Source organism: Crassostrea angulata, chromosome 1, assembly GCF_025612915.1.
Source record: "Crassostrea angulata isolate pt1a10 chromosome 1, ASM2561291v2, whole genome shotgun sequence".
Classification (NCBI taxonomy): domain Eukaryota; kingdom Metazoa; phylum Mollusca; class Bivalvia; order Ostreida; family Ostreidae; genus Magallana; species Magallana angulata.
In genome coordinates this window covers 33,514,301-33,644,300 of record NC_069111.1, presented here as the reverse complement: position 1 = coordinate 33,644,300, position 130,000 = coordinate 33,514,301, and the positions used below count along the sequence as shown (strand labels likewise).

General features: G+C 32.7%; 2 protein-coding genes, 2 long non-coding RNA genes and 1 pseudogene across 11 annotated transcripts in view; 4 read left to right on the top strand and 1 right to left on the bottom strand.

Annotated features, from left to right (window-relative positions):
• Positions 1 to 1,459, top strand: part of LOC128190720 (uncharacterized) — a 2,178-nt gene extending 719 nt beyond the window's left edge. The window contains exons 2-3 of the long non-coding RNA XR_008244383.1: positions 856 to 936; positions 1,373 to 1,459. This is a non-coding gene — a long non-coding RNA (uncharacterized LOC128190720). The remainder of the gene's footprint in view (positions 1 to 855; positions 937 to 1,372) is intronic.
• Positions 1,460 to 1,641: 182 nt separating this feature from the next.
• On the top strand, positions 1,642 to 4,487 carry LOC128192184 (beta-1,3-glucan-binding protein-like). Its single transcript, XM_052864679.1, has 7 exons — positions 1,642 to 1,657; positions 2,114 to 2,284; positions 2,805 to 2,880; positions 3,349 to 3,465; positions 3,671 to 3,742; positions 3,840 to 3,963; positions 4,206 to 4,487. Exons 1-7 carry the CDS (start codon positions 1,642 to 1,644, stop codon positions 4,401 to 4,403), a joined length of 774 nt encoding a protein of 257 aa, XP_052720639.1. The 3' UTR covers positions 4,404 to 4,487.
• A 6,517-nt stretch (positions 4,488 to 11,004) lies between these two features.
• Positions 11,005 to 19,921, bottom strand: LOC128155283 (uncharacterized; annotated as a pseudogene).
• Positions 19,922 to 27,513: 7,592 nt separating this feature from the next.
• LOC128172140 (transient receptor potential cation channel subfamily M member-like 2) lies at positions 27,514 to 85,613 on the top strand. Of its 8 annotated transcripts, none has more exons than XM_052837907.1 (39): positions 27,514 to 27,645; positions 31,777 to 31,971; positions 33,430 to 33,521; positions 34,803 to 34,847; positions 38,868 to 39,048; positions 39,476 to 39,656; positions 42,572 to 42,735; positions 43,293 to 43,482; positions 44,933 to 45,042; positions 45,709 to 45,806; positions 46,187 to 46,395; positions 46,966 to 47,066; positions 47,945 to 47,983; positions 50,635 to 50,769; positions 51,642 to 51,680; positions 53,074 to 53,133; positions 53,466 to 53,664; positions 54,228 to 54,364; positions 54,752 to 54,852; positions 55,006 to 55,231; positions 56,077 to 56,172; positions 56,617 to 56,693; positions 56,981 to 57,083; positions 58,615 to 58,743; positions 61,493 to 61,639; positions 62,246 to 62,500; positions 62,680 to 62,854; positions 63,781 to 63,940; positions 66,151 to 66,341; positions 67,524 to 67,656; positions 68,691 to 68,844; positions 69,956 to 70,058; positions 74,561 to 74,706; positions 78,322 to 78,413; positions 78,810 to 79,007; positions 79,467 to 79,572; positions 82,353 to 82,496; positions 82,728 to 82,841; positions 83,234 to 85,613. In XM_052837907.1, exons 2-39 carry the CDS (start codon positions 31,825 to 31,827, stop codon positions 83,348 to 83,350), a joined length of 5,094 nt encoding a protein of 1,697 aa, XP_052693867.1. In that variant the 5' UTR covers positions 27,514 to 27,645; positions 31,777 to 31,824; the 3' UTR covers positions 83,351 to 85,613. The 8 variants fall into 8 exon arrangements, with proteins under 8 accessions (XP_052693867.1, XP_052693876.1, XP_052693901.1 ...); XM_052837916.1 differs by lacking the exon at positions 66,151 to 66,341 and adding an exon at positions 65,205 to 65,395; XM_052837941.1 differs by lacking the exon at positions 34,803 to 34,847.
• A 10,020-nt stretch (positions 85,614 to 95,633) lies between these two features.
• On the top strand, positions 95,634 to 96,946 carry LOC128171253 (uncharacterized). The gene is made up of 3 exons (XR_008242048.1): positions 95,634 to 95,775; positions 96,119 to 96,292; positions 96,458 to 96,946. It is a non-coding gene; the product is annotated as an uncharacterized LOC128171253 (long non-coding RNA).
• Positions 96,947 to 130,000: the final 33,054 nt, after the last annotated feature.

The following is a 130,000-nucleotide window of genomic DNA, read 5'->3' as shown; positions in this document are numbered from 1 at the left end:
TGAATATTTTTTGAAAATATAAGAAAAGTCCCTAAAAATTTTATACCATGATTGAAATTTTCTTAACTGTGAAAATAATACAAATTGCTTAACTCTTTTAAAAATGAAATACAGTTTATGAATGGCAGTGACACTGAACAGACACAAAGCATTAAGTTTTCATCCACAATTTTTTTGAATATTCCAGTCCGAATTTCCTCTATCAATTTTCAGATTCCTACCCTTTTTTGATTCAATTTTACAAAAAATTGACTGATGATAATACTAAAACATTTATAGCTTTGAACTAGGCATATTGACCTTACTCTGCTGGTATAAAAGTTATATGAGGTCAATGATCAAAATTTTGAGAAATGGTGTCTTTTATCGTTTTTAAGCATTTTTCCATATTTTTGTAGTGTGTGCCATTCAAATATCTAAATGAAAAAGTTAGATAAAACCAACAGAAAATATGCAAAAATTATGTGCATTAACAAATAAAATCTTAACTTTGAATATTACAGTACTACCAAAAATATTTAAGTGAAATACAAAATCTAAAAATTTTAGTCCGAATTTCTTCTGTTTCGCTAAAAGTCCAACTTTGTTTGAGCCTAATTCCATGATATAGTAAAAATATCGAATGGTTTGTCAATAATAGTTCATTTCATAAATACTTTTAGTGTTTAGAACAAATTTTACTCATGACATGAACTTTTTAACAATCCGGATTTTGAGAACTCAAACCCTGAGTAAACGACGTCCTTAACACGTATACAAAGTAACGACTTCAATTATTTCCTAATCCGTGTAATTTCCACGATACTGTTATTAAAATAATGTAAAAAAAAAACACCAAAACAACTCCATTGATAGATGAGGATGGAATAGCACACGTTATTTTCACAATTCGGTCAAAGGACGGAGAGAGAAAATATGTCGTCGAAGCTAAAAATGGTAAGTTTTATCATAGTGTTATAGGTGTACTGGTAAAGGTATGCTAAATCAGGAAAGTCATATATTATATTGTTTGTATAAATTCTATTGAAATATTTAATAATTTGCTACAAAAAGCAAAGCATTCTTATTTCTTCTGTGAACATTTGTCTTTGTACATTTGTTTTTTGAGATCCCTCTAAAAATAACAAGACAATAATTTTTCATACAAGTAAGCATGCACTAGTACACTAACTCGCTAGTGAATGAACTTTTTCTGTTATAATTTATTCACAAAAATACCCACAAAAATAAACCACAAATTGGCTTCCTAAACAACAAATGCAGTTAATTGTGAATACAATCATATCAACACACATTTCAAAAATCCAAACGTTAACGCCTTTTTTCTACCTTAAACAACGAGGCTACACTTACAAGTAAATGCATTTTTCAGATGATGATATATGGGAGTACGTTGATCTCGATTCCAACTCACTAACAGGAGAACTAGTAGAGTATAAGACCTCTGTACTTTTCCATGACTTTTCCATTAAATTTACTCGAACGATGTAATCAAATATTTGATTTGAAAATATATTCCTGCTATATATATATATATATATATATATATATATATATATATATATATATATATATATATATATATAAATTATATATAATTGTTTTTTAAACATCACAGTTATTTTGATTCCCCGTGGTCTAATGGTGCCAAGGAAAAGTAAGAGATCATACACAGTATTCCGAGATGATTTTAACTCATTCATTCTCATTTTCTTGCAGACCCTGACGACTGATCATGCCTCATTCGATAATAACAGACTTTATAATGGTCGTATAGACTTGAACGGTATTTTTGTCATAGCTTAAAAGTTGAAAAATACAGGTACTGTAAATATGATAATTAGGCATGGTATATTGTGCTAAAAAAATGCAAGTACTGTATATAAGGTTATCTTGCCGCCCCATGTTATTTTCGCCCTTCTTCACTTGCAAACAGTTTTGCCCCCTCTTGAATTTGCCCAGACAGTTGTGTTTAAAAAGATATAGTTTGAACCAGTTCAATTCGCCCAGTCTTAATTGTCCATAGACAAGGAGAGCGAAAGGAGCGGAAAAAAACGGTGGCGAATATTTCCCTGTTTTAAGTAATACCGTGTTGTAATGTTTGTTTTTGTAGAGTTATATCATACCTGTACAAATGGTGCCAACTATGGTTGCTCAAAGACATCTAATGGACATGAAATCTTTCCACCTATCATGTCTGGAAAAGTAACTTCACACGCATGCGTGAAATACGGACGGGTCAACGTACGTGCGCGTATTCCAAAAGGAGATTGGTTATGGCCAGGTGAATAACGGTATTGGCATTTTTATACGAGGCTGAACAATATGATATTTACCAAACTGAATGTATCAAATATCATTTTTGTCCAGCTATTTTTTTTTCGTACATGTAGTTTATATATATATATATATATATATATATATATATATATATATATATATATATATATATATATATATATATATATATATATCATACAAAATAAATTGGAAAAAAAAACACACAAAAAAAACATGTGTCTCACAATCTTATAACAATTGTGTTACATTTTCAATCACATCAATTCTAAAGTCATATTTACTAAATTTCAATACCTTTATCCAAAAAATAGTACACTTTTTAACATGATTTCTTAGATTATATTCTGTTTCATCGAGACTTTGTAGTATGCAAAACATCTTGTATTTGTAGATTTTTAAAGCAAGGTTGTTAAATAATCGTGTCTTTTTGTTACATTCAAAATTGAGGCCAAAAATAGCATCTTTCCATTGAATTCTCACAGTGATTACAAAATTTTGTCCAGCTATTTGGTTACTGTCTTGCAACAAACATTACGGATTATGGCCCAGATCGGGTGAGATCGACATTATGGAATCAAGATGTATGATTATTATAGCCAACTAAAATATACTATAACATCAAGTTCAACTTTCAAATCTTGTTTTTGTACAATTCTTGAATATGATAAATAAGAGCTAGTACGAACAGAAGATTTCGTAAGACAAGTTTGCATAAATTGACCATCATTGAGACTTGCACCTCTTTGAGTTTAGTTAACAAAACATTACATTTTAAATGAACAAATTGTCGTAGTTGTGTAATAAAGGGCACTGCTTTTTGCGTGAAAACAAGAGAACTAGTAATTTGAAAAATTGGTGACAACATTGTTTTATAATTTTATTGAAAGAAGTCGATTCTGTGCGATTAACTTTTGACACATGTGTATTTTAAAACTAAACTTAAGTCATTATAAGAGTTCGTAATTCTTTGCAAATTCGATATTTATTGCACCTTTTGCCCTCTCAAAATGTGATTTTTGTTGACCGACAAATTCGTAATACGTTGACAGGAAACCTGAGGGCTGTAGAACATGGCTCGGATCACGGAGTTAGTTATGTTGCTTCCACTCTTCACTGGGGTCCTGATGCATCTCATTATGCATACTACCTCACTCATAAAGGAAAGTACGGCATTCAAAAATTCCGTCTTAAAATCATGCAATCTTCCATAGTTAGCATTTTGTTTCGTGAAATTTATGAATTCAAACAAAGTGGTAAATTATGTCTTTTATGTTTTTTCTAATTCAAGATCAAGTTTTAGTTAAACTTTTCGTTCAGGTTTAAGTTTCAGTGATAGTTCTTGTTCAACTTTCGGTGATATTTCTTGTAGACATGCGCCGAGTGGTAGAGACTGGCATGATTGGCATACATACTCCCTCGAGTGGACAGATCATCATATCATGTAAGTCCATAGTGATGTTCGCCAAGTCTTCAGCAACCAAATTCACATCTATATTCCCTTTGCATTCAATTTTTTAAAATTCCATTTCTATATTCAGAACTTACGTTGATGATCAAGAAATCATGCACATTACAACTCCTGCACAAGGATTCTGGAATTGGGCACATTTTCAAGGTCACAATATATGGGGAAATTCCCATAACGCACCTTTTGATCACTCGGTGTGTACACTTATCTACAAATACAGATTATCATTTTCAAAGTCGTATCATTTTCCAATTGCTTTGCAATACTATGATAAATTTTATCTAACATGGTTACATAATGTAACGTTTTGTGGAGACACAAACCAAGCAAATATCTTGAAGTTCACATACATTACCATATTTATAAAAAAAATTGTGGGTATTTTTAGATAAAACAGAAACGTCAACTTATTATTTCCTTTGCCTGTGTATTATAGTTCCATCTGATTCTAAATGTTGCTGTGGGAGGAGGCTTTTTCAGTGACAGCGCCCAATACAATACCGCTAAACCCTGGCATAAAGGTTCTTCTCACCCAATGAAGGACTTCTGGGAACACAGGGGCGACTGGCTACCCACGTGGCACGGAGATGACGTCGCCATGTTGATCGATTATGTTGAAATGATTCAATACTAAATTGATTGCCTAATCTTTGTGTTACAATACATGTATATCTATTTTTTAAATTTTTATTTAGACTTAATAAAGGTATAAAGTTAGCATCCGTGTTATGTTTCGCGTAGCGCTCTTTGTATATACCTGAATTGTCGATTACACGATATGGTGGAAATTTAAACTTAAGCTGTTACTTATAGCAACTTGCCTTATAGGGAGTAAGTAAAATACATTGAACTCTGTTTTAAAATTGACTTGTTTTCATGGCATACTTATGTACATAAAGTGCACAATTCCCCATTTCGACACTTTACCCATGACCGTTATTTCCATTGGACTTTTTCGTCTACAGTAAAGTCATCTATCTGTACGTTGATGACAAATACAAGTACTTGTATACGAAGTTGGTAAAGCAGGATTGGATATCCTTTTTCCATTATTTTGATTTTCTAAAATGGCGATATTTTTTGTTTTAAAAGGATCTTTCAGAAGGTTTTCAATATTGATCACTATACTATGGAAACATGAAAATCTATGGACACCAAATTTCGCGGATTGTCAATACTTCCCAAATTCGCGGGGACGCGTCATTTCGTTGATTGAATTAATGATTGATGTACCAGTCATATAGCACTATTTATCCTCATTTTGGGTGGGGTGTAAATTCGTAGGAAATGCGGACATATGAAATCCCTACATTTTGAGCCTTATGCAAACTATATCAACCCCAGGATAATTATATACTTATGTGCTTTTACCAAAGCTCTGCAAACATTTATTTTGCATACAAAAGATCTAGAACTGTACGTAATATCTCAAAGATATGTACCATATTTGTTCAAATTATGCCAATTAGTGTTGTTTTGGGTTTCCATTTTTTTTGTCACGCTATTTGAAGCCTTTGATTTGATGCGTCGCATGCTGGTTGTTAAGCATGCATCAAATGTTATTTTTAATATCAAGCTATTTGGTTACAGTAACTGTCTTCCACCAAACACTTTATGCCGTGGTCAAGATCGGATGGAATTAAGTTTTAGGGTTGTTTCAGCAGTAATCTGTAGTCGTATAAGTTGGGACACCTTTCAAAGATGTTTCATACATACCGGTATCATAAAAAACGTACAATAGAACTTCAATAAGGTAAAATCACTGCCAATTATTACGAAAAGACAAGCACGTAGTTTGTGACGTCATGCAATGTAAACTTTGAGGCTGCTAATTGTCCTGACTTAGTTTGCATAACTCTGACGTATACCATGGACCAAGGGACTGTTGTCTTTTAATCTACAGAGCATTTACAATACCACATTTGCTATTTATCTACTAGTATCTAGTATTTGAAAAACACAAATTTTTAAAAACAAACGGTTACAGGTGTTTCTAAACAAAGCTTTTTATTAAAAACTAATCACAAAGTGTGTGAACGTCTGGTGGTATTTAGAAATTAATATTGGAAATTACAAAAGCAGACGTGCAGGTGTCATTTGCGAGGTGTACATTCTGTTTTAATTGAGGTAGTATTGGGACATCTGTCGATATTGCTGTGGAATGAAACACGTCATAATTAAAATACTTTTACTGGTTGAGAATTTTACATTATTTCACACAAAAAATACGTTTTCAACATTTTTGGAAACGTAAAATTTATTAAAATCCCCGTGTGATTCAGAATCATGATTTACAGATTCACTTCGCTACGTTGTTTGACGACAATTATTGGAAAGAAACTATTTATAAAATTATACTTGATTTTATTGTTTATTTCGATAAATAATAAGTCAAAACATGGAGGTGTCACATGCCACCTTAAATGATTCATGTCGTCTTTTTGTGCAGATTTTTTTTAACTCACCTGAGCTGAAAGCTCAAGTGAGCTATTCTGATCACATTTTGTCTGTCTGTCCGTCTGGCCGTAAACTTTTCACATTTTCAACATCTTCTCAAGAACTACTCGGCCAATTTCAACCAAACTTGGCACAAATCATCCTTAGGCAAAGGGGATTCAAAGTTGTGAAAATTAAGGGCCACATTCTTTTTCAAGGGGAGATAATAAGATATTCATGAAAATTTTTGAGAATTTTCAAAATCTTCTTCTCAAGAACCATAAAGCCAGGAAAGCTATACTTGTGTGGAAGCATTTTCAGGTAATGTAGATTCAAAGTTGTGAAAATCATGACCCCCGGGGGTAGGGTGGGACCACAATGGGAAGTCGAGGTTTTACATAGAAATATATAGAGTAAATCTTTAAAAATCTTCTTCCCAGAAATTAATCAGCCAGGAAAGCTGAAACTTGTGTGGAAGTATCCTCGGGTAGTGTAGATTCAAAGTTGTGAAAATCATGACCCCTGGTGGTAGGCTGGGGCACAATTGGGGGGGGGTCAAAGTTTTACATAGGAATATATAGAGTAAATCTTTAAAAATCTTCTTCTCATAAACTAATCAGCCAAGAAAGCTGAAACTTGTGTGGAAGTATCCTCAGGTAGTGTAGATTCAAAGTTGTGAAAATCGTGATCCCTGGGGGTAGTGTGGGGCCACATTGGGGGGATGTTAAAGTTTTACATATGAATATATAGAGTAAATCTTAAAAAATCTTCTTCTCAGAAACTAATCAGCCAGATGATTCTTTATAATTCTTAAGACTTTGGCTACAGGACAATTCTTCGGCCTCACAAGAAGGTTCAGAGTTTGATGTAGCTTTATATCACATATATAAACAATTGTTAAGGATCTTTTTGAGAACTGCAATACTCAGCATGTGATATGACTATTAAATCATCCTGTTGGAAAAGGGACTTAGTCTAATGATTATAAACATAAGAATATCCAGGGGGAAATGGATTGTACTATTGTACATTGTCCAGATAGTTTGTATTATGACTCCATTAAGCTGATTTTATCATACCTATTGTTCCTCAGGTGAGCGATGTGGCCCATGGGCCTCTTGTTTAGACATGCTCCAAGTAATAAGTACATGCACATATTTCTATACAACAAAATTATTGCTGAAATAATAACAGTGTAAGGACTGCATTAATTTAACTCTTTTATATGATTTCCAAAGCAAATTAAAATACATGTTTTTATGGAACGCCTCAACTGCCTTATGTGAACAAACTTCATTATATGATTATACTTTACCATTACATGATGGTACTTTAACATTACATGATGGTACTTCAACATTACATGATGGTACTTTACCATTACATGATGGTACTTTAACATTATATGATGGTACTTCAACATTACATGATGGTACTTCAACATTACATGCTGATACTTCAACATTACATGCTGGTACTTCAACATTACATGCTGATACTTCAACATTACATGATGGTACTTCAACATTACATACTGATACTTCAACATTACATGATGGTACTTCAACTATACATGCTGATACTTCAACATTACATGCTGGTACTTCAACATTACATGCTGGTACTTCAACATTACATGCTGATACTTCAACATTACATGCTGATACTTCAACATTACATGATGGTACTTTAACATTACATGCTGATACTTTAACATCACATGCTGATACTTCAACATTACATGCTGATACTTCAACATTACATGATGATATTTCATAATATATTGATACTTTCTCTTAATATGATGGTGATTAACTGTGTTTTTGTCAGTTGATTTTCATTAAACATTTACACTGAAAGATCTTCAAACCTACTCCAGAGGCCTATAATGTTGCAAGTATTGGAAAAACTTGGATTGCAACATGCTTATGAACATTTTGAAAAAGAAAAAATAACGCCAGATATTGTTTGTAAGCTGTCTGTCCAAGAATTCGAAGCCGTTGGCATTTCAAATAGAGCGGAGATGATGAAAATCAGAATTGAGTGTGTAAAGTTTGGACGATTTCCACCGAATAGGATTCAGGGTAATGTAGGACCACCTATGTTTGACATTCCAAAATCAACAATAGAGAATTTGCTTGAAAATAACTTTGAAATTTCTGATATTGCAACACTGTTATTGGTATCCGAGAGGACTATTTATCGCAGAATGGCGCTCTTTGGATTGAGTAAAAGCGATTTTTCAGAAATTAATGAAAACGACCTCGAAGAACAAGTTGGTAAAATATTAAACAAATTTCCTCTTTGTGGTGAAAATATGCTGAGACAAATGTTGCTTTCAAAAAATATTCGAATTCAGAGATGGAGACTCAGAGACTGTATTCATCGAATTGATAAAGAAGGAGTTCAATCAAGAAAAATAGGCCGACTTCATAGGCGCATTTATAATGTTCAAGGTCCAAACCACCTATGGCACATAGATTCAAACCATAAACTGGTACGTTGGAGGTTTGTTGTAATCGGTGGTATTGACGGTTTCAGTAGACTGGTTACGTATTTGAAGTGTGCTGACAACAACACATCTAGAACGGTATTAGATTGTTTTTTGCTCGGTGTGGACACTTATGGACTCCCTATGAGGGTCCGGTCAGACAAAGGACTGGAAAATGTATCAGTCGCAGACTACATGCTATTAGAACGGGGTGACGGAAGCATGATAACTGGGAAAAGTACGCATAATCAAAGAATAGAGAGACTTTGGAGGGACGTTTTCGAAGGCGTGTTATGTTTCTTTTATAATTTATTCTATTTTATGGAAGACCAAGGAATTCTAGATGCCTTGAATGTAAAAAATTTAGCTGCACTGCACTACATTTACATGGATGAAATAAACAGAAGACTTTAATTTTGGGCTCGGGCGTGGTCACGTCATAGAATCCGCACAGTGAAAGCTTCCTCAATTCAATTATGGATGAGTGGACAAATTCAAAATCCTGTTGGCATTCCCCTCGACAGGAATGATTTACAAGATTATGGTGTTGAAGGTTACGTTGATCACACTGATGTTGAATACGGTGACAGACCAGTATTTGAACCAGTTTCACAAATGCTTACTGAAGACTGTAGAGTTGCCTTAAATGTAGATTTAAGAAGAAATAACAGAAATTTCGGAATTGACGACTATTTAAAGTGTTTAGAAATTATAAATAGATTCTAGAAATTTCCCATTTTAATCATAATAAACCAAAAGGTGACAATCTACTCCATTTCTTTTTTATTCGAAAATACAGAGCAGGTTATCTTTAAACAATATAAAATGCTTTCTTTTGTGATTCATGCGGGATATGAGGGTGGCGACATTGCAGAAAAAATCATGTATCGCATTAGCAGATTATGTATTATTATATTTTTTTGCAATAATGGATGAAGTAGTTTGTGACCACAGAAATATAAAAGACCAACTCTTTTTTTCATTATACTACATTTCTTTAAAAAACAATAGTACTTGGATGTTGAAAGCACAACACTTTAGATATGAACCAACAGGTACATACCAAGATGCTCCTCTTTATCATAGAAGGAGGTATAAAGAAGTAAAACTGTCAAGACTTGCAACATTTATTATCAAATAAATTTTTTTCTACTAAAACTTGCTATTTTGATGCATGAATTATACAAAAAGAAAACAGTTTTTGATACCAGTAACTACTTAGCAATTTTCAAAAATATTAAAAATATTACCTTTATTGATTCATACTAATTTTGACTTCTATAATCCTAATTTAAATATTTAATCAATTCTATTTTATACAATCCATCTGATTCAGAAAAAAATTAAAATATATATTTTAACAAAATTGTCTGAAATGTAAAACACACTGCCTCTGATTCTTTTAATCATGTTTCATATTGGCAAATTTTATCAGGAAATTCAACAAATCAAATTAAACAACATCTGTCCCAGTGAAAATTGTACCCTTGCAAGGCTGTTATATACATGTACTACACTATAAACATGTTTTGTAAACAATGAATTTGCAATACAAATCACGGGACATTCCTTCTATGTATAGTATGAACAATAGAGTTATAGACCTCTAATTGTAAATTTAAAAAAAAGATTTTCCATTACTTTACCTTTCAAAAATGACTCATCATGTAAAAAAACTACAATAAATCGTGAAAGTTGGAGCATCATACATCATAGGTGTGGATAAAAGTTAAAAAAGAGTAATTTACAAGTAATATTATCAAAATAGTTTTCACAAAAATTGCAAGCCAAGAGGAGGAAAAACTACTGTACAACATCGTAAACCTTGGCCATAAAGCAGTCTTTTTGACTCTTTTGAATAAAAGATAGTTGAATAGAGTGTGCTGATGATTTTTTTTTTCTCAGATCCAAAAAGAAAAGCATAAAAAACCATTTTGCTTTCTTAAAACTGAAAGTTTAAAAAACAAGGTACATGGTATGTCTTCCCCAAAATCTAATATCAACAGACCAACAGGTCCTAACAGTCACCTGAGTACCTCAGCTAATACACAACACCTGGCAAGAATTCTCATATCTCTCTCTCTCTCTCTCTCTCTCTCTCTCTCTCTGTGCAACAAATTAGCTTTATTCTGGAGTAAATATTATCTAAAACATGGTAATACCCCCTCTCCCTACCTGAAATCTTGCAAAAATGCCAATGAAGTTTACAATTTACCATTCTCTTACCTCCCTTGAAAAAAATTGGCCACATAGTTTTCAAGAAGAAGTTAAAAATGTTCATTTCTTAATCCATGACAATGGACGAAAACCAATTGAGTCACTCAGGTGACTTAAAAGACTAAGACCAAAGTGAATCATCATATACAGGTACATGTATCTCTGTTAACTTGTGAGAAACACCAACTAAAAATCTTGCTTAAGAGTGTCCCATAGTGTATCTACCATACATAAAATAATTAAAAAGCAAAACTCAGAATACTGACAAATCCAAGATAATCCTTCTTCTTGACACAACAGGACCATACCTTAAATTTAGTATGGGGGTATACAACAATGTAACCCTTAATAAGTAACCCTTCATATCAACATCAAACTAACCTTTGAAGAAACAGAAACACACATTTACAAGGGAACTCAAATAAGCCCATAAAATGTATTTAAAAATGCATAATCATACAGAGAAAATAGCTCTTCATCTGCCGGCAATTTGATTTCTAAGGTCCCTCGTGGTAACTTCAGAGAATTGATGCATGTATTTGCTGTTGGTATAAAGCGTGTGTCATCACGAGGTTTTACAAACTCTATGGAGGGAGGGTGGCAAAATCCAAGGATGGGCTCTTCAGATGCTCCTGTAACAAACTGGAGTATGTGCTGAAGTGAAACATCTCCTCTTCTTCCACCTATAAGTTTTAATATTTAAAAAAGATTGAATCAAACCTATAGAGTACAAAAGCTGATTTTAAAACTAGATATATCAATTTAGTACATACATGTACAATTCTAACAGAGCTGTCTTGTCAAATATGAGTTCATGAATTTACTTACTTGCTGCTGATCGCATGTATCTTAAGAATGCTGAATATACACTATTTTCATACTTTCTGTCATTTGAACCCTCTTCTGAAAAATGGGGTTTTAGTAGCTGTGTAACAGCTTTCAATGTAAGACAAGTTGTGCTGGGATTAAGAAGGTGTACAAACATTGGTAAAATGCTTCCAACCTATGTGGATGACAAAAAAGAAACTGTTCAGAGTCAGAGTGTGTCTGAAATCAGTACAATGTACTAATAGTCATCAATTACAAATCAGTTTAATATCAAGGGAGGGGAGGGACTAAGGCCTGCTCCCCCTCCCCCGTACTTTTTCTCACAGAAAACATTTTTTTCTTACATCCACAAATAAAGAAGTAAATTGACAAGGAGTTGCCCCCCCCCCCACCCGGAAAGGAAGGAAATAAACAGTGAAATTGATGAAATTGATGTAACCTACCCCCCCCCCCCCCCCCCATTTCAAAATTTTTTGGAAGAGTCGTACCCCTCACCTTTTCAAAAACAATGCTAAGTACCCAATTTTCACAATGTATTAACCTGCATAAATAGCAAACAAGAGGCCCATGTGCCACAATGCTCGCCTGAGCAACACTAGACATAAGCTTTATAGTCATATCCAAAATATCGTAACAATGCATGAGTACAAAAGATCCTGTATTAAAAGATTTTCAAAATTTTATATTGATGTTCTTATATAAGCCCCTTTTATAAACAGATGATTTAATAGTTATATCATATATTGAGCTTTGCCATTTGAGCCTTACCCTCAGGTAAGCTAAAAAAAAAAACCAAATTTTTTTCTATTGCAATATGCATCTGTCTATGTAATAGTGAATGTTAATAGTAAAATGGTTCCTTCAATGATGTCAGAGCTGCTTTTATTTTTACCTTGACTACTCCCCATACTTGCCAACTGACCCGATTTCGTCGGGTCACACCCGATTTTTCAACCCTTCACCCGATTATTTTTTATGACCCGGCGGGTCATGCTTTTCACCCGATTTTTGTCGAACAACCCGAAAATCTCCCGATTTCCGGATTTGGTTCGTAAATTACGTTGCGCGTTTGACTTCAAGTTATGAACCCAAGCTGAGCTTGGATTTACGTAACACGTAAACAATGCCGATGGCTATAACAGACACATTATGTGTAATTATTATCGTGAGTTGTTTTGACTAAGCGAAGGTTTAAATCATTAAGTGTGATGGCTTCCAATAAGAAAAGGTCTTCATCGGGGCCAGCGGAATCAAAACCAACAAAAAGAAAACGATATTTTTGTACCTATCAACATATCTGGGAAAATGAATTCCCATAAGTAAAACAAAGTAATCGAGTACAAAACGAGGCTTTTATGTTCTATATAACGCACATTTGAATATTGGATTTTGTGCCCAAAATAATTTGACTAAACATTCAAAAACGCTAAGTCATGTATAGGATGCTTTTTAATACACATAACTCTTCCAAGTCACTTACAACTTTCATGCCATCATTTACAGAGTTCAAAAGCAAGGTTATTGTAGCAGAAACTCTTTTTGCATTTTTTTTAGCTGAACACAACCTACCATTTTCTGTGTCAGATCACTTTGCAAAATTCAAAATCAGCAACTGTTAGTTAAAATGCTTCTTTGCAATAAAGCATTACACATAAGTTTTTAACACATATTTCTATTGTATATACCTATGAAATGCATGGTAAATATGTCGTGAATGTCGTTACGCCCTATGACCAGATTTTTTACTTTCCAAATCTGGTCATGACCAGATTTTCACATGTTGGAGGTTGGCAAGTATGCTACTCCCAAACCTTAGATTTTTTATGCACAATGAACTTGAATCTTTCCCAGAAAACAGGTCATTTCGAATATCCTCATTTAAAAAGCTTGGCATTGGTCCATTTTGCAGGATACTTAAAGCTAGAGAAAGAAACGAATTCTCACTTTGTACATGTACTATTTTTGACAGACTGAGCAATCTTAAGGTAACCTCGTACCTATAATATCATGGGTTCAAAGTTAAAAACTTAACATTTTTTTAACTTATTGGACTTGAATTTCATCAAAAAATAAATAAAATATATATGTATCCGTACTATTTAAGATGTAAGGTAATAAAAACCAAAGGCTGAAATTATCATCTGAAAATCACACTTTTTTTGTTTAAAAATTAAATATAAGTGGATGGATACTTGTTTGTCTATTTAAATTTTATTGCTTACTATGCCAGAAAACTAAAATTAATTTAAAAAAAAGAAAATATTGTTTACATTAGAAAAATCATAGCATTTAGATACATCACTTAGAGAAAAGTAGAAAAGAGTTATTTCCCTTTGTCATTGTTGAATTATGTCGAATATAAGGATGAAAAACACTTATTAAATATCTCCAAGTAAACAATGATTTGAGTTTTTGATGTGCACCTATGATAACATAGAAATTACAAATCTACTTCCAAGAATTTTAATGAATTCATGGTTTATGTAAAATGTATGACGTCACAGGAGGGTGGATTTACTTTAAAGACACTTGCTTCATCTCACAAAAAGCCACTTTTGGATACTTTTTCTACTGATTCTGTTTTAAGGTAAAAATGGGATGTAATATGCTATTTGTTTCATAAGGAGAACATTTTTACAGAACAAAATTACAACAGAAAGCACAATCCACATCCCTGAATCTGGTAATCAGCAAACAACATTTAACCCAGCAAACTGTACTACAAGTAGTTAAAAATAAATCAACTCAGTTGCAGTGTAAATTCTACAGTCATAGCAATAGTTAAACTTACCCATAATTTTTCCAACCGTCACATAATCTTTTGCCAGGTGTTCTCTCAAACCTTTGTCAAAATACTTTTCCTTGACAGCACTGAGCACTAGACGAAAAAATTCTTTACGTGGCCCCCCTTGATCTGAAGCACACTGAAATAATTTTAAATCAAAGTACTGAAGAACTGACGGGAGTTGATTTTGTCGATGTTTATTTATTTTAAAATCAATGATATGTTATTTTGCATGAGAAGTACATGTATACGTAGTTTCTAATTTGAATTACGCATATTTTTATAATATGAATTTTAGAACTTTTTCGACTAGAATGTCGAGAAACCTCCACATGAATCATGTTAAATAATATTTAAAGATAAAATTAATTCAATCAAACTATGTATCACTGGTAAAAATATTTCTCGAAAATTGTATGGATCCAAGCAATATTGAACTCTAGTCTCGTTCAACCAAACGCTCGGCTGACACCGTAAATCTCTGACAAGGGTTTACGGAGACAGCCGAGCGTCGAGTTGAACGAGACTATATTGAACTCTGGCGTAGGAATACATACGACTAGAAAAAATATCTAAATTGTTCGTACCATTTAAAATCTGACTATTTTTAAGGTATTTGTAAATAAGTTTCCTTGAAAAACAATGCTTTAGCATACATTACATCGAATTCATCAATTATTTTCAAGAACTAAGTCTTGTCAGGAGCAATGATTTGTGCTGAGGTCCAAACACTGTTTCACTTTTGGTTTGTCCGAGTGACTGCATAGGAGAGTTGATTAAAAATCAACTCCCAAAAACCACAAATAAAACACTCAAATTACATATCATGTTGCATGATAACATAATTTCTATAAATTTATATCATATATATACAAGGAATTTATGGTAATCAGTTGAAATTCTGTAACCAGCTAGTGGTAAACTCTATTGACATGCATGTTAGATTATAAACAAGCCTTCTGAGAGTATTGCATAAGAAATACACCATACAGGTCTCCTATCGGATTGTTTTATTTTATGAAAACTTTCAACCATACAACTATTTAAGAACTAAACGAGATGTTATTATACTGTAATTAGAGATAAAAGAACAAAAGAAATTCAAACTATATATTCTACTCTAGATTGAAAACAAACTAAATTTTACTCTAACTGCATGTAACATATTCTTTTGGATTTTCCATAGCTTAGTTTAATGATAATATTTGACATGTAAGAGATAAAAGAACAGAGGAAATTCAACTAAACACTCAAGATATCAAAATTATTCAAATTAAATATCAAAATTAGTGGGTAAAATAATTAATATTCTTTTTTTTTATCTCATGTAATTTTGCCAAGTCCGTTATGTATTCACAGAGGAAAGCTATAGTCCCCACCAGTGAAACCAGTATGGGACTAATAACTGGTAAATAGGTAACATGCATGTACATGAAAGAGCAGACATTATCTTAAATGATTAATCCTTTAAATAAGAAGATAGGCTTTGGAAAATACCTCATTGTAGAAGTTAACTTCCAATGTTTTTCTAAGATCTTTGTCTGTTATGCTTTTAATTTCATCAAATGCTGTCTCCAAAATATTTCCTCGATCCACCATGATGAAAGAGGTGTCTCCTGAATCACAATTTAATAAATCGTCGAGTTCCAAACTTCTTCCAGTCACTATAACTTTTTGCATATGTCTTAGGATTTCCACTGGATCAGTAATGTTTTCAGTAAGGCAGTGATCAATTGCACTAGATATGACACTGTCTATCAAACATACAGTTTCTGCCTTTTGATACATAGTAGGAGAGACTGTAACATTCTGTGTGGAACTTGTAGTGCTGTCAGAGCTGGAATTTATTTCTTCCCCAGTATGGACATAAACATTACTAGAAGAACTAGATGCATGTTCATTATAATTGCTATTCCCTTCAGTTTGGGATACTTCATCAATCACATCTGTAACTGAAGTTGAAGCATTTATTGGTACTGCATCACCAAGTGGATCTACTGCATCCACTGCTGCAGGCAAAAACTCTATATTTGCATCACTTAAAAAACTCCAAAGGCCATCATGATCATTTAAAGCAGGATCTGGTAGATCATCACTATCACTCTCACATACCTCTATTGTTTTTGGCTTGTCCTTGCAGGTTTTAACATGCTGTCTCAGATTTCTAATAGAAAAGCCCTTGTTGCAAAACTTGCAAGTTTCTTCTGTCTTGATTTGAAAATTATTATCAATTGGTGTTGTACTGAGACTTGTTTGGACTGGTCGTATATAAATCTTGGTTTGACTCCCTAAATATGTTTTAAGTTGAGAAACCGACCACTCACAATCAATTAGAGAGAGTTCTCTGCTGTTTTGGGTGCATTTGAGCAGTTCAAACCCACCACAGTTATTAAGCTGAGGAAATCCAATAGTCTGACCATTTTCTGTTGATCTGTCTGAAGTTATAGTCTTTAAAACATCAGCCTCTGTGTCAGATGTTAAAAACTGTATTTTGCGGGTACCTAGGCCTGCTTTAAACAGAATTTCTTTCTCTGCAGATGATGGCACCCTTGAAGACTCTTTATCTGCCAAACAAACAACAGTCATTGTCCAAGTTCTTGTCACTTTACGGCGTTTTGGGATATCTGAAAAGTTAAGATTATCTATAGTATGAAACAATACAATTTATTTTAGTTTTAGCACACACACACAAATTACTAAGACCAACATATGCAGAACACATTATTTTTATAACACACCAGTATAAAAGATGAGCGTTTTTTTTTTTTAAAAGTCACATGAAAAGATAAGTGCTATTAAAGAGGTATAGCATCTTTTCCAATTATTTCTTCAACCCCTACACCCTTCAATGTTTGAACAAAAAGTGCTTGTTAGGGACCAGGCCAAATTTATCACAGTGATGGGACCGGTACAAAAAAAATATTCATTAAAAAGATTTACATGTCCCATGGCTTTCACTAAAAAAAATATATATGTGTCCCATGCCTTTAGGCTTAACAAAAAGTTACTGTCCCACACTCCCATGGATATACATCTTCATATTGATGAGATTGTTGCAACAAAAATTACAAAAAGTACAATGTAAACAATTATATATATATATATATATATATATATATATATATATATATATATATATATATATATATATATATGCATCAAAAGCAAAAATGTAGAAACACATGTAGAATTTGAATATTTTTTATGAAATTCTTATTCGTTTCCAGGTTTCCTGGTGTGTTTGAAGTTTAAAAAATGCTACAAATCATCCAATTTACCAAAAAAAGAACAATTCTTAACATCGGTGATGATTATTTCAAATATGTGTGTCAGAGAAATGACTCAAGGAAATTAAAAAAAGTTTCATATGATAATACATGTATTAGGTAAAATATTTCAAACTAATGCTTTGTATGAAAATCAAAAGACAGGAGAAGAGTATACATGTAAGCGTATTTCTAAGTAATGTGATGCTTTTATCATGATATTATCATGTAGATGTATGTATAAGTATTGAATAATGTTCCTTATTAAAGGAGGCTATACAACAAATGACCTCTTAAAGATTAAGTAAAGATGTTTTACTGAAGGAGAGTCCTATGGATCTGTGTTAAATAGAGAAAAATGGAAATGGTGGGTTCACTTAAATGGCAATACTTTTCTTAAACCTCAATGGAATTGGCAATATGAGGCATACTCTTTCTCAGAATTGCATAAGCTTTCTAATTTTAAGACAAGATATCTTTTCAGAGATGTTAGTAGTTAGAAGTAAGCTAAAGGTAGTAAGGGACAGTTTTGGATAACAAGGGGAATAACTCCCTTTTAAATGAATTTTTTAAAAGATTTTTTGTCTTTAAAAAATAAATATGTTTTAAAAAATAAATGTTTCTCTTGAATTGAAAACTGTAACTCATTTTAAAAAAGTGTTTGTCCCATGGGCACTTATACTAAAAAAAGTTTTTGTCCCATCCTTTTTTTATTTTATGAAAAAGTCATTGTTCCATGCTTGTTTGTACCGGTCCCATAATTGTGATAAATTTTGCCTGGTCCCTTACTAAATATAGGTACTGATATTATATATAATGGTGTCTCTAACAACTGATTTGTAATAAATCTTGGAAACCTGCATCAAGATATATGAATATAAAGAACTGTGTGTATATTAAAAGTTAATATTCTGAGCAACGATAACTTCAAACAAAATAGCATGAATATAATTGAAAATAGAGTTCATTGCATAGTGTAATTGAAAATATCTGTTTATATTAGGTGTGCTCATACTCAGAATTAAAAAAGAGATTTTATTCAAAATTCCAGCAGAACACATGTAATTTAAAATCGCTGTTGTTCTCAATCAGCCAAAAGTGAAAAAAACACTACATACAGTGTACATGTGATGTACTTGATGGAATCGATCCAGCAACAAAAAAATCGAAAAGACCTAATTAAGTGTATAACATTTTAAGCGAATGTCTCTTCAACATGTTCAATATATGTCACTATAAACATGATAAATATGGATGTATTAGAAAAGTCCCTAATTGAATAATTTGTCTAATTTTCAGTATAAACACCATGTCAAACCAAAACTAGACACCATTGTCATGGTGACCATTCACTATATCATGTCATTTTGAAAATTCTGAAAGGAGACTTTAGTTTAAAATCTACATGATCTAATAACTATATTCATGTTCTAAATTTATTTATGCTTTGTTGCTTTGTGATTCACAAAAACTTTTGCAACATATTTCTTTAGCCATGCATCTAAAAATACATGTCATTTTCCATTACCAACATAAAGTTAAACATTGATAGATAAAGAGAGAGAGAGAGAGAGAGAGAGAGAGAGATTAAATTGGGTAGCAAAACCCAGACTGGTTCGTGGTTTTCAAAACTAAAAACCGAGTGTTTGCTGACTTTGTATAAAATGCTAAATTGTTCTACACAAATTTTAATTACATAATATTTTGTATTTGCTGAGATTTTATTGTAGGCCTAAAACAAAACGTTTTTCATCAGTCCGGATTGTGCTACTCATTTGAGAAAACTCAAATTAGATACCTAATTTTTCGGGGTCATGATTTACGGGGAAACTGTGGCGTCTTTTGGACTTCTTGTTTCCAAAAAGCATTTTTCTTTGGTGAGACAAAATAGAGGCGATTGGATTTGAATCTGTTGCCACCAAATCGTCCGCGCTTTCCAGAACGGAACTTCTTGCGTTTCTTTTTACCCTCTCTGTAAGTCGGATTCTATCCCCGATCGTAATTATTCCTAAGTTGATTAATTGTAAATATGTTACACTTAAAAAGTTATCTACATCGATTCTTTCCTCTTCAAATCGTTTAATTGCATATCCCATTTTTAATTCTTCTAATATCTGTTTCATCGACATCGTGGATGTTGGATCTGGGTTTCAGTACATTACGATCCCGATGTAGATCTATTTTTAGAACCACCACATAATGAAGAATCATCATATAATGAAGAAGTATCATCGTGTAATGTTGAAGTATCAGCATGTAATGTTGAAGTACCATCATGTAATGTTGAAGTACCATCATGTAATGTTGAAGTATCAGCATGTAATGTTGAAGTACCATCATGTAATGTTGAAGTATCAGCATGTAATGTTGAAGTATCAGCATGTAATGTTGAAGCATCAACATGTAATGTTGAAGTACCATCATGTAATGTTAAAGTACCATCATGTTATGTTGAAGTACCATCATGTAATGTTAAAGTACCATCATGTAATGTTGAAGTACCATCATGTAATGTTAAAGTACCATCATGTAATGGTAAAGTATAATCATATAATGAAGTTTATTCACATAAGGCAGTTGAGGCGTTCCATATGTATTGCTTGATTTTCACATGCATGGAAGTGTATTTTCTCTGTTGCTCAATATGGAAAGTCAATATTCTTGTTTTTCTCTCACATTAAATCCTTATCAAACTTATTACGATATAAAAGTTTGAAAACTTTTTATAATTGTGGAAGAAGAATACTACATGATTTGCTATAATCCTTTTCTACAACAGTGAGTAATGAATTAATGTATAAGATAAATCAGTCTAATTTTAATTGATTTGAAAATGTCATTTGATAAATAGAAATATTATTTTATAGTATTATTTGACCAAATTATGAATATAATAGTATGAGAAACTTTCTTTTGTGAATATTCTGAAATTTGGCCCAAATTCAAGGTCACAATATACATGGGAAAATTCTACCGACAATGTTCCTTTCTTATCATACTGTGTTTGCTCGTAAACTATGCAACTGTACATAATAAGTTAATACAATTCTTAATGATCGCTTATGTTAAAATGATTCAATATACCGAAGCATGTTTAATTGATAAACATACATTTCTAGTTTGGTAGATGAGTATACATATCATATAAAATCGGTAAATCAAATTAACATTGATATGTTATCATTTCATCAATTTGAATAATCGGACACATACCGAAAGTATGAAATGCTACGATCATTTACAATTATACTGTAAATGTACATGTACTTGTATTAAATATTGCGTCTTTATATTAAATATCTTGTACATTTCTTAAATTCTTAGATGAATTCCATCTGACCTTTTTCCTTTATATAAATTTATGATAAATGAAACTGAGGGTCCTTGCACTACCCATTAGGTCCAGATATAGTTTTAATCATGGTTTTTGTAGCCATTATTTATTAATTTTGAATAAGAAAAAGAGAACCATAGGTTTTTACTTTGAGATCTTTCCTTTATTTTTATTCAAAGAACCGGAAGTTTATTTTAACCATCTAACTCTTGTTATTTTTTTCTTCTTCTTTTTTTTCTGCTTTGTATGTTTAAAGTTTTCGAAGTGAAGAAATTTATTTGAGACCATATGCCATTTTCAAGATGGTTGGCTTTTAGTAACCTTTCAATGGTTGTAGGCCAAACTACAAACATTTTGATATTTACCAAAGCCCCTCTTCATATGCATTCTAGAATTAGCAACAGATATGAATAAACATTTGAAAGTACATTTAATGGGAGTGTAAATTTTCATTCAACTTTTTATCAATAATCCTTTTTTAGAAGAAAACGTTGACCTTTTAGTGTACTAAATGGGAAAGGTACATTTGACGGCCATTGTTGATTGAGAGATGTTAAAAATAATAGATATTTTAAGTTCATTTTTTTTTTTGCTTTTTAGGTGCTTTCGATTTATTTTTGCTGTTGTCTAATTCTTTACTACCGAGACAAAACTTATATAACAATTTTGAGGCAACTTCTGCTTGATCACCATTTATCATCGAATAAAAAATTCCGGTATTCAGCATCCAACAAAGAACTGAGTGGGGAAAATGGTATGGATTGTTCGGGTAGAAAGCATACATATAAATCATTCTACAATTACTGGAGTAAATATCTTTTTAAAAATGTAAATATTACTTGGAGTATGGCCGTGAGTCGGGATCAATGATTCCAATACACAAAGCTAATGGCTCCTATCTCCCGTAGTACTAACGAGACGATCAATTCCCTTGGATCAAGGCATCTGAAAAGAGGATGTTGCAATGGGAACAGGTAGGGCGATTTCTTTTATAAAGTCTACCCATGCTTCTATCTATTGGCAAGGTTTGTTCTTTGTCTCTTGTTTTGGAAACACAAAAAAATAAAAGAATCAAGGTTTTTTCGTTTTTTTCCTCAAATGTTTTCATCTCATTATTTTTTTCCGTTTAATGAGTGATGTTTCGCTGATCATTTTGCGTTGTTCCAATTAACTAGTAAACGTTAATTTTGGCGCGTTTATTAATTATTACTGTATTTTTTTGTTTAAAAGAAATGTACTTTTTATTTTTGTGCTTTAAAATGTTTCCATTCAGTGCTCAAAAGGAATTTAAGATGAGCTCTGTCAACCAATAAGTCCATCGATTTTTATTTGGTTTTAAAAGTAATATTTCATCACCATCGATTATTATTTTGTTTTAAAATTATTATTTTTGGGCGATAGTCGTGCACCAAGGCGTTTTCATTGATTGTGCCACGCTTGGTAGATTTGTCCTTAATTAGGTAGAGCAAATACACACAATATGATTTTACTCTGGACTGAGTTGATATCAAATAGAAATGTCTCCTTTTCCAATTAACTGTATTAGGTTCGACAGAAATTAATCCATTACCTAGTTTGAGTATATTTTCACTTCCAATTCTTCTTTGTAGTCAGTTCTAACAGTGACGACCTTCTTCCTGACGATGTTTAAATAAACATGTCCGTACTTCCAACTTAACTTTAAGATTTTTGGACTGTGTATGCTGTATGAATAGTAAGAAATTTAGGTGTTCAAAAGGGAGATTGTTAAAACACACATTTTCATTTAGCGGTAAAGACTACCCGTAAAATAAAACTTGTATCTTCTATGTTTAAGGAATAAAAGTACGATTTCTATCCATGTTTATGAACATTTTGATTCTTGCAAATGTAATTTAAGCAATATATTGTACTTGGTTTTCGACGTGTATGAATGGAGCGCCCCACTTTTTCTAGAAACAAACCTTTTTATTGAATCTGAAAATTTAAGGGAACCCGCCTCACCACCCCCCCCCCCCCCTTGCTTGTCAATTTTTTGGGTTAATCTAGCAGCCCACTTATAAAAATAATGTTACGTATCTCATTTGTGTATTTTATTTCCTTCGACCAAAGATGAATTCGAATATAAATAAATCAAAATTAAATCAGTTTAAATTTCCGTGGCATGTTTTCCATAAGGGAGGTAGTAAGATTTCATCCTAGCCCCCTCTAGTGAGTATGTAAAATACGCCATGAGATGTTATACATATAACTATATGGTAAATATAAGTACCAAATTTAATTTCTGATTTCAGATCATATTTTTATATCATCTCTCCTCAGGACTCGGGGTACATGGCTACTGGCCTTATAGTTGATCAGTCGTTGTTTTTTCAATCGTTGGAAAATACTAGTAGTGCTAGCTGATCTGGGGCGTGCATAAATATAGATGTTGACATGAATTGATAATAATTTCTGGGTACCACACACCCATGGATTGAAAACGTAAATAGAAAACATTATATGTACATACACCGAATCAATTTCAATGGCACTGATACTTCCGTTGTCATTTGTATTTACAAGCTGTATTATTCAACCGCAGCAGTGCATGAGGGAGTGCCATTTGCTATATGCAGCTTTCTATCTGCAAATGAAAATTTTAATTATTAAATTGGCTATAATCAAGCTTTTAAATGTATCATTTGAAAACTTTTTCAATGAAACAATTCTGACTCGCTCGTAAACTATTGTAAAAATGCATAATGTCTATTGTTAGTGTAAATCCAAAACGTGACGTAAGTACATTTGTATGATGATGTTGACGCTCTTCATTTAAAACAAAAACAAAACACACACAACAATAAAATCGATGCCTAGCACCGGAGGTAGTTCATGATATCAATTGTTTGGTGCTCATTGCTTGCTTGCATGTTTTTGTATTTACTGCAAGATATCAATTGTGAAAGTAAAAGGAAAGACATTCACACGTCCCCCCCCCCCCCGAAAAAAACAACAACCAGTGTTATACTAAATGTACGATAGACTCTTGAACGACCGTGTGTTCGAATGATGGACTGTCTTTTAGAAAACAACATACACAGTGTTTAATTTAAGAACCATATGATAAACGCGTGATATTGAAAACATGACCAGACAACCTCCCCCCTCTCTCTCTCTCTCTCTCTCTCTCTCTCTCTCTCAATCAAATCAAAAAAGATATTGTGATATATTTTATTGATGCACTGGTCTTAGAATATAAACCAAATAATCCTAGTATTGAAGTACTTTAAGCCGCATTTTACGACTTACGACATCTCATTCTTAATGCTGCTCACTTCCTCTTCATGTCCGGTGAATGTTGGGTTTTAAACGCTTTACGAAAGATCGATTTATTGAGAAATTCCATTCAAGCATAATTTTAAGTTATTACACGAACACAAGTAATCAATAAATCATTTGATTTGGGGAATCCGCGGATTAAACCATAGCGTGGCTTCACCAACATCAAAGTATTGAGAGTATTGCAAACAGGATATAAATTTTGCATTCTAAACACTCTTGAAATAGGTCAACACATTAAGGCGATTTTGGAACAGAAAAAAACATCCTAAAGGTAGGTCATATCCAGTGGTAATAAATGGGACTTTGGGGTTTTAGTATCCTATGCAGGTCTACTTAAGGTTTACTTTTGAATATGTAGAGTTTTTACTGGGCGAGTGAGTGCTTATATGATAAGGTAAATTTAACTTTCATCTATTTGAGTTATAATGTTTATGCTGTTGTTATTCATTTGTTTGTTGTTGTTTTGGAGTTTTAAAACGTTACAATTAAGAACCTTAAAGCGGAAATCAAAAACAGTGACGGGTGTAAAGTTTGATTGGTTCACAATCCAGAAGTAAGAAACGTAAAATAGTGTCAATGATGGTGGCTTTAAAATGCTTTGTACAATAGACTCTTCTAGAACTGGGACCATCAAAAATTGTTTGTGAGAGAAAATGGGAGAAATTTATTGGAAACACTTATGACTATTTTGATCTTGATATTGAACTTTAGAATTGATAATTGGGGGTTGTTTGGGATTGACTGTTTCAATAGGATTAAGGATTAAAGCAATGCGATTAATACTGTTTAAGCATTGCGGTTATAAAGTTTTATAGTTCCACTGAAAATAGTCGACGCACATCTGCAAATATTTATGACCTTGTAGAAAGTATAACATGTATAGGTTTGATGGACCAGGTCTTTGCATCTACTGATATCATGCAAAAAACAATTTCAGTCGAGATACGCTGGCTAATACCAACCCTCCCGTGACACATTATTTGTAAGATGTAAATACTTTAATGGATTCAAACGAGAAGTCTTCGATCGGAATACCTTGTCTTGCTTTCCCGACCAAAAAAAAAACTATCTTGGTTTGCCAGAAGCCTGATAAGGAAAACAAGGAAATCGTAAATCAGGACCATGCACGATCCCATTGATTTGTCTATTCTATCGTCATTTTAATTAGCATACAACATCTGTTGTCCTTAAACTCTCTACCCGGTTCGGCTAAAGTATTTGTCTTTGCGCTCCCTAATCAAGAATTAATCATCGTCGACTATTCCTTTAATTATACTATAGAACCCTTTGCGCCGTTTTTCTAGTTAAGGCAATGGTTTTATAATATAAATGTTTCCTCGGAGATGTTTTTGCACGTCTCCATTAGGATAATTTGACAGGTATTTGGACTAAATAAACCGATTAATCATACAAGATCGAGAAGTAAATTCCGTACACCAACTTCTTTGTCAACTTATTTCATAGATTTTTCTCCACACAATAAATTCAATCACAAAACCCCAAACAAAAAAGTACCTCTTACATATTCGGTATAAAATTCAATCCGATTTTGTAAAAAATATATAACTCAATTGCAAAACACCCCCTTAAAAACAACCCCCCCCCCCAACAAATAGATTAAAACCTCTAATATGTTCTTGCAACCAAGCAGACAATCGAAAACATTTTTGTCTATCATAAAAATAATGACCAAAAAGTCAAGGAAATTACTATATTATTTGTATGCATGTATACCATACATTACAACATAACCGACGTTTGACCGTGTCCATAAAGTATGCCACACAATCAGATGAGCATGTGTACATGTATGAGTGATCTTACACTCAGTGCAGTCGAAGTAATGACCCGGTACCATGTTATCAGTATCTTGAGTTCCGGGTGGATTCCTGAACTACCGGAGACAAAATTATTTAACATGCATGTATGTACCTTTGAGTTCATTACATGTACATGTTATTGTAAGAATACGGAGGACACACAAATCTATATAGACTATACATCTCATAGTTTACATAGAAATTTATACATGTAAAGTTCTACATACATTATTTAACAATACCCACTACATGTATATAGGGTGTGTTCCCATTTCGCCCTAACTGTGAAATACGCAGGCACGTAGGATCGGAGGAAGGGGGGGGGGGGGGCGAGGGGGGCTTCCCCCCCCCCCCCCCCCCACTTTTTCTCGCAACAACAAATTTTTTTAAAATTGACATATAAGAATTTGAATTTTCCAGGAGTTGCCCCCCCCCTTTTTTGGGGAGTATGTAAAAAATTGATATGAAAATAAGGAAATTAGGATTGAAATTGAAGTTATATACTACGCCAGCCCCCCCCCCCCCCCCCCCCCCCCCACCACCACTACCACCACGGTTTAGGATTTTTAAGATTTGGGGAAATTCCTAATTTCCTTTTTTTTTTTTTTTTTGGCTTGTCAAGATATTTTGGATGAGTCTGCCCCCCCCCCCCCCACTTTCAAAAATGATGCTACGTGCCTGATACGGGTATAAAAGTAGTAAGGCGAAATGAGAATTTCTTTGTAAAAATTCTGTAAAAACAGATCTTGTAAATTGAAAAGATTTTTATAATTATTACTTAATTACATGGTTATAAAGCATGAATATTTGGGATTTAAAATGAAAAATAAAGATTAATAATAAAAAAAATCATTTTAATTGTAAACTTTACTCTGTAGTCACAGTAAAGTGAAGATCTAGGTGATGAAAATTTTACAGACATTTTAGTAAAGAACATTTAGCTGATATAAAATCCACATGTAAATTTTCATTAATTCCTGAATATGCCAGATCACTTTATTTTTTCTTAGAATATAAGAAGGAATAAATGATGATGATGATGATGAAGATGATTGATGATGATGACGATAATTACATGGTGATGATGATATTAATGTTCTATAAGATAAATGTAACAATGTGTATATTTAATAAATGATGAGACCGAAGACGAATATATACTGTTGTCTTGAGACTAATAAATGCTACCAAATACCCCAAATTATATTGCTTGGCAACCAGAACGCAGTGCCCATCCGTGTCATTGTTGCGTTTTAATCGATTACGGTAATACACTTCCTGTGCAGGAAAGCGCGCGCCACACTCTGATACCCGACTAATGCATGAAACGTTCTGTGTGGATATAGCCTAGACCGGATTATAGGATAATCATGTATAAACATATTTAATATGAACGGTAAGTTCATCTGGAGTCCTGATGTTACCGAAACGGAAAGTGATGATTTTATTCTTTAATTCTACATGTTCTAACTTTGCTTTTAAACATGTTTTGAAACATCTAGATCTACCCATATGAAATATTAAAACCAACGTTAGGCCCGTTACGTTTAGTGACTCTGTGTAATGAATAGCAGTAGACAAGTAGAATCTCACTGGGATTTAACAATTTAAATACCTCATGAAAAGCCTGTAAGAATTCAGAAAATTGATTTGTCTTACGTGTAACTATACAATTATAAAAATAGGTATGCATGTACCTCTTGAAAACATTTTGACAATGAACCACCGATAATTGATCACTATTTCAATCATTTGGAAAGACATTTTTTATTAGACAGAGGACTTTTTGAATTGGCAGTTAAGGTGGTATGGGACATTTCCATGTTGTGATGTAGGGCCTAACTATTAATTGTTTATCGAAACAAACAATAAAATGAAGTGTAATTGCATGTATATATGTAGTTTCTTTCCCAATATTGTCACCTATAACAGCGTAGCGCAGTGGGTTAGAGGGTTTACTATGAATCTGTCAGTCATGAGTTCGAATCCTGCTTGGGGTTTTACCGTACTATTTTTTGGTTACCGGTAAATATTGCAAAATTTGAAAATTCTAAACCGTTGAAAGTTTCAATTATAATGTATATGTACGTACTTTAATCCACATTAACATCGACAGATGTCCCATACCACCTTTACTACTTAAAGTATTTTGCACATATATTGTTGTTAATACATGTCTACGATGTGGGTTTGAGGCAAGAACTGTTGCCCCGATATTATCCTGGTTTTATTTAACTACATGTACATGAACTAAGTCAATAACAACTGCATACAAACCAACAACCTTTAGAATTTAATATATCAAACAATTTGATAGACTTAATGATAAGATATATCAGGGACGTACATACCGGTACTTCCCTGCATGGATATAAGTTGATTGGCAAATGTACCGTACACTTTTTTCTCTATGGCCAGAATATATGCCAGATAAGAAAAAAATATTTAATCTTTTACCGCCAACTTGGTGGCGCCAAGTCATTGTTTGGTTGCCACCATATAAACCACTATATAGACAATTGGTGGCTCCCACAAATAAGTGGCTGCCAAATAAGTGAGCAGATATAATTTGGGTTGTTATTATGTTATAACATATTCTTTTAATACACAAATCCTAAAGAATTCAATGTTATTTTCCTTGTCAGTCATATATCTTTTAAGTCGATCTGCACAGCAATCTGAATTTGTTCATTTTAGCTTAAGCTCACTGTACAGTATGTAAATTGTTAATTTGAATGATATATCATAATGGATAAAAGAAATGTTTTATTTTTAAGAATTATGAATCTGAACATTAAGGAAGAAATATGCTGTTAGTAATGAAACTAAATAAAAAAAACCAAGTGGTTTATCTATTTTGCTTGGAAAAACATTAAAAAACAACTTATTAATTTATAGAGGTTGTAAATTTCTTGACAACTCATCTACATGTACCATAGACAACTTGAATCAATTTTCATCTCCTGAGAATAATTGGCATTTTCTTGATCAATATCATTGTAAAATAAAATGTTTCTGTATTGATATTCAGGGAAGAAAAAACGACAATTTTTAAAACAGAAGTTCTGTTTCATTGTCCTAGCTATCTTACCTGCATAAGGCCATTTAAGTAAAGATCAAAATACCCCGGTAATCAATTCATCTGTTTACAAATGGATTGTTATAATTATGTATTGCAAAATTAAAATTTTCATCACATTTGAATAAAATTCTTACATTTTAATGGCTTACTGAAAATTCTTTCACATTAAAATTTTTAATTTGTCAAAAATCAAAATGTACAAAAAATACTGGTTATATTTTTACTGAAAAGTGAACATCAGATACGGTATGTAGTTACAAAATGCACTGATATTGCTTTGTCATTGAGGTGAAAATAGAGCACTGTATCAGATGAAAAATTTTAGATGATGGCCGGAGCATGTGCATCTTCCTTGCACCAACAGGGCTCACAAGACAAAGTTTTTAGTCAATATTGATACTAATTAACTTTTATATGGCAACAACAACCTACCTTTACATATCAATAAAAGCATTTTTGCTTCTGTACAAAAGTTTATATAGACGAATCCTTGAGATTAAAATAATATTTCTTTGTGTATATCAATATTATATTTTCTTTTGTTCTAAATTCATATGCATGACAACTATTGTTATATTTATTTAAGGAGAGGAGACTTGTAAGTTGTTAGAACTTGTTTCTAATCCTTTTGTTTAATCAATAGAATATGTTCAAAACAAAAAAAAACACAGGACAAAGTTGACACAGGCTTTAAGACAAAGTTGCGAAATGGCAACTCACTATAGATTTAAAATGCCATTAAATTTTTCAGATTGAGGTCACCAATAGCAAAAAAGTATTGTTGCATTCAGATATTTGTATATTTGTTTGATGAAAAAAAATTTTAGGAATAGAGTTTGGGATCCTCGAAATGTTTTCTTTATGTAACTTTAGGTAATGTTTTACATTTGAAACAAAGAACATTTTACCAGCCACCCAACCATATCAGCCATTATAATTATATCACACACATTATCATAAGCTTTCTTGACACTGAAAGTTAATTATTTCATTCTGATGTTTTTGCAGACATAACAAAATCTCCAATATTTTTGCATTGTTGTGAGTTTTATCACAAAATGAGGGGACTTTGACCAGATACTAAATTTTCCACATTGGTTAAACAAAATCATTTAAGATAATTCCTTTGGTTTGCATGCAATATCTCAAAGACAGAGCAAAACTTGTTCCTTCAAGTGGTTAGCCAATAAAACATCTTCAACGATTATGTTTATGGAACTGAAACTGATAATCATGCAGACAAATTACCGTAATGGTTTTAAGACAAATCCGCCATCTTGACTATTTTGTCTATTGTTTAAACCAAATAAGATAAAACCTGACCAAGTAGCCTAGGATATTTTTGATCCGGAATGGCCACCATGCAGTTTTAATTTAACTTGCAAAACCTCTAGCTAAACATTTTTTTTAGGTTCCAGATGCAAGCTAATAAGATCATGAGTTAAATTCAATGCTATTCAAAAATATAGGTGATCTAATCATTAGATCCAAATTCAAACCAAATGAAGTTCAAAGAGATTCATTTAATTGACTTATGCATAAAGGTGAACTCCTGATGAGGCGGGCTTTATTACAATTCTGAAATGACATGTGCTATTAATACTGCCGAAACACTCTTAACTAGCTATGACATTGACCAAATGCTTCATTAAGAGTGTCGGGTTCTAATAAGTTTAAGACATGTCTGGATGTTAGGATGCCATCGTTTTTTTGAACATAATTGTTCCTTTAAAACCATTCAACCTAATAAATTTGCCAAAAAAACTTTCATCAAAAACACTTTGTTGTTTTTAACATATTACCTTGCATTTGTGTAGATAAAGAGAAGGGTCAGGGCATATATAGAATGATTAGGCAAATGTGGTGCAATAATTGCTACATAACTGGTTTTTTTCCTCTGCTGTAGCAAATATTTATGTTTTGATTCTAGAATAGGAACAACATTTTTTGCCAATTTCTGAATTGATGACTCAGATAACATTAATTGCAATTGCATGAACACATTTTTTGCAATCGATTGATTTTTTCACTTTTTTTTGTGCTTGAGATGATATAGCAAAATTTAGCAAAAATAGATCCTTGCATAAAAAATCCTGATGTATGATACAGTGTAAATGTTTTATGCAGATGTAAAAACAAAATGGTGGTGCAATTAAGCCATGTAGTAAGAGATCTTTAAAGAATCATGGGTTTTACAACTCAACTCAAAATATTAGCAATAAACTGGAGTGTGCTACCAGTTCAGTGCAGCACATACACTGTATTGCCTTATTGGATTTATTTAATAACACCAATCAACATGTTTAATGCATGCATTTGATCACCACGGCTACACTAATCAATAAGCAATAAGTGACAATCGACCAATATGATTCAAGTAAATAAGTCAGTTCTGAGGATTAAATTAAGAGAGACTAATGCTATTTTTGTACTTTAAAATTCCAGTCGTTGGAAATAATGATGATGCGAGGCCGAAGAAGATGACCTAACTAAATGGATAAGAAGGTTACAAAGGTCAGCCCCGCTGATCCGATGGACACCATTGAAAACATGGAGTCGCCTAGCCACGGGAAGAGTCTGATCAGTCTCCATTACAATGAGGAGGCAGTGGATGCAGAAAATGTGGGGGCAGCGCCTGTGGTAAGACGCAATTAAAATTTGAGCATATACCTAAAACCAATGGCAAGGTAGAACTAAAAAATATCTGAATGGCAAGATACAGTTAGAATGTTAGCATACCAGCAGCCAATGGCAAATAAAGTAAAAGATATCAATATGGCATATGATATGGTTAGAAGTTTATGGCAAAATATGTCAATGGCTAGATACTGTTTGCCATTGGCTGTAGAACTTTGGCATATGCACAGCCAATGGCAATGTAGAACAATTAAAATATCTATCAAGGACTAGATACAGTTAGAACTTTAGTGTACATGCAGCCATTGACAGTTTGAACTAGATCATAAAAATGCTATGATGCAATTAGAATTTGAAAAACTACTTAAAGATTAGAGTAAGACCCTAAAATGAATTGTTAGGAATTTGAGCATGGCCAAAGCTATGATGATGTGGCAAAATGATAGAACTAGATCAGCTAGAACAATTGAATTAAAAATTACACATTTTTTTTAACTTTTGCAATCTCTCAGCCATATATAACTGTGACCATACCAATGGTAGAATGAGAACTTTTGTTTACTTTATAGAGTGTACATTTCATATTATGAATTAAACTAAATCATAGCAGCTAGTGATAAGATACACAATGCCATCATAAATAACTTTTGCAAACCTCAGCCAGCGGCAAAATATAATATAATCATGGTAATTGTATTATTATTAAAAAAATTGCAAAGAAACTGCAGCTGTAAATCAATTAACACATATAGGGTCATTACCCGGTCATATGCATCAACATACATGTACCGGTACATTCACTGATTCTTTATGTTATCAACCCCAACTTAGTTTGATAGCAAGGTATATCAACTATAAAGAATATCCCCTGCTTTTCTATTATTGCTCAGTGTTAAAAGTTTGAAAAGCATTGATGTTTTTGGTAAATACCATGTATTGTAAAACATGTTTTCAATAGAAAATATCCACTAATATACAAATATTAATGAAATACTGTATACAGGGTTATTTTCACCCTGTGTTATTTTCGCCTTTTTCACTTGCAAACGGTTTCGCCCCATCTTGAATTCGCCCAGATAAAGTTGTTCTTAGAGAAATTACTGTAAATGTATCATATTTGGTGTGTACAATATTTGGCAGAAATTAATTTTTGAACAAGTTGGCTTGGGTTTGAATTAGCGTATTCCTGAATGTGATTATTCTAATACATATATACATGGCATTTTGCAATGTACTTGATTTAGCGGAAGCCACATTCTGCCAAAAGCGCTAAGTAGAATACACAGCCAAATGTACTACGTACGTTTACAGTAATTGAGACATTGGAATGTCTTAAATTCGCCCACTGACGACGAGGGCAAAAGGGGTGAAAATAAAACAGGGGTGAATATTTCCCTATATTTAGTAACCATTTATGACTAAATTTTGGTCTGATGATGAGCAATACTTTTTGTCATACAGGAGACAATGACGTACCAACAAAGATGGATCAGGGACAACATCAAAATGAGAGTCTGTACGAAGTTTGTGGAGAAGCCAACCAACGTCAATAGGTAAACAAGCTTTTTCTAAAGACATTCTCTTTGAGATTGAAGAAACTGGGAAGTTATATTTTAGGGGATTTTATTTTGATTACAACAAAGCGTCCATATAAGCTATAAAAGCAGACTAAATGATTCTATTACAGCTATTGGGTCACAGATATCGATAGGATGCCACTTTATAGATATTTGTCTTTAAGATCCATTCATTTCGTGCAAATAATCTATTTTTGATACTTAACAAAGCCTAAAATAGATTCAATTCTCAAAATGTATTAAAGTCTCGATGATGCGCGTTACTCCAAAACAAGGGAAGGCTATGACGTAGTTTGCGTAAATGCGTAACATATTTTGTTAATTCTAGAAAGTGTACTTTTAAATAACCTTATCATTTAATACATCTGCGGTTGAACTTCATTACACCATTCAGTGCACCCCTCCCCCGCAAGTTAGTTGACAGCCAGTTGTATACTGCTGGTACATTTAATGATTTTATTCTGTTAATCTTATCTGTTTGATCAGTCTCGTTTTTCTGTTACTGAAATTTGTAATCAATAGAAATTTAAATAAATTGCTTTAGTTCATTATCTCACAAACGTGGAAACTTTTGTACAGATTTTGACCATACAGTTAATGAAATATTGCATGAGGATCAACTATACTCACTTCACAGAAGCTAATGTGTATTGGAAAATATAGATTTTCATTTCTATATGTATTGACGTAGAGTAATGTTTGATGACAGTGTGTGATATATATAGTATTGTGTGTGAATGTATAATTTGAATATAGACTATTGTCAGGGTAAAGTTTTATGAGATATGAGAATGATAGTATTAACATAGATATATAAATACAGTTGTAAGGCTACAATAGAAAAGATTATATCTTAATCAAATAATGATTTATCAAACATCTTTATTTGACACACATGCTCTCACGTTTGACTCTTTTGACAGCTGTCACTCTTTATCTCAATATATTCACAGTGATACATGTAGTAATGTCACAATCAAAATATTTTTTGCACAAATTCATTTATTTAATGTGTAATTTTTTTTATTATTAGAAAATTGGTTGGTGGATGATAAAAATTTGTTACCATTAAGTATGCTAGTCTCTCTCTCTCTCTCTCTCTCTTAAAATAGATACTATTAGATACTATTGGTGATCATTTCCGTAACAGTACTCCAATAATTTGTTGATTTTTATTAGTGTTTTATTATTTCTCCTTGATTGTGAATGTTTATGACTCTGGTAGCTGGCATGATATTCCTGTGTTTTGATTATTAGTGACTTGTTGCCTCCTGTACGAGTCCCAGGCAAAGGTTTACCAGGGTAAGACCTACACCGACTGACTTCATTTCTTATAATCAACTCTACACCTTGTTATCCATTTACAATTGTGATCTAGAGTCTATAGTTACAACTTCCATTGCTGGCAGATTTAAGCTTATGCATGAAATGCAATTAAAATGGATGCTAATTAAGATAATACAATGAAGCTATAGATTAGATCAATATTGGCTTTTGAGAAGTAGACATACAGCCTCATTTAAGAAATGAGTAAAAGTTGGAGCTGGTTGCAATGATGTTTATTGACTCAATTAAATCTGAACTTATAATGCACTGACATGTTATCTCAATGGTATTGGCATAAATGAATGCATCTGACATTAAGAAATGAACACACATGGCAGGCTAATTATATCCTTATTCCAAATTATCAGACTCTGGTTTAAATTTGTGATTAATAATTTAAAAGTTAATATTTGAGTAAAGTACGTTTGAAATAGCAGGTATTAATCTTTATGAATAAAATACATTATATAAGCTTCAATTCATTTTTTTCTCATTTTCAAATGATTATTTACAGAATTTATTAGTTTGAAAATGTTACGAAGAGAATAAGTTAACTCATTTGCAATTGGTTCTTTGAATTTCAAACTTTCAATTCTTAGCTCACCTGGGGCAAAGACTCAAGTGGACTTTACTGATAAAGATTTGTCCATTAATGTCGATAACCATAATTATTGTTTTTGTTATTGACATTGCCTGCTTAAACTTTTCATATTTTATCTTCTTAAGAACACCATGGCCAAATTCAACCAAACTTTTCTTAAAGCACCCTTGGAATGAGGTCTTTCAGAATTTTTAAAAAATATATGGCCACTGGGTCTGCTCTAAAGGGTAGATAATAAGGAAAGATAGAAAATAGGTTGGGGTGTCATAAAAATCTTCCTCTCAAGAACCATAAATTGAAAATAGTTTCTCTGAAGAAAATTGAGGTTGTAACTGCAATTGTGAAAATAATATAACAGCTAAGTAATACATGTATGAATACATTTCAGATTTATTTATAAAATAACCCCAGGATCCTATATTTGGTCAGGGAGGAGCCAAAATATGAGGGGTTGGTGGTCCAATTTTACTTAAACTTTTTATAAGATGAGAATGTATGCGTCAGGCAATGGTTTTAAAATTGCACATTTATTGAAGTAAGCTAGAGTAGAAATGTTTTACATTTTTCAAACATGGCATTTATCAAAGATATATTAATAGTTGATAAAGAACAATTTCTGAACACAGGGGCAAAATTTTTATATACAGTCAAACTTTGTTATCTCCAAATAGATGGGACTGTTTAAAAACTTGGAGATATCCGAGTATTTAAGATAATGAGGGTAAAATAGTTGAAAAATAAGTGGTTAGGACTTACAAATCACTTCAACATATCCATTGTATTCGAGGTATCAGTGCTCAAGTTCAACTGCATATGGGAGAAAAATAATAAACTGCATTGACTGCCTGTATTCAGAAAGTGGCAAATATTGGGTTTAAATTTTTATTCAAAAGTGTTGAGTTAGTTTTCTTCTCAGTAAATAGTTTATGAAATCTTTATGCAAGGAAGATTATAATTTTCATATGTTAATTAACTTAAGTCAAGATACACATGTACTGCAGTCAATGAAGATTTAGAAATGTTATCACTATATGTCCTCTTAACTTGATGTAATGTTTAATCTGGCAAAATTTAACATTAATTTAACACTATTTAGTAGAATTCGACAGGTTTTAATGTATAATTGAGTTTCATTGTACAAGTACTGTAAAGCAACATTTATTCGTGGCGACTTTATTTCGCGATTTACTTCCAATAAACTGGTTCTCAACGACTAATTTTTGCGATCAAGCTTTATCCAGACCAGTATTGTAATAACAAACCTTATGATAAAGACTGGTTCGTGGTGAGAAATATTCACGACGACGAGGCTCTCGCGAATCTCGAAAAAATTTCTAGCGCGTGAATAAAAGTTGGTTTACAGTATTCGTATTGTACTTTCATTCTGATAATCAGTACTCAGGTGACTGTATGGCCCCTTGGCCTCTTGTTTGATATACAAACAAATATTATACACATTTATATCTATGTGTTTGTCTATACATTTTCCATGCCATGGTACCATTTTCCTCTAATTCTTGGGCATTTAAATTATGGATTACCTATATGGTTCACTGTAACAGTCTCAAAGGATTTTACTTATTGTTTATTTTGATTTTATAGCTTCATTTTACTAATGTGTTCCAAAGGCCATAGAGAGAATTGCAAATAAGGCTTCTTTCTACAAGGCACATTTTTTTTTCATCCTCTATATTGATCTTATGATGAATCAGTTGCTCAGTTTGATGCAAAAAATGAGATATGTCCTGAATTAATTGGCTTCCAATTAAGCTTGGTATATAAAAACTTGTTTGATAATAAAACCTTGGCCTTATATTGATAAGAATCATAAAATAAAGTGAGCATTAATTAACAGTATTAGGCATAAAAATTGATCAATCATTGAAAAAAAATGTCTCTAGTTTCTCAGCCTATCCTCTTATTCAGCAATCTAGCCTAAACATTTTCAAGCTCTTGAATGGCAATCTAATATATTGTTGAGAAATAAGTACATGTACTAAACTTTAGTCATGTGTTTTGCCCTGGGGGTAGGCAACATTTATCTCCCATTCCAAGCCCTGTTAACATGAAAACAAACATGAAAATTTGATCTACTTTGATTATGCTGGTTGTGGTGGGGGGCATCAAAAATGTTGACCGTATGATACGTACAAATGATAAATATTTTTTTTTAAATATTAAAATATAAAAGAACTAATATTTTGATTCCAAGAAATATACATTGTATTTGTATTAAGTATATTTTTATGTTCATATGAATGGTTCACCATGGATTTGTGTATATTAAACAATTAACATTCAGAAATTACGACTTTATCCTACATTGGCATTAACTAAAACATCAACTGAATTCGCTCAAATACTGTTGATTATCAATGAAATATAACCATCCAAGTTATAGTTCTAATTATATTAAAATTGAAGCTAAAACTACTGCACACTGTTTTTCTAGACCATGCAATAACTGTGCCATTTGTTATACATGTATTTTGATTTATCATAGAACTGAAAAAAAATCCCACTGCCTTTATCAGTTGTTCAATTTGATTCTTATTATCTGGGAATGGAAAAAACCCACATTTACTCTTATGGATTGCTAGTTTCGTGTCCAATGAGTAAAATATATAAATAGATGATAATCAACATTATATTTGCATTGATAAATATGCATTTTTATTATTTTCATTATTGTGGTTAAAAAAATTAGCAAGTGAAATACTTGTACAAGAAGAATGGGTAATTATTAAGAATTTTTAGAAGTTTGAACAAAATCAACAAGAACCATTTATTTAGAGAATGATAGAAAAAAAATTAATTTATTCCCCTTGTATTTTTCTATCAAAGTTTGCAATTTAATGGAATGGATAATTAATCAGAGTTTTTAAAAAACACTTGCATTCATTATTAAGTGCCTATTGCTGTAAACATGCATACTTAATTTAGCAGTAATCATACTTTGGTGCCTGTTGCACTTGCTGCACTTCTTGGCTAATTAAAGCACATTCCCCTAACATACGATTTAAACCCTTATGCTTGTTGCTGAGTGGGCTAATATATGATCATGACGTTAATTAGATGAAGAGGAAAATTGTGCTCAAATTTGAGTGCACTTATTTATGCACATTTACAGTATTATTGCTCTGTAGAATTTGCTTGTTGAGTTGTGATGACTTGTTTTCCATTCTGAACCAAGTTGCATACTGTATGTACATTAAATTTACAAAATCACTGCACCAAAGGATTTCCTTGTTAAGATTTGAATTTTGATTTTTCAATCTAGTAAAATAAATTAACAACTACAGTGTATTAACAATAACAGGATTTCCCTGGTAAGTTTAATTTGACGATTTGTCTGCCGATCTGGTCACCAATAACAAATCTTTTCTGTTTTGCAGTATCCAGTCGGAGGCAGAACCCATCTGTAGGTGTGGCTACCCCAGGTCCACCCATGGCCAGTCCTTGTCCTCCGGCACCTCTGGGATGGAGGACTGGAAAGTGGACACCCATACAAAGGCCACCAGAACTAATGCATTTGGTACTGTGGAGTTCTTGGGGTTTGGAGAGAATGAAAGAAATGTAAGTTCCCTTTAAATATGAAAAATGACAAAATTTCATTTAATTACCTGTAACTTGAAAGAATTTTTGTTGTTTTAAGACATTTGTAAATTATAGGGATAATTTATATATCTGAAATGTTGGAAGTAATTGAAAGTTTCTGAAAATGTTATTTCTCAATTCAACATTGTTCAAAATTTGTTGACACTTGATTGTCCTCTTGTCTGTTATGTGGGGTAATTCAATGCATAAATCATGCCTGGAAACCTTTGATCAAGTTTTGTCATAATTAATTAAACATAATCTTTAAAACCCTCAGACTGCAAAATAGTGAAAGTTTAATTATTATATCATTAATTGGATTTTGCATGCAAAAAAAAGTGATAATTCAGTTAAAGAAAAATGAATTATCTGGCTTTCAATGATGATGCGTTATTTTTGTTGAAAGTATGTTCGTGTGGATGTGGATACAAAGATGAAGGATATGATGGAACTGATGATGGATGTATGGGGGCTAGAGAAACCCAACCTACTCATCTCTGTGACGGGGGGTGCCAAAAACTTCACCATGAAACAGAAACTCAAGGAGGAGTTCAGGCGTGGCCTTATGAAAGTAGCCCGCAGTACAGGTCAGTTGAAGATGATAGCGTAAGCACAATAAGATTAAATGAGCCAATTATGAGTCAGTGTTGTGTTTAAACTGTATGCCTCACTGCATGATTTGCAATATGAAAATACCAAATAAAACTGTATTTACAGCTTAGTTATATATAATTAATGTTCTGTTTGCTTTTATGTGTGTCCTGTGTGGATCGAGTTAGCAATGTTCAAATGTTGCAAAATTGATTTTTGCATTCGGCTAAGTTTACATGATGAAAGCTAGATATATTAATTTTCTTCTTCTTTGCATTCTGCTATTGTGTTTGTTAAATCTTAAATAAGAATTTGAAGAAATAGAAGAATCATGGGGGAAAAAATCTATATGGAGAAAGAAAATTCCTATAGATTTCATAAGGAAGATTAGACATGTACTTGACAAACATATCTCAATGTAATATCTCTGACCAAATCCATGTCATAACATTAAATAAGGTGCTTACATTATATTCAGGCATGTATGTGCAGTAATCTGACAAGTTATACTTAATTAAGGTTTGATGAGCTGAATATTGAATGACTGCACATATATTCTTACCACTGATTAAGAAATGACATGTGCTCTTTCATTGCATGTTGAATTTAAATCCCCAGACATTTTTAGCTCACCTGAACCGAAGGTTCAAGTGAGCTTTTCTGATCACCCCTTGTCCGTCGTCCGTCCGTCCAAAAACCACTGGGCCAAATTTAACAAAATTTGGTACAAAGCATCCTTATGGAAAGGGGATTATAAATTGTCAAAATAAAGGGCACAGCCCTTTTCAAAAGGGAGATAATTGCGAAACAGTGAGTATAGGGTGCATGTCTTTAAAAATCTTCTTCTCAAGAACCACTGCACCAGAAATGCCAATTTTTACACAAAAGCTTGTATATATAGTGAAGATTCTAAATTGTAATAATCGTGACCTTGGACCAAAACTGGGGCCCCAGGCGGGGTTCAAAGTTAAACATAGAAATGCATAGGAAAATGTTAAAAAATCTTCTTCTCAAGAACCACTGCACCAGAAATGCCAATATTTACACAAAAGCTTGTATATATAGTGAAAATTCTAAATTGTAAAAATCGTGACCCCCGAACAAAAGTGGGGCCCCAGGAGGGGTTTAGATTTTAACATAATTATATAGGAAAATGTTTTAATGTTCTTCTTCTTAAGAACTATAATGCAACTGTTTGGGATATTACTATGCATACATGTACATCCTTAAATAATGTAGATTAGAATTTGTAAAAATCGTAACCCCCGGACAATTGATGGGCACCAAGAGGGGTTCAAAATTTAAACATTTTAAAAAACATAAAGGAAAAGGTTAAAAATTTTCTTCTCAAGAACTACAATGTTATAGTTTGTGGAATTTCTATGCATGCATCCTTCGCTTATGTAGATTCCTAATTGGTAAAATCGTGACCCCCAGACCAATACTGGGGCCCCAAGAGGGGGTCAGTGTTTATTATAGAAATATAAAGGTAACATGTTAAAAAATCTTCCTCTCGAGAACTACAATGCCTCAATTTGTGATATTACTATCATGCATACAACCTTAATAATGAAGGTTCGACAGTTTTAAAATAGTGACCCCTGGACGAATACTGGGGACCCAAGATGGGTTTAAAGTTAAATGTAGAAGTACCGGTATATATGGAAAATGTTTAAAAATCTTCTTTTCGAGAACTAATGCATCAATTTGTCAGATAACTACGTAAGCATCTCAAATAGTGTAGATTTGAAATTATAAAAGCCGTGACCTCAATCTAATACTGGGGCCCCAAGAGGTGTTCAAAGTTTAGCATAGAAGTATTGAGGGAAAATGTAGAAAAATCTTTTTCTAGGGAACTATAATGCTCCAGCTTGTGAGATTACTATGCAAGCATCCTTAAATAATGTAGATTCCAAATAATTAAAACTTTAGCACTGGACTAATACTGTGGCCCCAAGAGGGGTTCAAAGTTTAACATAGAAAAAGATATATTGAAAATGTTTTTAAAAAGTTTTTCTCGAGAACTATAATGCTACAGTTTGTGAGATTACTATGCAAGGATCCTTAAATTGTGTAAACTCTAATGTAGTGGAACCAAGAGTTATCTTTGTTGATGTTCTTTACAGTCTGAGAGTTATTCCTCTTGAAGTGGAACTCTTCTACGTTCAGTTTTTCAGGCTGTGTACGTGCGGTCCCACCACAGTGCTACACATTTTCATTCCTATGTTACTATTTATGTTGTTTAAGCCAACCATAAACCTTGGACCAATACTGGGTCCCCAGAAAGGGGTTCTATGTTTAAAATAGAAAAAGCATATGCTACGAAATGTAATGTTACAAGGAACTGCTGTTCAGGTGAGCGATGTGGCCCATGGGCCTCTTGTTATATATATAATGCTTCAAAGAATATATAATGCTTCAAAGAACAAAATGTATGTTGAATTTTCTGAAATAAATGTTTAAAGAAATGGCTGCTTGTAATTCTTGGATTTTCTATATTAATTTGAATTCACATTTATTAATTTAATAATGAAAATCAAATTCAAATCAGTGTGAAGTCATAATGCTGTGTGTCTGAATATCTTATTTAAAAAGTGGTTGGAACTTGATATATCCCTGTGTCTAAAAACTTGCACAAAAATCTAAAGAAAAATGGACCTTCAGAAACATACCCTACAGTAAATCATGCTCTAAAACTTGTTGGTTTCAGAATTTCTCATATTTTTCATACTTGAATGTTTCTTTGTTGAATTTTTTATTTGCATGCCCTTTAAAAATAGTGTTGTTTGTAAGGGTTGATTTTGGTTTTTTTTTATCTTGTTTGTTCTCTAAAAAAAAAGAGTATTTAGTATTAGTATTAGTATTAGAACAATACTGGGTGTAAATGATTGTCTTGACGTTGTACCTTTAGGAGCCTGGATTATTACCGGCGGGACCAATGCTGGAGTGATGAAGCATGTGGGTGAGGCGGTCAGGGACTACGGACTGGTGTCTGCCTCCACTAATCCAATCATCGTCATCGGGGTCGCCACATGGGGCTGTATACAAAACAAAGAGGATCTTACAGATTCTGAGGTATAGTACCAGCAAAGTTATTTTTTACAGTCCTATCCCATCATATCAGGTATCAATCCTATTGTAACATGCATGTTTATTGTTCTATCGTGTGTTAACCTTATCATATAGTGCGTTAGTGCAATTAGGTTTATCGTTCAGTTTTAACAGTTTTTCCATTCATCCAATCCTGTTAATTGTTTTGTGCTTTTTTATAGGCCAGTAAATTTATTTCAAAGTTACAAGTCATCTGTGCACCATTTAAGATATTTTTTCAAACAAGAAATGTAAAATTCTATCCAGCATTCTATCATGATATTAATTTCTAAATTCTTAAGATCAAAACTAAACAATATTACATGTAAGTCATATCTGTAAGCAGTGGAAATAAGTTCATGGGAACGAAGTAACATATTTACCTGTATACTGAAGATATTAAATCGCATGCGGATTCTCACTTTCTCAAGGCCACATAATCCCAATTTATCAGAAAACTTAATTAAGTGTTATTTATATCACTTTAAAATGTCTCATTCATGAATGATTGGTATATAAATTGATAACTTTTATTTCGTCAGTGTCGGGGAAAGTGGCCAGCTTCTTACAGACTTGGAAAGAAACAAAGACCAAAGGAAAGCTTTTTGGACCCAAACCACACTCACTTTGTACTGGTGGACAATGGGACACAGCACCAGTTTGGAGTGGAGATCCCATTCCGAGCTTGGATGGAAAATTCTATTGCTAACATGAAAACCAACACTGGGAAAAGTGAGTGAACTATGAAAGATAAATAAAATGTTATAAAATATATCTTTTTATGAAACATTGGTTGAATTGTTTGTTTGTGTAACATTAATTAATAAAAATCAATTTTTTTTTTATTTCACAAAACATTTCAGAATTCATATAGTAAGAACGTAAACAATTGATTTATCCCAAGTGATTTCCGTATTTTTCGGGGCATATGTCGATGTGGGGCATAGGCCGAATTGCTAATTTTTAGACAAAATTCAAGAAAAATCCTTAGACTAGCCTAATTGGGGGAAAACCGATTTTCAATCGATGATTACTATAGTGAAAGTATGACCGCTGATTAAGAAAGTCACCGTATTAAGTATATACTTTCAGAATATCAATGTAGAAAGTCAAAAGAGTAATTAAAGTTATTAAATTTGCTTAACATATATATTTCAAGCAATTTTTAAAAATTAATCTGTGTTTTGTGGCTGTTTGGTCTCTTCCGTATTCGTAGGTGTATCGTTGTGTATCGTAATTTTACATAGCTTATTGCTAAATCTCATTTAATCAAGTTATACTTTGAAAGCTACTTGTAAATACAGGGTATGGCGTCCATTAGCTCAACATGTGGTTTCATATTCAAATAGAGTTATCCCCCGTAATCGCTATGAATGAGAAAACGAAATACCGAACATTTGTGTTCTTTCCATTAATTAATTAAATAGTGACTTGTCGTTATGCAGAGAAGTAATGTTAAAAACACAGTTAATGCAATGAAGTAAAACGGTGTTCACTAGACTACGTGCCCCCAGGCTGTGTTTTAGTCACGGGTTTCACACCTTTGTCTATACACACGACACCAGAATACCGTTATTTCATCCAACAGAAAATTAATTGTAAAAACACGTAGCATTTGATTTATTCTACACCCAAGACCAGTGATTCCTGCGAACGCAGACATGAAGAATTCACCAAAATTCCGTCATATTACATTCTACTCGGTTTCGTTTTCTTTTTTACTACGCAATAATAGTTTCCAGCTGGGTTCATACACGAACGTGGGAAAAAATTCTTTTGATTGGGATTGTAAAGAAATACCTTGTACAGTACTGTACATTTTATTACTCACGATGACATTACAAAAATTATCAACTGGACAACTATCGAACAATAGTTCAAACAGATGAAAAAACCCAACCCTCATCATAAACTGCTACAACAGTGCAACGGATAAAAACAGTGGATTTTATATTTTACTGTTAAATTTTCTTAACTTTGAGTCTAAGAATAGCCCATCCCGGGGGATAGGCCGGGGCTCGCTCATCGGAGGAAAAAATACCTGCCTATGCCCCGAAAAATACGGTAATCAAAATGTGTTTGGATGTCCAGTAAAAAGAAATTTCTTATTGTAATTTTTGAAAATGTCATATAAATGACAAAGAATGCTTCTTTATGTAATGGATTTGTCTTTTATCTGTAGACGCCTCGGTGTATGTCCCTGTGGTGCTCTTAGTTTTGGAGGGGGGACCAGGAACGCTGGAGACAGCCCACCAAGCTGTGGCCAATAACACTCCCATAGTCATAGTGCAGGTAAATTGTCTAATAACAACCATAGTGCAGGTAAAATATCAAATAAAACTCCCATAGTCATAGTGCAGGTAAAATATCAAATAAAACTTACATAGTACTAGTTAAGTAAAATATCAAATAAAACTCCCATTATGATAGTCATAGTGCAGTAAAATATCAAATAAAACTCCCATAGTCATAGTGCAGGTAAAATATTAAATAAAACTCCAATAGTCATAGTGCAGGTAAGATATCAAACAAAACTCCCATAGTCATAGTGCAGGTAAAATATCAAATAAAACTCCCATAGTCATAGTGCAGTAAAATATCAAACAAAACTCCCATAGTCATAGTGGGGGTAAAATATCAAATAAAACTCCCATAGTCATAGTGCAGGTAAAGTGGCCATTATCACACATATACAGTTGTAGTACAGTTGCAAAGTGTCCTATAACACACCTATAGTCATAGTGCAGTTAAAGTTCTCAATAACAATCCCAATGTCACTGTGCACAATATTGCTCCCTTAAGTTATAAATTAAAATGTGCAAATAATGTTCCTGCAAAGGATTGACAGTTAATTCTAAAGTTTCAAATCTACAGTTGGCAAGATGATGTTTATTGAATGCATGTAGTTCATTGGTGCTAGACTTAATGACTGTGCATTTCTATAACCTTTCCTTTTAGGGATCTGGAAGAGCAGCAGACATATTGGCATATGCATATCAAAATTCCATAGGAGAAGAAATAGGTGCAACAGATCAAGAGGGAAAAACTAAAAAGATGTTAGTAAATTGGAATTCTAAGATATGCATGCAGTTATCATTACTTTCTTATGAACATGTGAAATTAAGTCCCATGCTATTTCTGTTAAACAACTATTTTTACTACCATTTTCCTGTATGACCATGTTTGTATACTTCTGACAATTAGCATTTATTTTTATTCTGTATACTTCGTAAATTAATGTTCTTCTTGAACCATAAAGTTAATAAACTAAACTTGAACTTGTTGAGCTAAGCAATTAGTCTAATTAATACTAGAAATAACTGACAGGTTTGAAAATCACAATTTTCAACAGTAAGAAAGATGGGCAGGTTGGAATTGAAAAAAATCAGAATGTTGGCCAAGTGTAAATCAACCTCTTCAATGTTCTTTTTGACAGAACACAGACAATATTTGATGCCTCAGTGGAAGCAGAAATTCGAAATCAGGTGGAAGAGAATTTTGGAAAGAAGAATCTTGTGAGACATTGTGAGATGGTGAAAGAGACCTTGAAAAACCGTGACCTTGTGACAGTGTTTGAATTCAGTATTGGAGGTAGGGGGTCATCCAAGGATATAGACAGGGCCATCCTGCAGGCATTACTAAGAGGTGAGTCATCATGAGAATCATAAGTTGTCAAAAATACATTTGTGAACTACAAATGTAGCTCCAATGCCATAAAATTTGAGACAAGCTCACTCTTGGTGAGTGACTCTTTTGATTTTGGTCCCACTTTTCACATTGATCATGTTGATTCCTCTGCTTAAAGTTAAACTGAGATCAAAAGTAAGTCTTTCTAAGATTTATGGCCTTGTGGTCAATGTGAGATCAGAGGTAGAAGCCTCCAAAGGTCAAGGGAAGACAATGAAAGTATTGTATGCATTCTATAGTCTTTATTTGTGTCTGTTGAACATATTTCAAGAAAATTTTAAGCTCTATTTATTTGAGTTTGGAAGTGAATTTTGAAAAAAAAGAAAAGAAGATAATGAAATATTGTGTTAAAACATATAAATTATCACATTGCACAGATGTGCTGTATTCTATCATTGACATATTTTTATGTGTTATTGAGAGTGCTGCATGGTTAAACTTTGTCTTTGGTTTTGCAGTCTCTTTAATTGTTTCAGCATTTTTTGATATGCATGTATTTAAAACAAGCACTCTCCTTTTATCTCGCAGCTAACAAGGATCAAATTTTTGACCAGTTAAAGTTGGCTTTAGCATGGAACAGAATAGACATTGCCAAAAGTGAGATCTTTACAGACGATCGCTTCATTCAGGTAAAGAGTTGATCAAGTTTTTATCAATAATGTCTGACTTACAAAATGTTTGAGCTTGTTGAGCTCATTTGAAGCATGAAATAACATAACCTGTAACAATTAACAGTTGAATTTATTATTAGATGTTCTCATTATGCTACTTAAACACAAAATTCATCCCTGCTGAGATCACATGAGAATGCCCTTGAGTAGATGTGAACATTTTAACCCTCTTACATTAATCTCATAAAATATCAAACTTATAGCTACTGTAAAAGTGGTTATTTAGGGGTGTGGAAATTTACATTAGTTATACAGTAAGCTTAAACCGTGTAAAATACCCCCACGGGTATGGTAAAAAATTCAAAACTTTAGAGTAATGAATCACGTGTCCGCGTATTAAACACCCATGCATATTGTTTGACCATAGAAAATTCATAATTGTGTAAATAACTACTTTTACAGCATACATCAGTCATACATATGATATTATGTTTTATAATCTCTCATATCTTCCAATTTTCCATGGAATGTTTGTGTGGTCTTTCCTATGTTTTTGTTTAAATAAATAAATAAGATACTAAGCTACTAACCAGAATTATCTGAATATTCATAAATCTTTAACTATGCAAATTTTCCTTAGTTTCATGGACTTTGATTCTTTTACATAGACAGCATAAGTATGATGACAAAAACAATTTTAAATCTGTCCCTACTGCTAACTAAGAATGAATGAACATTTAGTTTTTGCCAATATTGAAAAGTTGCTCCTACATGACCCTTACTGGAACAGTTGTAAATCAATGTTTGAGAAGTGGAAGACTCAAAGTTGAACCTTTGATGTTTCTCTTATCTATATATAGGTTTGTTAAGCTATTACAGTAGAACTATGTTTTCAGTATAAGGAGGGTGTTAATCGGCACAGAAACAAAGATGTGGTATGATTTAGATTTAAGAAGTGTGAAAACTAATGCTTAGATTTCCTAGAACAATGCTAGAACTGTGTAGATTCATTCAGAATTATGTTAAAGTACTTGCTATTACATTTAATAGTACATGTAATTATAAACGATAAGTTCTACTCAGCAATTATCAATAATGCATCAGATATACATGTTTTGAGTGATTGATGCAATTGATTGATACAATTCAATTCATTTCAATTCTTTATTCACTCAAGGCCAGTTCACTGGTATTTGAGGTTCAAAATCAGTATATACAAATGTACACGAACACAGTCAAGGATCACATGTACAGTAGGAGTAATAATGACAAAAAAGGTTAAAGTCACAATACAATAGGTTGTTAATGTTGGTTACATTATTGTTCCGTGGACTATAATCTAAGTACATGTAGTAAAACTTAAATTCCAAATGTATAAATGTAATTCATGATTAGTAAAAGAATGCAACATTGTTATATTACAAGCATATTGTTGCTAGATGAAAAAATTAAGTGATTTTGCTGATGAATCAACTTGTAATACTTATTCAAAGTGTTGAACTGCTTTGCTCTTTCTTGTCACTCATTTTTTCCTTCCTACTACCTTTGATTTTTTTTTTTAAATTATCAATTATGGTCTGTACTTTCCTATATTATTAGACATTAGTTTGAAAAATAATTTTATTCAGACATTAAAGTCCAAATATCCTGGACTTTTGAAAATAAAATAACAGAGCTGGAGCCTTTAGTTATAAATTTCTTTCAATTCTAAGTCTTACAGATATCTACCAGAGCATATTATAAGGCTGTTCATCTGTTAAACAAATTTGGCAATTTAATTGGCTGAAATTTAAAAAAATGGTATATTTCTTTGACTTCCTAATGATAATGCTTTTTCGATCCCCTGCCCCTGGTGTGCCAGTGTAGTAGAACACATGTTCCCATTTATAATCTTGCATATGCTGTCTGATGGCAAACAGAAACTGCAGATATTTTGGTTGGATGTTGGAACTCAGTTCGATCATGCTGCAAAAATGCTTTAAATTTAATTTGCTTTTGCATCTTATCCACATGAACCTATCTTCGAAATCAAATTCAACTTTCAAATTGTTTTGTTGTTGATGTTATTTTCATTCTATATAGCTGAGAGTACAGCCATCAAAGAATTATAATGCAACCTTTGCTCTTAATCAAACTTCACATGCATTACTATACATACATAAAAGCAAATCTTTACATAAATTCATCACAATTTATTATTTTATGGTACGTGTCAAACAATTTACAGCTACTAAAATCTTTCTAGTTTTTTTTTGCATATCAAAGCATATACATTGTATATGTTTGTATTTATATTCATTTCTTAAACCTTTGAAAAGTAACAGTGCAGCATTTTAATATATCTATAATATTTTTAATTCATGAAATGTTTAAAAGTCAATCTAATTTGGTATACATATTTATTTGAACGGTAAAAAAAAGTTGGATGATCGACTGCCATATCGCATTGTTTGTTTTTTACAGTTTTTCATTGAATTCAGTGATTCTTATAGTTAAAACAATTCTTATGCTTCAAATTGTAATATCTGATATGACAATGTTGTTTAAATTTTTATATTACTTTATGTTAAGTTAAATTATGAATATTAAGAAATTATATAGCCAAAGCCATGTTTGACATTACGTTTTGATTTTACTGTACCATAAACAGATTATATCGAAAGAGGTTAGTTTGCTGAAACACCTTCTACATACCAATACACTATATATACATACAAATATGAGTGTTTTACATTATAAAATATTCCATATCTTACTGGATATTTTTTTTGCTGATTTTAATCTTCTAATACACTCTTAGGATTTTTTTTTTTCAATGGTTTGGAAAATATGAAATATCATTTAATGGAGCCTTAATTAGCATGCATGGATTTTATAGTTATAATTTACATTTCATCTACATGAGGCCATATTATTAATAAACTAACATATGAAGTGTTAATAAAAACAAATTTGCATCTTTTACAATGTATTTGGAGATTATTGCACATGTTATATATGATATGGAAATTAATTTTTTTTTCATATTCATTGTACTCTTTGAAAGACTAAAAAAAACTTTGTAAATTTTAATTTATTTTAACAATGTAACATTTTCCATAGCATCAATATGGGCCTCATATCCCCCTCCAAATAGAGAAATGTTATGTACATTGTCATGTAATAACTTGATCTTGCAAGAAGATAAGACTTCCTAGTAGAAGATGTATTATTGTTATTGGCATGTTAAAATTAAAGTTTGAATGTGCTGTCCCACAAAAACCAGATGGTCAAATTTAAGGACGAAAAAGTTCATGAAGGTAGGGGGAATACAACAAAGTAAAAAGCAACTGAATGATGATATATTAAATCTTTAAAATGATACTAATTAAAACACAGCTAGAGTACAAGTAGTTTGGAGCATGGTGAGTGCAAAAAGGTTAATGTTATTAAATGCAAACGGAGCAAAATTAAATGTTACAAATGTAGAACAAGAGAAATAAAATTGCATAATTTATTACAGTATAATAATTCAATCAAGTCAACCATGCATTCATCTTTTTAAATTTTGTGAAATTTTAACATCGTTTGATTGGATATCTTTCAGCCAAGTATGCTGTTTGAGATAATGCAGTCTGCCCTGATTTTGAATCGAGTCACGTTTGTGGAACTGTTGATGGATAATGGGGTTAACCTCAAAGATTTCCTCACCAAGAAAAGGCTACTGAAGCTCTACAACCATGTGAGTCGACCATTTAAAGATGATGGAACAAATGCGTTTCACTGTTTATTTGTATATGTTCCATCACATTAGTTACAGTTGAACTTCGTTATCTCAAACACCGATATCTCGAAAACAATGGATAAGTCAAATTGATTTTTTAGTCCCAACTACCTATACTTTTAAGTGATTTACCCTTGATATCTTGAATAATTGGATATCTCAAAGTTTTTAACCAGTCCCATAGTTTCGAGATAACGAGGTTTGACTGTATTTGAAGAATTGGTTGAGACAAGATTGTGCTCTATTTCTTCACCTACCCATGATTGTAACATGTTGTTCACATGAGTTTTATTTGTCATATTGGTAGAATTTTGTAATTGGCTCATCTGGTCAGACAATTTTGGAACTGTTCAAAATAAAACTATTTCATGGTCCTTTTTTTTTTAAAGAAGAAAAAACCCAATAAAGTGACATATTTGTAAAACAATATCATGATTAAAATTGCACTTAAGCATATGGTGGTCATGTTGAAATAAAAAGAAAAAAAGAAAAGAAAAGATTCTTTATTAAAGAAACTGTAGATAACTCATAATAAATCTTTTAGACATTGACATGCTTTGTACTTAATCAGTAAAATTCCTAAATGATGTAGAAATAGTTTGAATAATATCTGACCAGGTAAGCCAATTAAAAAAATTCTACCAATGAGAGACAACACAACAATATATTACACGCATGAATCCTGTCGAATATTGTGAAATTTTAATATCTGTTGATTGCATTGGTATCTCTCAGCCGAGTTAGCTTTGTTTGAGATAATGCAGTCTGCTTAAGCAGATTTTGAATCGGGGTCACGGTTATATACATATTATAAATTTCTTTAATTTCAGAGAGACTTATATGACTCATCAAGTAATATGATGCAAGAGGTTAGATTTATGTGAACTATATGCTGTCACAACATTTACTATTGTTTGCTTGGGTACTAATACATCCTTTTTTTGCATCACCTAGTCAAATTAGAAAAAAACAAAACATGTTTTCATTCACAAAAAACCCCCTAAATACTGTACCTCGATCTGCAGTTTTTTTTAATGTGATCTGGTTAAAACTGGTTTTTATAAACCAGTTGTGTGATGCCAGTTAAATGGGACATGTAAAAACGGAAATCTCAGATTTTGACCCAAGATTCAAGACTTAGCTGCTAGTAGCCTGTACTAGCCTCTTTCATCTTGAATGCATATCTCACAGATACAACGTAATGACGAAACAGTTTTTCAAATGGCTCCTCCATCTTTGCAAAAAACTTTTTTGGGAATTAATTAAAGTTTGTTTGCAGTAACAAATTTTACATTCTTCTACATTAAACTTTTCATAAACAAAGAAATGAGAAAGATTTAAGCATTTTTTGGTTTGTAGCTGTATATCCTCACATGTAACTGATTGTTGAGTGATATATATATATCTAAAATTGTGTGTGGAAGTTTAAAATTAACACACAACAGATATATAAACAAGGAAATTTAATGCATTTGTATTTTGAAAGAGTTAAAAAAGCTGGTGAAAGACATGCCATTGGGGTATTTTTTAAGTTAAGTTTGTGTGAGAGTATGAAGCAAAACCTTTAAAAAATTCCCTGGTCCTGAGCAGATGTTGCTCGATCCACATGCTTATATTGCTGTGGTAAAAAAAGGAAGAATTATACATCAACAGTGTTAGACTATAATGTTTTACTTGAAAAATCTGTACAGTTTTATGAATTATTTTGGCATTGATGCTACAGGGATTTGATGGTTGAGTACAAAATCACTAATAATCATTTTGTGATTTGGTGTTGATGCAGACTATAGTAAATGCAATCACAACCTTTATTACGATAATTGTTGGGTATGGAAAGATGTAATTTTTGTTTTTAGGTATAAGGGATCATTCTTTGAGTATTAATGATGTGATAATTTTGGTTAGGGTGTGATTCAAATCCAATAAAGCCCAAAGGGCACGCTTTAAAATGGATTTGAACTACTCATCTAGCTTCTTTATTAAGGTGTGTTAATGTGCTTTTTGTTATGATGGCATTTCTTTTAACTGAATTTCTTATGTTCAAATTTTAGATGATTCATATAAAAAATTTTTTACTGATACCTATAGTAGTATTTTAAATTAGATAATCTTTTGAAATTCTTTAACATATAGGAATGAAATCTTTCAGTTTGATCATGGCTGTTATCAGTATGATTATGTTGACTTAAATCTGTAACCAATTGACCAATTCATGATATGGAATGCTATTTATCACAACCTTACTACTTTTCTTTATTTCAGATAAACAAGAATACCCAGCTCTATCAGCTCCTGGACAAAATTCGCCGAAAAAATGGAAATGTAAGTGAAACTCGTGAATTCATATGAATAACAATTATATTATATTTTATTTTATAATAAGACTTACACATATTTAAATGTGCAGATAAGGTTTGTTTTTTAAATAAAGCTACTCTTACCAATATTTCTCAAATGAACGCAGAAGATTGATCAAAACTTCTTGATATATTGAAATATTACACATATAGCACACAAATATGAAGTGAAGTTTTTTTTTCCAATTTTGGAATGACTCCATAAGATAGGATTAATCTTACTCATGAGGCTATATGATAGAGAGGTTTTTAATCATAATAGCACAATACCCAAAATCTGCTGATTTCTTTATTCAGGAAAAGTATATTTCCTTGGTGGATGTTGGTTGCCTGATCCAGGATCTGATTGGGGATTTCTACACACCCTGGTACCTGCTTGACCCCAAGGTCAGGGATCTAGATGTGGAATACCTACTGGACGGGGTGTCGGCCAAGTGTATGGGGATGCCAGGAATCAAGAAGGGAATACTGTCCATGGCAACAGGACAAAAACAAGGTACTCAATGTGTGGAGAGAGAGAGAGAGAGAGAGAGAGAGATTTTTTGAAAGACAACTGAAAATAAATGATGGTAATTAATCATGATTATCTAATGAATTCAAGTACAAAATTTATTCATGTATCATATTCAAATTAATTTTTAATATACTAGATGAGTATTTTCTACATTTTTAGCCATTATTTTTTTCTTTAGAAATACTGTGGAATCATTTAAATTTTGGGGGCCAATTTTTGTTATTGCATTTTTTTTGCTTATTAGTGGGAATAGAATTTTTGGATGCATTGGTTTTCAGTATTAAGTAAGAAAACTAAATCTTGCAAAAATTTTGTGACTTTATATTAAATATATTATTCATTACTTAAACTTTAATATTTGGTTTAAGTTTTTTATTATCTAAGCACATTCAGTTTGAGTTGAAGTTAGTTTTACAGGCGAACTGCCTTAAATAGTACTTAGAAATGCAAACTAGAAGCTTTAATTGAGTTGCATGAAAATTGCTTGACAAACAAATTAAAAAAAGCTTCAAAAGTTAATTTTTCTGTTTTTTAATTTTTTTTAGAGACAGTGGAAAATGAACTTTTGACATCAGATGAATATCAAGTCCCAGATTTTGACAACCCTTTCCAGGAACTATTTCTTTGGGCAGTTTTACTCAACCGACAGGAAATGGCCAAAATTTTATGGAAAGGAGGAAAGGTACCATCCATTTGCATCAATTTGAAATTTCTATCATTAATGGCAAATTTTTATTAAAATTTGAATTTAGAATAAAGAATGATAATTTTCCTTATCTCATTGTAAATATTGTAAATCGATCACGACTGTCACATTTCTGATCTACCCTTCCAAATGGTACATGTAGCTATAAGTGTATAGTTTTTCCTTTATTGTGCAAGTTAGCAGTTGACAGAAAACTGCCTCCTGGTTGTAAATGTTATAGATTTTTTGTGTGCCTCATATCTTGTTGGATACCTGATTGGGAGAATATTAGTTTCATTCAGTATTCAAGTTGCATTTGTAATGTTGTTTTACAAATATTGAAATCCTGTTTCTGATTCATCAATTATTACATTTTCATCATAGGATGCTACAGCAGCAGCTCTCGTGGCCAGTGGGATGTTGAACTCACTCTCTAGACAGACAGACGACACTGAGTTAGCCAAAAAACTCAAAGAAAATTCACAGTACATTCAATGCTTATTTTATTATTGCTTTAAATTCATCAAATTCACATTTAATTGAATTGCATGTTTTGCCGTGATATTTTGCCAATCGCATGCTAGCATTTATTTAAAAAAAAATATTTATTAATTTGTCAAATGTGCGTATGCTTCTAGAGAATTCTCCAATCTTGCCATAGCTGTGTTGAATGAGTGTTATGATGTGGAGGAGAAGAAGGCTCAGAACCTTCTAATCCGTGAGTTGGAGCATTGGGGGGCTGCCACTTGTGTACTTCTAGCCGTTGAATCTAACAACAAGAAATTCATCTCCCAAACAGCCTGTCAGACACTGCTGAATAATGTTTGGATGGGTCACCTGTCCCTGGACAATCAGCTGCTGCAGGTAGGTACCAGTAAAATTGCTACATTTTCAATAAATGCTTAAATGTCAAGGTTTTCAACCAGTTGGTTTACCTCAGGTAAGTTTAGGTGGGGGTAAAGCCTAATTTATCAAAATGTGAAGCACCTAAGGAAAAATGCTCACTTTTGTATACCAGCCTAAATACATGCAGTGTTAAAATGCTCTCACCATAATTTCCTCATGATCTAGAAAATTATGTTTTCATAAGTGCACTTTAGGAAAAACAAATCGGCAATCTTTAAAAAAAAAATGCGGACAGGATTGACTAAGTATTTATTGTGATGTATAATACGAAACATGAGCATCGTATTGTACTCAAACACTTATGCAACATGTGCGTTTGTAAAACTTCTCTGATCAGCTGCAAATGTGCACAATAATTCTACCAGCTGGGCATGAATCAGAGTTGTCTGTTCTTTTTTTTTTATTCATTAATAGTTAGCGTGCATGCATGAAAGCAAACACTTAATTATTGAAAGTTGACCAATCTGACAGATTGTCATTGCCTTTCTGATATTCCTGAAAAATGTAATATTTATAATGAATTTTTAAAACAATTATTATTACTGCATGTACACTAACATTTTACAAGAGAAAATGGATAAATTGTTCCATGTACTTTTTATGCAATAGCTTTAAGCAAGTAAGACTTTTGTTTCAAAAAGGAATTAAAAGTTTGCATATAGCATCTTTTCATAGAAATACAAGAAAGTAACAACTTTTCAAAGACTTAGAACGGATCAAGCCCCATGCATGTTGCTATGTGCCTGGGAGGTTCCTGTCCAGCAGCACCTTCAGAAATAAGTCTGTTGTTGTTTTTGTTCCAGCTGTTGCTGTGTGTCTTTATACCCCCTCTGATATTTCCTGTGATCAAGTTTAAGGGTGACAGTGACCAAGATGGCATTGAGAATCTTCAGGAGAAGGTAGGAACAATAACACTGCATGATCTCTGACAACGTCCTAGTATTGGTAGTGATACAAAGATATATGATAATAACATTGATTACTGATTTGTTTTTTGTGTTTTTTATTAATGTTAATATTTTAACATTAATATTAAGCTTTTAATGATTTCAAAAGCCAACTAGCCCTCCTACAACCATTGACTCTGATCAACTTACCTGCGCAAGTTGATTTAAGATTAGATAAAATAATCACATCATTTGACAAAACTTTAAGTGTAGACAATATCGTATTAACTGTTCGATGTACACCACAGATTTTTTTTAGATTTGATGTTTAATTAATTATACAGATAAGATTACAAATTGAACAAACTTATTTTTCATCAAGATGATTAATGCAAGACACACAATTATTTACATTAAAGTACATCTAAATCACGTTTATTTATTTGTATTTTGAAGGGTGTTCTCAGAGACAAAAAAAGAAAACTAGAAAAGCAGAAAACATTGAGCTCTATACCTGTAAAAGAAGAAAAAGAGTAAGTTTTCCTAGCATTGGAGCATTCATAACTGAAATATTAAACTGTTTGGAAATTCAACCAAATGTGTAAAGTTTAAGTTGCTACAACATAAATAGAAGATATCTCGTGTACAGCCTTTTGCAAAAGCTTAAAGGTCGACTCAAAAAATGTTAACATAAAGTTATTATATACATGGTTATCATAAAATCAACATTTATTGTACAAAATGCACCATTAAAACACGTTGTGGGTGGGTCTATCTATATTATTTTTTAATTGTTCAAATAATAACTTTGTCATTTTAGAGACCCGCAGGTGGATTATGAATCAAAACCATCAAATCTCAGCTTTTGGAAAAAGCTCTATTATTTTTATACAGCACCTGTCATTATTTTTGCGCATAATGTGGTAAGCATTTTCATTTGCAATTCTATGCTTTCAAATGTCATACTGGTACTGGACCAGTTATTGGCTAGGACCTTGCAGTTATTAAATCCCTGGCACACCGGAGCTGCGTCCTCATGGCGATCCAGCTGCGTCCTTAAATAATGTAAAAAGCCAAGGTAAATGCAGTAGAATCTCCTACAGCGCTGTAACTTCGTCCCTCGTGGTGGGATCGCCTTGAACATTTTAAAACACTATGCGACGGCGCGCACTTTGAACATGCACAAAGTACGCGCCGTGGCTCTGCGTTCTGATAAACACGCCGTAGAAGCGTAGTGAGGTCGCAGTGACAGTGCCATAAGATCTCTAACATCGCCATGAGAGCTCCAACGGAGCGCTCAAGGAACGCAGCGAATCGCAGTGTAGATGCAGTGATAAGTCAATTGCGCTTTCATGGAGACCTCACAGAGTTCTTTGGGATCTCACTGCATCTCTATCGCGCTCTCACTACGCTTCCATAGCGTTTGAACAAGTTTTTTTTCATTTGGTTGCGTTCACACAGCGACCCCAAAGAGCTGTTGCTGCGTTTATCGTGCTCTCATGACGTTTCTTCTGCGTTTATATCGCGCTCCTACTGTGTTTCTAGTGCTTTGTCATCAAGACCACAAAAACTAGAACAATGGCTGTTGTACAGTAGCAAGCGATGTAATAATTATCAAACTGGATGTAGATGACTATGTAAAAAGTAGCATTTGCTAATATTCCAAGACTTATCAATGGATGTAGATGGAATTCATGCCATTTGGTTCTTATGTTTTCACATCTTTTCTATGTTTTCTAACAACTAATAAGGGATCTTTTTTTGTAGACCTGACTACTAAGAGTTTTGTCCTAGTCCTTCACAAATTGTTTAGAAGTAGTTTCAATTACAGTGTACCTTTTCATAAAATCAAAAAAATTTTTAATCATTTATTTACTAGTTGTAAATTCTTGTTTGTTTCCCATACAAATTGTACAAATTAATATTAACCTACCAAGAAGTAAAGAACGTCTTGTGCACGCAGTCAGCGCACAGAGCACGCCGTGGACGTGCTGTAAAAACTCCTAGCACATTATGAGCGCTCGGCAGAGACTCAGTGAGAGCGCAGTTAATCGCCAAGTAGAACTCCATGGAAACGCAGTTACATGCCGTGTGAGCTCCGTAAGAACGTGGGGACGCAGCTTGGTGTGACAGGGCCTTTAGCTAAATAAGGAGTGTATGTAGAGCACAATTGCCCAAATTCAGTGCAAGGAGGCTGGGTTATCAACAAATTAACAATCGAATCTACCTAAAACTTTGACGTATGATATTTTTGGCCATAAACTAACATTAAATAAGAAAAAATTCAAATATAGTAGCTTAAAAATTTCAGCGATTCCCTATATATAGTTATTCAGAACTTTTCTTCACAAGGAAGTAAATGTATAGCCTAAAAATGGACATGACCATCCAACCCTGTTAATTAGAGATCAACAACTGATTGCTAACATAGTATGTTCTGTTGTTAATTTCCAGTTGTCCTATGTGATATTCCTGGGGCTGTACAGCTACATCCTTCTGGTCAAGTTCAATAAAGATGTCTCCAATGAAGAGATTATCCTGATTATTTGGGTGTTTAGCATATTTGCTGAGGAGGTCCGACAGGTAACCTTGGAGACAGATACCATTTCATTTTTGTGGAGATACAGTTATATATATAACCACAAAAGGAAATGATGTACATTTGTATTTTCAAATATTGGTATTAATATTGCTGGTTCAAGATCTAGCTGATATGGTGAGGTAATCATTTGACTGGCAATTATAGATCAATTCTCATTAGGCAAATCACAAATATTTAAAAAGGTTGTTTTTTTTTGCATGTATTAGGCTAGCCCACCTGAGTCGAAAGATCAAAAAAGCTTTTCTGATCAAAATTTGCTCATTGTCTGTTGTCTATATAAACTTATCACATTGTATATAAATCTTTTTCTCCACAACCACTCATGGGCCAATTTTAATAAACTTGACACAATTTAAGTATTACTGTGTGAAGGGGATTCAAGTTTGTTCATATAAAGAGCCATGCCCTCTTTCAAGGAGATTTGATTTAAAACTATTGAAAATATGTTGACACACATTTAAAAAAATATTCTTTTCAATGTCCATTTTGCCAAAAAAAAACCCTGAAAATTGTGCAGAAGTTTTTTTAGGTAGTGTAGATTCAGATTTAGTTAAAACATGAATTCCCTGGGTGTAAAGAAAAGCCTTAATGGGGGCCTACATATTTACAGACTGTGGGAAAAATCTTTGAAAAATTCTTCTCAAAAACCATTTCGACAGGTAAGATGAAATTTGTGTGGGAACTTCTTAAGTTATAGTGTAGATTTAAGGTTGTTCAGATCATGATTCCAAGAAAATGAATGGAAGGGGTGTTATATTTTTAAATACATATAGTAATAAATAGAGAATATTCTTGAAAATTCTTCATCTTCAAAACTAAAACAACAAAAGATAATTAATGTTTAATATAAAATATGTATGTGAGGAAAAAATTAAAATTTTTAAGACAAGATCTTTATTGTACTAAATTGTCCAAATATTTTTACTGATATTGATTAATACCTTAACTAAAGCTGATTTGATCTGTTATGTCCTAGTGTTGCCCAGGTGAGCAATGTGGCCACTTGGCCTCTTGTTATAACGTTATGAGGGAAATATGTTGCATTCAATTTTGTTAACATTAGAACATTATTAGAATATGATACATTTAACCAACTTTTATTTATTATAAGTAAAAAAAAATATTCTCAAGGTTTGCAAGTCTCAGCCTTGTTTTTCGCAATGATTTGTCACCACCAACCAGCTAGGTCACAAACATCTCTTATTAATATTAGTTGCAGAGAACCAGTTTATTCTTTATAAATCAGGAAATAAAGTCATCACAAATAAAAGTTGGGTTACAGATAGTATTTACACTTAAAGTTAAGGTTAAAATGCAAATGTTCATGTCTTATCCAGTAAAAATTTAAGGATCTAGTCTTGCCTAAGAAATTTTTAAGACAAGGTTTGCTGTATTTAAAGAATATCAAAATAGATATATTAGATAATAGATAATATTATTTTCGAAACATTAAATAGGTTACAGATCGTACCTTTAGTAATTGGACACCCTGTTCAGTAAGATGTCTATATATTTTCCTACTGTTTACCTGGCCAAGAATATTCCCCCTTAACAGAGAATTATTTGTGAGCACGATTTATGTGATGTCTTTCACCAGGTTTTATGTATCACCCTCAGTGTCATAGTACACTTATTAAAATTAATACACTTATGAAATTGTTAGCTGTAACTATATTAATAATACTGATATTTTTTCCTTCCTCTTAACTACTAATAAATTAAAACCAATGAACCGGTTTATTGAGAAAACTGATATACTGTGGAATCATTAAATTTCGTGGTGGCTCAATTTTCGTGGAATTCGTGGGTACCTCTCATCAACGAATTACAATCCTCCACGAATCAACAAATTAGGGTAATAAAGTCATATTTCCTCTGTAGGTATTAAAGAATACACAAAATTACGTCCCCACGAAGCCGTAAAATTTAAGCAATCCACGAAATTGACCCCCACGAAAATTAATGATTCCACAGTAGATGCATTTAGTATGTACCAGCTTCTACATGTTTGAATCCATGAATGATCAATATTAATTGAGTGGTTTAAAACTTCTTTAGGATATCAACTTGGTTGGTATGTCGAGTACATGAATTAATTTAACAAAGATTTAATCATGACCCAATGAAGTTCATATTTTAAAAGCAACTTTTTGAACATTTCTATTTTTTTCTTATATATATATGTAATTTATGAATTAAAGGGAGATATGAATTGAAATTATGAAGCTGGCAGTGTTTTAACATGCTAGTAAAGCTTCAGGCAAACCATGATCTTGTTTGATAATCATTGTGTGTGTCATAATTTTGTCTATAATTAATGAAAAAACTTTTGATTCCTAAAAAACTTTACCCAGAAATAAACATTTGTGCTTTTAAATTGTTTCATGTGCATGTACATATAAGAAAAAATATACTGCAAATGTAAAAATTACATATTATGTGTTATTACATGTACATAAAAAAATGGATTATTATTCTTAAAATCAAGTTAATTTTGTTTACATGATATTATATGTATTATATATGTTAATCCAATTATTAATTAATGAATGTATATATTTCTTTAGGGATTAGAGGGTGGGGGAATGTTATGGACAGCTAAACTAATATTTGCATATTGGACAAAGTAATTTGTTTCAGTTGCTTTGAAATGTTGCAAAACACACTTTTGCCAGTTATAGGTTTCAATGTACCACTGTCTGTACTAATGTAGTTTTTTAATTTGAACAGTTATTGTCGCAGTATTCAATATATGAGAGAATTACAATATATCGTACGTCCACCAATCAAAATGCCTCACATATCATCAACCCCAGTGCTTCCAATAACACTCAGAGTTTTCGAGGCAAAAATCACTCATTTCACCCCCCTCAAAAGGTATTACAGTTGTGTCCAAAAATTACTTCATACTCTAGCTGCTTTTGTTTACAACCATTTAAAAAAAAAAATCTTTTTTTCGATTTCATTGATTGTGTGCATTTTGAAAATATTTTTCTCCCATATAGATCCTCTATTTATATATTATTTGGTATCCAGTCAATAGTCATTAGTAAATTTGATTTCAAAGTTTGAATTGCAAATAAGTTGTAACAGTTGGTTTTTCCTTGTTTTGTTTTGTGTGACGTATTGATTGCTAATAATTTATATGTATGTGTGCCGTTGTATATTAATATTATACTAATTTGTAATTTGTAACAAAATATTAATCTGCATGAAATGATTATGCATGTAGTATACTGTAGCTTGGATAGATATATATTTGGCATGCTGTGTTATGATATATTCTTATTTTTACTAATAAAAAAATCTGCATGCAGAAAAATGTTTTGCTTAGTAACAACTTAACTAAAAAGAAAGCAGTTATAAACATGAAAAAAAAATTGCATGCTTTTAATAAAATTCAATACTTACTAAGTTCCAATTTCAATTGAAATTTCTTAGAAATGTTTTTAAACAAACCCAGTGAAATGTATATTTTGATAGATGCAATCCTCCTCGACCAAGAACTTCAATACCAAGCTACACAGCTATATAACTGATCCGTGGAACATCGTTGATGTGGCGACCATTTTTATTTTTGTGATGGGAATCGTCCTGCGCTTCCTCCGCTTTGACTCCACCTTGGAGGCTGCCCGTTGTGTCATGGCTCTCAACTTAGTCATCTTTTTCTTTAGAATTTTACATATATTTTCTGTCCACAAACAACTTGGGCCAAAGCTTGTCATGATTGGGAGAATGGTAAGTGGGCAACACTTTGGATTCATTCATTAATTGCAGCTTCTTTAAAATGTTTATTTATTTTAAAAATGCCATGTAATGGTGCTACCAATCATTTCATATTTTAGGCATCTTTCCCTTGGACTGTTTATATGCTGTAAATATGTCTGCTGTAATGTTGTATCTCATGTTCTTTACAGCTGAAGGACCTGCTGTATTTCATCATCATCCTAATGGTGTTTGTGGTGTCTTACTCAATAGCAGCATACTCTGTCATGTACCCCAATTCAGAGCTCAGCATAGTCCTTGTTTACAATGTGATGAGACTTGGATACTGGAACTTGTATGGGGAACTTTTTTTGGAAGATATTGAAAGTAAAATTTTCATCAGTATTTTGCAATTTTCATGTGATAATAGATAAAGTTTTGAGCTTTAATTGTACTTAAAAAATCATGAATGCTGTGGAATCATTGTTCGTGAGGGACTAATGTTCGTGGCTTTCATGGTTAACCCTTGCCCACGAATCTACATCCCCACGAACATATATGCAAGCATTTGATTTATATTAATTTGCAAAATAACACTTGCTACCAACGAAATTAATTCCCTGCAAACCAAGAAAATTTTGATGACCCATGAACATTGACCCCTACAAATATAAATGATTCCCCAGTATCTGATAATCTCATTGATATTGAATTCAGTACAGACACTCCCAAATAACCTGCTTAATATAAAAACATATCATATACTTATATGTACATGTGACCACATTAGTGCTTTGAAAAGACTGTAATTATAAAGTTAGGGAACAAGAATGACACAGAAAGGAAGCAGATATTTTTATTTGAAGCTGCACTATACTGTTTTGTATGATATATTAACTTTATAATGATTAAATGGTTAAGAAAATTTAGTCAATATATCAATTTAGGCACAACTACCACAAGTGATAGTCAAGTATGGGGGGATACTTTATCTCAATGCCAACTGACCACCCCATTCTCATGAATGAATGTTTTTCAAACATGAAATAAGAAAAGCAGATATTAGTCAGTGGAGTTTAGACTTCAAAATGAAGCTAATTAAAATGCAAACAACAGCTATGGTACTCAAGTGACCATGCATCAAGGCCTGTGGGCCTCTTGTTTAAAGTATTTGATAACTTTAATAATTCCTAATACTAACCGGAGGTTTTATCTGTTCTTTAAAATTTCCATTATGAAGATATATTTTGTGGCATATTATTGCCTTAAATTATTGCAGCATCAACAAATTTGGTATTAATGTTTATTTGTAGGGGAAGAGCCAGACTGTAGTTTTGATGACAGTGTGTACAGTAATGGCAGCTTACCTAGGTGTCCCTCTGCAGTCAGTCGATATGCAGTGCCAATCCTCATGGGCTTTTACGTGCTCTTCTGTAATATTCTACTTCTAAACCTACTCATTGCTATGTTCAGGTAAGTTTTTCTTTGTTACCAAATAGGTATTGTGTTGTGCTTGATATTTGAATAAATTTGATTAATTAGTACTAATGATTGTGTTTCAGTGCATTTCAGATCCCTATTGATTATTTCTAATTGATAAATTTCAAAGTTATATGAAATGCAATTTTCTTGTCAAAAAAGTTTGTTGTGAAATTGCAATAAACTTCTTAATCTAATTGATTCGTAGGGTTGTCACAGACAGACAATAAAAAGTGTGAATATTTTTCAGTAAATCATACAATGACAAATCTATTCAAAACTCTTGGTGACTTTTTCTTCTGCTTAGTAATATGTCCTGATCAGATTCAGCATGTGTTTTTGAAAAAATGAACATTTTCCAATATTTCCCATTTAAATTAACACATGGGAAATATAATCTGAAAGTAAATATTTATAGGTCTAGATTGTTTCTGTGACACTGTTATAATAACTGTATATACAAAATTCTTATAAAATAATGTTCTCTTAGTCTTGAGTTTGTATATTGTTCAATTTGTTTACAGCCAGCTCCTATCTGACCCAATTCTTAATATTGTATACTTCGTGGAAAATGGAAAAAAGTTTCTATCTCCTCTTGCTATATATACTTCTTGTATGTAAACAATTGCACTTTATCATTTAGAAATGATGATACAACCATTCATGTGATTTGAATTCTACTCCCAATTCAGTTTACCGCTTCTTGTATCATGCATGATTAACATTAATTGTCAGTAAATAAAAATTCCATAGAAATGAATAATTTTCATTGTCTCAAAATTTAGCCACCACATTTTCAGTGTTTTTAACAACAGATATATAATGACCATGCAATTAGAAAATTAGGTTTTACCCTAAAGAACATAGATTTGAATAAAAGATTTTGTTGAAATGTAGACCTTAAAGTTAAAATTATTATGGTAAGAAGGACATTGTCTAAATTAAGTATGAAAATAGATGGTTTCAGCATGAAGTGCCTGAATGCTTTTGTATTATTATATTCTGTCCTTGCATGGTCAATCAATAACATTCATGCAGGAGTTTTATATTTGACATGCAAGTTTCCCAGGTTGTTGAAATAAAATACATGCATGAATTAAACAATTGTGCCAGACGGTACTTTGATGATGTATTTAATACAAAATTACCTTTTTTATTTACAGTGGAATGCTGATATAAAACTGACATTTATAAACGAAAATGAATTATTTTAAAATCTTGGAGCTTTGGGTTTCATGTATTAAATTGCTAATTACAGTTACACGTTTGAGATTACACAAATGGACACTGACAGTATTTGGAAGTTCATGCGGTTTAACACGATCCGAGAATATTGTGATCGCACACCCCTTCCTGCCCCCTTTTGTCTGATCTCACATTTCTATTTATTGCTACAACAATGTAGCAGTAAGTGTTGTAAGCAAAGGAGTAACCAAATTAACAGTTTGAGTAAGTCTGATAAAGTAATTCAATTAAAGTATGATTTTGAAGTCATTTCAGTTTTTGGTATCTTAATTTTTTTTTTTAGCATGCTTCGATCCCTATAGTATTAGTATTTATGGTACCCCTGTTTTTCTTTGTAAAATTCAGCAAGAGTAGTACGCAGCTGGATTTGAAAAAGTTGATGTTGCTTTCTTTGTGCATATATTATTTTAGATGGAACAGTATAATTATAAACACTAAAATTGTCGTAAGGAAAGGGATTGCCTCTAAATTAAATATCCACTCCTTGTCAAGTTAGCTAGCCTAATTAATAAGAAATATTGTCTACTCCTCTGTAACAGATGTTTATAAAAATAATTAAAGTATTTATATTACATGTACTAGAATTGCGTCCTGACCAAATGCAAATCATAAATCAATTTTGCTACAGAAACAAGAATGTTAAACATCTGGTTTGTAGTTTGCAAACTTTCTGATTGCCAGACAAAATGAAACTATCCTGAGGGATAAAATTTTCATTGATAGCCAATGGTGACTCAAGTTTACTTTCAACTTATAAACTAATATTTCGATCAAATTAAACCAGATTATAATTCTTCACTGATGTAGCTCATAAGAGGAGCAACTGCATGAATCTATTAAATAACTTTGATAAATGTATTTTGCATGGCTGTTTAACTCTTAGTTAGATACCAGTCGCTGATGAAGTCAGTCTAAGCAGCCTTATATGTTGTTTTTGTGCAACTTTCTTCTCTTTCCAGCAACACATATCAGATTGTACAGGAAAATACTGATCAGTACTGGTGTTTCCAGCGCTACCGCCTGATCTATGAGTATTACACACGCCCCACCCTGGCCCCACCCCTTATTCTGATAAGCCATATGGCTTTGTTCATTCGATGGATTTTCGGGAAATGTTCCTTCTGCTTGTCCAGTCAGCCCAGTGACTTGAGTAAGTCAGAATAATTGTCAGTTTGTTCAACCACTTCACTTCATATTCTCGAAAAACATACATTGTGTAAAGCCATTCACAGATTCCCATACAGCACGAGATAAATCAAATTAATGTGCATCATAGTCAACTGTCATGTACATGTTTATACATCCCAACAAAATAGAAATGATGGGCGGGAAAACTTGGAAAAAAATTTTTGGTTTAGTCTGCAGAAAACGTTACATCTTATTAAGTGCATTTTACTATCGCACATTAATCTACATTGATTTTTACCGATCAAACTTTTGGGTATTTCTGTCAAAATATAGACACATCTGACACAATAAAAATTGATGGAGAAAAGGATTGCAGTTAATTACATGTATTTAATGAATCAATAGGTTGCATGCACATATTTTTATTTTACCCTTCACTATGTACATGAGCCTTGTTTCAATTCCATCCATGATTGATCATTGTAGCCAATCATTATTGACTTTAACATCGTTAGCCTTTGCAGCCTATATAACATCATGATTATCATGATATGTCATGTGTTCGTCCATTTCATGATAAATAGCACCCTGAGTTAATTAAGCCCCTGATACACAAACACAAAGTGAGCTGTTGCTTGTTTTATGCACCAATCCTATACATGTAGGTGATTTAATTTCTTGATTGTCACTACCTCAAAGGATCGGCTCCTACCATTAGATGACCTCTTTATTTGGTCTAAATAAATGTTTTAAGTGAATGCATATATAATTCATTTGCTTTTTTGTGAAATTTTTAGTGACTTAAAATTCAGTGAGTAGTGTTCATTTTTGTTATCAATGTTACACATTTTTGCTTGAATATATAGTGTAAGTGAGGCTGATTTTCAAATTAGTGGTAAGCTTGAATATTTTATTTGTATTTTTTAAGCATGGTTGTTTTGGAACAAATTGCATGGCTTGCAGTTAAAGTGCATGCTGAGTGTATTCATTCAGCAGTATTTGAAGCTTGATTACATGTTTTGTACATCCCTTTCATTTTTTTGCATCATCTTTTTGAATTCATTCTTATAGGATTTTGCATATTAAATTTTGATTTAAGTTTGAATCCAATATATCATTAAAAATTATATATCTATGAGAAAGAATCTTTTTTATAGTTATGTGAAATACTCATTTCATTGGTTGATTTATTTTTTGATTTTAGTCAAAAGGTTTTCATCAGACAAGGCAAGAGAGCTAGTGCAATGGGAAAATATGATTGCAGATGCATTTATGAACCGCCTGGAGCTAGAAGAGAAGAAAAACATTGAAAACCGAGTCATTAATACACAAGAATCGTACGTTCAATATTATAAACTTTTTCAGGTCTGTCGTTTCATTGTACCAAGAAGTGTTAAATATGTTTGTGAATCATACATTATTTAATATGGTATGTATATATGATATTAGATACACAATATACAATGGTACAGTATACATACATCATATGAAGAAATCATGTTATTCCACATGACTCATTGTCTAAATTTTGCCACGGTCCTGAGTCTGCATGGCTCTCTCTAGCTGTCAGATGGGTGAGGATCATACATATTGGCTGGGGTTTGCAACGATGCATATGACTATGCTCGTTAATATTCATATAAACTGCCTATCTTTTGTTATTATATAAAGGCTTAGAATAAAAATATATTACTTTGATACCTATAGTGATCGAATTGTGAGTCAAAAAATTTATTTGAAAATAAATTTATTCAAAGTATTATGTTAAATAGTAGTGCAAACTTTATTAAACTGAAAGAAATTCATTATAAAAGTGTTAAATTTCGTTATTAATTTCTATGGGACTCAAAATCAGTTTGCTATATAAATTCGTGATAACCAAATTCGTTATAACAGTTACTGTAAAATTGTACAAAGGTTTGTTAAGAATTTTACTGGGGACTCAAAAATTTTTTGCTATATCCATGTTTAAACGAAACGAGTTTTACTGTACACATTTTCCCCATTTTCGCAAATTTTTTGACATGCGAAAAACACCCTGGATATACGGTATTTATTGGCGAACACTTACTGGGCACAGTACAATTATTTGTGTAGGCCTATAATTGAGGGTAAATAATTTGAAAAATGATTTAGAACTTCACCTACGAATGGCAAGTAATTCATGTATAAAAGAAATTCAAAATTCTGTCATGAACTCTTCCATCTCAGTTTACTGTAATACACTTTATTCCTACAATGCTCTGAATTTACAGCAATTTCACCAAAATTAAGATAACCCCACAGAGAGAGAGATAGTGAGAGAGAGAGAGAGAGGGAGAGAGAGAGAGAGAGAGAGTTATTTTCTGATGCATTTATTATGTTTCTTTAGGATACATGAGCTGTTCTTCAAGCTGGATGAGCTACAGGATTTGCAGGCCACCTCGGGATCCTCGGGACAGGCACCTATCTCCAAGGCCCCTGTTAATCAGGTGGTCAGGATGCCTCCACAAATGGACAAGAGACTATTGGCCCTGGAGGAGCAGGTGACAAATTTTTTATGGTAGTTTTGTAATAAAGGTATTTTTCAAAATAAAAACTATAGTAGATGAAGTTATGAAGGATGCACCATTTTGGTTGAATTTATTGTAAGTTTAGATTGGAAAATGGAGAGAATTACATACTAATTTTACCAATGAATATTAAGCAAATGATTTCACCTGATCAGACAGTTTGAAATAAATCCAAGATGGCAGCGGTGGGTACCTTGTGTATTATTGAGTATAGGGTAAAGGCTATATCTTTAAAACTTTAATTTTTTTATATATTATATATATTTGTTAATTTTATAATGTCAGGTGCATGTGCCTTGTAAAGGCCGGCCGGGGTAAAGGGCTGTGGTGGGTTTTTGTTTGTTTTTCTTGGGGGTTGCTTTTTTGGTCTTAAAGTGAATATACAAGTATATGACATGTTATAAAATTCACAAAAATGAGCTTCACGTAGATTTAGAGTTGATAAAGTAGGTATATTGGTTATAAAGTTTAGTTAATGGACATAAAGATAACAACGTTATCTATATTTCACATCCATTAACCATAGTATAGCTTGATCCTCTACATGTAATGTTACAGACCTATAAACTATAATTAACACTGAAAAAAATCATTTGTGAGTGCAAAACTTAGTTTATCTGATAAATTTGTGAAACTATGATTAGCTGGTTTTAAATATAGTTAATGAATGTAAATTATAGTTTACAGAAGTGACTCTACATTTATCACCAAAGTCTACTGTTAACATTTATTTATTTACAGATGAACTTTGAAGACCATTCATTAACTATACACATGTAGACAGTAAACAAATTTTAAATATGGATTTTCAGATAAAAAGTACAGTTAATGAATCCCTAACTCTGATCAATGTCGATAAACCTAGTTATTGACTAAATGAAACTATAATAATGTTAAGCTAATTTTTGTGAATTTGGTATACCATAGATATGCAATTATTCCTTGAAACACCTTTGCCTCTTCTTATTTCATCAAAATTGTGTAATTTAATTGTATCATGGCATTTTAATTTCTGTTTAATTTCTTTTTATTCTTGAAATTCTCAAGATTGCAGTGGTATGTCAACTTAAAACCCTTTTTGCAGATGCAACAAAGTACTGTAGCTTTAAATTGGATCATGAAAATATTACAAGAACAAGAGAAGAACACAAGAGTGGCACCGATGCTTGAAGACAAGAGAGAAAATGGTAAGCTCAAGCTCACAATTTCAAAGAACAATCTGGATCTTTTATCATGTTTAGAATAACTATCATCATGATTTTAAGAATTATACGTATTTACCGTTTTGCTCACTTGAGGTGAACAAAAGCTCATGTATGGTGGTTTTCTGTTTATAATTTTTCCGCATCCATTTATCTGAGAGGCTTTTAATTTAATTTTTTTACACCTTTTTAGGTCACCTGAGTTAATTCAGGTGACCAATTGCTATCCGTTTTCATCCTTCGCCGTTTGTCTTGCAATAACATTTTACATTTTTAACTTCTTCTTAGAAACTACAAGGCCGATTGTTACCATTTTTGAGGCATCTCTATGGTAAGAGGAATCTAAATCGAGAAATTGATATGGCTCTACCATCCCATGGTGCCACATGTGGGGCCAAATATGAAATAAAGCTAAATTTTCAAAAATCTTCTTCTCTACTCCCACACGCATAGTTATGATGTCCATGAAGCCCTCTACCAAAATTATGAAATTCATGACCCCTGGATCATGGGTTCAGGTGCTAGGGTGGGGCCAATATGGCCATAAAGTAAAAATGTATTAAATCTTAGAAAATCTTCTTCTCTACCACCATATATGTTTGTTATAAACGAAATGCATGATAATGATGTCCATGAAGCCTTCTATTAAAATTGTGAAATTCATGACCCTTGGGTCAGGGGTTCGGGCTCTAGGGTGGGGCCAATATGGCCATATTGTTAAAATATATTAAATCTTAGAAAATCTTTTTCTCTACCTCCATATATATTTGTTAAAAACTAAATGCCTGGTTATGATGTCCATGAGGCCCTCTACTAAAACTGTGAAATTCATGCCGCCGCCCCCCCCCCCCCCCCCGGGTCAGGGGTTTAGGCTCAAGGGTGGGGCAAATATGGCCATATAGTAAAAATGTATTAAATCTTAGAAAATCTTCTTCTCTACTCCCATATATATTTCTTAAAAACTAAATGCATGATTATGATGCCCATGAAACCCTCTATTAAAATTATGAAATTCATGACCCCTGGGTCAGGGGTTCAGGCTCTAGGGTGGGGCCAATAAAGCCATATAGTTAAAATGTATTGAATCTTAGAAAAATCTTTTTCTCTACTTCCATATATATTTGTTAAAGATTAAATGCCTGGTAATAATGTCAGTGAAGCCCTCTACCAAAACTGTTAAATTCTTGACCCCTTTGTTAGGGGTTCAGGCCCTAGGGTCAGGCCAATATGGCCATATAGTAAAACTGTTTTAAATCTTAAAAAATCTTCTTCTCTACTCCCACACATGTGGGCAAAAAACTGAATACATGGTTATGATGTCCACTAATTCCTCTACCTAAATTGTGAAATTCATGACCCCTGAGTCAGGGGTTCAGGACATGGGGGGGGGGCAATATGGCAATATAGTGTTAATGCATATTATGTTTAAAAAAATTCTTCTCTATTCTCACATATCTGTATAAAAAACTGACTTATAATTATGTTTACCAGGAAGTCCTTTACTGGAATTTTAATTTTCTTGTCCCCTGAAGTATGGGTTTGACTCTAGGGCAGGGCCAAAATGGATGTATAGATTTTAATGCATATAATGTTAAAAAATTATCTTCTTTACTCCCACACACCTGAAAGGAAAACTGGATTCATGATTTTGTAGACCAGATCTTTAAGTTTTTCACCAAAATAATAGGTTACATAGTTTTTTTAAAAAGATTTCAGGCAGGGAGGTGGTCGTCATTACAAATTTATAATTATTCTACTCCAGAATGAAACCTAATTAATTAAATGTATATTTGAGACTCCTCAACAAGTTTGTGTATGGGTTATATGCTACTCAGGTGACCGTTAAGGCCAATTGGCCTCTTGTTACTTATTATAGTTTATTAACACCATACAACTCCAACTGCCATATTACCGGTAATTAAGAATCTCAAATTTCTTTTAATCAATAGTTCAATGAAAACTAAGTTCCATTTAACCTGTGTAGAAGAATATAAGAGAACCTGGGAGGGTTATTTAATTCACACCAATATTAAATTCCTGTTGAAATTTTCCTGAAAACATGGGATATTGTCTAGCAGTAATACATGTGAGTTCATAGTTTATATTTATAACTTATCATAGTTTATTAACACCATACAACTCCAACTGCCATATTACCTGGTCTCCAGTAATTAAGAACTAGCCACAGAAGGCCAGCATATGCTAATCATTTATACTATGGTAATAGGTATTTGATTTTTGGTGTATATAGATATATATTTATACTTTTTACTGTACATGTAAGGATAAAAAAAATGCTGTGCCAGAGGAAGGGGCACTCTTGAAAGTGTAGGGTATATTGTCCAGCTTATGACCATAGTTTCCTATGGGTTGTCACTATTTTAAACATATACCCTGCTTCAGAAGAATCATGGGTACTGATCAAAGGTCTGTAACCTTAAAGTCACCATTTTGAACTGATTTCAGAGTAACCCTTGCAACCCTGTTTTTAAAGAGACATGGGTATAGAAAAGGGGTATGTTGTATTTGTCCTAATGTTTTAAGCTATTTCATGAAAAAGCTATATGTTTTCCTATTCTGCAGAGAAACTGCTCTGGATTTGAAACAAATTTGATTTTTTTTGTTCAGTTAGTGCAGATAGCCGTACTTTTCCAGGCATTGAACTGATTTTCTATGCTTTGCTTAATATTAATGGCTCCAAGTTTGAAGCTGACATGAAGTCAGGAAAGTATTTATATTTATATATTCCCATGCTGCACAGGTATAAATACACTGATAGAGAGATTTCTCATGGTAGTTGCTTTTCAGTCAAAGCATTCAGATTATAAAACGTTTTGGTGTTGGGGTGTATTTATTTATTTATTTTAAATTTTAATCATTTTAAGAATAATATACATAGTAATAATTTCATTTGGTATATTATCAGGCCTTTGCAAATTTGAAAAATAATTATCATATGTCGAGGAACGTGTCGTCTGACATTAAATTAACATGTCTGGAGTTTCCCCAGAGTGCATCAATTTTTCATATCATATTTGTAGACCCTGTCATGCTTATCAAAAAAGTCAGTAAATGATATTAAGTCCATGCAAGTAACAACTTGTAATCCTATTTTGGTTTCTCCAAAAAAAAAAAAAAATCAAAAAACAAAAAACCCACCCCATAACTGCAGTCATCTTGGTTTTATGACTTTATATCAGTTTAAATATACTACATGAGGTTTGATTAGAAGATAACTATCTTTTCTAACTATACTGCCAAACCAGGGGTCAGTTCTTTGCCAACTGGCCAGCTTGCTTAAATAAGAAGAGAATAACTTTTAGCTTACTATCCACTTGCAATAATGTGGATGCATTAAATAACATGCTTGTATGCAAGGTAGCAGGAAAGTATGTTTAAGTGTGCATAACAGAAGTTAAATCATAACATCAATTTCTTCATCGGTAGATTAGTGTTGGATGTTCTAACATCAAGAATATTTTCTTTATTCATGCAGTTCTAATTTTGCCAATTTGCATATACATGTATTTTAATACATGAACCTTGTGCTGAATATATAGTTCTTAGAAATTATTCAAAACACAAAATAAATGTGAAACTTTCTGAATATATGTAGTAATTAATGTTGAGGTGAAAAGGGTATTTGAATGCCAGAAAAAGCATCAGAACTAGATTTTTATAGTAAAAAAAATAAAAGTATGATTTTTTAAAAACATTTTTGCACAACAGTAATATAAATACTCTTAAACTCATTTTTTTTACATTGAATAGAAAACAAAAGTGGTAATGAATTTTATTCTTATGCTTTAAATAAAGAGATACAAAATATAATAAAACTTATCAAACTATGAAGTTTGCAGTTAATTAACAGAGATTGGTGACTGAAATTTAGGTTTAAATGTGTGTTTTTATGTGGAAGAAAATTAATGTATACTAAAACTTAATTAAAATGCTACATGTACTTCTTTGGGTAGCTTAAAGCAATATGAGCTGTATTTTTTAGAATTTTATTTTGCTGCAAAAAACCTGCTAGTATGATAAGTCTGCATATAACTTAAACTTTTATGATAAATAAGGTTTGAAAAAATCATTAATTTTTGTCAAAGGAAATATTTCTCTTCTAAGGAATATATAGCAAATCAATTTTTGTACAGGACGACAATAATTCAATTTTGCTCCAAATAAGGCTTCTTAATGGCCTTTTCCACAAAAATACGGCTAACAGAAATTTAAATACCATGATATTTTTGTCATTTAAGTAGAAAAGAACATTTTAGTAAAAAAGAAATTCAACATGAAAAATGCAGCTCATATTGCTTTAAATACATGCAGGTAATAGAAAAAGTCTGTGACCATCTTAATTGGTGATCTAAATAATGATAGGTAATAGAAAAAGTCTGTGACCATCTTAATTGGTGATCTAAATAATGATAAAAGACCACAGTGCACACTCAATTTATAAATATGATATAATCTATTTGTTGTAGAAAAACAGAAGAAGGAGAAAGACAAGGCATTGGTAAAAAATACTGTAGAGGAGAGAAAACGTTTAAACTACAAGGCTAGACTGCCCTGCTACCCCCAAAGTCTTATCAACAGGTTCCCCGTCCCTGACCACAAAGTCAGCTGGGAGGTCAGTACTGTTAATTACTGGCTTAACCATTTTTTATATTAATTTCTTATGTAAGAAAATTTCAGATGATTTGCATGTCAGAGTGTTATTGTGTTAATATTGCAGATCTTTTTCAGCCACAAACTTAATCCTGACATTTTCTGTAGTGGAGAAAAAAGACTAGTTGCTGCTACTATTATATCCAATATACTAGTGCATATTCTGCTAGTTTTTTTTTTAAGGAATGAGGAAACATTCTTTGAGTATTATGAGGTGATAATTTGGTCAGGGTGTGATCAAAACCAATAAAGCCCAAAGAGCTTTATGTTAAAAGTTCACACCCTGACCGAAATTATCACATCGTAATATTCAAAGAATAATTTCTTATTACTTATATTTATATAATTTTAATCCATCGTACGATATGTCATTTGAAGTTATTGGAATATATGGTACAAAATTGATATGTAGTGTTATCATATGCAAAGACACTGAAAAATGTAACTATTGTAAAATAAAGTCATTGTTAATGAAAGTTAGTTAATAGATGCTACAGACTTAGTTTGATATTTTGTGGTGCTTTTACATGCATGTCATTTGTTCAAGGTCATATCACTACTCGATCAGGTATTTGTGACAACAAGAGTTGCTCATTTGATTACTTTAACATCTTCTTGATTAAAGAAATATTATCACATAATTATTCTTGGGGGAAAAAAAAATATTTTGTCACATCTTGTCTTTATTTTTGGAAATTGCAAAGCTTACTTAGGTACTTGAGTCAGAGTCAGACATTGTTGTTCCAGATATTGATGTGGCCTTTATGCCTCTTGTAAAATACCAGTAGCTGACATATATTACTCTTCTTGCACTTAAAGGGTACTAGTTTATTCGAGAAGTAAGTGGTTTAAAAAAGATGTTAATTATCACATCATTAAGTAGAAAATTTCTTTATTTTATAAAGAGAACAAGATATTAAGTTATTGATTTGATCAATAATGTCACAATATTTCATACATTTGCATCATTTTAGATGTTTTTCTATGCTATTAGACAACCTCTAAAACTCTCTAGTACTGACAGGAGGCTGTAGGTCAACAAATTAACGGTCATATTATCCTTAGCTTTTTAGAAATGATACTGTAGAATCATTAAAATTCGTGGGGGTCAATTTTCGTGTAATGCTTAAATTCTGCATGTTAATGAGGATGTAATTTCGTGTATTTTCATACTTATAAAACGAAATAGGACTTTATAACTCGAATTTATTTATTCGTGGAGAATGTTAATTTGTTGATGAGAGGTACCCACGAATTCCACGAAAATTGAGCCGCAACGAAATCTACTGATTCCACAGTATACATTGGATATTTTCATATATTTTTCTATACAGCTAGCTCTCCCTCCAAAATGGCCATGACCATCAAGCCAATGGAGTCTAAAAATGGCCACAAATATCCAGCTCTCTTAAATACTCACCTTGTTTGCCAAAGATCAAATTTCATTCAAACTATTGCAAACCTCAGAATTTCACATAGTTTCTTAGTACAGTTGAGATCTTAAAAATCTTTTAATTCTTAGTCTTGAAAAGATAAAAGAGGGTGGATAATACTGATAAGTGTAGAGACAATATTGCACTCTGCAATATTTTTTTCTTTAAAGTTTCATAACTAATTTTTAAATAATTTAAAGCATTATTTAATTTTTGCACAAACAATTATTTTGTTGATGCATAGATATAGTTCTATTTTATTTTTTTGAGGTATTTTTGTGACTCAATTCATCACCAAAGAACGATATGTTAACAAAATGAAGACTTCAAGACATAATAACCCATGCATCTCAGTTAAAATAGATTTGTATTACACACCAAGTATCACGTGCATTAAAAAATTGCCATCTTATTTGCTTACAATTGTTTGGAAATTATCAGCTAGTTCTTCCATGTTTTAATTTGATTTTACTGTCTCTTTATTCCCAGTTGTAAAAACTGTGAACATCAGGTGATGTTTCTAATTGACCAAATATTTACTGATTAGGGATGTCAATTTTACTTGGTTTGCTAAGTTGATTAATCGGAGGCTTTAGTCGAGTGATAGTTGAGAACTCGATGTTTTTGGCGTATTTGAAACTGAGAGTCTGTTTTTAATCAAATAATGTTATTGATCTTATCTTAAATAAAAGAACATCTAAAAACTTATGATAACATATACCAAATGTATTTGATTCAAAATAAATTGGAAAGTATTTTATCGAAATATCTGTTAAAAATGTTCTGGCTTTTCTTTTTTTTCTCGTGACTCTTGCATATAATTTAGCTCCGTATCATCTTAGGCAAATCAAATGTGATCTGTTCCACAGTACTAAGTCATTGTCCTCACCTGATCAATAATCAAAGTTTAATGATTATAAAAACAAATGCCTTAAGATAATTATTGGTATGATTAAAGTTTTGATTATTCAAATATCTAATCCAATAAATGGGGCCGTACTGTTGGGGGGGGGGGGGGGGGTAAGTCAAATTTTAACTTACTAGGAATGAATAATTAACAATCTTTTGAAATCTGTTCTATAAAAAGCATTTGCCTAAAAAAGCTGTAACTTTTTGAAACCATCCTCAGATTGTGTAGATTCAAGTTTTATAAAGAAATTATAATCTTTTGGGTGGAAAAGGATCAGAAAAATTGTAACTTGTGTGGAAGCATCTTTAGGTAATGTCAATTCAAGTTTGTCCAAATCATGATCCTTGGGGATAGATTTCATTATGCTAGTGTTGCTCAGGTGAGCAATGTGACCCTTAAGTCTGCTGCTTCTTCTAGGCTATTTGCTGTCCAAAGCACATTTTCTACCACTCCAAATTTTATTACATTTAAATGCAAATTCATGAAAAGTTGATATATTTATATTTGCATCATCATAAATTTTCATAGTTTATGTTGGTGTTCTCAAAGTTAAACTCATACTGTTTAACACCTCTTGATGCTCTGAGTGGTCCAGCAACACATATTTTTAGGTCATGTACAATGAAGACCATTTGTTGTTTGTAAACAATTTCTGTTCAAGGCAGTAATATATATATTGTCAAATTTTGGTACATAAAATATTGTTTTTAAAAACTTGTACTCAATTCGACATCGAAAAATTTTTTGGTTTTAGGTTTATTTTGTAGTCTAGGAAGTTTTTTGCTTTATTCCTTGCATAAAACTAAAGGTTTTGATGTGCTTCAGAACCTTATTATTTGCAATTTTGAATTTTTAAAATTTACATGTAATGATTTTTAGATTATAAGATTTTTGTAAATTTTCAAATGAATGGAATTTTACTGCTTACCGGTTGTAAGTATAAATTAAGCTATGCCAAATCTTCATGATTTTCATTTACTCTGGCTTATAGAATTGAAATTTTTTTTTAGACCAAATGATGCAAAGAAATGTTAAAATTTATATAAAATGCCTGATGTTCTGTGTTTATAAGAGAAAAATGTTCAAAGAATGTTTAAGTGAACACTATATATACATGTACATGTATTATATATATATATTTTACAAGCATAATAATTTTCTTTTTATGCTCATATACATAAAATTTTGGTAATTTAAAAAAAAAATGTCCCATTTTGAATTTTCGTATTTGTAGATTCCTTTTCCGGAATATGATCCAGTTATATATGAGGCACCTGAGGTTAAAGAACATCCATATTGGGCCGATACTATAGACCTTATCTTCATGTATGTTTGCTGTATCCATATTTTCATTAAATTTTAAAGCTCAGAAATTCAGATTATTTTATAATTCATAAGCTTTTATTGGTCTTGATGAAATCACATTACAAGAAATATACTTCAGTGGTACATTGAATAATGTTTGGATGAAGTATCTTCTCAAATCTTATCTTTATTAATGTCTTGGAAAAGAAGCAGAACCACTTTATTGCTTTTTAAAAAGTAAATGTTTTCTATCAACAATCACATGTGAAACGAAATACAAATACTTACTTAATTATTATCTTAGTTTTATCAGTTCAACGTCATATATTTTAAACTTCCAGATCTATACAATAATTACTCATACATGTACCAACAATAATAAATTTCATTCTCACAATTTTTTCTCTTTCACAACAGGAAGCCTGAAGAGAGAATTGGAAAGATAAAGTTCAATGAATATGATGACTTAAATAAAGTTAACAGAAAAAGTTACGTAGGTACATACCAGGTACAAGATGGGCTTCCATTAAACCCTACAGGTCGAACAGGTTTAATTGGTCGTGGTCTCCTTGGACGATATGGGCCGAATCACTGTGGGGATCCCATTGTGACCAGGTCAGACTGCTTAAGTATCCCGAAATTTAATTAAGGATTTGAGATTTTTTTTTTTTGGTTAAAATCTTTCTATATGCCATAACACAAAGCTACTTGTGGTATTGTGAAAGATTTTTAACGCCACTTAAATAACAGATTGCAGTTGATACAACGATTGAATATTTAATTCATCATCTTTAGATTGAAATGATTTTTTTCACACATATTTTTAATGTTATTTGAATATATTTTTCATTGTATAATATGTGTTATAAAAAAATAATTTTGGCAGAATATTTTTATGCCTCTATTCAAGCCATGCTCTGGGCCTAAATCGACTGTTTTCTTATATATACATGTATGCATGTACATTTGCTTAAATTGCATTGATATGTATGTGGACAGAATATTTATTGTATCATGGTGTATTAGTCCAGCAAGAAGTCCTTCCAACTTTATATGTGTACTGTTTATCAACAGATGGAAAAGAGATGATATAGGAAAAGTCGTCATGAAAGAGGGGAAAAAGGTGTTGGAGTTTGTTGCCATTTTCAGGAAAGACAATAAATTATGGTCAATTCCAGGGGTAAGTTGTTCACACACAGGATGAATGACCATCTTTAAGTCCTCCTTAAAGATAGCTGAAAGGTGTTTAAAGGTAGCTTAAAGACGATCTTTAAGCCACCTTTAAGCTACCTTTAAGCTATATGTATTGCTTAAAGGTGGCTTAAAGAAAGCGTAAAGATGGCTTAAAGGCAGCTTAAAGACTATCTTTAAGCCACCTTTAAGCCACCTTTAAGGACAACTTATAGGTCCTTAATGTCCAAACTTCTTTAAGCCACCTTTAAGCCACCTTTAAGCTACCTTTAAGCCACCTTTAAGCCATTTAAAAAATTTTTATTCAATATTGTGCTTAATTTCCAACAAAATGTATTAACTTTATGAAAGAAAAGGTATTAAAACAGTTTTTGTTCTACGGCGAGAATTGAACCCGGGACCCTTAGTTTACTAGCATCACCACACATCCTCTGCGCCACGGCAACTTATATATGTGAGCGTTTTTATATCCTATATATCAGTGGATATTGAATCACTGTATTGAATGTGTTTACTTGAAAAGATTTTTGACAAACCATTCAGTTTGTAACAATCAGTTATATCTAATTTATAAATTACATGCATGCATGTATTTAGAATGAAATACGGAACTTGGTCTTCAGTGAACAAAACTATATTATACCTAAATGGAAACCGTTAGGTTCACTATAGAAGGCTTTCTTAGTTAATACATTTAAACCGAGTTGATATACGTTCATCTAATTTATAGCTATAAAAATGTAAGAAAGAAAATGAAATCATTTCTTTTATTAAATGCATTGATACTATTAGGGTATTTGTTCAATTTCCCGCAATTTCCCGGTTTTCATGATAGCGGCGCCGTTCCAATATGTTTAAATATTTACATGTAATTGTATGTACATGATTTTTAAACAATCAATTCTATAACAAACAAAATTACCAATTACCGGTGACGTATTTACTGCATGTGGCAATTGCAAATGACTTGTATTTACAATTGTATGATGTGCCAGGCCGGGTATATTTGACATATTTACCCTTATACATATATTTAAATAATCAACCCCTATTTATGATCACCGGTACATTAATTAAATAGCCTCAAGATTTTACTCTTACATACATGTATCGTTAATTTGTAGACGTAACATCTTTGAAACCCAGAGCTAGGAAATAATACTTTGAAAATGAATTACAAATGTAAATTAACTTTTATTCACTAGACTTATCGTATACTCGTACATACTAAGATTCAACGCCTTTAGAAACCCTGACGTGCACCTGGGCACACGACACACCTGTTGTGTATATCTTGTATATTCTGTGTTAGTTCCAGGGGTTTTCATAAGTTGGACAAACAATAGACTTTAATTAGATATACACAAACATGCACCTGGGCACACGATACAACTGTTGTGTATATCTTGTATAATCTGTGTTAGTTCCAGGGGTTTTCTTAAGTTGGACAAACAATAGACTCTAATTAGATATACACAAACGAACAAAACTATGTCTAGACAAACAAAGCAGTAATATCCTGTCCGATATAACAAAGGCAGTTGAGAGTCTTTTCATCTTTAACATGTATCTAGCAGATCTAGAGTTAGAAATAATGAAAATTGAAAAAAAAATACAAACCTCAAACCGATTAACAAATTAAATCATGAATTTTTGGTTCATTATCTTTATTTTGTTTAATAACCGGATGAACTGAGAGAGAGAGAGAGAGAGAGAGAGAGAGAGAGAGAGAGAGAGAGATTTTTCACCGATTAATTTATAATAGGAAACAAACATACTTTAATTAGTTTTATGCACATATTAAGATACAGAGACTGCGCTCATCCCTACAATAATTACCCCCCAAAAATTATAAAGAATTTTATAACGGCAATCTGTGTCCATCGGAGCAGTGCTGATGATAGCGATCTGTGTTTAATGGAGCGACGATTAAAACCGCCTGGAACCCCCCCCCCCTTCCTTGGAAATTATATTATCACTCGGATGACCCCCTCCCATCTCTATAAAAGAGCTTTTGCATTTAATATATGTTTTTATTGTTCAGCTTGATCAATATTAACTTAAAGGCCACTTAAAGACAGTGTAAAGGCAGTGTAAAGAGAGCGTAAATGCCACTTAAAGATGCTTAAAGGTGGCTTAAAGGTGGCTTAAAGAAGTTTGGACATTAAGGACCTATAAGCACTTGCTTAAAGGTGACTTAAAGGCGGCTTAAAGGTTGTATAGCCTTTAAGCTCCTTTAAGTCACCTTTAAGCCACCTTTAAGGACTTGCTTAAAGATGGTTTTTCGCCCTGTGACAATTACAAATCATCACTTTAATGTTCTTAACGAAAGAATTACTTTCACAGTCTTGAATGATCTATACTGAAAAAAAGTTTATGGTACTGATAATGATAAAAATTTGATATGTCTACTGCTAGATATTGGATCATGAATCTGATTAGTTTTTTAAAAAACTTATCATTTGGCAATATGAAAGATGGTATAATGTTTGTCTTTTAGTCCTATTGTAGATACTGTGGAATCATTAGAATTCGTGGTGGCTCAATTTTCGTGGTATTCGTGGGTACCCCTCCCCCACGAATTTAAATCCTCAAGGAAAACAATTTTAGAAAAAGTTATCTTTGTTACTGAAGCAGTAACCAACGCATCCACGAAATTAAATCCCCACGAATGATATAAAAAGTGACAATCCTTGAAAATTGGTCCCCATGAATTTAAATGATTCCACAGTATACAATGACATTTGGTTGGCCTTTATGGTGTTGTAGGGAATGTGTGAACCTGGGCAGAAAGTTTCTCAGTGCCTGAAGGCTGAGTTTACAGAGGAAGCGTTGGGGTCCTTGGTCGAAGACAGCAACATGGAGGAAAAAATTAAAAGTGACCTCAAAATCATGATGGAGGAAGGAGAGGAGGTACATTGTATAGGTTCAATACAACAATCATGGTCAAAATACAAACATCTCTTGTCTTTTCAAAATTTGGAATATGACGAAAAATCTAAACTAAACAACACAACTCCATATGCAGATTTATTTTAAACTATAAAATTTAATATCAATTATATTTAAGACAGTTTTATATTATACAATTTTAAGGAAAGTGTTGATAAATTGATGACAGATTTAAGATTTTTTTCACTCTAGATATATAAAGGAATTTGTGATGACCCTCGCAATACTGACAATTCTTGGCTGGAAACTGTTGTGTTCAACTATCATGATGACACGGGAAAAGTCCTTCATCCATTTTTATTAAGGGTAGGTCAATCTCTTTTTTATTTCTTTTACCTAATCATTATTTAGCTTTGCAAGTTGTAGGCATCGGCTGCTTTTTAAAAGGTTAAATTGTGCAAGATCTTGGAGATCCAATATAAGAATATATCTGATCAAGAAAATTATCATAATAGTTTGCTCGTGTTGTAAAAAGTTACTTTATACATGTAATGAATGTAAGCGTACTCATAATTTTACAACACGAGCAAACTATTATGATAATTTTCTTGATCAGATATATTCTTATATTGGATCTCCAAGATCTTGCACAATTTAACCTTTTAAAAAGCAGCCGATGCCTACAACTTGCAAATTGAAAATTTGAAATAGAAACCAGTATGTGTCAAGTTTTGAGTCCTCTTCTCTGTTGTTTCAAGGCAGGAGAAACAGTGGAAGCAGCAAGCTGGCTGGAGGTGTCTTCCAGTCTTATGCTCCACTCATCTCATCTGTACTATGTCCAACTCGTGGCTGAGAAACTAAATGCTTTTTTCTGAAAGGCAAATCATGGGATTCTACAGATGAACTTAAAAATGTTAATCATGGAATGTATTCATACCTGAAAACTTGCATATTTTATCACATTTTGATTTTTGCTGGCCTTATTATTCATATTGTGTTTGTTATTGAAATATACTTCACATACAAAGATTTAATTGAGAAGCCTATTGATGAATTACTGTATATCAGGTTCACTGTGATAGATTCAAGTGCCTTTTTTGGTTCAATTCTGGTTTTATAAATTTGGATACATTTTCTGCTAGTTTGGCATGGAATAATTGGCTTTGCTGCAAGAACAGTTTGTTAAACAATTTAAAAATATGCATATAAAATTTTGGACTTTTTACTTTTTAAGTTCAAAAATATTCTATCTAATATTTGTATTATCATACATAGCGTATAAGGTAATATTGTTATATGAATATTTGATGCGACCCTAAAATATAAAAGCTGCTTGGTCCGATTTCATTTCAAATTTTGTGTACGCTTTCAAACGATGGTTATGGTTGTACATGTATTACGACTTTGACATCGCTATAAATAAAGCTCATAATGTTCATGCAAATTAAAAATAACCTGTGTACATTTTTTTCGTTCATATTTCTGTTGTTTGCTTTGTTTACAATTGATGCATAACATGCGGGGTGAATAAACCCAATCATTCGGGGACGAAACCAACCGGTTCCGTTTTTAAACATTCCCATGATGCATTTTGGTTTGTTTTTTCGTTTGCTTAAAAAGAAATTATTTTTATTTACTTTGAATATTTCTAACTTTGAAAGGAGACCGATTCTGCTGGTGTAAATAGGAGAAAGTCCATTACTTTCTAAGATTATTGCTTTGTATAGAAAAATTATTTGATACTAGCTGTAATAACCAAAAAAATCGGACCAAGCAGCTTTTATTTGAATTATCAAATCGATAGTTCTGTTATTTTAATCCTGTGTGTTTTAACATGGGTTCAGTTTAAGGAGGTTATTATCTATTTTGTTTGCTTTTTCTAGTTTCACTTCTCCAATATACATGTAGGAAGTGTACAAAGGTATTTCAAATTATGTACTCAAATTATTATTTGCAGGCATAATAAATTGTTATTTGACTTATGATACATGCATGTGATTCGAATGCTGTGATGGAATTTATTTTACTTATACATAGTTATTATTTTACTCACGTATTTTACATGCTTTCCAGTCCCATTGAGAAAATAAACTTTTTACATATGTTTTTATCTTCTTGTGTCCCTCTACTTTAAACTTTCCAGTTTTCTTTTTTTAGCATATAAAAACAAAACTTTGACATGTTGAAAAATTGTAGTGTAGATTTTACGTTAACAAGTAAGATAGTGTATCAAAATAAAGGTAGCTTGATTGTTTTATGTCTGAATATATCCCTCTGGTTGAGAAGTTTTTAGTATGGGTTTTACAGGTACAAGTAAGATAGTATAATTATTAAAATTATAGGTAACATGATTTTGTTATATGAAAAAATATATATATGACTTACGTGTACATAACCATAATTATAACATGGTATTAAACAATTCCACTATTCAGAACCAGATGCAATTTCCATAATTCAAGTGAGTTTATTAACAGAAACTCAATACATCTGTAAGAATGAAAAATGTCCATTGTTTTGAATTACCGGTAATTTATAACGCAGTAATTCTAGACGGATGTTTATGGAATCTGAAAGACTGGATCAGTGTAAAAGATGTGATAAAATTTTATTTGCAAAAATTTAAAATGAAAGCTAAAGGGTTTATTAAGTTCATATTGTCCTGTATTTTTTAATATGATCACTACAAAGAAAACTAATTGGTGTTGAGATATGCCCTGATTTTATTTTTTTACATTGTTACTATTTACTTAATTAAATTGAATTATTTAGTTTCATAATGTTAACTTCATTAATCACGTTGCAGTATTTTATAAAAATTCCATTTAGGTTATGAGTTATATTATTTTAGTTCTCAAAAATTTATTGAATTTGCGGGATTTTTTTTTTTTTTTGAAAATTGTGAATATTTCTCTTAAAAACAAAATTTAGCTTATTTAACCAGTTTTAAACAATCTGTATCTTATTGCTGACTTTCTAATGAAATAAGAGTATTTTATTTTGTAACATATACACGTTCATGTTTTCTTGTGTATGAAAGTTTGTTAAAAGTTTGGGCTTTTTCTGTATGCATATGTATGTGTAAATGAATGCTAACAATTCCTTGTTGATAATAAATCAATTTACAAATACAAAGAACATTTTTGATACACCAAACTTCACTTTTTAGCTCATCGAGATTAAGTCGGGGTAGCTTATGCCATACCCCTGGCGTCGGGACCTTGTTAAGGATTTTGTTGCAGGGCCTGTATTTTAAGTTATTACTGGCCCTTACTTCACCAAACTCGCATGGATCATACATCTTATGATACTGATGTACTTGACAGGCTTGAATGCTAAATCTGAGCCATAAGTTTCGGATGCTGGATGAGGTTAAGATTTTTAGAGCCTGTGCCCTTTGAAACAAATCTTTGTTTGTTTTGGTTCAGTCTTCATAATGATGCATCATGTGATTCTGATGCACTACACAGACGTGGATGGCTGAATCAGAGCCATAGGTTTCGGATGCCGGAGAAGGTTTAGTTTTCTGGGACAGGTCGCATGTTTAAAAGATAATAGTACTATTTCAAACTTGCGTGGTTGATTTTACTATAATATAAATGAGGTAGCAGAGGACCAGATACAGAGCATGATCTCCATTAGAAAGGATGTTTAAAAACTCCTACCTTCCTCAAACTTACTTGATAGATGTGTTTGTTGTTAAATGATATAACATGATTTTTATAATACATTTTATTATTTATATATATTGTATAATTTGATACGCTATTGTATTATATGATACAATGTTACATGTATATTGTATCAACATTTTGTATATTATGATATGATAAATCATATGATATTGTTATATATAATATTGTAAATTATAATACGATATTGTATAAAATTACATTGTATTATATAATATAGTATTGTATCACATGATATTGAGATATATTATATTGTATCATATGATACAATATTGTATACTATATAATGTATCGTGAGACACAGTATGGTAGTAGATGATATTGTATTATGAAATATATTCTTGTATCACATGAAATTGTATCATATGCTATGATATTGTATAATATTGAATCATAGGATATGATACAATGTTGTATCAAATTGTACATTATTTATTATCTACAATATCATATGTAACTTATATGATACAATATGATACAAAGCAATATCATATGATACAATATCATAATTTATCATGCGATATCATATTATATCATAAAATACTATATAATATTATGTTATGATATTTTATCATGTGATAAAATGCAATAATTTATAACACGTTGCAATTTAATATCATATTTTATGATACAATATCATATCTTGCTACAATGTCATAAGTAACAATATCATATCGTTTCATTGTATATTACAGTTTTATATTGTATCATAAGATGTATCCTATGACACAATATTACATGTAAAAAGTATTTTGTATTACTGTATTTATTTGTATTGTGTCTTACAATACCGTATACTATTAGCATTTGATTAGCAAACAACTTTTTAACAAACGATATCCGATTTCTTTCAAACCACACTACAGTATCCATGAGTATCTAAGATCATTAACTATGATTTTCATATAATATGATAAAGGTGGTCTCAAGATGCCCCGTCTCGGTGAACTTTGTAATCTGTGATAAACTTTGTTTTTTTAACTGCAATTGGTTGTAATCAGTCATTGTGTGATGTGCGTCCTCCCTAGAAAGTTAACATTTTTAACTGGGTTTTCCAAAGGAAAAATCCGGTTATTGAAATGGTGAAAATGACGGGCGGGCGGCTGCCAAAAGGTTACCTTATTGTACGGATAGTTCCTCCTACAGTTATCAAGATAGGAAGTTGATCTTTTGCAAATCAATTGGACCTATATCGGAGGGGTGCATATTGCTAGGATTCTGATTTATGATAATTTATGGAAAAAAAAAACAGCTGTTGAACTTAGTCTTTTTTTAACAAAATATTGCATATAGGGTACCCCTATTGTACGGATAACTCCTCCTACAGTTTTTAAGATAGGAAGTTGTTCTTTTGGAGATCAATTGGACATACATGGGAGGTGTGCATATTGCTAGGATTTTGACTGCTGAGATTTTATGAAAACATACCAGCTGTTGAACTAAGCCATTCTATGGCAAAATATTGCATATAGGGTACCCTTATTTTACGGATAACTCCTCCTACTGTTTTTAAAATAGGAAATTGTTCTCTTGCAGATCAATTTTACATATATCGGCGGTGTGCATATTGTTAGGGTTTTGGTTTCTGAAGATTAATGAAAAAAATACCAGCCGTTGAGCTTCATTAGTTTTTGGCAAAGTATTGCATATAGAGTACCCCATTTCCCTGGATAGGTAGTGTCTGTCAATTCAGGGTTGACAAATGGATTATAGATAGTTTTATCTTGGAAATTACATGTACTACGCAAATTGTTTTGTTTTGATTAATCTAAATGGTGAAATTAAAATCAATTATTTTACCACATCTATGGCTACACGGGCAGGGCAAAATTTGCAAAAAGGCCACATTTTCAAAAATCGTCTTGTTTGCTCCCACAAAAAACTAACTGCATGGCTATGATACTCGCAAAACCTTTACCAAAAATGTTAAATTCATGGCATAGGTTCAGACTCTAAGGTGGGGCTTGCATGTCCATATATTTTTAGAGAATTGAATAAATTCTTAGGAAATCCTCTCTACTCCCATATCAAAGTTAGAAAAACTGAATGCAGGGTTAAAGTGTTCATAAAACCCATTACCTGAGTTTTGAATTCCTGGCCCTGGATAAGGTGTTGAGAACCTACGGTGGGACCAAAAATGGCCGCATAGTGAAAATGCGATAACTCTTAAAAAAGTGAAAATCTTCTCTTTTTCCATAAAAAGATAAAAAAAAAAACTAAACGCTTATTTCAGGAAAACCGAATTTAAGATTATGGTGACCATAAAGCCCTTTACCTTAAACTATGAAACTGCTGGTCCCTGGGTCAGGGGTGTTATTGCAACATAGTAAAAATGTAACAAAGCTTAAACAATCGTCTCCACTTCCATATAGATTTGAGATAAACTAAATGCAAGGTTATGCTGTTCATAAAGTCTCTTCTACCAAAATTGTGTAATCCATGGCTCCTTAAACTTGGTTTGAGATTCAGACCGAAATGCATTGCCAAAATGGCCATACAGTGACCGTGTTTTAAATATTAACCAATCTTTCTAGCAACGCCATATATATTTGAGGAAAACTGAGTTACATTATCATAATTTTCATAAAGATCTTAACACGAATTATTTTAAATTATGATGACCCGTGGGTTAAGACCTAAAGGAGGGGACCAAAGTTGCCAAATAGAAAAGATAAATCTTAGACAACAACATGACCATATAGTATACAATTATTTAATGCTTGAGCAGTCGATAGACACGAATATTTTCCCCTTGGTGCAGGGAATAGCTCAGTATGATCTATTGCCCGAGGCTAATGGCCGAGGGCAATAGATCATAAAACCCATTACCATTCATAAAACCCATTACCTGAGTTTTGAATTCCTGGCCCTGGATAAGGTGTTGAGAACCTACGGTGGGACCAAAAATGGCCGCATAGTGAAAATGCGATAACTCTTAAAAAAGTGAAAATCTCCTCTTTTTCCATAAAAAGATAAAAAAAAAACTAAACGCTTATTTCAGGAAAACCGAATTTAAGATTATGGTGACCATAAAGCCCTTTACCTTAAACTATGAAACTGCTGGTCCCTGGGTCAGGGGTGTTATTGCAACATAGTGAAACTGTAACAAAGCTTAAACAATCGTCTCCACTTCCATATAGATTTGAGATAAACTAAATGCAAGGTTATGCTGTTCATAAAGTCTCTTCTACCAAAATTGTGTAATCCATGGCTCCTTAAGCTTGGTTTGAGATTCAGACCGAAATGCATTGCCAAAATGGCCATACAGTGACCGTGTTTTAAATATTAACCAATCTTTCTAGCAACGCCATATATATTTGAGGAAAACTGAGTTACATTATCATAATTTTCATAAAGATCTTAACACGAATTATTTTAAATTATGATGACCCGTGGGTAAAGACCTAAAGGAGGGGACCAAAGTTGCCAAATAGAAAAGATAAATTAAATCTTAGACAACAACATGACCATATAGTATACAATTATTTAATGCTTGAGCAGTCGATAGACACGAATATTTTCCCCTTGGTGCAGGGAATAGCTCAGTATGATCTATTGCCCGAGGCTAAAGGCCGAGGACAATAGATCATACTGAGCTGTTCCCTGCACCAAGGGGAAAAATTCGGGTCTATTGACTGTTCATGCATTAAATAATTGTTTTATTACGTAATTCCGTTTTTAGTATTAACAGAAGGTTTTCATACAATTATGCATTCAGGTCATTGTAAATTGATCCCACGATGACCTAAAAGATAAATTTTAAGAACAAAAGTGAAATAAACATAATAAAGTTATCTTTTAATCTTGTAGCAATTTCCCTTTTTCTAAAATTCGTTGCCGGTCCAGTGGATCGCAGTCTATTGACCGGCGGACTAGATCTCACTCCTCACGTTTTGGTTTCATTGCACATATAATGATTATATTTGAAATGAATATGATTTCATTTATTTAATCATCACAGAAATAGCAATAATTCATAATTTCACAACATTCATAAAGAAAATCTTATTAAATATATGAAACGAACAAGTTTTTGTGGGAACTATTCTTTTGCTAGGAAAGTTTTTTAGACGAAAATGAAAGAAACAAGCAATTTTATGAATTTGCAATTTACTTTTCTTTTCATTATTCTATATTCATTATTCACATTTTTAACAATTGATAGGTTTGTAACATATTCTATAGGTTCTGTGTGACATGTACAAAATAAAATCACAAGAGAGTTATGGACGTTTAGCATAACATCATGCAAATATTTATAAAATGTATGAATATTTTAAGCCAAATTTTTCAAGATTTTTCCTTTGACCCGCTCTATCTAAAAATTTGACATCACTGACCCCAACGTTTTATTATGTTCAAATGATACTGAATACATATGTAGGCAAACTGGATAAAATCCGTGATATTCGAAAAGTTTTATTTAAAATTAAATCGTAACTATTGTAGAAATTTTCTATTTTAAGTGCAAAAAAGTCACAGAAAAGTTTATGCAGATTCGTACACAAATTTTTCGTAATCCCTCTACTCAGTGTGACAATTGTGCATAATTAAAACAATATTTGAAGATATAAGTTAGCTGAATCAAAAATACTGACAACAAATCCTAATCAGGCTAAAATTGCATTTTAGGTGCAAATAGGTGAAATTAAATGGGTCATAACTCAGAAGGATGAATACTGCCCCCCCCCCCCCCCCCCCATTATCTTATTAAGCATATTTTGTCTACAGATTTCTATGATATACTTCGGAAGATATTCTTGATACAACAACATTGAAGAGTGGGATACCTTAAGGAGATCATTTGAATCCAACCTTTTAAAGGAATGAGTAAGCAAGAACTAGAAGTCAAAGACACCAAACAAATGGTGCTGTAGATAGATTCAATAGAACCTTTGTCAACATGTAGACAACATACTGCAATTAAGACATTTAGATGAATCATCACTACAAGTCATGATGGCTTGTAGGGCACCTGCCCACTCTAGTAGCAGTATCTTGCAAATCATGATGATGTTAGGACGAAAAATATGGATGCCAATAGAAGCCATAATCAAAATGAACATAGGATTATGTTTGCACTTTACAGGAGAGGTTGACAAAAGCATACGAAATTGTGAGGTAGCACCTAAAACAAAGCGTAGACTACCAAAAAAGTACTGATAACAAGGCCAATGCAAAGTCCTTTAAAGAAGGCGAAGCAGTTTGGTCAAATCATCAAAGAAAATGGGTGTGTGCATTTCACTTACATGAAAAAAGAAGGGCTCTTTTATTTTAACAAAAAAATAAATGACATACATCATACATACATATCAGTAAAACGATCCGAAGAGGAAAGCTGTACCACATTAAAAGGTTACTTCCTTAAAGGGCCTATCCCCCCCACGGTGGTTCAAGAACCAAAGACCACAGGATTAATAACATCCTCCCAGATGAATATAGTTACTTTAGTTTTTGGAAATTTGAGACAAATTAATAGATATTTATTATTTTCTTATGTATACAGTCCTTGAGGCCAGTGAAGGGAGGTGATGGGAGTGTACATTCTATTGTTTGCAGCATTGGGTAACGGGAGGATAAGGAGGTGCGCACTTCATAGACCTTGCCCGAGTGGTGACGGTTGGCAAGGGACGTGTACATCCTATGATCCACACTGGGTTGGTATCTAGATGCACTTTGCCATTACATCTCGGGAATGTGACCATTGCCTGTGTTGTTGAATAAATAATTCTTGCGTTGTATTGTATACTTCTTTAAAAAATCTGTATAAGTCTCATTTTGTCGTCGTTTTACATCAGTGACAAAGCCTGTCGCTAAAGTTTACCACTGTTGGTACCCTTTGTCCTCTTGTATGCATTTAATTGTAGTTTCCTACCTTAGCCCAAGTCCTGATGTTCAAGTTCTTCCATATCTTACACACAACAAGTATTGACCTTCGCTCTTGTCCCTCTAAATCTTGCTGCCAATGACAAAGCCATCTGATACCTGACATGTATGTATGTCCGTCCTTAACAAATTTTTTCCATCCATAGGATATCCTTTTCTTTAACCTCTTTAACCTTCAAGTTGACAGAAAGCTGTGAAACCTTCACTTTGACAGACGACGAAACTCAAGGAGCATTTAGAACATGAACCAGCACCTTACTGTGGCATGAAGGTTTTGTCCTTTTTCATTACAAAGGAAACGACCTTTATGATCAGGCAGCCAGACGACCTTAATTAGGAACCATGCGCTTTAGAGACACTACAGTACTCACCAATGTTATATTTTGCGTTTTAAGAAAGTATTTCTTTTTTAAAATAACAAGAAATCAGCTGCCAGAACTATTGACGGTCACAAGAGTACTATACTCCTTAGGGGGACCTATCAGCGAGTGTCAAGTTAAATAACAATTTCCAAGAGGACAATTTGAACATAATATAAGATGCATTTAGTTTATTTCTCCCGACAAATAAAATTTACACGAAGTCTACAGGCATTGGTGGTCACAAGAGTACCATAGAACGACATATCAGAGTCTCAAGTTTGCCTTTTAAATGCTGTCCTTGTTAGATAAAAATGATTCAGGGGTTGGATTCGAGATATCACAAATTATCTCCAGAGATCAAAATTTGTAAACTTTTGGTAATACGTTTGGTTAAAAGAGACCTCCAGACCTGTAGTCGTCAATATTTTATAACATAAACAGTTTATATGGCACTTATTGAAATTTATGCCCCTCCCTTGGAAACATCCACAAAGAAAATGAACGTAAACTGCAAATAACTGGTATTTTTCTAAGTCCAAAGGCCATAACTCTGTCGAAAATTGCTCGATCGTACCCAATATCGAAGTTGACCTAAGTATTATCATGATAAACCTGTATACCAAATTTCATTTCAATATGTTCATCCTCTGCGAAGAAAATGAACGGAAACTGTTGGTGGACCGACCGACCGACAGACAGCAGCAAAGCAATATGCCCTCCCTTCTTCGAATTTAAAGGAGGGCATAATAAAACAAGGCACCTTTAACGTGTCGGGTCTAATGTATAGATATTAAGCCAGTAAGCCAGTAAATTGAATATACAGAGCACTGAAAATGGCTAACAATGCGAATTTTCACAATTTTAATTGTTCGTGTCGCTAGCCATTTTTAGTGCTTTATATACGAGGGTTGTTTGGAAATTATTGAGACATTTTCTTTTATTCGTTTAGGAACATGATTTTGTAATTTTGTATATAATAACACAGACCCAGATTTAAATGGCATTTCATTTTATCTTTCAAACAAACATAACTTTATGTCTAAATTAATATTACCATTAATTAACACCATCAGGGATAATTTATAAATCCATGGAAAGTGTAGGTTTGTGGACATTTTGTGTCCTGGTATAGCCTTAAAGAGCAATAAAAAGGCGATATGGTTTAGACGAGGCGCAAAGCACTTTTATTACATTTGAAGCATTGAGTGGGAGAAACTATAGTAAAGTTGAGCATTAAGTTCTTGCACGTTTGTGATGTTAAAAGATTACATTCTGTTATCTTCAATATATAAGAATAATGAACAAACAGTGAAAATGTTCAATGGCATGATTGCGGCATGGGCTGAAATAGCTCATTTTGGACAGTTTTTCGTGTTTTTTTTACATTTAAATCTGGAATATATATTTAACACTCAATGTGTAAATATAAACATGGCCTGAAGTTTGTTAAAGAAGAATAAAATGTGGCAATTCGCTTATATTTTTATGCTAGCACTCAAATTTTGTTTGATCATTTAAAATGTCATAATAACCATTGTTATCACATGACGATTCATTTGAGTCAGAGATTGGCCTTAATATTCAAGATACTTAAAGTGACCTTTGGATGAATAGTGCTAATAGTTCTTTTTAATACAGAAAGATAAGCTACCAACTGATTTAACCCCAAGATGAAATTTTTGCATGAAACTCCAGAGCCTCGTGGATACTGACATTAAAGTCGAGGGATGCAAAGAATCAATCACAGAAACCATATATTGTTGCAAATGGTGCTATACTTTCAATCACTGCGGATACAGTGAAAATTACAGTTCATTGAATCTATAAACTACTGATTCTACATATATATCACATTTTGTTATTTCAATTAATATTGATTTCGTGGATCAATAATATTAAATTTTGGGTTTGTTCGCTCATTTAAACCATGGTGTCCAACTGTATTAAGATATTGTTATATACTATGTTTAGAAATAGATCAACGTTTGGTTTTAAAATTCTTTCAGCAATTATGACCAATTAAATTGTATAATGACTACTTCATTTGACAATTCTTTCTGTTAAAAAAAAGTCTGGTATAACTAGCTAGTACATATTTTAAAAAAAATTAAACGCAGTGTCGATCGTTAGTCATTCTTTTTCGCCACTTAGCTGCAACGCAAAACATATTAGGTTGTTTGCAATGAGCTCTGCTATAGTTTTATTAACCGAGTTTTCAAACGGAAAAATCCGATTATTAAATTGGTGAAAATGGCGGGCGGGGGTGGCTGCCAAAAGGGTGCCCTCATTGTACAGATAACTCCTCCTACAGTTTAAGATAGGAAATTGTTCTTTTGCAGATCAATATAACATATATCAGAAGTGTGCATATTGTCAGGATTTTGATTTCTGATAATTTTCGAAAAAAAAAATACCAGCTTTGGAACTTTGTAATTTTTTAAACAAAATATTGACTATTATATTATCTATAAAAATCCGGTTATTAAAATGGTGAAAATTGCAGGCGGCTGCCAAAAGGGTACCCTCATTGTACGGATAACTCCTCCTGCAGTTTTCAAGATAGGAGGTTGTTCTTTTGCAGATTAATTGTACATTTATCAGATGTTTGCTTATTGCTAGGATTGTGATTTCGGATAATTTATGAAAAATACCAGCTTTTGAACTTAATTCATTTTTTGGCAAAATATTGCATATAGGGTACTCCATTTCACTGGGTACGGTAGGTAGTATTTATCAATTCAGGGTTGACATGGATTATGGATACAGTTCACATAAAAGAAAACCCGGTTTGCTGTCACAATGACAGCTTTTCAATTTGTATAGCTTTTCATTCTCTCTTTTTTCTATCTTTTTTTTTTTTTTTTTGCTAAGTGAATTTCGAACACAATATGCTCTTTTATCATATTAGTATTTCCAGAGTTTTGGTTTTTTTTTAATTCTTCATTCGAGCCGTCATAGCAAACGCACGTCCCTTTCCGGTCTACACTTTTGTTAACAACCTCTAAATTCAAAAAGACTTTCACATATTTATGCACGTGCAGTGTATATGGTGGATATCACGTTTGATCCATAAACATTTAGAAAGTATTTTAGTAATTATTAGTTGATAGCATAAACCAATAGAAAGAAAGGCGCTAATTTGTGGTGGGAAGGTTACCCTACAAAAGACAATGGAAACTGACGAAGATATATTCACAATTATGTCGGCGTCAAGAAAAGTTAAACCACTACAAATAGTATTTCTTGGAGCATCTGCTGTCGGGAAAACAAGCATTATACATCAATTTCTGTATGGCGTTTTCACCGAAAGAACATCACCAACGTTGGGGAAATCTTTCTTTGAGACCATTCAACTACCAAGTAAGCCAATGACTTTATCATTATTTGATACATGTATTTCAGTGTTCTCTAAAGTTGTAATTTTCTGTTTGCAAGAATCACTTGAATTGCTCCTAGCAAAGACTTGCCTTTTCTCTCCAAATACATAATTGATAAAATTAACTTAAATTCCTCTATGTCAATTTAATAAGAAAATTTGCATTAAATTTATTCGATTTGATCATACATTAATATTTGAAAGGGAATTTACAAGTACATGTTACAGTGGTTTGTTTAACACGAGGAACAAAGTATGTATATGGGACAAATATAGTTACATGTATAATTGTCCTTTCTTCTTAATGTGAATTTTTATCCTTTTCAGATGGAAAAAGTAAATTGGTTGAGATAGTGGATACATCTGGGTCAGAGGAATATCCCGCGATGAGAGAGATGTATATTCAACGAGGCAATCATTTTGTCGTTGTTTACTCTGTAGATTGTCAGAAGTCGTTTGCGATTGCGCAAAATATATGTAACGAGATCATGGCAATCAAAGGTAGAGGCAATTTGTCTGTGTGATTGTTTACTTAGTACTGTTTGTGTAGGCATGTTTAATCACAATCAACAGTTAATGACTTTTTATTGGCAGTTTCTTGATACAAAAAGCAATAGGTTAAGCAACGCTGTTATTATACATTATATTAAGGTTTTTTAATTGCAGGCAAAAATTTCCAAAGCATTTTGCTTGTGGGGAATAAACTCGACATGGTGCTATCAAGAACAGTTTCGACGGACAGGGCTTTCAAAGTAGCAGCAATGGACATGAAAATATGGTTCCTAGAAACAAGCGCATTTTTGAAGTTCAATGTGCATAATGTATTTTGCACAATATTACAAAGGGAAATGGAGAAACAGTGGGTTCGGTCCTTCAGTGATCCCGATTTTTCTTGCCAAAGACGCCAACAACATATATATAGAACAATCAGTGATACTTTATGTACACCCAGGGTAGCTTGTAAATCGGCTTACTTACTAACAAAATAGTTTGATAGTCAATAAAGTTATGCTGTTTCAAACTATTATTACTTCTTATGCTGTTACAAACTATTGACTGTTATATTAAACTATCCACTCTGCAACTCTTTTGCGGAGTAAATATACCCATTTATTATAATCGGTATGTTGATGTAAAAATGTGCTTTTTGTGTGCAATATTAAAATAAAATGTCCGTACTTCATCATTTGTTTTGTTTATTGCAAATATTTAACTCTCCTCAGTCCTTAAAATATTTGTGAATACATATCATCGGCTAATAACAGGTCGGATTGTGCACGTATTATAGCAGCATTTACTCAAAAGTTCACGTAAAAATATGGCTGGGACATTTTAGATGTCAGAGTTTCCCAATTTTGCAATAATGCGAGGCCATTTGAAATTTTACGTTTTCACGAGAACAGGTAAATACTAAGAAATCAATGCATTTTAAAGTTTTACAGATAAAAAATGCTGTCAGTAATTAGATATGCCCCCCTCTCCTTTGAAGAGGGGAGGGCATATTGCTTTGCTGCTGTCCGTCTGTCTGTCTGTCGGTCCACCAAATTTCCGTTCATTTTCTTAGCAAAGGTTGCACATACTGAAATGAAATTCAGTTTACAGATTTATCATAACAATATGATGCACATACTGAAGTGAAATTTAGTATACAGATTTATCATAACAATATCTAGGTGGAGTTCGATTTTGGGTACGATGGAGCAATTTTTGACAGACCATGCCCCTTGGATTTAGAAGAATTCCAATATAATTATTTGCAATTTCCATTCATTGTCTTCGCAGAGGTGTCCAAGAAAGGGGGGCATACAAACCTCTCTTGTTATCATGAGAGTTTTTTTAATAGAAATGTATATCATAAAGGCTGAGGCTGCGCTCGTTCGAACGGTGGCATCATAAAACACGTTAGTTTCGTATTCATGAATCTTTAGGAGGAGCAGTTATAGCAAGCACAATGCCATGTGTCGTCAGAAAGCAGAACTAAATTGACACAACTTCAACTCGTCTTTGCCAAACTACTGTCTCTTTTTTCCCTTCTAAAAAAGATTAAAATGTATTTATCCTAGTTCTCACAAAAATGTAAATTACATGTACATGTAAGAAAGACCATTTGCTTTTGCAATCGGCAATCCTTGGCCGACTCCGCTACGCTCTTTTTGTTATTGCTGAATGGGCGAAAAATATAAGTAGTTTCAAATGGCATGCATGCGCAATTGTGTCTAGTGCTTATAGGAATTTCAAAGCTTTTAAGTTAGTAAAAGAAAGAACCTGTTTTTGCCCAGGCGTTTTCGTGAGAGCTATTATTTTTTTGGTTGGATAGTTTTTTTCATAGATCTCGCTGTCCTTTTATTAACTCATGTAACGAAGCGGCAGCAATTACTTATTATTAAAATTCTGTTAATTCAAATTCCTTTTTAATGGGGTGGGATAAATGGTCATTTGTCATAATATAAATGATTTAGTTCTTATCTCTCCTTCACAACTTGTACATATCGTCCGTTAAATCATTGGGTCGGTTAGAGGCAAATTACAAAATCAAGCTTCGCCAATTATTAATCAACGAAAATTCCTTTAAAAAATCCGTATGTTATCTAGATTTTTTGCATTTTACTATCTTGCACATGCGTATTACATTTACATTCACGCTAAATCACGGGAGGCTCTTTAGTTTATGTTTCCATAATATCACATTTGCATGGATAAAGTCAGAAACGTTATTACAAGTACGTGCAAATTTTTATTGAAAATTCGTCTTATATTCTGTTCCTCAAAGGAATACGGGAGATAACTCTAACTCAGTAATATCTCGAGAGTTTCGAATGTCAACATGGTGTGTAATTTGAAGCAAGTAAAAAACGTTGGTGAAAATTAAAAGTGTTGAATTCTTCATTAAAAAGAATTAAATTTTTAGATGAAAATTTGACTGTTATTTTCAATGCAGCCTAATTAATTTTCTCCAAAATCGTTTCGGAGCGATTCTGCATTTTTTTTGCTACATTACGGGTATATGGGAAGCATTTTAACTGTGGCGAAGACCTGTTCCGAAACACAGTTAGATTATTCTAACTAAGCAGAGTGTAGTGAATTTAAAGCATTATTGCAGTCTTAAAGCTTGGTTATGTAAATGTCAACAATATGGTGTGTCTATTTCGTAAATGTCCGATATCATATGCAATGTCAACCTGTGCACGCACGGGTCAAAGTCTAGTATATTGTACGCATCTGAGGTGCAGGAGTGTTACTATTTAGCTGCAGGACTATGACAATGATACAACTATTATACAGAAGAAAAAAATCTAGACAATCTGTTTGTTAAGTCTGATAGGCATTTTTATTGAAGACCACACTTTTACAGTGTTTGCATTGGAAATTTTCTAGTGGTTTATTCATATAACTTGAAATTTGATAACGACATGACTTCTTATCTTAATTAAATCCCATTCGGTCTGTTTTACTGTTATAATGTATTTGTACCTATATCTGATTTAGTGATTAGGTAAATATAAACACAAACATTGCATGAACGGATCAAGAAATGTTACCCAAGATGGAATGTCCAAGGTGAGAGGGGTCCGGACCCCCGGCCTCTACAGTCCCATTTATGCCTCAATGTGCATTATCGTCGGAAAGTTATTAAAATAATGTTATATCTAACGATTGAATACCAAGGCGGATGAGAAATATGGAGAAGGTGAGGGGCTCCAATCGATAAAAATTAATACGAGGAAAAATCAGCATTTGTAAAAAAAAAAACGAACGGTTCACCATTGCATAGCATTAAGGCCAAGGCCGTAACTACCATTGAGGCAAGTGAGGCAACTTAAAATTTTGAGATTTATTTCTTATTATTATGTTAAAAGGCCTTTGAAGTTTCAGTTTTTTTAAATTTGTACTTTTAATTAATGAATTATTTCAAGCATTAGTTCCAATTTCCGGAAATCGAACACTCCACTGTAGGTGTGTTTGATCATTTCGTCATTTATGCATAGTGTATAATGACGTAATGAAAATATGGATCTGTGGTTGAAAACAGGATCTTGTAGAAAGTCAAGTGATTCTGTTCCAGAAAAAGGTTGGTGTTGATATTTATGATACCAATGAGTCAACAGAAAACTAGATAAATCAACATGTTATACTTAATACATAGGTATGTCATTGTGTCCATTAGGTCTTACATATTGCGTAATTGAACTTGGCCTTTAGCCTAGGGGTTTAGTTTTCTCCAGGTGTAAAATACTGATCGTATTTTTTATATTCTTAAGAGGTTTGATGAAACTGGACATAGAAAAATTGGTCAGCTACACTTCGATAACCAGTAATACAAATTATACATCATGTAAAATTTTTATAACTGGTTATCGAACATCACATAAAAAACGTTACAATTAATTTGAAAAATAAACACAGAAAAACATTAAAGTGTAATCTTTATTTTAGCGAAAACCAAGGAGCTTCCGGGGGGCTTCGCCCCCTTGGTCCCCCCACCAGGGCGCTGCCCTGGACCCGCTGGGGTCCGGACCTAGGCGGTCCCCAGACCCCTCGCCTCACTAAAAATATAGGTCTAGTTACGGCCTTGAAGACAAGTCCAGCCAATTACCCATCGTTTGGCGTTTTTGTCAAGGCAGATAAGCATAATTTATAGCAATAATAAAAAAAGTCTTCAGCAATAACAACTTGTTTTTAACTCTGAAGTGTTTCCAATTCTAATATTCCACGAGGTCTAAATGAGATGAGATGACAAAAAGTGGGGATGAATTAGATGCCAAATAGAAGGTGCAAGTCATAAGTAGTACAACATCTGACGTCCCCTGGAACTTACTGTGGAACTTACCTGGAACTTACCATGGAACTTCTTGCATGAGTGCACTATATGTACATCATCTGGTACTTGTATAGATGCTATTATATTCAGGAAAGTCCTAAAAATTTGAACATTTTATTACGGTTTACATATGGGTCATTTTCAAAAAATATATGTCTTTTTTCAAAATGACACTTTAAACAAAAAAAATGCGAAATAACATTATTTGTTTGAACTTTATTTCAATTACACAATATTGAACTACAGAAAATCAACAAGATACAGAAAATAAAATAAAAGTATGAAGTGTACTGTTTGAAAAACAGCAAGTATAACCATATTCAATTGGTAAACTTTATTGAATGTAGATCTGATGTAGATCTGATGTGGTAAATTGCTGAAACAAATTATAAACAATTTATAAATACATGGGATAATATGCAAACTGACATTTTAACAATTCACACAATAATACATTTATAACATATATGTATATATATCATAGTTGTCATAAGAAATAAATTGACAAATATCAAAATAGACGAATTCCAAAATGTGCACCCAGTATTGAAACAGTAGCCCGAGGGAAATTATGGAATATAGGTAAAAAATGGAAAACAATTTAATTGAAAAATATAAACAAAGAATTCACACTTTATAGGTGTGCTGTGTACTTATTAATGACCAGTAAATCATATAAATGATGAAGGTATCCTTATATGTTTAACATCAACAAATGTAAACACGAGAAAATATGGCGCCTACAACCTACTACAGTAACAGTCATTACGAGGGTGCTTATGTTTGCTTTAAAAACTTGTCATGGCAAAAAATAACAAATCAAATGAATATTTCATATATCTAAATGCATATGATACTTACAATTTGAGGGGACAAGGATGAAACATGGAACATGTTGGTATAGAAAATGTGTAGCACTGTGGCGGGACCGCACGTACACAGCGTGAAAAACTGAACATAGAAGAGTTCCACATAAAGAGGAATAACTCTCAGACTGTATAATACAAGATCAAGAAATATAACTCTTGGTTCCACTACACTCCCCGCCTGGCATCTTTAAGATGCCACTACTCATATGCATGCACAAAACATTTCAAATTGTGATAAACTAGTTGATAACAATACATCTCGTGATCACTTGATACATGAATCATAATACAAGTCAATGTTTACAAATTCATTGTTAACAGTCCATTATTCACAGTCCATAAGTTACAGTCCATTATTCACAGTCCATAAGTTACAGTTCACATCTAGTCACTGTTCACTTTCTATTAGCAACACGAGATCATGAATTGGTCGAATGTAAAATGTTGGTTTTCCTGCTCGAATAGTTCGCACACCAACTTTTCTCACGATTCCATCGTCACTTGGAAATACGCGGTCGATAATACCAGTTGGCCAGTTGTTCCGATGCTCAGCGGGATCTTTCAACAGTACCACATCATCTTCTTTAACGTTTCTGGTTTCGCTTTTCCACTTACGTCTACTTTGTAGGATGGATAGATACTGCTTACGCCACTGATTCCAGAAAATATCTGCAAGGATTTGGACACGTTTCCATTGCGCTCTATAAACGTCTTGTAGACTGAGTGAATCAGACACGACTGGTTGGAAATCAACTTTTCCGGTGAGAATCATAGTTGGTGTAAGAATCATTGGGTCATTTGGATCCGAAGGTATCGGTGCTATAGGTCTAGAGTTTATGATGGCACAAACTTCACATAAAAATGTTGCTAATGTCTCATGTGTTAGAGGTTTACTAAAAGCATTCCAAAAGCATTGAATCGAGGATTTTCCTTGTCATTCCTATGACTCGCTCCCAGACACCACCCATATGGGAGGAATGTGGGACATTGAAAATCCAGGTGATGTAGGATTTGTCCAGGAACTGTTGAACTGGTCCCTCTTCTACTTTTATCGTGTTCACTCTCATTTCCTCAGCAGCTCCAATGAAATTGGTGCCTCGGTCAGATCTTATTATCTTCACTGGGCCACGGAGTGATAGAAATCTACGCAGTGCATTTATAAAACATGAACTCGACATCTCTTCAATAACCTCTATGTGAGCCGCTCTTGATGTTAAACAGGTAAACATCAGTCCCCATCTCTTGCTGTTTGCAGCTCCTCCTCTAGTTCTGCGGGTACAGACTTCCCATGGTCCGAAGACATCAATTCCAACAGATGTGAAAGCTGGGCCTGGTGTGATCCTGTCCTCTGGTAAGTCTGCCATCATCTGTGTTTCAAGGCCACGGCGAAGTTTTCGACAAGTCACGCAAGTGTGAATGAAAGATGAAATCATGCGCTTGCCTCCCAGGATCCAATAACCTGCCGTACGAAGTGAACCTTCAGTGAAGTATCTCCCCTGATGTTTGACTTGCTCGTGAAAATGACGAATCAAAAGAACAGAGATATGACTGTTCTTGGGAAGAATAATTGGATTGATTTCCTTTGATGGTAAAATTCCAGCAGCTTTGTTCAATCTTCCACCAACACACATTAGTCCATTTTCATCTAAGAATGGTGCAAGTGTGGATATACTTGTGTCTTTGTTCAAAGGTTTTCCAGACTTTAAACTGTTTATCTCTTTAGAGAAGAATTCTTGTTGAATCTGTTTTAGGACAAAGGTCTCTGCTTCACGAATTTCATCATAACGGGTAAGTTGCATAGGTTTCTGGTCACGACAAGCTCTAAACCTGCGGCAAACTCGCTTGAGACAAGCAATGCCCGTAATGAGACAACTCCAACGATCAAATCGATCAAATTTCTTGGTAATGAGATCAGATCCTGTTGTTGTAATGGTAACGTCAGTTTGTGAACATATTACTGGTCTATCGATTGGACGTCTTCTCTGTCACTATCAGGTTCAACAAGTGGAAACTGTGTAGGTTTCATTTCCGTCACATCACACAACCATTGTGGACCAGTAATCCATGGTAACCGCATAATGTTGATCACATTAGTGTTGCATCTTGTACAAGAATCTGCAGGATTCTTTTCACTGGAAATGAATTTCCATTGATTGGCATTAGATATTCGTAGAATACGATCAACTCGGTTGCTTACATAGGTGTAAAATCTTCGAGTCCTATTACCAATGTAGCCTAACACAACTCTGCTATCTGTGTAAAATCTCATGGTTTGCAATGGGATGCCAAGTTGTACAGATATGATCTCTGCGAGTTCCGTTGCTAAGACAGCTCCACATAATTCTAGGCGAGGAATGGTGTGGCCATTAAGAGGTGCTAACTTGCTTCTTCCCATGATGAATCGAACGCATGTTTGTCCATCACTTACAGTTTTTATATATGCTGATGCTGCTATTGCCTTTTCTGAAGCATCTGAGAATATGTGAACTTCTGTTGTCTGGGCTGAACTAACAGAAGTGTGAGATATCATACGGGGAATGGCGATATCACTGAGACAGTGAAGAGATGATTGCCACTCGTTCCACTTTTGAAGATTATTGACAGGTAATGGTTCATCCCAGTCAACTCCTTCAGGTGTGCATTCTCGGAGAAGTATTTTACCGCTGATGATGATTGGTGATATGAAACCTAATGGGTCGAATAGGCTGTTTACAGTTGAGAGCAGACCGCGACGAGTAAAAGGTTTCTCTTCAGTAGGTACAGTAAACACAAAAGTATCGTCCTTCAGTCTCCAACAAAGTCCAAGAGATCTGTGTATCATGTCATCACTATCTATTTCTTTCAGCTGTTCTCCATGATCACTGACATCAAAAGCGTCCATCACAGCTTGTTTGTTGGACGTGATTTTGTGAAGACGAATCTGACCTTCCTGTTTCATGGTTGACTGAGTACGCTTCATCAGGCTGATAGCATCTGATTCATTGGGTAAAGAGATTAACCCGTCATCAACGTAGAAGTTATGATGTACAAAGTTTTTCACATCTCGATCAGCGTGTTTGACAGTCTTAAGGAGTCCATAAGATGCAATAGCAGGCGACGGACTGTTGCCGAATACATGTGAAGTCATTCTGTACTCAATCATGATGTCATCTGGGTTGTTTTCTTTATACCAAAAGAAGCGTAGGTAATTGCGGTGGTCTTCATCAACACGAAATCGGTAAAACATCTGCTCTATATCTGCTGCCATCGCCACCTCATCCTTCCTAAAGCGAAGCAAGATTCCAAGGAGACTGTTGATCATGTCTGGACCAGACATGAGTACTGAATTGAGGGAAACTCCACCATACTTAGCTGACGAATCAAAAACGCCTCTTATTTGATCTGGTTTCTTTGGGTTGCGAACGCCAAACAAAGGTAGGTACCAGCAACCTGTGCTTGTTGGAGGTGGCGCAATTTCTGCTGCTCCACTGTTAAGAACTTTCTCCATGAATTTCACAAACTGTCTTTTCTTTTCTGTATCTCTCTGTAAACTGTTGTGTAGTATCTGAGCTCGATGTAATACCTGAGGTCTGTTATTAGGAAGATCAGGTTGGTTCTCTCGAAAAGGAAGAGGTGCAGTCCACATGCTGTCCTTGTCTTTAGTGAATGATCTATCCATCAACTTTAGGAATAGTCTGTCTTCTACCGATAAACCAGTACAATCATCTTCAGGGGTCTTCATGAAGACATCTTCACCATGAAATTGAAAGTCACGCTCACCAATTATATAGTTAGACAAAAGTGTTTGCTCTTTCACATCAATGTTGTTCTGACACGGTTGACTGCACGTAACTCTACCATCATTGAGAATAGACACTTTGTTGACATTCACGGAGGTTCTTCTATGAAGTCTACCGAGACAAACTTCACCAATTATAGCCCAACCAAGACTAAGTCTTTGAGCGAATGGTTCCCCTCGAGGTCCAGTGATCTGCTCTTCAATGTGATGGGCCTCAATCAAGTCTCTACCAATAAGGAGCTGTATTTTTGAATTCACATCAAACTCAGGTATACTAGATGCAATTCTGAGAAGGTGAGGGTAGCTCTTAGAAACTTCTGGTGTAGGAATTTCAGAGGTTTCGTTAGGGATGTCATCACATTCGATCAGAAGAGGAAGGTCCATTGTCACAGCTGTGTCCAATGATCGTAACTTCATACCATGTGCTTGCCGACCATTTTGGGCTGTCTTTCCCATACATGTAGTCAAAGTGTAATGAATGGGTGAGGACATAATGTTCAAGGCCTCAAATAGTTCTGGAGATGCAAGAGACTGGTTGCATTGGTCATCCACGATTGCGTAAACACGATACATGTTGTTAGGACAGTCTGTGTGAAATACATCCACAAGGAAAATTTTGCTGCATGATCTGCCTTGATAATGGTCGCCACAGAATGTAGTACACTTGACACTAGTGTTTGTTGAAGCTTTCATAGGTACAGGCGATATGTTGTCTGTTTCTGACTTCATGATTTGTAGAGCTGAGTTATACATTTTCTCCCCGCCATGCATACTTGGGCTTGATACTACACCTTTGTTTATATGCAAAGCTGTCGTATGATAAACACTCCCACACGCGGTACATTGGATTTTGACTTGGCAGTCTTTTGCTGTATGACTAGTTGAGGTGCAACATCTAGTACAAATGTTTTTACTTTGCAAGAAGTTCTTGCGTTCAAAGAACGGTTTTGCACGGAAGGCTCTACAATCATGGATGCTATGATCTGCCTTATGATATGGACAGCGGGCGTTGTTGTTGTTGTCTGTTGACACCTCAGACTTTTTGGAGTATACCGGTCTCTTGAGAGCTGGTTGTCGGCTGTTGGTGAATACAAATGCCGGATCATTTCTGATTTTACTCATTTCACGTACAAATGTCACAAGATATGAAAATGGTGGGAACGGCACTTTGTTTAACTTTTTGAAATTGGAGGCTTTGGCGATCCATTTTTCCTGCAGGTGAAATGGTAATTTGTTGATGATAGGATTCACTCCAATTGACGAGTTAAAATATGATAGGCTTGTAGAAAATGTTGAATTGGCCATCAGTGATTCTATCTTAATGAGAATGTTTAACAAGTCATACAGGCGTTTGTTTTCAGCTGATGTCACTGGTCGGAAGTTTTCTAGCTGGTGACGTATCGACGCTTCTATCATTTCTGGTCTCCCGTACATCTCATCTAGTCTTTTCCAGATTATTTGAAGTGCTTCCTTAGGTTTCCCAGGATTTGCATTGCGAATTCCAATTGCTGTAAGTTTGGAATTGCCAGTGAGTCTATTTAACATTAGCTCAAGTTCTTCATTACAGGAAACTTTTAGTTCACTGACAATATTGGTAAATGTTTCCTTCCAGGCATTGTACGAATCTGGCAAGTCATCAAAGTTTGAAAAACGTTCAGGAAGCATTTGCTTTTTAATCATAAGCAGGGCCATTTCAGATAGCACATGAGGCGATTCAGTTGTGGGTATCTGGACATCAACAGGATTGGAAGGGATGTTTTCAACAAACTTCTGTGTTCGCTGCCCTGAACTCTCTCTCTCTCAATGTCCGCAAGGTCTTGCTCCATTGAAAGTTCATTATCACTAGCACTCTGTTCTTGTTTCAGTAAATCTAAGTCAATGTCTAACTCACACTTTTTTCTGTTCATTTCAGCTTTACGTATTGATTCATCTTCCTCAAGGCGAAGTTTCTGTTTTCTTAGCTCTGCTTCTTTTTTCATTAATTCCAACTTCCGCTCTTTTCTTCTTTTCCTCTCAGTGCTGGTTGTTGATATTTCTGAGGCTGTTTCTAAGAGGTCTAATTTTGCAGCTTTAATGTTGTCTAAGGCCTTGTAAACCACTGACTTTCCTTTCTCAAAGTCCTCGGTACATCGTTTTATCTCGCTTTTACCTTGTTCACTTCTTGAGTGTCTTTGTAGAAAGACAAAGTACTGTTTAATACTGCTGTGAAACTCACTGAATGTGTTCTCTATATCACTCTGTAAGATTTGATATTGTTCAATGTTTCTGTCACATTTTTGCACACGTAGAATGCATTTCTCGACTTTCCCCCATGTTTCGAATATAGGTTTCTTATATTTGGAACTTTCACCTTCAAATGCTTAGAGTCCTTTTTCACTCAAGATAACATCACGTTTATCCTTGGTAGAGGTGTTGGTTTCTTCAATCTCGTTCTGGGAATCACCGTTCCGTGGTAAGGGGAGCCCTCCCGTAGCCATGTCTCCTTGGTGTGTAAATTCAATTTACTGTACTGTTTGAAAAACAGCAAGTATAACCATATTCAATTGGTAAACTTTATTGAATGTAGATCTGATGTAGATCTGATGTGGTAAATTGCTGAAACAAATTATAAACAATTTATAAATACATGGGATAATATGCAAACTGACATTTTAACAATTCACACAATAATACATTTATAACATATAAGTATATATATCATAGTTGTCATAAGAAATAAATTGACAAATATCAAAATAGACGAATTCCAAAATGTGCACCCAGTATTGAAACAGTAGCCCGAGGGAAATTATGGAATATAGGTAAAAAATGGAAAACAATTTAATTGAAAAATATAAACAAAGAATTCACACTTTATAGGTGTGCTGTGTACTTATTAATGATCAGTAAATCATATAAATGATGAAGGTATCCTTATATGTTTAAAATCAACAAATGTAAACACGAGAAAATATGGCGCCTACAACCTACTACAGTAACAGTCATTACGAGGGTGCTTATGTTTGCTTTATAAACATGTCATGGCAAAAACAACAAATCAAATGAATATTTCATATATCTAAATGCATATGATACTTACAATTTGAGGGGACAAGGATGAAACATGGAATATGTTGGTATAGAAAATGTGTAGCACTGCGGCGGGACCGCACGTACACAGCGTGAAAAACTGAACATAGAAGAGTTCCACATATCATCAAAAATATTATGTCCATTCTGTTACTTTCATACAAAGAGCTGTAAAATTTAAAATTGTAACAATTCTCTAATAAATTTGTTGTATTCTATTAAAGGAAAGAAAAATTATTATATCACGCAGACCAAAAGTATTTTTTTTTTAGAAATAAATACTATTAATAATGATTATGTTCTTTATGTTAGGATAAGACACAATCTAAGTGTTATGTTTTATTACAGATTCAAGGGAACATATCAAAACTTGGCAAAATTCCATAAATTCCGTTTTGATAATGATAATTGACAGCTGCATCAATTTGATTGAACAAGAGCATTCTATAAAGCAAATTTATAACAAACTATGTACTGATAACAATAGGGACTTCCAAATAACAGGCAGAACAAAATTTTAACAGATGGACAATCATACTAAGAATCAAGACAAAAAAGAGACAAAAATTTAAGAACAAACGACCAAATAAACAATATGAAAGTAAATTCATAAAAAAAATTATTTCGTATGACAATTTTTGACAAAAAAATCAGTCTTTTAATTCCGGTTCCGGAATGACAGCCACTACGTTTTCCAATTCAATTATCAATTGCTTTTGGTCAATAAAACCAAATGTTCTCATGACTATTGCAAACACAGTGCATACTCTGCTTATTTACTTCCGACCCATCCACGTCAACCACAATACCTGGATAGGGGTCATACTTGGCTAGAACATAACGGCATAAAAGTTCGGCAGGAGGAGGTGCTTCAATGAATGACCTGTTTTCACTAATTAAACTTGTGTTTAGCTTTTGACTTTTGTTCCTGTTTTGGAAATTCTCGTTTCTCTCCCTTATTTATCTCTTTCGGAACTTCTTGTGTTTTCCTTCCTTGACTTAATTTTTTCATTTCTTACTTCTTTTCCTTGTCTTCATTTTTTGGTACTTCTTGTTTGTTTCTCTTCCATGTCTTCCTCTTTTGGTATTTCTCGTTTCTCTTCCTTGTCTTCAAAAATGTCTTCCCCTTATCTGATTTTACATTATTTTGTTTATTAGCTTTGCTTAAATAACTTTCTAGTTTTCTCTTTTGTGGTTTTGAACTTTGAGCAAAATTTTCTTCTTCGATTCTCTCGGCAACTCTGGCAAATTTCCACTCATTGCCCTATATTCTGATTAGAGAGAAAGCGAGGGAGGGACAGACAGCAAAAATCGTATCTAAACTCTGAAGGTATGTTTATCGTTTTTGTCATTCTGTTACTAAAACAAGTTTAATAGTTTTAGAATATGTATCAATTCATTAATATTTTGAAGAGCTTACCTTGTTGTTACAAGTAACTTAAAACGATGTTGATAAATCTAAAACTACTTTTAAATTCTTTATAAAAGGTGCGTAGTCATCACGTTTGTTGAGTAGATTGTCCACTCTGTTACATTCTTTGTCCATACTGTTACGACGTACTGGGACGTTTGGAAGTGTGAAAGCACACCCAGTGTCATGGTCATATGGATTTTTTTTATCGTGCTAGCATCGACCGAAGCATTATTGACACAATTTGTATTTATCATACAGAACGCCAGCAACAAATCGCAACGAAAAACATGAGTAAGCGACCGTTTGGTGATGGGTTCTGGTTCAAAGCGTGGCTTCACTTATCAAGAAGGTAACAGCTTTTATAAATAAAATACATTTCTAGCATTTTAGAATTCTTCTGAAATAGTTCTTAGAGTGAGGAGATTTTCTAGGATTGGACCCATGATACAGGAGACCATGAAGTTTACAATTTAAAAGGTTTCCTGGACATCATTACATGCATAAGTGGGGTTTTTTTTTATTAATATTATTAATATTTTTGCTATATGGCCGCGCGTTGCAAAAACAGCCTAGGACCTGACCCAGTGGCCTTAAATTTATAATCTTACCTGAGGATTCCTGAACATCATGAATAACATATCAAATAACCATGTACATTTTACTTATTACATTTTTACACTAGGGCCATTTTGGCTCCATTATAGGGCATGAATTACTGATCAATGACAATGAATTTTACAATTCTGGTAGAGGGCTTCATGACATACCATTGCATTTAATGATTTTGGAAAATTTTGCCTTTTTAGGCAAGGTCACAACTAATATATTCCTTTTATCTCAGTGAGGCTTTATTTAAAAAAGTTGGACACAATTGGTATTGTAGTTTACAAGTTACACGTGTAAAATTGTTCACACACAGCGACCAGTTGTGTAATAGATGTCTTTTATGAGTTAATAATTACGGTCAATACGTAATGATACATTTGATCACGTACCGACCGTAATATCTACATCGAAGAATACTAACGTTCTTTATCATGCCCCCTTCGAAGAAGGGAGGGCATATTGCTTTGCTGCTGTCCGTCTGTCGGTCGGTATGTCGGTCAGTCCACCAACAGTTTCCGTTAATTTTCTTCGCAGAGGATGGACATATTGAAATGAAATTTGGTATACCGGTTTATCATGATAATATCTAGGTCAAGTTCGATATTGGGTACAATCAAGCAATTTTCGACAGTTGTATCCCTTGGAAGTAGAAAAATTCCAATTATTTGCAGTGTTCGTTTATTTTTTTCGCAGAGGATGCTCATATTTAAATGAAATTTGGTATACAGGTTTATCATGTTAATTTCCAGGTAAAGTTTGATTTTGGGTACGATTGTGCATTTTTCGACAGACTTATGCCCCTTGGACTCAGACATTTATTTGCAGTTTACGTTCATTTTCTTTGTGGATGTTTCCAAGGGAGGGGGCATAAGTGTTTCACAAACATCTCTTGTTTCTCAATTGATTTAGTCTTTCATACAACCTCTAAGTTGATATACCTCTTGCCATGTATATTTATAACGTAATCCCAGTGTAACATGGCCAATACATGTAGGTCCAATGCTAACCTACCGACCTATTGAAAACCCACTTTTAAATAAATTTATTTTGTAAAATGCATAGAAAGTTGGGTTTTTTTCTCTTTGTTTATTGGGTTTTGTGTCTTGTGTCATATATGATAGCAAAACAGTTTCAAAAAGTTTCAGATATGCGCTATTTTATGCGCATAAGACAAAAGCCTGCAATATGAAAACGAAAGTTTGTCACCTTAAGTCGTGCTCATCTGAAGTTGGGTATCAAGTACATCCTGAAATATAAGAGATTTATCCTAAACTGATTATATTTCTAAGGATTCTCGACACCCCATGACTTCTACTTTTTGACAGCACGTCACAACAAAGCGATTTTAGCGCATTTTGAAACAGTTTATATCGCCCGTAATTGGTGTTTATCTCTTTGCCGCAAAGGGTGTTCCCTTGGTCAACCAAGCCGCAGGTCCCGAGTTCGAATACTGGAGGGACTTTTATTTTTATGAAAAGTGGTTAAATTTACAAATTTGATTGTTCCCCAAAACATATTTTTATGTCATTTCCAAGTCGAACACAAATCGAACACATGCTAAAAATCAATATCTTTCAGTAATTCAGGAGAAAAGGCTTGTATGCAGAACTTTTCCAAGGTGTGTGGTGGACCTTTTAAAACGGTTTTGTTTGATTCGGGATACAGAAGACGATTAGTAATGCTATTTTGCCTAACTGCGTTGTTTTCACAAATTTCTACCAGCGAATACTTAATTGAAATTACACGAGATAAAAAAAAGTGGTTTTTTTTACCAACTTTGTATATATTTTCGAAATCAACTATTGTATAGCTGGAATATCTTCTGTTTTTTATCTTTTATTAGAGTAGAACATCTTTTAATTAAACAGAGGACAATATAAAAGAAAATATGTTACAATCTACCTAAAATAGTAAAATAGAGTTTGTTTTCGATCGAGAGAAGAATTTGAATTTGAATAGTTTGAATTTCCCCTATTCGTGTATCTCTTATTAAAGTATAAAATCTCGTTTTAGTTTTTAAATAGATGTGTGCTTCGAAGCTTTCATAAAATACTACAAACAGGTAGGGGACGTGTATTGCTTATATACTCTCAGAATGCTTGTTTTGTTTTAAAAATCCTCAAGTAGTATCTCATTCGTCATGTTTGCTGTTTACTGCATACGATCTTGGTCTTTACAAATAATAATAATGATTATTTTTGATAAGCACAGAAATAATTTTATTTGATTATTTAACATCAAGAAGTAGAATTATAATCCATAACAGAATAAACATGCAGGTTTAGTCGGAAAATAAAATTATAATGATGCGATTTTCTCTAGAAGAATGGTATTATCAAAGTCATGCAATCTTTAAAAACCTATTAACAGTCAACTATCAATGTATATCTTTATGCAAGCAAACTTTCAACATGGGATAATCTGTATGTCCTGTTTAACGTCTAAATCAATGTTAAAGTATTCCATCCTTAATCTCTCATATATGTACCACACTAACCTTCATATTTTATGATGTCAACTACATACTGAGAACATAATTAATTTATAACTACTTAACTACATTGGGTAAATAAATAGTGATATTCTAAAGTTTATTTCAAATCAAATTGTTACTATTGAAAAGAAAAACAGGTTTAGGTAGTCCATCCATAACTATGGTGAACTTAAAAAACGTATATATGCAGTCGATTAAATCAACTTTTTGCACTTGAACTCTTTCAGAGAGTTATCTGCCCTTTAAATTTTTTAGGAAATATCAATTTCTTAAAATATGTGCAGTATATTAGGATTTTTTTGGGCATTTTTTAAGAAAAGGAAAGCATTTACAATTTTTAGCAAGAGATTTGTACGAAAAGTATTTGTACTGTAAATATATATTTAAAAATGCTTTTTCCCCATTGACTTCAATGTTAAATTCAGTGATAAATTTATTAATATTTAAAATTTTTAGAAATTTTAAAAATAAATCTTTATTATTTAATTAACGCCTTAAATTCACACTACAATTTTAGTAATCAAACTTGCAATATATTAGATATGTAATATGATAGTTATGAATGGACAGACATGGACTACCTTAAGTGCAAAGATGTCTTGAAAAAAGTAATTCGGTTGTTTATAGTTTTCGTAATTCACCAATTTCCAACTTTATGAGAACACATTCAGTTCATTTCGTAGGTGAAAAGGGTTTGTTTTTGTTTTGTTTTGTTTTTTTTTGGGGGGGGGGGGGGTGCGAATAAATGCGTAATTTTCGCAGAACTTTTGTGACATAACTCGTTACTTTTTTCATTGACCTACTTTTTTAAAAGTGAAAAATAACAATAAAATCAAAGGTCTATAACATACAAGAGATGGTTTGTCATTATCACCAGTAGATTTTTTTTCATTCTGAGTAAATGGTATCTTTAATAAAAATGTTGTCATTTCATAAAAGAACCCTTATGAAAACAATGATTGAAAACAAACTTATTTTAGTTTTAAATAAATATTTATTCATTTTTATCATCCGTTTTACGTTGATTTGTTAAAGCAATATACTCTCTTTTTATATCAATACTTTTAAATTAAGTCATTTTGCCAATAAACTACAAAATGCCTTCACCGGAGCTACTGCTTACACCTGTGATATTTCAACATGTGTAAGACGATGTCCGTAAACTATAATTGAATTTCACCTGATAAGTAAATAATGTGAAATTATTCAAAAGCCAACTTCCATTTTTGATAAACCAGCCTGTAATGGCAAAAATGAGAGTAGGGCGGCGGACCTGCTTTTGTGGATCTAAGTCGATTGGAGTTTGCATCAAAATATAAACTTTCTTTGAAATAATATTGAATATTTACTGAAAGAGTGGATATATATACTGGTAATTTATTTAGATTATGACATAGAAATGAAGAGTTAACAGAAAAGGTACCAATTCGTTTCTTGAGTGTGCGATTTTAGTTCTGATGAAAAGAACTTTCCAGAACGGGTAACAAAGAACGAGGGTTGACTGTATAATTTTATGGCGGAAAGTGTAGGACGAGTTTAACGTGCACTTGGCAGATATCTTGGATCAGCAATCTTGGTTTAAAATATACCAATAAATACGCATGCACTTGCGTTATATATAGTTGATTAATACAGACATTTTACACCACTGACAGATAGGTAGTAAACCAGTTATATTTTATTAAAATTTGTTAACCATGAATAGTGTTGACAACCCTATGGCTATATGAATAAATGATTTAAGCATAAGACAGGCTTTTATAAAAATATTATAGTGAAATTTGACTTAAAATGAATTTAGGAAAGAGATACTGCACACAATTCACCACTCCCTGTTTTGAAAAAAAAATCCCTTCATGCATGCTATTGAGGGTTGATATTCCAAATACATGTACTGCAAAGAATGAAAATATTTCAAGTTGCAACAATAACCTGTATACGAAACAAGATATCTATGAGCGGATTCTCATGGATAATACCCTCTGATGTGAATATGGAAGTTGACTTCCGATTGGTACAAAAATTGATCCCAGCATAAGCCATGACTTAGCAAATAATGTGTGAAAATTTCAAACATCTACGATAAATAGTTGCTGAGAAATCCTTTTCAAAAATTTGTTTGAAAATTAAAGCTAAAAATAAACAGAGTCGTCGTTAAACAGGAAGTTGACATCTGATTGGTAAAAAAAAAGATCTTACTATATATTGAATGCTTAAATAAATAGTGTGTTAAACTTTCATGCATCAGCTATAAATACTTGCTGAGAAATCTTTGAAAAAAAATGGTTGAAAATTTTGGCTTAAAATAAACAAAGTCGTAATTCAAGGAAGGAATCTTCTCGTTATCAGACATAACTCTTACGTTAAGAAATTCATGAAATTTTGACACACTTAAACAGATCGTATAACCAAATGATTATCTCAGTGTAATCAAATTTGACCATTTTCTTTTCGCATCAAGGTCAGGTCAAGATCACTATCTTTTTTCCTCAATTTAAAGGATAACACAGATAAATGTAGTTATCTGCAGTTTTGTAGAAATCTGTTTTAAATATTACGTTTTATTCTTTATAGAAATGATAGAATATCAGAATGTATATTAGCTTATACTACTAAATTGGAATTTATATTTAAACTAAAATTGATATTGCTTACACCGCATTTCCTCCAATTAAAATTTGAAGATATTTTGATTATTATTTTATGCATCCAATATTAAGATATTTCTTATATCTTATATTACATATAATGAAGATACAATAGGGGGTCTGTCATGTATTTTTTGTACATGTGTTACATAATATTTCTAGTCCCTCGGCCCCCTATCTTGTGTTTTGTGTAAATATTGATTTTCCATATGTGTGTATAATAGGGGGTAATGGTTGCATTCAGCACCACATATTTTATTACTATGTAACATGTTTTTGAATGCCCCCTATTTTGTATATATCTTTTCGTCATTTACCAAATATATGATAATTTTCATTCTTACACATGTGTTCTGTTTTATGCCTGCTTAAGCAAAAAACAAGCTCAGTCTCTTTGGCTAGAACATAAAAGCTAAGGAACATAAATAATGAAGATCTTATATAAAGATATAAATTGACAGGAAAAATGATATTGGTGACCTTTTAATGAGATATCAATTCCGATCTTAGTGATTTTTCACACAAACTGAGTGATTAAAAAAGCTTATAAAAATGTAATCTGATAGGCAAATCATATTTTAAAAAAACATATTCAGAAACCCAGGTACATTGTACCTTATCATTAGTTCACATTAGGTGAAAAAAATCCAATATTAAAGTTACTGTTTTAAAAATGCTGAATAGACTCAGGAATCTACAGCAATTCCCAATTGCAAAAAATTGTGATATTTTCCTACGCCAATGTTCCGCAAAAAATATAATCCTTGTTAGATTCAAAACTGATTACTATTTCTATGCCAAATTGTATGATGGTAGAAAAGAAAGAAAAATATGGTATTTTAAATTTCTTCCAATTTGATTTAATGACCATTTCATCAAATTTACAAATACATGTATACCTCCCACCATATGGCATGTCTAAACAAATAGTGTGTTAAAATTTCAAGCATCTGCGATAGAAGTTGCTGAGAAATCTTTGTCAAAACTTTGTTTGAGAAAGTCGTCTTTAAACAGAAAGTAGAAGGGTGATTGGTACAAATATATATCCCACGATATGCCATGCCTAAACAAATAGTGTGTTAAAATTTTCAGCTCATGCGATAAAAAATCGCTTCAAAATCTTTACAAATTTGTTTGAAACTTTAAGCTGAAAATAAACAAAGTCGGCATTTAACAGAAAGTTGACGTCTGATTGGCACAAAGTTAGATCCCACTATATGGCAACCTTAACAAATAGTGTGATAAAATTTCAAGCATCAGCGAATATTAGTTGCTGAAAAATCTTTGACGAAAATTTGTTTGAAAAATTTGGCTAAAAAATATACAAAGTCGTCATTTAACAGAAAGTCGACCTCAGATTGGTACCAAAATATATCTCACCAAATTGATTTCATCCCTGTCCGCTCCTCTAAATAGAGAGGTTAAGCACTTGACCCTGAACGTGTAAGAGTACGTGTAACTAAGGGATTCCCTAATTTAATGTGTATTACGTCATGATTTTTGCATACCGCGTCATTCTACAAGTTGTACAAAACGTGGAGATAACGCCAGATTACGGTCTTTGCAGGGACACGTTTAGGTATCCCTTGTTATTTTAATTACTGGCACATTAAATATAAATATATTTATTTTCCAAAAGCATCTTATTTAAGCTGTTAATATAAGTCGCAATTTTCACTTCAGGCAAATTCCTTCTCCACAAGTAATCTATGCAGGAAAAGCGGAGAAATGTCATCCATCCTACAATTTTCCCCCTGACTGGCACATTACTCACTCCGAGAACCACTTGGCAAATGCTAATACTCAGATGGAATATATAAAAATAATTATTCTGCCATGCATTTCAATAATTGAAAGTAAAGAAAATCTATCAAAAGGGCCCTTTGTATTTTTGATGTATTAAGAGCAAAAATGGGGTTTCATTTTTTAGAGTTTTTGGCTGAAAACAATAACAAAGTTGTATTTGTTGAATTTTGCTCCAGCTTGCAGTACTGGGAGATTACTGCCACTAGATGTGAGTGTACAAAAAGCAATCAAAAATCATTTAAGAAAATCTTTAGAGGATTAGTATTCTAATTAAATTATCATGCAACTTGAACACAGCGATGACTCCGAAGTTTTTCCTGTGGACATTACAATGAGTAAATTGAAGCCGTTGTCAGGTAAGTGGTTGGTGCATATGTACCAACGCATCAGTAATTTACCTGACATTATTCGCAATGGATTTAAGAAGATCGTGATCGCTAACACTTTAAAGGCTCATCTGCAAGGTAAAATCCCGTTGGCCAGAGTGTTTATTTAGTAATTCTGAGTACTAGTGACACATTTGTAAATATTTGAATAAAGAATTGTTGCTTTCATTTCATTCTTGTGTATTTTTTAACAAAAATTAATGAATGATACATGTAAATATATTAAATGCAAGACAATATGAGTTAACCAAAATTACATCCGGCAATTTAATGATATACTGTGCAGACCTTAATTCGCCAAATTTGTGTCCCGCCAAAGAAACCGACTATACGGTACATTAAAAAAATGAGAAAAAAAATCAGGTTCAACACACAAATCCCATTAATGTGAGAATTGTTATTTCTCGCGCTTGTGCGGTATATCATCAAGTATAGATATGGATAAATCTGATAAAACTTAATAAGTTTAAGATCTTCTTGAAAACATTAATAATCATTATGTGATATGACTTTGAAATCATATTGTTGCTTAATGTTCAACATAATAATATATGAAGAAAAAATCTTCTTTTCTACCACATTGTCCAGATATTTTGAATTTGACTCCATAAATCTGATTTTATTACGGCTATTGTTACTCGGTTCAGCGATGTGGCCCATGGACCTCTTGTTTCTGTAGTACAGCGCTCATGAGAACATGAGAAGCGCGGTGCATCCTGTGAAATTTTCATTTTTATTGTTAGACAACTAGACAACATTGAGATGGTGACAATCTCAAAGGGCCTCGCTGAAATAGTGGACAATGGGATGAAAAGAATTTCAGAGAATTTTGCTTTGACCTTGATCAATAACTTCAAAATTTTCCAGCTGGAATAGAACTTCTAATTCCATCTCATTACCCCTTTACAACTGGCGTTTGTGTTTTATCTGAACAGATTTACTAAATTGGAAATAATATATGGTCTAAAACTGATTATAAAGAGATATGCTATGATCTTTACATCGACTTGGTTCAAGGTCAATGCTCGCCATTAACCATAAAGCTCTGTTTAAGTAAAGTTTCGGCCAAAAAGGGCTAAGTGGACAGTATATATATATATATGCTCTTAAAAAGGATAAATGTTTGATCTGATATGACCTTGAAACTTTATATACAAACATGATCATTCATGATCACTGCATACCCATTGATCAAAGGCACCAAGTGGGTAAAGTAGGAGCCTGATTGGTGCAAAGTGAGAGAAGATATGCACTGGACAAAGATTTTCCTTCTCTTGAACTTGTTTAAAATTGCCTTTGCACTATCTTATTCACTGTAGATGTCCCCAATGCTACTTTGTTATCCTGAATCTTAAGAGAGACTGTGTTAAGGCTTTTGATAACATCCATCATGAAGTTTAGCCATAATATACCTTTATCTTTAAGTTTCTTGCCCTTGCACTAGACTCTCTGAAGGGATTCTGTTGCATCTTATTTAGACATATGATTGCAAAAACACAAACAAAATCTGAAATCTCGACAGGTTCATATACACATGTATCTGGACGACTGGTTAATCAAGAGCCAACATCCTCGCCTGTTTGTGCATCCAAAAGAATTATTACTTAACCTGCTTCACAGCTTTGTAGTAAATTAGCAAAAAGTTTTATTGATACCGACTCAGAAAATAAACTATTTGAGGGCTCATATCAGTTTGACAAGATGTTAAGTTTCTCAGGTTTTTCGGTTTTATAACAACATATGATTTGGTCCCATTAGCCCGCCTACATATGCGATTTAATGTCTTTATAGCATCCACGCGTAGACAGTTTGTTTGTCCTGATACTAATCAGCCAATATTTGGTCATCCATCTTGGATGGTGGATCAACAGAATAAATATATTCAGTGTAGATCTATATCGGAAAGAGGGAAAGAGTATGTAGTTCTGTGGACGAATACATCAGAGTTGGGTTAAGAACACGTTGAACACGCTTAAGAGTCCGGAGAAGTTGAATGTGTCTCAACAGGGGATGTCAAAAACTATTCGACTATCGCTCGGTCACGACAATCATCGACTAAATTTTTCTTAGTCGATTAATTGTATAAAATGAGAAATTTGAATTATATTCTTTTTTTTTAAACGGCATTTTTGGGCCAGGTAAATTAGCAGTTTTCTTTCTTGGCATTTTTGATTCGTAACTTACACTCCGTTCTATTTGTGTCCTTGGTTGATTTTTATGCGGCAAAAAATGGTGTTCCTTCAAATGCAGCTCAGGGGAACTGCATTTAAACAAAACGGAATGTATACTCATTGGTAATTAGAAAGTCACGATTTACGATACCAAGATCGGAATTAATGTCTCAAAGCATGTAGATGATTATTTTAATCGAGGTTTTGATATTCTTGTTCCAACAACTTGTTTTAAGAAGCACGTCTCCTTGTTCATTAACCGTATGTAGAGCATGCTGTTGATAACGAATAAGCTGAGTGACACAAACCCCATAATCAGGTGATGATGGTATATCACGTTTATCATATAGTTTTGTTAATAGGTTACCATTGACGTCTTTTTCTAGTAAAACATCCAAATATGAAACAGATGTTTCGGAATCTGTGATATCTTTTATTTCTTTTAAAAGACAGCATCACTGACACTTATGTCATTTTGTTTGACGCTTTTATCTCAACTGGTCAGATTTCTCTATGATAAACTGAGTTCAAATATTGTTTGTGTGACATTAGTAAAGTCAAAAGTCTCTATCTGCTATTGTTTTAGAGGAGTAGCGATAACAAGCGTTTCCTGCATAAATGGCAATGACTTTGTAAGTTCTTAGAATTATAAGACAAACATTCGTTTTGTGCCATAACTTTTCAATGCCAATAACAAAAGATAAAATTGTTGAAATATAATTATGTAATAGATAGTTGTCACGAAAAAAATTGAGTAGAAAAAACATAAGAATTTAAAAGGATTTTTCACATGAAACGTGAGAAAAATTGAGTAGAAAACATAAGGATTTCAAAAGATTTTTTACATGAAATGTGGAAAGACTTAATTAGACTGGCTCTAAGTAGGTAGATTGTTTCAAAGTCGCTAGCACGTTATTAAGACGGCCGTAACTTTGCTGTGTGGGCAAGAATTACCCGACTTTCCATTAAGGGCATAGGTAACGAAGTGCTCCGGATATTAAAAATCCGCACTTGCATTTTCTCTTTTGGATAAGAATAATATCTCTTGATTTTTGACATTTGGTATTTGGCTTAAAATATTGAAACGAACCGAGGGTACAGGTTAATGCTAAAACTTAAATATGGGTCGCTGTTCAAATATTACCTTGCGTCACAATTTATAGAATTTTTTTGTTCACATAAAATTATATCCAATCGCCGAAACTAATATAAATACTCCTTATAAAGTTTTTACCATATATTGTAACGAACGAATGGTTCCATACAAAAAAAATGATTATTACCATTATACATTACGGTTGGAACAACGTTATCTACTCTCATAAGTATAGCGACGAACCAATCAAATACAAAAGTTGCATTACTTAAGTAATAGCTAAAGACTTGGTAATGTCAATACATACCACACTATCAAGCGAGTTGCTCTTCACCGTCAACTGAACTTTGCTTTCAAAGCACCGTCTTTTATTCCCTAACTTAATATGATAATGCTTAGACGTTGACAACATTGATGGTACTTGCACTTCGCTTTATGAGCAAGTAATTGACTCTTCCTGGATCTCGACATGACCAAGACACATCGCTGTGAGTATTGGTTGGGTGTCATTTTGGTTACTGATACGATTGGAGCACTCTAAGCGCTAGATGATGGTTCTATAATTCCTTCTTTAAGCATTCTCTTCACTTCCTCTCTTGCTGCTTCTTTCTTACGAAGAGGTAATTATCCAGGCTGTTGCTTGATTGATCTTGGGTCTCCTGTGTTAGTTTTGTAGGACTTTGATCGGGTCTTTGTTTTTGCGAATAATTTAATGTGCTTCTGGAAAAGATCCTTTAGCAGATCTTGTTGTTCTCTAGAAAGAATGGGTTATGTAACTTGTAAAGCTTGTGTCGACAGCTGGCTCTATGTTGGTGTCATTCTAGGTGTGTACTTCACTTTATAGCTACAGAGGTATCTTTGTAAATTTTCAACTCTTGGTCACTAACATTTATGACGCGAATGGGTAGCTTACATTCTTTGGGTTTTACTAAAAATCGTTCTTGCAACTAATAATCCGGATTGTTGAAGGTCATGTTTCGTTTCATCTATGAGGAGTTTTTTTAAATTTGGGTGAACTTTTCCTTCAATTATCATCTTACTTCTTGAGAGTATAGACAAAATCTCTCTTGAATAGATATTTTGAACACACTACTTCGATCTGGTCACCAAGTAAAAAAGCTCCTTCCCCTAGGTGTAACTGTTATGTTCTGAATAAATCAAAGCCTAGTATCAACGTCAGATACTGTTGCTCTCTGTTTGTGTATATCCCCTTTGATTTTGGAATGTATTACAGTCTGACCTTATGGGACAACAAGGTTACCATTTGCCATTCTTAAATTACTATAATTTGGTTCTAACTTTGGTCTCATACATCTGTCCATTTCGTAATATTTCTTTGGATGAATGACTGTGATAGACAAACCAGTGCCAATGATAAGAGTTTATTTTCAAATTGTAAATAAATACCCCAAGTGTTAATGAGTTTTTACTTGAATCCTTTATTTCTAAAACTTGTGGCCTTTTGTGTTGTGTAGTTGACATTAGACCACTGGCGTCAACTACTGCATGTTTTCCTGGTTCACTAGTGCTCATATTCTAATGCTAGTCGCACTGCACCCTCTAAATTTGAAACACTGACCATTCCATTTCTTGTTCATTTAAAATTTCAATGAACGAATCCTTGGTAACTTGATCATGGAAATCTAGGGGTGCGTTTGGGTTAGCCATACTTACAAGTCGCTTGATATTTTGCATCAATTCTGTGATCGATTTGTTTTTCCACCGTACACTGCTCTTTAATTGTGTCGTGTAAATCTCTATATGATTTTCTGGTTCAAATCTTGCCGATAGTGCAAAAACGAGGTGACGAAAACTATATCAATACTCAGGTCTTAAAGAGGTTCGTTCCTCTGTTTTTGGGTAGTCATTTTGGGTCACCTCTATTCTATTAATTATGCATTATACTGTAAACGTGGTTATATTGACGAGTTCAAAATTTGACGATTTTTTAGTAAGAGACATTTGGCGAGTTTTAATTTTGACGAATTTTTGAATAAGAGTAAGAGTTATCTATCTTTGATTTCTTATAATGCCAGGGTTAGAGTTATCTTTCTTGCGAACTCTTTTACAAGCGTTGGTATTAATAAAATTTAACTTTGATTGAAAAAAAAGTCTGTACAGATTTGATGGAATAAAATTGTTTTTTGTATTTTTTTTAATTCACTATACGATATTGCCTGAGGTAATAAAGTAGGTCAAACACGGCATGATAATTACGCACGCAAAGTTATTATAGAATGTTGTGACGATTGAGTGATAATTGCATTTAAAACATGCTTGATTATATTTTATGGGTTTTTTCAATGCTAATTACGTGTTTTATAGCTATTTACATAAATGAATCATAAAATTTGATCTAGTCCTAACGGGATAATGCCAATAAAAAATTCTGGTATTAATACGCTGATGTGAAGTTTGGCGAGTGGAAATTTTGACGAGAAAATAAAAATCGCCAACATAGTCAAAATTAACACATCGTCAAAATTTCCACGTTACAGTATATTGATTCTACTCATAAATTCAAATTTTATAATGCCAATTAAACTATCTTAAATAAAAAAATAAAGGAAAAATTACATATTAACAGAGTTTAGTATGGGACTTTACTTTGTGGCGGAAGGTTTTTAAGTAGAAAATGAACATTTTTCATAACTCAGTTGTTATAGAGTACTGACACTTAAGCTTTCTTATTTTCAGTGGAAACAAAATTTGCAGATAGTTTGTGCATTAGGATTTCTTCATTTTGTTACGATAAACGTAATTTTACAAATTTTCAATATTTCTATCGACACATATTGGCAGATTTAACTTAAATTTCATAAAAGTCAAGGAAAAATGATTCCCAATTTTCCCTAAAATCAGCTTATTTCATGATATCTCAAATTTTACATAATAGACACATACTTTTTGGGTTTTTTTCTGAAATTTTCAGATTTTTCTGACAAGTTTATCATAATTTGAGAAAAAGTTTGAGACTTTTAAATAATTTTATTACATGTTAAATTGGTAATGGATAAAAATAACGTTTTATCAGTTCAAAAAGGTCAAAATATCAATTAGGTGAAGAAATTGTAACATTTTTCTTTATGATAATTTTAATTTTATTTATTTTATGTAGTATAAATTTTTATTTGATGTCATGGTTCAATCCGATAATAAATATAGAGGGAAAAGCGATTTATATGCAATCTGAACTTACAGTGCAGAAAGGTTATATTAAATACACCGTAGCGCCAAATGAAGCATATAGACCCCAAAATTTTGGTTAAGCCATGTGTGTAGATTTTTAAGAAATACTTTAGAAAAAAACTTTAAGACTTTTGCAGGATCCAACGTCTTTAAATCCCTCAGAACGCTTAATGCCGGTCCCCTAGACCCATGACTAACTCTGGTGCTTTAGTTTTGTCGTTCCAGTAGTAGAGTTCAGCAATCGTGTCAAAATGTACGATGTAATCGTTCCAATTCATAGCACCATCAAACGTTGCTTGTTTTCTTCATCTTGGTTCCTGTGTTCGTCTGAATTCAGGTTCCGGTGCTCGTCTTCAGTAGACATCGAAAGGTATATCGTGTTCATAACGATCGTGCGTTCTCTCTTGAATAGTTTCAAATGGACGCATGGTTGTGCGAAATTCGTCGTGTCCGTGATTAATAGAACTTCTTGATGTCGTTGGATATGACGAACATGTTCTTGAATAATCGTAATTACGAGGTTCATCGTAGGAATTTGGCATAGATGGGCTTCTATAAGGCTGGTATGCATTGTACGTATGTTCGTCCTCGTGCAAGGTATTGATGTCAAAACGCGAATTATTTTGTTCTGTCGATCGCTTGTCATCACTTGTTGGTTTTACTTGATTTTGTAACAAAATCATTTGTGATTTTAAAGATTTTATCTCCTCGGAAGTCATGCGCAAACAATTTTGCGCACATTGGTTTACACTGGTATTATCGCTTACTATGCTGGGGGTCGTTACTGTCATTGACACGTAAAAGAATTTCTCTACTTGGGGTACCATCAATAAAGTGTCCTTGATGAGGTTCTTCAATACGGTATGTTCAATATTCAATATCGATAATTTCATGACCTGTGTAATTATATGCACACATATATTTTTGTAACAGTTTAAACATTTTTTCTGCTTTTTTAAGGTGATATGGAACACTTCCATGTTGTGAAGTATTGTTTATCGAAATAAACAATAAAATTAAGTGTAATTCTTTCCAAACTTTGTCAACTAACAGCGTAGCGCAGTGTATTAGAAAATGTTGAATATGTCAGTGGTTTTAATGGTAGATTTTTGCACATAAAATAGATATAGATAATGAGGAAATATTTGATATAATAAATGTATATGCACCAAACAAAGTTGCAGATAGATCATCATTTTTTAAGAATATTTTAGAAATAATCCCAATTTCCGACAGTCTTATGATATTATGGGATTTTAATAACACGCTTAGTGAAATAGTTCGTGGTGGGAAAACAGTATGTATGACAAAGGTTATAATGCACTGTTTGAATTTATGAATAAACATAGTGTTGATGATACCTGTATATGAAGAAATAGAAATAAAAAAGAACAAGTTTTTTCTAGAAAAAATGTTGATTGAAAATACACTAGTTCAAAGTAGAATAGACTATATTTTGACATCTAAGGATTTGAACAAGTATATAGAAATATTTATTATGTTTAAACTACTTTGAGTGTTCATTCAATGGTTGTGCTTTGTTTTAATGATGATGTTGAAAGAGGTCCTGGAATATGGATTCTAACTAATTTATATTACTACTGAGTGATGATATATACAAAGGAAAAATTGCAGAATTGATAAAAAGAGAAAAAGATTGCATATTTTATGACTCATCACTATTAGTTTGGTGGGATAATTTAAAATACAAAATTAAGAAGTATTCTCAGAGTTATAGTAAAAGAAGGGCCAAGGAAGGCAACAAAGAATATTTTACTCTACAAAACAAAAGGAAAAGGTTATCTGAGAATATCGCAAATGGTTTAAAATAGATTTTGAAAAATATGAAGTGTCGAAATGTGAACTGTCAGAGTTTGAATTAGAAAAATGTAGAGTTGCAATGTTAAGGTCAAAGGCTCAATGGGCCAATGAGTCAGATAAATGTACAAAATATTTTTTTTGAATTTGGAAAAAGTTAGACAGAAATCAAATTCAATTAAAAAATTAGTTGATGATGGTGTAATAAAAAATTATACAGTAGAGTTTTTTGATATTAAATGCAAGTTTTTTTCAAAATTATACTCATCTGTCAGTATTAAAGAAGAAAGTAAGGAGCATTTTTTATCATTTGTTGACAGAAAAATATTTGAGAATGACTTTGAGTTATGTGAAAACTGTATTAACAATGAAGAAATTATAATAGCATTTAGAGAAATGTCCAATAACAAAGGTCCAGGCTCAGGTGTATTAACTGTTGAACTTTTCAAAATGTTTTTGCCATATTTAAGCGATATTTTGTTTAAATTGTACAAAGAAATAGACACAAAAGAATCGTTGTCACACAGTGTGAAATGGGTGTTATTACTTTATTGTACAAATAAAGGTAGATAAACGATGTTTGAAAAACTATAGACCTATTAGCTTACTTAATGTTGATTATAGAATTATTGCTAGAGTTATGGCAGATACTATTGTTAGTGTTAGAGACATTATTCATTTAGTAGAAATGGATAATTTGGAAGGCTAAATTGTTAAAATAGACCAAGAAAAAGCTTAAGCCTTTGATAGATTAAGTCATGATTATTTATTTTAATGTTTAAGATACATTTGGTTTTGGGCCTTATTTGAAAAGGTTGATTAAGATATTTTATAATGACATTTTGGTAGTCTTAAACGTTATGGTATTTTAACAAATTATTTTCCTGTTAAGAATTCGGTAAGACAGGTTTGCCTTATCAAATGTTTTATTAGCAGAACCTTTGTATCATGCAATGAGATGTATCACAAATATAAAAGGAATACCTATACCAATGTATGACAAAGTGGCTTTAATGTTTTAACACGCTGATGATACAACTATGACAATATCTGATACAGGTTCTATAACAGAAGTTTTTGAATTATACGGAAACGCATCAGGTGCAAAAATTAATTAGTACTCAGAAATCTGAAATTATATGTATAGGTTTAAGTTGTTTAAAAGATAGAATGGAAAACATTTTGATATCTCTGAAACAAATATTATGAAAATACTTGGTATATTTTTGGAAGAAACAAGAAAGAATGGGAAGTCTTAAACTGGAACGACAAAGTGTTAAAAAAATTAAACAAATACTTAATTTGTGGAGACAATATATTTAACAATTCGAGGAGGGGGAGTTGTTATAAATACTATGTTGATGTCAATTTTGTGGCATTCATTATCTGTTTTATCAATGCCTAAATGGGCAAGGGATTCAGTACAAAAAGAATACATTAATTTTTTGGGGAATTATGGTGCACATTTCTTGTCATACAAAACTATTGTTTGTGATAAACATAATGAAGGATTAATGTTGAATGATATTTATCTCAAAATGTTATCATGTAGACTTAAATTTCTAGCCAAATAACTTTGTACATCGAAAGATTTTTTATGGAAACACATTCTTAAATATTATCTGTCAAAGATATGTTCTTTAGGTGCAAATTCAGAAATATTTTCACTAAGATTGTTTAGTCAAGACTTTCCTTCATTACCTCAGTTTTACAAAGAAATGTGTAGCGCATGGTATGCAATAGAAGATTATGTGCTATTTAATGAAAAAGATAGTGACGTGTATAATTTTGTCTTTTTGTAATCTAAAAGTTACAAACAAAGGAAAACTGTTAAAGTGGAATGATTTTATTAAGGCAGGAGTTACACATGTAAAACAAATAGCAAATGAAGTTATACCCGTGTTTTTACCAAGTTCTTATATAGCTGAAATTGTTCAAGAATATGACCCTGATGTTAATGCATTGGCTATCAAGGAAAATTACAGAATTCTTTTAGAAAGCATTCCGAGAGAATGGACAGAATATGTAAAAGAAAAGGAGTTTCACAATACTGCTTTTCTTGCAGAATTTTTTGAAAAATATGAAAATCAGTCTATAGTTTTTAGTACATGTACTGTTAGAATATTTTACAAAGTACTTGTACTAAAATTGTTTCAACATCCTGTATCAAATATTTTTTGGAAAGAAAAATTTGATATTGATGATTCTGATGTATTTTTCAAAAGATGGAGTACATTATTAGAGTCTTATAAACCACTTGAAATTATTTAACAAGATTTTAAGATGTATTACAATGCAATATTTACATATAAAATTTTGTTTAATATCGGCAAAACAGAATCGAGATGTCCAATTTGCTCATTACAAAAATGAAGATATTATACATTTATTTATTGGCTGTAATGAACTACATGAATTTGTAAACAAATTTGCTGTGAAGAAACACTATTGAAAGATGTAGATGTAAATATTTTCAATACTTTAAGATTTGATGAAATGTTTTTCTCATCATTGTCAAAGAGCATAAAAAATGTAAATACATTTTTTGTTAATTTATTTTTATTAATATGTAGATTAAGTATATACATGTTTATAAAAGGTCAACAGAAGATGGATGTTACTAACTTTTGAAAATACATGTAAAGACACTTTATTTCATACAATCATTATCAATTGTGTGTCAAGAAAAACAGAAGAAATATTTTCTCCAAATTATTTTTATACAGAAACCCTCTAGTTAAAGAAACGGAGGGTGTGTTGATATTCAATTTTTAATTAATACTTGTCCTTTTGTATAAATTCGTTTGTTTATCAGACATTGTTTGTAAGAATTTATCTGTACAGTGTTTATAATGTTGAATATCAATAAAAGATAAAAAAAAAAAAAAAAAAAAAAAGAGGGTTTAGGTGAGAATCTGTCAGTCATGTGTTCGAATCCCGCTCGTGGTTTTACAATTTTTACCTCTCTTAATATTTTTAAAGCTATTTTTTAGTTAAATATTGCAAAAATTGAAAATTCTAAACCGGTGAAAGTATTTCAATTTTAATGTACTTCAATCCACATTAACAACGACAGATGTTCAATACCACCGATCTGCAAAAGAGGTCAAAGGACGCCGTGGGCAGAGTAGAAGTTTCAAGACATATATCTCAACTTAAGCCATACGATTAATCATAAAGTCCCAGGGCAACAGACCTCGATAATACAATGGGAAGTCATACTTATATATATACAAACAGAATGCTTAACTCTAAGTGCATCTTCTTATAATTTATAATATAAAGAAGATTTTCATCTTTTCTTTAAAAATAAGCGCAAAAAATGTGATTCAAAATTTAAACATTATTATTATGATATATGCGTCAGTTTTATTGAATATTTGTAATCTCGCTTTTAAATGGCATTATGCTAAATTTAGTGTCGTCTTGAAAGCATACATCAATCAACCATACAGTGAGATTAGTGGAGTTGTCTTTCGTGTGGAAGTGTGACTCTCACAAACTTTTATTTAAATTTCTTTTAATTTCCGCTTTTAATAAAAACCATTTATGTCAGCCCCAGTTCATCTGCGTTTGCCGTTGACTTTGTCAGTTGATAAATATCAATAGTACGCGTTGCCTTTAATGATAACAAAGTACGACAGTACTCGTAATATAGTTTGTAGAATATTACGGTAGCCCGCTAATGTCACATATATGTATTTTTTTTTAAAAACTAACTCGCTAAATGTTTCATTATATATTGACATTTTTTATTGATCATCATTTCCCTATTGTGTAATGCATACTTTGATCCAAATCTATTTTTCCACATTCTATTGTTCCGTCATTATTTTCTTGATCTCAAATATCATTGACATATAAAGAAATGTCTTCTTTAAAATTATATGATGAATTAAAAAGTATCCTCAAAATTGTTTCCTTAAATATTACAGCAAAGAATGGCATTTTCACCTCAGATTTACTTCTTACAAAAAGCGAAGTCACCATTGTACCATTAAACAAAATTTTGGTTGTGAGAACTATATAAGATATACAGGGATTGA

What these genes read in the sequence shown, in the direction of transcription:
- LOC128192184 (XM_052864679.1), top strand. An exon ending in TGGACAGATCATCATATCAT is followed by an intron (nt 3,743 to 3,839) that starts GTAAGTCCATAG and finishes TTCTATATTCAG; the next exon opens with AACTTACGTTGATGATCAAG. An exon ending in ACGCACCTTTTGATCACTCG is followed by an intron (nt 3,964 to 4,205) that starts GTGTGTACACTT and finishes TGTGTATTATAG; the next exon opens with TTCCATCTGATTCTAAATGT.
- LOC128172140 (XM_052837907.1), top strand. Translation starts at nt 31,825, where the DNA reads ATGGATAAGAAGGTTACAAAGGTCAGCCCCGCTGATCCGATGGACACC. An exon ending in CTCCCATAGTCATAGTGCAG is followed by an intron (nt 45,043 to 45,708) that starts GTAAATTGTCTA and finishes CTTTCCTTTTAG; the next exon opens with GGATCTGGAAGAGCAGCAGA. An exon ending in CTACTCATTGCTATGTTCAG is followed by an intron (nt 63,941 to 66,150) that starts GTAAGTTTTTCT and finishes TTCTCTTTCCAG; the next exon opens with CAACACATATCAGATTGTAC.